The sequence below is a fragment of the Dermochelys coriacea genome, chromosome 18, assembly GCF_009764565.3.
Source record: "Dermochelys coriacea isolate rDerCor1 chromosome 18, rDerCor1.pri.v4, whole genome shotgun sequence".
In the NCBI taxonomy this organism is placed as follows: Eukaryota; Metazoa; Chordata; order Testudines; family Dermochelyidae; genus Dermochelys; species Dermochelys coriacea.
This window is the reverse complement of record NC_050085.1, coordinates 5,423,572-5,548,746: the sequence shown is the minus strand read 5'-3', so window position 1 is coordinate 5,548,746 and position 125,175 is coordinate 5,423,572. Positions and strand designations below refer to the sequence as shown.

General features: G+C 50.8%; 3 protein-coding genes across 12 annotated transcripts; all 3 read right to left on the bottom strand.

Annotated features, from left to right (window-relative positions):
• Positions 1 to 13,116: 13,116 nt before the first annotated feature.
• Positions 13,117 to 24,432, bottom strand: TMEM82 (transmembrane protein 82). Of its 4 annotated transcripts, none has more exons than XM_038376352.2 (7): positions 24,157 to 24,432; positions 23,301 to 23,455; positions 23,145 to 23,217; positions 20,466 to 20,640; positions 18,252 to 18,660; positions 16,900 to 17,087; positions 13,117 to 15,524 (listed from the first exon to the last, which is right to left on the bottom strand). In XM_038376352.2, the coding sequence occupies exons 2-7, from the start codon at positions 23,377 to 23,379 to the stop codon at positions 15,402 to 15,404; spliced, it is 1,047 nt and encodes a 348-aa protein (XP_038232280.1). In that variant the 5' UTR covers positions 23,380 to 23,455; positions 24,157 to 24,432; the 3' UTR covers positions 13,117 to 15,401. The 4 variants fall into 4 exon arrangements, with proteins under 4 accessions (XP_038232280.1, XP_038232279.1, XP_043355936.1 ...); XM_038376351.2 differs by having other exon boundaries at positions 24,105 to 24,179; XM_043500001.1 differs by lacking the exon at positions 24,157 to 24,432 and adding an exon at positions 24,120 to 24,151.
• A 5,084-nt stretch (positions 24,433 to 29,516) lies between these two features.
• On the bottom strand, positions 29,517 to 44,979 carry SLC25A34 (solute carrier family 25 member 34). The gene is made up of 5 exons (XM_038376895.2): positions 44,440 to 44,979; positions 40,541 to 40,606; positions 37,502 to 37,654; positions 34,593 to 34,727; positions 29,517 to 31,187 (listed from the first exon to the last, which is right to left on the bottom strand). The coding sequence occupies exons 1-5, from the start codon at positions 44,845 to 44,847 to the stop codon at positions 31,005 to 31,007; spliced, it is 945 nt and encodes a 314-aa protein (XP_038232823.1). The 5' UTR covers positions 44,848 to 44,979; the 3' UTR covers positions 29,517 to 31,004.
• A 10,090-nt stretch (positions 44,980 to 55,069) lies between these two features.
• Positions 55,070 to 121,781, bottom strand: PLEKHM2 (pleckstrin homology and RUN domain containing M2). Of its 7 annotated transcripts, none has more exons than XR_006276329.1 (21): positions 121,539 to 121,781; positions 91,973 to 92,079; positions 91,264 to 91,373; positions 89,505 to 89,604; positions 87,990 to 88,077; positions 85,108 to 85,294; positions 83,071 to 83,130; positions 77,702 to 77,936; positions 73,617 to 74,381; positions 72,772 to 72,841; positions 66,715 to 66,805; positions 66,175 to 66,239; positions 65,641 to 65,729; positions 64,448 to 64,580; positions 63,713 to 63,903; positions 62,818 to 62,886; positions 60,800 to 60,959; positions 57,906 to 58,085; positions 57,698 to 57,814; positions 56,207 to 56,836; positions 55,070 to 55,148 (listed from the first exon to the last, which is right to left on the bottom strand). XR_006276329.1 is itself a non-coding variant. In XM_043499897.1 (20 exons), exons 1-20 carry the CDS (start codon positions 121,596 to 121,598, stop codon positions 56,699 to 56,701), a joined length of 3,015 nt encoding a protein of 1,004 aa, XP_043355832.1. In that variant the 5' UTR covers positions 121,599 to 121,781; the 3' UTR covers positions 55,070 to 56,698. The 7 variants fall into 7 exon arrangements, 5 of the variants coding, with proteins under 5 accessions (XP_043355832.1, XP_038232288.1, XP_043355834.1 ...); XR_006276330.1 differs by having other exon boundaries at positions 62,818 to 62,883; positions 121,539 to 121,780; XM_043499897.1 differs by having other exon boundaries at positions 55,070 to 56,836.
• Positions 121,782 to 125,175: the final 3,394 nt, after the last annotated feature.

Below are 125,175 nucleotides of genomic sequence, written 5' to 3'. Positions count from 1 at the left end.
GGTGCAGCTGGGCCCCAAAGTCCAGCCCTCAGCTACCCCTGCACCCTCATTAGGGGTGAGAGTCAGTAGTGGATCACTCTGCCCACCTGGTTACAGACCTGGTCCTTCAGAACGGGCTCCAAGGCCAGCCCTGCTCTGGCCCATGCTCACTTGAGGACTGTTGCTACATGGTGCACTGCTCCCCATGCCACGTCTGCCCCTGCACCCCCTAGGCCCTGCTGCCTGAGCGGCCCCTGGGTGGAACAAAACTCTAGGGTTGGATTCCAGCTAGTGAAGTCCTTGGGAGTTTTGCCATTGACTTCACAGGGGCCAGGATTTCATCCCCACTGGCCAGCTCTGGTCAGCTGGTCTCAGGGAGGTCATGCTAGGAGGCAAGGACAATGCATTCAATGGCTAAAGCCTAGCCTGACCCAGTGCTGCAGCAGCCCTCCTCTTCCTTACCTCTCTAATCCAGTGATCCCTTCTGTTCAGACAGCCAGGAGCCTCCCTCCAGCTGGATCTCTGAGCTGGGCAGGCCTGGACATCTCTCTTGCTCCCAGCGTTAGGCTGGGTCCCCTGCAGCCTGCCCAGATGAACATGCTTGAGAGGGAGCTGAAGCTACCCCAGTGTAGTGTGGTGAGTCTGGGATAGGAGCTCTGTCATCCAGCCAAGGAGATTATGCTTCTGGCAGGAAAACACACTGTTTCCTGTCCTGCCTCCCTGTGGAAGGCCATGGAACCCCAGCCCACTCTTCCAAGAGGAAAGATCCCTGACGAGGAGGCAGAGGATGGGGGTAGGCAGGGGATGTGAACGTGGCAGGGATGTGTTTGTACGCCTGAGGGACACAAGGAAAGCAGGCGTTACACATGGAACCCTTGGAGACATGCATCAGCGTAGGGCCCTGCAGCATTAGCTGCAGGCCTGATCTGCAGAAGCCAAATCAAGCTAGAGGTGCTGGATTTCCTGCTCCGAAGGAAATGAAGAGTCATCTAGGTTTCCCTTTTCTCTCCTGACCACTGGATGCTGCCCCAGCAGTAACTGCAGTAAATGAAGTGAGCTAGGAGTGGGCGTAGTTGAGTGTGGAGTGACAGAATTAACATGGGGAAAAGAGATGCCATAGATCGTGTCTTGAAACACAGGATCATGAAGTGTTATTTCTACAGCTCCCCTGGCTCGGTCTTTGCCCAGCAAAGGAGGCAGCTGAGCTACATGTAGGTTTATTCTTCCTATTCAGTGAACGGACCCTGGCTTCGTTCACCAACAGCTCAGCTTCATAAGGGCTAAGTCTGGACTAGGCTTTTGGCTGTTATAACACCACTGCTCAGATTGCTGGTTAATGTCAGAGGAAGGATGGGTCAGTGGTCACAGCAGGTTCAGTTCCCTGCTTTGCCACAGACTTTCTGTATGATCCTGGGCAACTCACTTAATCTGTGTGCCTCAGTTCCCCTCTGGGGATAATAGTCGCACCCTGCGTCACAGGATACATCCATTACAGACTGTGGTACTCAGACCAATGGCAAGGGGGGGATCAGGACCTCAGGTAGATAGAACTAACGCGGCTGCACGTACTAATGCAGCCACTCCACAAACAGAGGTTCCAAACCACAAGCAGGAACAAGCCTGCCCGTCCTAGAGCACGTTTGTGAAGGGGCTGCCCTCCCGTTTGTGGCAGTGTTCATGAAGTTGAGTTACGACACCGCCAAAACCTTTGGTCTCCTGATAAATCTCCTGGTGAGCTGTGTACGGGGCACCCTAATTTGCTCTCACACCTGCTGGGGCCAGCTCAGAGCAGTCTCCCTGGCTGTCAGTTTACACTGTGGTAACTGAACTGGACCCAGAATGGGCCCTCCCCTTCCTCCTGCCTGACTTTGCATTGTTCCTGCAGCGTCTCCTGATTGGTTTTCTTTGCTGGGGTTTTGACAGGATGCAGCTTGAGGGGAGCTGAACTGTGTCAGCTGTTGACACTGGATTAGTCACCTCTATGGCTCTGGTGGCTAGAATCGGCTCTGTCTGGTTGGGAGCAGCCATTTCCCACGGGGCTTTTGATTCTTGTCTCTGGTGACAGTAATGAGGTCAAGGGAAGCTTGCTAAACCTCCAAAGATTTGGTTCTGAAGGGATGGAGAAGGGGCAGGTCCAGAGCCCATAAGAAAAGCAGGCACTGCAGGTCGGACTGGGCAAGTAACAGACTTCTTGGTTACTGGCTACTCAAAAACAAAGAAAAAATTCGACTTTTTTGGCAAGTCTAAAAGTGTGTTTAAAAAAGAATTAGTTTTGAATTGAACAAAACATTTTGTTTAGATGTTGAGCGGGTTTTTAAACTTTAAAGAAACAATGAACATTTTGAAACAGTCATTTTGAATTGAAAAATTTAAATTTTGATTCTGGAATTTGGGGATGGGGTGTGTGTGACTTATTTCCCCCCAGTCAAAATGGATGTGAATTTAAGTGTTTTGGTATCACCAAATCTGCACTTTTGGCTGAAAAAGTTTCGGTTGAAGAGTTTTCCCCATCTCTTATCATGGTAGGTGGTGCTGTGAGGCCACTGGATCTCCTGTACTAAACAGGGCCAGCGCTTGGATGGGAGATGTCCAAGGAGAATCTGTGTGAAGCAGAAGGTCAAGATGGGGCAGTCTCCCTCCAAGCCACTGCCTTAGCACAGGGCAGCGCTGTGCTATGGAGGTACCATATTTCTGCTGAAATGCAAAGCAAGGTCTGAGATGCTCAGAGAAAGATGCAGGCCCATGCAATCTCCCTCTCCCCAGACATCCGTGCAGCAGGAGGCTTTCCTGGCATAGCTCTAGGAGGAAGATTGGCTACGTGGAGAGGTTCTGGCCAGGCTCCCTCCATTGATAGAGCCATTAGCAAGCGCTGGTGAGCAGTGAGCCCATATCCTTTTCAGAGCAACAGTAAGATGCAGTACACAGCACCTCCCTGCATGGCTGGCTGGCTCAAGGACATGCTGTGTAACCTGCACTGCTCCCTCCCCCACACTCAGGTCATCTGCAGGTTGTGAACCCAGGACATCCTGTTCTAGATTCACAGATTTCAAGACTGGAAAGAACCATTCGATTCTCTTGTCTGACTTCCTGCATAGCACAGCCCAGAGAACCCTCCCCACAGGGTTCCCTAGCCTCCCTAGCCCTGCAGAGAGCCCCATATTTCAAACTGCAGACCTTTACTGCTGCTTGAGCTAAAAGGAACAGGCCCTTTAGCTCAGGGAGCAGTAGCAGACTCATAAACATCGATGCATCGACCAGCCACTAGAGAGGGGAGAACAACCACTCTGTTAGCATGGATTACACATGGCAGAAAGGGCTGGTTTCTGTATGTTCCCTCTTTGGAGGGCAGCACACCATCCGGGCCTGCTGGTATTTCCACTGTTGCAATTACAGGGTCTCCATCCCCCGCTTGGGTATGATTCTCCCTGACAATTTGGTATTTTGCTCCTTCATTTGCTGGCTTATTTCACTCCTCTGTCCCACTCCCATACAGTGGTAATGCAGTGTCTTTACTACCTGCTTCACAAATGCTGCTGCTGAGCATGGATTTGCTTTCCTAGAATTTTCCCAGGTCTTTGATCCCTGATTTCTGGTGTACAGTAGCTTTGAGACTAGCCATTGCAGTGGGTGGGCTGGCTGCAGCCAAGGATGCTAATCAACAAACACAGGACACAGTGGATGCATGAGGGTGTAATCTACAACAGTGACACCCCTGCAATCCCATTAGCACCAGCATGTTAGCACAGGTGTAAATTACAGGAACTGAATAAACAATTGGCTGGTACACAGAAAGGCCACTTTCCCAGCACTGACAGGTTTCAGAGGAGCAGCCGCATTAGTCTGTATCAGCAAAAACAACGAGGAGTCTTTGTGGCGCCTTAGAGACTAACAAATTTATTTGGGCATAAGCTTTCGTGGGTTAGAACCCACTTCATCAGATGCATGGAGTGGAAAATACAGGAGCAGGTATAAATACACGAAAAGATGTGATTTGCCTTACCAAATGTGAGGTCAGTCTAACGAGACAATTCAATTGACAGCAGGATACCAAGGAAGGAAAAATAACTTTTGAAGTGGTAATGAGAGTGGTCCATTTCAGACAGTTGACAAGAAGATGTGAGTTACAGTAGGGGTGTGTTTGGCTTCTGCAGGGCTCACAGAAATAAAACAGGGAGTTATGCATCCGAATATATGCAAGGAACACATCACTGGAGTAAGAACTACTTTTTTTATGTAAAATTTCCCAAATTTGTTAGTCTCTAAGGTGCCACGGGTACTCCTTTTCTTTTTTTATGTAGTAACTTGCCAGATTGTAGGCTTCTCCCACCATCTTTCTACACCAATGGGCCTCCACCAGCAGGGGCCGTGATCACACCATGTGCATTTCACAGTCCCAACGCCTCTTATATCAGAGGAGGCCTGTGTTCACCAACATCACGTTGCATGATGAGGCGTGCTAAGATGGACTCTGTGTGACCCAAAGCTGCTATTTCCAACTATCCTGAATAAGTCTGCTATGGCTACACGTGCCATCCAATTGCACGTGAACGAGTTTGCACCCTCGGATTGCCCAGGGCAAGCTGACATTTCCTGAGTGACGCGTGTCTCTGTATCGAGGCTTTTGAGGATACTGCATACTCAGGCTGAGGCATAGCTCAGTTCCTTCTCTCGCAACTGCTATTCCTAGCCCAGGCTTTATGTCTCATCCTCTCGGTGCCTTGATCCCAAATCAAGGAATCTTTACTATCTCCCTTCTTGTGGTCTTGGTGTGAAGCGTTGTGAACCTGAGGAGTCAGGTTGTCTTGGGTTTCTGCACGAGGCTTTTATTTAACAGTTATGCCAACACCACGAGGGATGAAAACACAGCGGAGCCAGCTCTCCTGATACATAGTGGTTTTTGTAAAGCTCAACCTGATTCCAGCAGTCGATTAGCTGTGAAGTCCATCTTACATTTAAAAAAGTGCTCTCATAGATTTAAAACTTTTTAGACAGTGACTATGTGTGCTAGGGGTTAGAGCACTGCCTTGGGACCAGAAGAGCTGGGTTTTAGTCCCACCTCTGCCACTGGCCTGCTGGGTGACCTTGGGCAAGTCACTGCTCCTCTGTGCCTCAGTTTCCCCATCGGTATAATGGGATAATAATCCTGACCTCCTTTGTAAAGTGCTTTGAGATCTATACGAGGGGAAGGGATTATTATTATCAATAATAATAAAACTGACACCAGGAGCCCAAGCCATCCCAGGCATAAATCTGTTTCCCCAGCAGCAGTCATCGCTCTGATGGTTTGTGATGTTTCCGTTTCAGAGCCTTCTGCAAATAAACTCAGTGGCACTTCTGGTAAGTGGCTACAATAGCAGGCACTGCCTGCGCTCCCGCTACGGGAGTGGCGTTTACTTGCGCCTGTGCCAAAGCTTTCACTGCACCAGAGGAAAGGGCTGCGGTGTCTGCATCCGCTCCCTGCTCTTGGCTTGGGAAGCCGGGAGGTCATGCTCAGGGGCACAGGAAACACGCGGGCCCCTAAGAACAGGAACTAACCTGATCTGCTGTCTAGGGCTCCAGCCAGAGTCAAGTCCTTAGCACGGCTCCAGCGCAATCCAGCTATGGATGGCACAGGAGGACAAGCATTATCGCCTCCCTACGAGTGCAGCAGCTGAGGCCCCCAGCCATTAAGTGATTTGCTCAAGGTCACACAGAGAGTCAATGGAAGACCCACAAAGAGAACCCAGGAGTCCTGAGGCCTAACCCTGCACCTTTGCTGCCTTCTTTGGTGTTTCAAAAGAGTTCAACTAACTTGTCTTGGGCTTTTTTGGGGTAAAAGTCACCACCAAAAAGATTGCTGGCCTCTGTGGTTTTGAGGAGAATGAGTTGACCGGGAGGAAGGATGGTCCTAGGCTGTAGTAATGCTCCTGTTCTGACACAGACATCCTGGTTGCCCTTGGGCAAGTCATGTAGCCGGTCTGGGCCTCAGGTCCTCAGCCCCACTGCGTAGATAATAGCCCTGCCCGGCCGCACAGGGATGTGAGAGGATAAATGCACTAAAGATTGTGAGGCCCTCAGCTCCTATAGACAGACGATGACCCATTATTAATGCCTTCTTGTCATGCATTAGAGCTTACATGAAGGGCAAGTTCCTGTCTTACATGTTTTAAGTGTTACTGTGCTCTCTTAGCCACCCTGTTCCCCTCGCTCCAGAGGTGGCTGCACTGCAGTAGTGGTGCACATAATACTTTTCATCTTTAAAACTCTCTGGAAAACACAAATGACAAAGTCCTCAGTAGACCTGTGAGACAAGACCTATCACTGTTTTTCAGTTGGGGAAACTGAGGCAACGAGGCTAAATGAATTTACCCAGAGGCCACAGAAGAGGTTAGTGGCAGAGTCAGCAATAGACAGAGAGACTCTTATTATTAATTTGTATTACAAATAGAGCATCCCTATCTGAGACTGGGACCCCATTGTGCCAGGCACCGCCAGAGCCCTCATCGTCTACATAGAGGAAGGGCAGGAGGGGACGAAGAGAGGTGAAAACACACAGCAGAACTGGACATCGAACCCAGAAATCCCTACGCCTTAGAGCTAGGCCACATTTGTGAGCTGGCAGCGTCTTGCCTGGCAGGGCCTCTGCAGACCCTGGGTGCAAAGGGATGGGAAGGGGTGCTGCAGAAGGTTGTATTCCTTAGCCCTGCACAGCTGCTGGGTGGAGTCAATCATGTTCCCTTTAATAGAAGGCAGTCGTTAGAGCTCTTTGCTTCCTGTGCGTAATATGTGTCCCTCGTCTGCGCCCCTGGGGGCCCCTTAGCTCTCCACTCTCACCAGCAGCTCTCTGGCTCTGAGTGCAGACTGACCAAGTGGTTCGTTTTGCTGAGCTGGGAGGCCCTGGGCTATGATGGGACCGATGCCAATGCCACATGGGGTTCAAGAGAGACCCGCCAGCAAGTGGTTTGGCGAACCGCGCACAGCAGCCGCTCACCCCCATCTGGGCAGGAAGCAGAGCTGGCAGGGAGGTGAGAGGGGTTAGAACAGTGCTGGACATTGTCCCATCCTGCAGGCTACTTTGTTTGTGTTTGGGCCAGAGCGAAGCCCCCGAGAAACTGTCCAAGCCCTTCCCAGAGAGGGTTCTGCTCAGCCCCAGGGAGATGGGGACTGAACTAACGCACTGGATAGGCTCTGGCCAGCTAGCATCAGCCACTGAGACTGGCCACCTTCCCGCACTGGGGGAGGCTGCTGGGTGATCTAGGGAGAATCTCCAGCTGCTAGGAGGAAGGACCAGGTGACATTTTGGCCACACCCAAACCAGAACTAGAACCAGAAAACAGGCCTGTCCTAACACCAAAGCCAAAGGGGAGGCTCCTGAAACATCCCCACCCTGTCTATCTCCAGTACTTACGTGGAGCCACTCACAATATTTAATGGGTTTATTCTCACACCCCCTAAGAGGCAGGGCAAAGCTATTATCCCCATTGTATAAATGGGAAACTGAGGCACAGAGAGGCTATGTAACTTCCTCACACAGGAAGTCTGTGGCAGAGCAGAGACTTTAACCCATATGTGACAGGTTGGATCACAGAAACCCCCTTGGAGGCTGCCATCTGATGTGCCAAGACTACTTCTGCCCCTGCTTTCCTGTCCTGTCAGCTTAGGACTTCAGTGCCCTGCCTGGTTTGAGCCAGACCCGCTAGCCTGCTCCAAACCCAGACCCAGGTCTGAACCACGTCCCCTAACAGCTGTAGGCTTAATTGAAAGAAACGTAGAAAGTGTTCCTGTCCTTGACACTCAGATGCCCAACTCCCAATGGGGTCCAAACCCTAAATAAATCCGTTTTACCCTGTATAAAGCTTATACAAGGTAAACTCATGAATTGTTCGCCCTCTATAACACTGATAGAAAGGTATGCACAGTTGTTTCCCCCCCCCCCAGTATTAATACATACTCTGGATTAATTAATAAGTAAAAATGATTTTATTAAATACAGAAAATAGGATTTAAGTGGTTCCAAGTAGTAACAGACAGAACAAAGTGAATTACCAAGCAAAATAAAATAAAACACACAAGTCTACGCCTAGTATGTTAATCATACTGAATACAGATAAAAATCTCACCAGTTCCAGTAAGCTTTTTTTTTTTTTTTTTTTTTTTTTTTTTTTACAGACTAGTCTCCTTCTAGTCTGGGTCCAGTACTCACTCACACCCCCTGTAGTTACTGTCCTTTGTTCCAGTTTCTTTCAGGTATCTTTGGGGGTGGAGAGGCTCTCTCTTTAGCCAGCTGAAGACAAAATGGAGGGGTCTCCCAGGGGTTTAAATAGACTTTCTCTTGTGGATGGAGACCCTCTCCTCTCTCCTATGCAAAGTCCAGCTACATAATGGAGTTTTGGAGTCACCTGGGCAAGTCGCATGTCCATGCATGACTGAGTTCCTTACCAGCCAAGCCACATTCCTGGGAAAGCCCAGATGTGGATTGGCATCTCCAAGTTTATTGTTGGTTTAAGCGCTTCTTGATGGGCACTTACTGAGAATAGCCTTTTCTCAGGAAGCTGACCAACTGCTTCACTAAAACCTACTCAGAATCAAACAAGTATGCAGCCAATATTCATAACTTTAAATACAAAAATGATACATGTATACAAATAGGCTTAATAGATTCAGTAGATCATAACCTTTACAGAGATATGTTACATGGCATATGTAGCATAAAACACATTCTAATTATGTCATATATACATTCTTAAGTATATTTCCATAAAGCCTTATGGGGGGGCACTGTCACACTGTGTCTCAAGTCCCAGGCTAGTTCCTGACACACAAGGGCCATCCTTCCAGCGTACCGAGCCTGTGACGGTTCTCAGGGTCCCCAGAACTGCAAGAGAGGCAGCCTTGCTCATGGTGGCTAGCTGTTAGCCACTCACGCACTCCCCTATGGGCTACACCAGCCCTGTCTTTGCCTTGCAGGTTAACAATGGATTCAGCCTAGTCTCCAAGTCCCTTTGAAGCATTCCCCTGTGAGAGCCAGCCCCCAACACTGGCTACTCACAGAAATCCCAGATCCTCTGCCCCCAAGGAGCAGCATACCATGGTTTTACCTTAAACCACTGCTCCTGTATAACACCCAGGACTTGCGAGCACTTCCAATAAAACTGAAGTAGTTTTATTTAAAGATTCACCTGGAAACAAGTGGTTATGATATAAAAAAAGTCAAAAGACACAAACTAGGGCCAACTCTCACTAATAAAATAGGTTCCTCCCAAACCCCAAAGTTCAGTCTGTTGCTGAACCAGCTGGTTGGCTTTACAGGACCCAGAATCCAAACCCACTCTCCACCAGATGTCTCCTCAGTGACCAGAGACAGAGGACCTCTCCCAACTCTGGGTTAAGTCTTTTGTTTCGTTCAGAGACCGGGCGATCCCCTGCCTATTGTAATCTCCCCACTGTATTTTCCACTGAATGCATCCGATGAAGTGAGCTGTAGCTCACGAAAGCTTATACTCAAATAAATTTGTTAGTCTCTAAGGTGCCACAAGTCCTCCTTTTCTTTTTGTGAATACAGACTAACACGGCTGCTACTCTGAAACCGGTCCTGTGGGAGTGGATCCAAGTGGGTGTGATTGTTTGCAGTTCTTGGATGCCTTAGGATGGAGCAATGCTAGACATCAGAGCTTTGCATTACATCACCAGCTAACCAGCAAGGGTGGAACTCCCTCCTGCTTGAATGGACCATCACCATGACACTTTAACCCTTGGTGACTAACTTTTACATCCAAGACCATAAAGCAGACTTTCAACATTGTTACATTATTTCTTGAGTGTTACCCATACACACATCTCTCAATGATCCTGAGTCTTGCTAAATTACAAGCTTTCTGTAGACATCTTACATGTTATCCATTGGATAAATACCCTGCAGGACATGTGTTTGGTGTAGTGAGTTGGTCAGGTCTGAGATGAGAGTTGTTTGCAAAGAACAGGGGACCCTTGCCAGCTGAGCTCTGTCACTGTTGTGAACTGATGTTTTGGTTTGGGGTCCATCTCTGGTTTTAGACATGAATAGCTTTCAAGTCTGATTCTGTTTAATCCTCCCATCTGGTACCATATTAAAACAGAGATTAGCTATTGTCCAAATTGTCTGGTTGAGCCACTTACATACCCATTTAGGATCTACTAAACAGCAGGTACATCATTTTTCCTTATGGGGAATATACATCGAGAACCAACCATTAGGGCTTTTTGAAAATTACACCACCAAAATGGTTATTTCAACAAACAAATTTTTCACAAAAGGTGTCTGTTTTCCACTGAAAAAATTGATTTGTTTTTGGAAAAAAACAAAAACTGACCACCACAATACCAAAATATTTTGGACAAACCCAGAAATATTTCAATTGGACAATGCTAGTGCCTCATTGGAATTGTAGTTCAGTTGTCTCATATCTCCATTCTCCATTATGGGCCAGGCTCCTGGATGAACTACATCTCCCATGATGCACCATAGCCAGGAACTCCCCATGACACACTAGATGACCTCTCCAAGAGGGGAAGCCAGGGTGTATCATGGGAAACATAGTCCAACCAGGGAACCTAGTGAATAGAGGCAAATAGGAGTATTAGGCACTTGACCTACAACAGCCACAGGACAACATTTCTAAAAAACAAAATATTTTGGATTTTGGCCAGAATTTTTGGTATTCAACTTCCTGCCACAAATCAAACTTATCCATCCCACATTTTTCATCCCGCTCCACTAACCATGCTGATAAGTAAAGCAACATTTGTCACCCCGCTACACCAGAGCAATTGCAGTCATTTCTACACTGCAGGACCCACCAGTCCTCTTAAAGTAGCTGCTCAGGGTCTCATTTTTATGGGCCTCAAAGAGTCATGTGTCTACTCCTGGCAATCCCATGACCCTTGCAATTCTTAAAGGGACAGTGGGTTACCAAACTTCTTTAATCTTGCCTTTAAAAAAGCAGTAATGAACTGGAAACTCCACTCCAAACCACTTGGCGTGTCAGGGTATGCTGGAGCTTATGGAATCAAGTCCCTGGATCTGAACCTATGGCGTTGCATTCAGGTTTGAACCAGAAGCAGAAGGGATTTGTTTTACAGCTACAGGTCAGGTGCTGTCGTTCTTGGTGCCTTTGTCCCAAGATGGCAGAAATCCCAGTAGGACAGTGTATCTATCTCCCAAGAGCCTCACCATTCAAGGTGGCACAAATCTTGCAATATTGACTTCAGTGTCTCTTATGACATTTTCTACCTGTCTGGGCTGAAATTTCATGAGATGAGCTTGGAAGATTTTTGGCATCTTTGGATCCAAATGCAACCCCCTCACCCTGATTCAGTGTTAGACTGTTCCTGGAGTCTGGTCCAGATCCAGACACACCTCCTCAGTCCAGGTCTGTTAGAAAAAAGACATTGTATGTTACCAGTCAGTATAGGAGTCAGAACAGCAGACTGGCATATAGGAGACCTGGATTCTTTCCCCAGCTATGCCACAGGCTCCTTGTGTGAATGTGGGCAAGTCATGTCATTGCTTTGTGCCTCAATTTCCCCATCAATAAAACAGGGATAAAGATGCGAGATGCCATGCATGTGCACTGGACTAGTATTGCCCTGTGAGCTGGCAGGGGATATAAAGTCAAATGTTGACAGGAACATAAAAGCAAAGCCATTTCCGTCATAATGACAGTAGCCTCCTTTAAGGCCTTTCCTCCACCAGCCTGCGCCTTCGTGTGTAGGCCCAAGTCCAGGCAGGCTGCGGGCTGGTGAAGGAATGTTGCCATCAGCATTACGCTGGCAGGGCGAGAACTGTCAGTGCCCAGGAAGAGGGCTGGGCACGATTCCTGAATTTCCCAAGGCGACCCCCTCCTCCAATGGCTTTCGGAGGCTGTGCGGGCATCCCTGCAAATGCTGCTCTTCATCATGATGAGGAGGATCCTCAGCCCACCCCCTCTGCAGCTGGCCAGATGCTGCTGCCAGAGGGGCTGGTGCGACAAGCTGACGCAGGCCGAGGGGGATCAACAGCAGAGGTGGGCTGGGCTGACAGCACCATAGACCTGTGTGAAAGCCCCCCAGGGCCTGCACTGCCACTCTGCATGGACATCAGGCACCTTGGTGCCGAAGGACACTCGACAGCAAGTCCAGCTCAGTTCTGGTCGCGCCCAGGTTCATTCCCAGCCAGCAACTGCTGACTCAGCCCTTTGCTGGGACACTGCTGAATAGCAACAGTGACACCCTGTGGCCGGCCGGTTGGCCTATGTCCCTACCCTGCATTTGCCGGGAGAACCAGCTGATCCCAGCAATCAGAGCCGCCCGTGCTCAGAACCCCACTGGAAGCGGGATGCCCATCAGAGATGCAGTCACTGGTGGGGGCCTCAGTAGCTGGGTGGCTGCAGGAAGTGGGCCAGGGGGATGCAGTAGTGACTGGGGAGGTGCTGATACCATGGGGTGATAGCACTTTACAATCCACAAGCTCCCCGCCCTGTTACAAGCCCCCTGGCTACTCTCCCCCGACCCCAGCTCCACTCAGTCTTTTCTGCTACCCCCTGCTGTGCACATCTGCCTCTGCCCATGGTCATCCTCCCTCTCCTCCTTCTACCTGGCCACAGGCACAAAGGAGGAGGGGGGGCACTGGGAGTGCAGAGCCATCGGCTGGACATGGATCCACATCAGGGCAAGTTGTTCCAGGAGAAGGGGGCTTTGAAGGGGAAGATGGTCCTGCAGCTAAAGCCTGTAACAGGCCTCTGGGTTTCACTGCTGCCTTTGCCTTGTGTGGCCTGGGGCAAGCTGCTGCCCCAGCTGTAAAATGCAGGTTGTGATTCTGCAGGTACATGGGCCATGCATCATGCGACCCTGCCGTGGCTGGCCCTGCACGCAGCCTAACTTAGCAACTGTGAATGGTGCACTGAACACAGGGGGAGGTAAGTTTTTACCCTGGATTTTTCAGGCTCGGGAGGCTGAGTAGGGCTATGCCTCACAGCTCAGGCCCTTGAATTGACCCATGCTTCTTTAGGCATCGTAACTGTACTCTTCCGGGGACAGGAAGGCTAAGGTACAATCGTAGGAGGTAGGAGCCCCGAGTCCAGTTCCAAGCTCTGCCTCCGACTCTTGGTAAGGTCACAAACTGGGTGTGCCTCAGTGTTCCCACCTGCAACAAGGCCAGTACCACCCACCTCCCATGGGCTGGTGAAGAGCAGCGAGATCCCAGCCAGAATGTTTTAGGGCCAAAATCTCCGTTACTTGGTCCCTGCTGGAGAAACATGATGCGGCCAGGCTTTGCACTGGGGCAGGGCATGTGTGCGTAAAATGAGAAAATCATGCTGGCTTGGGTTAAAATAAAATCACCATAGCCCTTTCAGCCAGGGAGCAAGAGCCCTTCAGCACTCACAAAATTTCACAACCCCCAAATGGCCTGGAGCCCCCATCTCCCCCAGGCAGGCAGTGCACCATGAGACCCATCAGTCAGGCCAGACTTGCTAGCAGTGGCTACTCGGCTGCCTGCTACTAGAGTCCGTTCCCTCTCTGGTCCTGGTTTGCAACAGGTGGCAGCAGGGTCCATAGTAGGAGTGGAAATGGTTCTGCAGGACCCACGACGGATGTGGAAAGTAGAAGCCCAAGAACTGGCAGGGTGGACTGGCCCGTGATGTTACCTTCGCCCATGATCTTACTTGGCTGGTGAGATACAAATGCCGATCAGACAGAGGCGGGCATGTCGGGGGCAGGCTAACAGGGGGTGGAGGGGCGGGGAAAAGAAGATTAAAGCACATCAGGCCACATAGCTCCAAACATTTCCTAGCATCTCGCTTGTCACTGCTCCGGTCAGGACCCACAGAAGACAATGATAAACACTCAGAAACGCAGTAATGAAAGGTGAAGGGGCTCTTGCCACCCACCCTCCAGCTCAGTGTGTTTTATACACTTTATTCTCACGTATGGTCATACAACTGACAGTACAAGCGTCTACAGATTCCCCTCTTCTGCCTACCTCGCTAGACAGGAAGCTGATGCGCACGGCTCCTCACGTCTCATGATGGGACGTGTCTGGAGCCCAGCCCAGACGCTCCTTGCCGTCACCGTGCCGGAGGAGATGGGCCAAGGGTTCTGAAGGAGAGGCTAGTGCAAGTTCAGACAGAGCCTGAATGGGACAGAGCAAACACACGGCCAAGGGGGACGAGGCAAACCTGGAGCAGGAGGTCCAGACAGTCCCCTCATGAGCTGCTGAATTTCAAGGTCAGCTCCAGTCTCTCCCGCAGGCAGAATTCAGAGACCCAGTCCCTCTGAACCAGCCCGTGTTATCCAAACATCCAGCCCAGCTGCAGGCTCATCCCCTTCAGAGCCCCTGTGGAACAGGCTAGAGGAATGGCTCTGGGGTGCCCCCAGGACAGTTAGATGCTTGGGGTACTGAGTGACACCCCAGCCCTTGGTGCAGAGGGATGCTGAAGAGATGCACATGGCGGGGAGGGCTGGCCTGCTGCTGTGAGATGAGAGGGAGCCCCCACCTGCACCAACACCCAGTGTGGAGGGGTATTTCCTTGGCAATGAATTAGGAGTGAATTCTTTACAGTGAGTGTGTAGGTGCTGAACAACAGGCCTGGACCTCGACCTCCATCCTCCAGCTTGTCTCCCCTGCTACCCGGCCAAGGGGCCTCAGCCTTGACTTGAAGGGACAGCCTCCAGGAGGAGAGCAAGGTCCATGCCCATTCACTCACTAGTGGCTGCTGAGCAGGGGGCCGATGGGGATTGTGTGTCAGGCAATAGGGACAACTGTGCATAGATCCAGCTGGCCACCAAAAAAAATCAGATGGCAGCAGCCGGGTCTGGCTTGGACCAAGCTCCTCCTAGCCACTCTGTCCATCATGGCCTCTTCCCCTCCAACCACCTCCATCACTGGCCTTATGCACTGGTTCAATGGGCAAGAAGTTTGGCTTTGGGGTTGATCCAGGGACAGCTGGCTCCAGAGACGAACGCTGCAAGCTTAGGCTCCTGGAGAGGCTGGGATCGCTAGCCGATGAGAGCTTCAGGCTAGAGACGATCTGGAAAGAGCCAGCAGGGAAAGTGAAACCTTTAAACACCAGGGGTAGTGGGGGAATGGTTTCCCCTTCTCCAGTATGCGATGCAGCCCGGAGGGCGATTGGGGGCCTCCCCATTTCCAGGGACCGGGGCACATCAACCAACTGCAGTGTGTTTGGGGCACGAGGGTTGAGGGGAGCAAAGAGTCATCTAGGTAGTTTGCACCGTCCCAGGTTAACAACTGTCCATTTGATCATGTCCTCAGCAGATCACCCCCAAATCTGGTTTGTTACTGGAGCACCTACGGCATGTGAATTAAGCCGCTTCAGTTGGCATGGCCTGAAGCTTAAAATGTCACATTTCAGTCCTGGTCGCTGGGGCTTTGCCTTTCTTGCCATCGCTGGAACATGGCAGCCCCCTCCTCAGCTCTCGGCTCCGGCCCCTCCACTTGAGGACTTGGTCACTGAGCTGGATTTTCTGCCATGGGCCTCAGGCCTAGGCTGGGGCTGCCTGGAACTGGGTTCTGGGAATCTTTGAGAAAAATCCTGTGGAGAAGCAAAACCCCATCCCCGACCACCACACAAATATTAGACAGCGAACAGCCTCTCTGGCCAAGAACCTGCACCTGCAGCCTGCCCGAGGAGCATCAGGGATAAGCCAACAGGCAGCTACCTGGGCCCTATAGCCAAGAGGACACAGGAGCTCTCTTGGGCTCTCACTGGGCTGCACAGCCTTGGCCCACTCCCCAGACAGGAGTGCCCTGAGGAGCTGCTTCCTGTCTCCCTCCGACACTCGGGGCCCAGGTCTCTGCTGGAGTCAGAGTCATTCCACCCCAGAGAACTGGGTCCTTGCGCTGTGCACAGGATGTTCTCATTTGCTCCATGGCAACTAGTGGCTGGCTTCATCCTCCTGCCTCTGTGGCAACTCCTTAGTTACCCATTCGCGTTCCTGTCGACCCACTGTGCTCATCATCCTTCTCCTCTCCCCGCACTCCCACAATTCCTCCCCCACCCCCAGAGTTGATAAGGCCCAGAGCCCATCATGTGAGTACCAAGCAGACTCTCCTGAGATTTCCAAGGCAGAGGAACAGTTCTGCCCTTTCAAGCCCACTCACAGTCCCTCTGAGGTTAGATTGCACAGGGCAGGGCTGGATTTGCCCCAAGGAACACAGGAGACCATCCAGCTACGCTAGGGCATCTGACCTCCCTTGTGCTCCCCCAGGTGCAGCATGTGCGTAGGGTATGTGGTGTGACAAAGTTCCCCCTCTAGGTCTTGCGCTTCTTGGTGGATTTGTTCGCCTCGGAGATTCACAGCAGCCCTCAGTTTGGCTATTTTCCTGAACCCACAGTCCAGGCCAACTCATCTTGTGTCTGACCAGGAGTTGGGAGGTTTGGGGGGAACCCAGGCCCACCCTCTACTCCGGGTTCCAGCCCAGGGCCCTGTGGAAAGCAGCTGTCTAGAGTGCCTCCTGGAACAGCTGTGCGACAGCTACAACTCCCTGGGCTACTTCCCCATGGCCTCCTCCCAGCACCTTCTTTATCCTCACCACAGGACCTTCCTCCTGGTGTCTGATGATGCTTGTACACCTCAGTCCTCCAACAGTCCGCATTCTCACTCTCAGCTCCTAGTGCCTCTTGCTCCCACCTCCTCACACACGCACCACAAACTGAAGTGAGCTCCTTTTTAAACCCAGGTGTCCTGATTAGCCTGCCTTAATTGATTCTAGCAGCTTCTTGATTAGCTGCAGGTGTTCTAATCAGCCTGTCTGTCTTCTTTCCAGAAGGTTCCTGATTGTTCTAGAACCTTCCCTGTTACCTTACCCAGGGAAAAGGGACCTACTTAACCTGGGGCTAATATATCTGTCTTCTATCACTTTCCTGTAGCCATCTGGCCTGACCCTGTCACAGTGGGCAGTCTCACCTGAGCCCGGCAGATGTCCAGCATGATCCCTGCCCGAACCAGGCACCAGATCTCACCCACCAGCGAGATGAAGATGTTCATGATGTCCATCCACCGGCCCACTGTCATTAGGAGGATGAGGAGGCCTCCCATCCTCACAAACACCGTCTGATAGACCATCTGCTCGCTGGGGTTATGCCTCTGCTCCTCTGCCAGGAACAAAGCCATCCCACAGTCATGGCATGAACCATTTCCTACCCTCCCTTTGGGCTTGGGCAGCAGCTTCAGCCACACCATGTAGCTGCTATGGCCAGGAAAATGGCTTAGAAACGGTCCCTTCCAAAGACATTGGGTACAGCTACGCTGGAGGTGCAACTCCCAGCTCGGGCAGACACATCTGCACTAGCTTAGATCAAACTAGCGTGCTAAGAACAGAAGAGTAGCTGCAGTGGCATGAGTGGTGGGCCGGGCTAGACACCTGATGTATGTACCAAGGGTCCCGGGCAGGAACGTTCTCAGGGTGACTAGCCCATCACCGCCATGGCTCCGCTGCTGGTTTTGTATGTGAGCTTGGCCACATCTCATGCCCGTCTCTTTACCCAAGGTGGAAACTGCCCCTGCGGCTCCAGCATAGATGCACCCTTTGTGACACCAGGAGCTTTGCAGCCACATTGCAGCCATGGGAGAGAAAAACTGGCATCTGTTCTGCCTCCAGGGAGGGGCTGCAGGAAGCCATGCTCCTGAGCTGCTGCCCGGGACAGTCCAGATCTCTGCCCTTGGCAGAAATTGGAGAATGGACTGTAAGCATTGGAGTTCTACGACCCATGCTATGCAGGAGGTCAGGAGAGAGGATCACAGTGGTCCCTTCTGGATTTATAATCTGTGGATCAAGGTGGTGGGAACAGTTCCCGGGACTGTGCTTCGTTGCAAGGGCAAAGCTAAATGCTGAGGTTAAGAACAAGAGAGAAACATGCCTGAGCGCTACCGAAACTACACAAGCAGCAGGAGAGAATTCGGTCCCATTCTGGTTCCAGACATTCCCGCCCACCACACTTGCTCCACCAATGAAGGGCAAAACAGAAGTGCCACATCATCAGAACAAGCTCCCATTGGCTGATCATACCCTTGTGGGCAGCTTGACCCCTTTTCCTACATCCAACAGCTGGACTTGCTCATTGGGAGCTTTCTGTTTTAAAGGTCCCATTTTGAACAGTTAGTCCCCATGAAGAAGACCAGGGGGTTCCTCCGTCATGCCCAGAAGTGCACAAAACAAGTCCCCTTGCCAAAAAAAAAAAAAAAAAAAAGAGGGGCCTTGGGAGCATTCTGGCCAGGAAGGAGCTCAGCTGGTTTCCTAGTGGCCATGGGGACCTCACCTTGCATGTAGATGACCAGCAGGGTGTAGCAGATGGTGAGCGGTGTCCAGAAGCGTATGGCCTCCGAGGTGGTGAGGAAATCCCTGTTGATCAGCGCGACAGCGGCCAGGTCAGCCACCACGAAGGTGATCTTGAGGGCGTTGCAGAGCAGGGTGGGGATGCCGTGCCAGGTGGTGAGCAGGAAGATGCAGACCCCGCAGTAGCGCTCCTTGCTGTGGAGCTCGTACATGGTGCAGACGTGCCGGGCCAGCCTCCAGACGTAGCAGGTGATCAGGCTGGCCAGGCCCAAGCTGAGGATCAGGTTGCAGCTGCGGTGGGGAGCCCCCTCCAGGAGGTAGCTGAGGCTGCAGGAGATGCCGCACCCTAGGGAGTACTGGCACAGCAGGTACAACTGGCTGCTGTGCGCCCCCTGCGGAAGCAGAGTATTGGAGATGCAGAAAAGAAAAGGAGTACTTGTGGCACAAGTCCTCCTTTTCGTTTTTGCGAATACAGACTAACACGGCTGCTACTCTGAAACTTGGAGATGCAGCACGTTCGCTACACGCCTGTAGGACAGCTGGACGTGTTCCTCGAGACGGAGGCTAGAATTCAGTGGCTGGTCTAATTCTCCAGCACAGCAAACGGAAACCACTCAAGACATCAGAGAGCAGCTGCCAACATGGGGCAGGTAATGTTACACCACCATTATCTTAGCTGTGGTGTAACAAGACGGCTGAATATGGTGCACATTGTGCAACACTGGGACTAGAACCCTGCTCCTTCAGCTCCACTTCCCCCCATCTTAGCTAAGGGACTGCCCCAATACAAGTGGCGCCTTTGTTCTCTGTTGCCTTCTAATGTCCAGCACAACATCCCCTCGCCTGTCCTCCACATCCACACCCACATCCCCTCGTGGCCTGGGACCATACGTTCAGACTCTATAGACCCCTGCCTTGAGGTTTCATGAGCTGCAGACCCTGGGGCCGAGAAGCACGGGTAAAAGTGAGGAGTTCCCAACCCTGGTACCTTCTCCCATCCCATAGCAGCCCAGACAAGGGACGGTCTGGTGTGCAAAACCTCTGAGCCTACACTTGCTTCTAATCATGTGTCATCTGACTCTGCACAGGAAGGATGGGCCAGGGGATGAGGGGTTTTGGGTGTGGGAGGGGGTCAGGGCTCTGGGCTGGAGCCAGGGATGAGGGGTTTGGGGTGCAGGAGCAGGCTCCAGGTTTGAGTGTGGGCTCAGCGCTGGGGCAGGGGGTTGGGGCACAGGCTTACCCCTGGCAGCTCCTGGGCAGTGGCGCAGCTGGGGTGCAGAGGCAGGCTTCCCGCCTGTCCTGGTGCTGCGGACCGTACTGTGCCCCAGAAGCGGCCAGCAGCAGGCACCACCCCTCCCCCCGCAGCTACCATTGGCTAGTTGGAGCCAGTGTTCGAGGTAGGGGCAGTGCACGGAGCCCCGTGCCCCCCCGCCTAGGAGCCAGACCTGCTGCTGGCCGCTTCCGGGGTGCAGCGCGGTGTCGGAACAGGTAGGGACTAGCCTCCCTTAGCCGGGCAGCACCACTGATGGGACTTTTAATGGCCCGGTCGACGGTGCTGACCAGAGCCGCCGCGACCCAGTGCCTTCCATTCCTGGGTCGAGACCCGCAGTTTGAAAAGCACTGTCCTAGGCTGCCACTCAGCCGATCAACGTTTGACTCCTGGCTCTAGTCTCTTGGTCCTCAGAGCAGCAAGGTCTGGAGAAGGAATCAGAGTTAGCTCTGGAAGGGACTGCTCTGCAGCATCTCCCTCAGGCCAGTCGCAGGGTGTTCATAGACTCCACCCTTCATCAGGTCATCAGCTAGGGCTGGACACTCACTGGGGCAGGAATATTACAGGCAAATGGAAGTTGGAGAACCACGCACAGCGTGGCCTAGTGAATAGAGCACTAAACTGGGACTCATGAGACCTGGGTTCTATTCCTGGCTATGTGTGACCTTGGGCAAGTCCCTACACCACTCTGTGCCTCAGTTTCCCCTTCTGTAAAATGGGGATAAATGACACAAACCTCCTTTCTTAAGCATTTTGAGATCTACTGAAGAAAAGTGCCCTGTAAGGCCTGGGAGTTATTACTACAGTGCACTAGACTATACATCAGGAATCCACCCTCCTGGTCCAGTCCCAACGATGGCTCATACACGACTACAGAGAGGATCAGGAGATTATTACACAGGCCCTTACCCAGAGACGACTCCTCACCTTATTCAGGGACAGCAGCATAGACACAGCCCTGAGGGAAAACTCCAGCACCACCAAAGCAGCCACGCGATACCCAACCACCGTGAAGATCAACGTCAGTAGAAAGAAGTGGATGTGATCCAGTAGGGACCACTGGGAGCGGATGGTCTCCTCCTCCTTCTGCTTGTCCGGGTCACTGGGACAGAGAGACATAAGCTCAGGACACAGCTGGCTCAGGATCAGTCCACAGGGGAATCCCTCCCTCCTGCTGCGTTAGGGGAAGTCCAGGTCCCAGGCTGCTAACCTTCAACCACCTTCCCCCCCTGTAGCCAGGCTCTTGTAACTCGCCCCTCCGTGCAGTGCCAGAGTGTGGGAATGTCCATTGACTTCAGTGGAAACAGAGCATCTGCAGGATCAAACCCCAAGGGGCCATCCAACTCCACCCATCACTCCAACCAAGAGCAGCTTTTCTTGCTTTCCCCTTCAGTCCATCCAGGCCCCTCTCCTGCCTGGAGGCTTCCCCCTGCTCCCCAAGTCCTTCATCCAAGGCAGCCAATAATAACTACAATAGCAGCTCAGGATCCCGAAGTGTCACGTGTCTGCTCTAAATTATTCATAAAGGCCAGCTATGCGCATCCTGCCCCAGCGAGATGCAGCCGGTTCTAGGGAGAGGAGCTCGAGTCAAAGACACCAGGCCTCAGCCGTACACTTATGAACGAGGGGCAGGGGGATCTTCACAGAGCAGCTGGGCTCGTGGGTCTTCGGGTCTGACCCAAGAGATCCAGGCACTCGAAGCTGCCCAGGGTGGGCTCCACCTCACGGGCAGCGACTCTAGAATTCTGGCCACACAAGAGGCCCCCTCAGCCGCAAAGTAAACAACAACCCTGAAGAAACCCAGTCCCAGACACTTCCCCCACCAAAACTACCCACCCATCTCTTCACGGTCCAGCCCAGCACTCTTCAACCTGCGCCAAGTCCCCTGTCTCAGCCCCCCTCCCCGGCAGCTGTTCCTCACAGATCATCTCCTGGGCTCTGGCCGGGGGGGGAGAGCGGATCCACTCCGGTGGTGGGTTCAGGGCCAGGGATGGGGGGTTTTCCCAACACTGCTCAGGGCAGGCCCGCCACCTCAAAAGTCAAAGGGGGAAGGGGGGTGGGGGCAGATGTCCCTAGGCTGGAGCAAGGCGAAAGGGAAGGGACTCCTTCCAGAAGCAGCTGGGCCTGGGTTGAATAGGCTGCAGTAGCTACAGAACAGCCCCTTCATGCAGGGGTAGCTTGGTGTTTTCTCCTCCCTGTGCTGCAGGCAAGGGCTCTGGGGTGCACCCCCACAGCCACCTAAACACCCATATCCCAGCCACAGGGCACTACTGTGTCCTCACAGAGAGGGCTGAGCAGCTCGACCAGCAGAGGTTTCCCACCCTCCAGGATTCATTTCATGCCATGAAACCTCCAGGAAAAAAGCCAACCAAAATTGGCAACCTTAAGAGTGGCCTGTGCATTGCGGGGTGGGGCACAAAGACTTCTTTTTTGCCATCCTCCCCCCCCTTCCCCAAGTGTAATTCGTATCTGGGCCTGCTGGCCCCCAGAGCCAGCCTGAGGACGTGGGGCCAGCCAGGGAGCCGATCCTTTGGGATATGCCTGATGTGACACGTTGGCCAAGCCAAGAGAGGCCCTGAATGCATGTCTGTAGCGCGATAACTTTGGAACGCCCTGTCTGATCAATTCCAAAAAGCCAGGGAACGTTCTAGGCATCACTGGGCAGAATCCTATTGATGGTCGTGGGAGGGGTCAGAAAAACCAAAAGGGGAAAGGGGGTGGGGGGGCACACGGAGACCCTGGCATGCGGTTGGCAGAGCCAGCAGCTTCAGCCAGGCCTGCAATCCTCTACAGATCAAATAGCTGGTTGGGGGCAGCCCTTAATACCATCCAGCGTCACACTACCCCAACCCAGCTCTGCCCATCCTCCCCATAGAGGCTAACGTGCCGACCCCCAGAATTAATAATGGGCTGGAGGAGAGAGGCGCACAGAGCCACAGGTATGGGGGAGAGGGAATGTAGGTACAGAGAGCCCCTGGCATGCAGGGCAGAAAGAGAGACAATTTTATGGGGGAGGGGGACACCCTGTGCCCCTGGCATGAGGGAGGAGTAGAGGGATTGCAGGGAGTCTCTGTAGTAGAAGGGGATGAGGGGGCAGCACACAGGGATCTTGGGGTGGGGGGAAGGTGGGGAGAGAATGGAGGGATGCGTGCAGTGAGCTGGGCCTACACAAGGCATGAAGTATATCATGCCCTTGTGTTATAGGCTAGTAAACAGCATGTGGGGGGGGGGCAGGAGGCAGTCTAACCCCAGATGCCAGTAAATCTTTGCAATCAGATCCAAGGCTCTGCCCAAGGAAAAAGAGCTAGAGACTCAAACAGATTTTCCTCCGCCAGGCCCAGGGGCAGCTCCGATACCAGGGGGCTGGCAGGAGCCCAGCAGGGGACAGAACCGGCCATTCCAGACAGCCCGGTACAGTCACGCTGCAGGCCAGGATGCTGCGACCCACCTGGATTTTAATGCCAGGCCTCAGAGCCCGCTCGGGTGCCCATATCAAGTGAACCCACAGGGCAGTGGGACCCGGGGGCTGGGAGAAAGTGCTTGGAGGAAATCAAAGCTGCTCAGGGAATCATTTTTGTTGGGACAAGCGATTCCTCCCCCACTTACTTCAGACACTGGATGTAGAGATAAATCTTCACTAGGCTGCAGAGGACAGAGACGGCACAGGCTCCTATTAGCCCTGCAGGGGAGAAAAGAGCCAGGTGGGTCATGGGGAAGCCAAGGAGACCAGAGAGGGAACCCAGTAAAGGGCTCTAGCCTCACCTTGCAAGAGAGAGTCCATCAGGGTGGAACCCCAGGCCAAGCCGGGGAGCCAGGAGGCCAGGTACTCAAAGGAGAGCATTTTTCACCAGCGCTGAACGAGCTTGGAATCAGGTGTGGGGAGCTGGGCTCTGCACAGTGATGTCAGTCTCAAAGGTCTGCAGAGAGGCATTTGATAAGAGGCACCAGGAGGGGGCTAGGGTGCTGGTAAATCATTCTCCATGAGCCCTGCCTGCAATCAGCTGGCCAGAGAGGGCTGGGGGAGTGGGCAGGCCAGCAGCAGTGGGAAGGGCTCTTCACAAGGTTGCCTGGAATTCCTGTGTTAAAGGGACCCAGCCAGGCAAGTTAGTTCTGCGGCTGGGCTACTCAGAACAAGGGTTCGCCTAAAGAAATAGTTCCACTCATTGCCCTGTTCTCGGCCAAGGAACGGATTTCTGTTGGGCACAAAGCATTTGCCCTGCCAATTTCGCAGCCCCAACACTGCAATGTTTTGCTAGCCTAAGGCAGCCTGGCCTAGTAGCAACATGGAGGGGAAAAGCTGGGTTCTGCTACTAACTCAAAGCCTGTGATATTGGGCAAGCTAGTTTGCTGCTTGTGCTTCAGTTTCCCCATGTGTAAAATACAGCAAATGATGCTTGCCCTGTTTCTAAAGTGCTTCCAGCCCCTCTGATTAAAAACTCTCCTTAAGTACTGGATATTGTTATTGGTGTATGAAAACTGACAAGAAACAAAAGTGAACCTGCCCACCCCAGCTTCTCCGCTAGCCTCTGAGCATGAAACAGAAACAGCCAAAACATTGAAAAGTACCAGATTTAAAAAAACCTTTGTGGGTTATATTCTCTCAGGTTTTGGTGCTCACCTAGGGGAAAAAAACTGGTTCTTGTCTTAAAGTGCTTTTAAGCCTGACCCCGCCTTGCATCTGTGTAGTTAATCAGTGTAAACGTGGGGGCGGGAGACGATACATGGGAGAGAAACTAGAGGAAAAGCTGGTCTCTGTCCCATTCACCCCCTTTCCTCAGCTCTCTTCTGTCTGGGTATTTCTAACGAGCCAGGTGGGATCTATGTGGAGAAGACGATGGCAAAGGACCATCCTCCATTTACATGTCCCTGCCACAGGGTGGAAGGTGTGAATGGTCCAATATAACATTTCTCAGCCAGTTTCTCAACATGGTGGTATTTGTGTTTGAATTAACCCCCCTTTTTCTCTAGCAGTGCGGTCAGACACTGAGGGAGAGGGACCTGTTGGTACTTAGTGATTGGTTAAAGTAACCAATGATTACTATGATGCCCTGATACTTTAACCCCTTCAGAGCTGCAATCTGAAGGCCTTGCTCCTGTGATCAGCTCTGTGTGGGTCAATGCCAACATCCATGCACCCTGCAAGGCTCATTGCTGGCTGAGCCTAATTGTAGAGCATGTGAGTGGGCCGTGCTTCAAATCATAGTCAGCTGGGATTTTAGGAGAGCAGGGCACCTTCTGGGGCATGAGCCCAAATCTGCCCCACCTCACTCCCTGCTATTGGAAACCCTCCCCAGTGCTCCGAGTTGCAGTCCTGCCTGCAAACCCTTGAGAGCAGCTAAAGCCTGAGGCCAGGTGTCATCTCTTTGGAACCTGGCCAGCTTCTGATGGCTCAATGCAGCTTGGGTAGCGGCCCCCATCCCTAATGGCACAAGGAGCTGTTTGGGGTAGGAGGGTTGTTTGTGTCAGTTATTCTTGGCGCTGGGTGGGTCTGCTCCAGTCCACATCCATGGCCTTACAGCCCAGCTGCCCCTGGATGTTTGAGGGGTGTCTGTCCTGCAAGAGTTTCTGCTGGTGCAGGGGGATAAATTCAGGGGGATGGAGAGGGACTGTGATTTGGGGGGTGAGGGAGTTAGAAGGGACAAGCTGGGTGCTTGACAGAAGGAGCAGGGAGTGGATGGGGCTACTCATGGCTTGATGTAGGTGTTCGCCACATAAGCAGACACCTAAAGCATCATCCTTTTAAGCACCTCTAGCCCAGCCACCCCCCCACCAGCTGGAGGCCAATCAGGCCAATCTGGCCTTTTCAGAGTGCCCCCTCCCCCCAGCACCAATGGGGTCCCCCTCCCACCCCAACTTTCAGAGGGGAGGGGGAACTGACTAGATCAGCAAACCATCTAGGGCTAGCCCTAGGGCCAATTCAGAGGGGGAACCCAGCACTGAATTGATGGTGGTGGTGGGTTCAGTATATTGTTGAGTTTCTGCACCACTCGCTGGTGGCATCAGGGCAGGGCACCAGGGGGTGATTCTATGGGGCTGTGCCCCTTCCTGCAGAGCTGTAGGCCCTTTGCTCCAGGGGCACACACGAGGGGAGCTGGGCACATGGTGGGATGATGCCAGTGAAGTATAATTGGTCACATTTCTTGCATGGCCCCAGCAGGTGGCAGCAGGAGTCCACAGGGACCCAGGTGAACCAGGCCCGCTGAGGGTGATACCAGGTTTAGTTGCTGGTGCACGGGACAGGGATCCCAGCCCCCCGCCTGCGTGTGCACACACTGTGGCTGACGTGCCTGGGATTGAACTAGGGATCTCCAGAGCTGAAAGCACAAGCGTCTACAGGTTGAGCCACAGCTCGTGGCTTCACACCGAGGGGCCCATAACACCCCCCCCCAGTGGGTTACAAATGCCTGGCAGTGCCCGCCTTGCTGCTAGTCCTGGCATTGGCCGGCCGCATGTGCAGCCTGGCATCGGCACCAAAGACCGACTAGTAGGTGCCTAGGGTGGCAGATTGATGGCAAGGGATGAAGCTGGCCGGACTAGCTGAGGCGGGGGCAGCTGCCAGACGGGGCTCTGAGGAGCAGGAAGTAGCCCCCTGTCCCTTCCCCAGGCACTCCCCGCCCCCAGCACAGGTAAGGCCGGGGCTCAGGCGCTGAGTAGCCTGTAGTCTCCACCTGGCTACATGTCAGTGCCCAGCACCCACGGGCTCTGCTGTCTGGGCACCCCACCTCCTGCCCAGCTGCTGCTTCAGCTCCGTGGTGTCTGGGCTCTGAGGTGCTGCCACCGTGTCCTGGCTACGAACCAGACAGCGAGGTGCTCATCTGGAACGGGGGGGGGGCAAGCTGGGGAGGCACTGGCAGTGCTGGGGCCTGGGGACCCCCCCTCACCCCACCCCCTGTGTAAGAAAGATCAATGTGCCCAGTCCTGGCGGCATTGCTGAGGCTGGGGGAGGGAGGGGGACCACATGCTCCCCATTAACCGGAACCCTACGGGCTGGGAGCTGCCCGCTGCTGGGACATTGGGTCCATTTGTGGTTGAGCTGAGCCACTCAAGCCTGAGCTCGCTCCCCTCTTGGGGCCTGGGCAGATGGTGCCGACCTGCCTGGAAAGGGCCATTGGGAAGGGCAGCCTTGGCTGAGGGTATTGCCTACCCAGGGAGCAGGTCTCAGTCACTTGCAGGGCTAAGGCTGAGGGGGGTCTTTCATCCTGGCCTGGCCCAGTTCATCCCAGGATCTGTCACTGGGGCCCAGTGGCCTCTGCAGCCCCAGGCTGGGGTGTGATAAATGAAGGGGGGAGCTCCCTTTTATGGACACCCAGCCAGCCAGTTAGCTAGCTATAAAACCCCTGTTAGTAGCTGTTCTCTACGTGCTTTACCTGTAAAGTGTTAACAAGCTCACAGTTAAAAGAAAAGGAGTGGGCACTTGACCAAAAGAGCCAATGGGAGAGCTAGAACTTTTCAAAATTGGGAAAAAACTTCTCTTTATCTGTGTGTAGTTTTTCTCTGGGAAAGAGGGGAACAGGGAGTAGTTATGCTGTGAGAAACTGAAAGCCAGGTATGAAAAATCATCAGATCATACCTAAAGATTGCTTATCGAAACCCCCCAAAATGCAAGTAAATCAGGGAATGTCTAGGAAGCCGCGATCAAGGTTATTCCTTTTATTTTTTATTGGCTTGTGGACTCCTCTGTGCTAAACCCCAAATGCTTTTTGTTTTGCTTGTAACCTTTAAGCTGGACCTCAAGAAGGTTACTCTTGATGTTTAAATTTTGTAGGTGAGTTTTTTTAAATCTAGCAATAGCCTACGTTCCAGATGTATTTTCTTTCTTTTTGTTTTTAATAAAATTTACCTTTTTTAAGAACAGAATTGGGTTTTTGGGGTCTTAAGAGGTTTGTGCATGTGTTATTTAATTAGCTTGTGGCAACAGCTGATTTCCTTTGTTTTTCTTTCTCAGATTTTCCTGGGAGGGGGCATGAAAGGGCTTGAGGGTACCCTACAGGAAGGAATTCCCAAGTGCTCCTTTCTGGCTTCAAAGGGTTTCTTTTCATTTGGGTGGTGGCAGCATCTACCCATCCAAGGTCAGAGAGAAGCTGTGACCTTGGGAGTTTAATAACAGCCTGGAGTGGCCAGTATTAATTTTTAGAATCTTTGCAGGCCCCACCTTCTGCACTTGCAGTGCCAGAGTGGGGAAGCCTCCAACCTAGCAGCACCAGGTCTGGGGGCGGTGGTAGCAGCAGCAGGGGAAGTGCAAAATCAGGGGGTCCACTGCAAATCTCTAAAGGTGTGTGCAGCACAGCATCTTAAGCAGCCCCTGGCAGGCACCAAGTTACCAGCACCGATCTCTGTGCCCCCGAGATGGCTGCTCCCTGCCTAGTTCTGCTGCTCTCTGGCATTGCACTCCCAGGCTGTCTGCATGGCGCTGCCCTGTTCACATGCCAAAGGGCTCTGCCCTTCCACTTCCTCAGCAAGGGGCTCAGAGCCTGGCCTTGCTCTGATGGGCCCAGTTCGCTGCTCTGTTTTTTCTTTGCACTTTCCCCTGGAGCACCCCTATGGATTTGATCACCTCCTTTTCCCCCACAAAAGACTCCAACAGTCAGCTAGGGAAGAGCACACATTGGTCCCTTCTTACACTGTGGCCTGGATCCCCAGACATCAAGAGCCAGAGATATGTCATTACTGTTGTTTACCCTGACTCTGGGGAGCTGGATTCAATTCTGGCTTATACAGGGGATCTGGTCATTAAATTCCAGTTGCAGAATCCTTTTTCCAGGTGCCAGAATGAATGGGGTGTGCTCTCAGGCCACAGGGCAGGAAGCCTGCTGCTCCCATACAGGGCAAGTATCGGGGTGGAGCAAAAGCCTCCCCAAACCTGCATGGCTAACTGTCAACACTGCACTGCAAGTCACTAATGGCTCAGTTCTCTAGTGCAGGTGCAGTCATAGACTATCAGGAATGGAAGGGACCTCAGGAGATCGTCTAGTCCAACCCCCTGCTCAAAGCAGGACCAATCCCCAATGTTTGCCCCAGATCCCTAAATGGCCCCCTCAAGGATTGAATTCACAACCCTGGGTTTAGCAGGCCAATGCTCAAACCACTGAGCTGTCCCTCCCCCTCGTCTTTAAGGCTTATATGCACTGGTGTATTTCTAACCATCGCCTGTAGCTTTGCTTTGCCAGTGGTGGTTGAGCCAGGGACCTCCTGAGCCAACGCCCACAGCTTTACGGCCTGAGCTGTTTGTTTCCAGGCAGTACCACCCCCACAAATCTCTATGCATGTCTAGCCACGGGGGGGGGACGACCAAGAGCCATACCGTGTTCATGGGGAGGCACAGTTGCCCCATCCCAGGCAGCTACAATGGCCGGGGAAGCCGTGCAGGCAGGACACAAAGGCTGACAGCAGTTTACCGGCTCCTCAGCTCCCCCTGCTCAGAGCAAGTTTAAGGGTGATTGTTAAAGTTGGCTCTGCGAAGCGCCAGATTCTCAAAAGCTCAGCTCCTAGCCTGCCTTCCATCCTAGTGCCCCGCTGAAGACCTGGCGCGAGGGCAGCCCTGAACAACCCCGGGGGACTTCCTCCAAAGCAGCAGAGCACAGCGAGTCTGAAAGCCAAACGCTTCCGTGGCAGTGCTGGCCCGAGAGTGGGGGGAATTGAAATCTGTCACGAGAGTGCCCAGCTCCGCACTGACGCAGTGATCTCATCTCCTTTTCCGGGTGTGAGGGTACAGGGAGAGCCCACTGCTGCCATGTTCCCTTGGCAATACCAGAGATGCCCCTGCATCGGTTCAAACTTGCTGGTGCCTGAAATTCCCAGCCGGGAGGCCAGTCCCCAAATTTCCCCCCAGCAGTGTTCACTGGCAACACGCTGAGCTGGGTGTGATGCAGGTGTGATTTGGGCACTGTACTCCCAGCAGAAGCAGGTGGTTGGTGAGGGGAAGAGGGAAAGGAACCTGGTTCAGCAGCAAAATAAAAACCTGCTGGAGAGATGTAAAAATAAGAAAGTAGAAAAAAATCTTTTATTTGATTGCAGCAAGCGGCCTGGAGCTGGGGTTCAGATTCCAGCATCTGCTGAGTAGAAGTGAACGCCCTGCACAGAGCGGGCAGCACTGGCTTAGGTGCACCCAGTGCCTGCCAGGCACTAGGGCAGGGTGAGATTAAGGCTTAGAGAAGTGGCAGAGCCCAGGACTTAGACATCTCCCTTGCCCAGGAAGATGTTCTCCTGCTTGCCCCCTGTGAGGGCAGGAGCAGGCCCCACTGACCTGGCCTCAGCATCTACCCCCACACCTGCCTCTCTCACATGCCCCGGGCTGCGTGCAAGGACCTTGGAACACTGAGCACAGCCTGCACCTCTGGGTGCAGCTGGGCTGAGCAGAGGAGCTGAACTCGTCCCTGGAATCGGACTGAGCTAGGCTGTGGGGAGGTGGTGATGTGGGGGGTTCCTGCCTTACAAGGCCAGGGGAAGCAAGTGCCGAAAGTTAACCTCAAACTAGCAAATCAAGTTCACTGTGAAACCCACGCCTGCACTGCCCTCCTTGCTCCACAGCTGTGGGGCTCCACGGCCTCATCTAGGGGCAGCATCTCACCAATTTGCTTCCCGGTTGATTTTGGTTCCTGTGCTGTGCCTGGTGTCCGAGCGCCTGGAACTTCTCCCGAGACAGGAATGGGCACAGTGAGGTTCATGGGCAACCCAGGCTGGGACCACGCTGGGACTCAGGCATTGCCGGGTACGTGCTCTGTAGGTCAGACTGCTGCAGGATTTGCCTCCAGACTGAAATCTTTGTACCCTGTCCATGACAGTCCACTCTTCTCTGCAGCAGTTCCCATTAGGGTTAAATGCGATTTACTCAGGGAAGAAGTCCAAGGCCTGCACCGGGGAACTCCTCCTTGAACAATGCTAAGGAATGGCACTGGGTCCTTTAAGTCCTTTGAAGGCCAAGTTTACCTGGCAAGAATCCACCTGGAACATGTAACTACTCAGCTCTTTACAGCATCAAAGCACTTTGCAAAACATCAGGTCATTAATCCTCACAACTGCCCTCTGATCCCCATGTCACAGATGGGGAAACTGAGGGACAGAGCAGGGACATGGGCTTGCCCAAGGCCCCAGAAGGGAGTCTGTGTCAGAGCTGGGAACAGCACTCAGACCTCCTGGCTCCTAGGCACACACATAGAGGACAGCTCCCTCTCGCTCCACAGCAGCTGGCCAGCGCTCCTGGACAGAAGCCCATTCTCGCACGGAGCGGTGTCTGCAGGTGGGAGCCTCTTGTAGGCAGCGGAGTTGGACACAGAGCTCCTCTCTCCTGAAACCCTACAAATCTGGTGGATTTCAGTACCTCCCGAAAGTCCCAAGCTGACTGCCTGGGCTCCTATACTGCCATATACCCATGTCCCCCACTTCTGGTCCCATCAGGCTGGCAGAGAGATCCCAGAATCCATGTGCAGGTGATCTCATGGTAGGATCTGCCCACATGGCCGCAGGGGCTTAAACTCCATGTTGCTGGTGGCGGTAGGTGAGCTTCCTGAGTTCGTCCCAGAAGAGCAGACTGAGGATGGTGTGAGGCCCCAGACGGAGGTAGGCAGGACCGATCCCTTTGTACAGAGCCAGGATGCCCTCTTTCCTGGAGATCTGCACAAAGCAGTCGAGGAACCCTCGGTAGTGCTTCCCCTGGGGACAGGAGACACAGAGAAGTATCAGAAACCTGCCCCAGCACACATAGGACCCCGCTCACATTTAATATACATGGATCTGGTCTACGTGCTATTGTAACTCACTCATTGTAAAGCCAGCAAGGACCACTAGGACCATCTAGCCAGGCTTCTCGTCTGAGACAGGACAGAGAACCTCAGCCAATAATTTCTGCAGCAAGCCCATAACTTCTGGCTGAGCTACAGCGTCTCATTTAAAAAGACATCCCAATCCTGAGTTACAGACTCCGAGTGCTGGAGACTCCACCACTCCCAAGGATTAATTCCTCCCTGTTAGTAACAAGCACCTTATTTCTAGTCTGACTGTCTAGCTTCAGCTTCCAGCCACTGGATCTCTTGTCTTTTTCTGCTAGATTAAAAGAGCCACCTACTACCAGAAATCCCTTCCCCACATATTCATGTAGACTGTGATCAAGTCACCTCTTCACCTTCTCTTGTTAAATGAAATTCATAGATTCATAGATACTAAGGTCAGAAGGGACCATTATGATCATCTAGTCTGACCTCCTGCACAATGCAGGCCACAGAAACTCACCCACCCACTCCTGCGAAAAACCTCACCTATGTCTGAGCTATTGAGGTCCTCAAATCATGGTTTAGAGACTTCAAGGAGCAGAGAATCCTCCAGCAAGTGACCCATGACCCGTGCCCCATGCTACAGCTTCTCTAATCTTGCACTAGTTTCCCAGACTTCAGAGCATTCCTGTGGCATCTTTCTGACCCTTGGCAAATTGTCAACATCCCTTTCAATGTGTGGACACCAGAACTGGCCAGAGGCTCCAGGAATGGTTGAATGCTGTATACAGAGGTAACCTTGCCTCCCTACTCCTGCTTGATATTCTCCCGCTTTAACATCCAAGCCAGGCCAGATTTTCAGAAGAGCCATGCATGGTTAGTGCTGAGCACTATTGAAAACTCTGCCCCCCCCCCCCGAGAGCTCAATAAACAGAATAATTCACAATGCTCTGAGCCCCTTATGTGAAGATCTCTACTTGCTGCAGATAGTGGTTAATTAGTTCTCACACTCGTCTGTTTGGGGGAAGCCAACACTACTTAGCTCCCTTTTACTGATGGAAAAATTGAGGCAGAAGCAGTTCTGACTATTTTATAGTCCCTCCACCTCCTCACTCCCAAATTACAGCTTGTGACATTTACAGTGCATGGCCCTAGGTCTCAATGGAACAGTGACAAACATATACCAGTCTGGTTCATCTGTGTGCCAGTATTGTTAAAATAGGTATTAGAGTTATATAAATGTCTTTAGACTTTATGAAATGCTTGTAAGTAGTTGCCTGCATTCATCTCACAATATCTGAATCCCCCATTAGAAAGTAATATTAAAGTGTTTGCTGTCTAATTAGAAAAGGAGTACTTGTGGCACCTTAGAGACTAACAAATTTATTAGAGCATAAGCTTTTGTGAGCTACAGCTCACTTCATCGGATGCATCCGATGAAGTGAGCTGTAGCTCACGAAAGCTTATGCTCTAATAAATTTGTTAGTCTCTAAGGTGCCACAAGTACTCCTTTTCTTTTTGCGAATACAGACTAACACGGCTGCTACTCTGAAACCTGCTGTCTAACTGTAAGTCATCAGGCAGGAGAGAAGCATTAACGAATGTGAAATGTTTCCAACAGGTGTTGGCTCCTGCCCAAGGAAAGAGGCCCATCAACACCAGGCAAAGCATTGTGGAACATCAGAGGACAAAAGACTTTGTTGATTGCTCCCCTTTCCCCCCCATGAAGAGGATACTTGTGACTGAATTCCTTCCAACAGCTGAATTTGCAACTTGAAGCAGAAGCAGGGAAGGAATAAAAAGCCCTAACGAGGAGGAACTTGTGTCTTTTATGCCTGATTGGACTCTAAGGAGCAAGGAATTCTAAGCACAAGCCCAGTGTTTGGTGTGGGTTAGCCCTGAAGGACACATAGAGCCTGCTTATTAGAGAAACTTTTGAAACTTAAGACTAACTCATTTGTACGTGTCTGTTTACCTGCTTTAACCTTTTAACTCTCCTATTTCCTTTTCCTAGTTAGTAAATCCTCAGATCGTTTATTATAGGATTGCCTAAAAACGTTATGTTTGGTATGAGACCTAAGGTGCAATTGACCTGGAGTGACTGGTCTTTTGGGACTGGAAATAACCTGTATCTTGTAGTGATTTTGGTATAAGGGACCGTCTATCACAAAGGCAGGCTTACTTGGGTGGCAAGATAGATCGGCGTACCCAAGGGGACTGTCTGTGACTCCATGGTAAGGCTGTAACAGTGTCTGAGCAGTTGATGCTTGATAATTGCTTAGTGAAATCTAAGTATAGGACTCTCAACCACTTTGTGCCCTGATTCTTAACAATCTGCTCTGAGGTTGGCACTCAGGCTCTTGAGCCACCAGGGCAGCTTGACACACCTTTTGCATCATTTTCACAAAAGGGAGGGTTTTGCATTGAAAGAGGTAAAGTATTGAAAATCCACAGTTCAATAACAGAGGCATTAATGAGCCAGACTGTGTTGCCAGTTACCCCAAAGTGAGATTGATCAGCCTGCGCCAGAGTAACTGAGGGCAGAATCTGGGTCTTTTCTTTTCAAATGAAAACCTGCAAGATATTGCAGTTTTGTGGACAAGACAAGGCCTAATGCCACCAGGTCTCCATCATCTCCATTGGGAACCATTCACCCTGTATCTGGACCTTGTGAGCATTCTCACGTCTTTGTGAGCTCTCAGGCTGGACTACTGCAACAGACACCGACACACGCTCCTCAGCTAGTGCAGAACATGGGTGCAGCCAGCTTCAGGGGGCTTTCCCATCTATTCTCCCCAGTCTGCACCGGCATCTGGGTGGAAAACTGTCGACTCTGATCTGTGGAGCCCTTCTACGGGTTGGGTCTCCCAGCAGCCAGTCCCCACCTCAGCAAAGGTCATCTGAGCAGAGATGCTCAAATGAGCAGCCCTGCACTAGAAGCCATGGGAGCTGTCAGCAGGGTGATCTCCAAGAGGCCCCACCGTTCTGGTATTCACTGCCCCATTAGTCCAGCCGGGCTCAGGAGGGTGTATGGCTCAGCTGGTCACTCACTGTGGGGCTGGCACATAGCGGCTAGGGGATGGTGGTGTCGGTTTAGTCCGCGCCTGACCACCTGTGCCCGGCCTTGAGCAGCATGGTGTGGATTTTGCTTTTAAATGCTGTGAGGTTGGGTACATTCAGTAGACTGGTGCACGTGAAGATGCTCCAGGTAGCACAGCCTAGTGGGCTGAGCACAGGGAGGCGAGCCAGGAACCTCTGGGATCCAAGCCCCACAATTCGGCAGCCTACTTGTACAGCTCTGCTATCAGTAAATGGGGATCCTGGCCTTCCACCTGCGGGACAGACTTACCATGCCCCGCTCATCCACGGGCTGGTTATAGAGCCTGGTGCTGACCACGTCGAAGGGAGTCATCGCCACGGCCACCGCCACGCTGCTGATCATGCCTCCCGCCAAGGCCACCATCCAGCTGCCCTCCTTGAACCACTGCCAGACAGGGTACCAGTTACACTCAATCCCCCACCAGATCCTGCTGCTGGTGATGCAGCGGCCACGCGTTGCCATGAGCACGAGAACGCCACCATCGCCAGAGCAACGGAGATGACAGGCGCATGCAGGGAGCAGGCAAGGTAAATGGGGGGAGGCGGGGAGAGACAAGGCTGTCTAGGGATCCAATACTCCTTGAGGTGACCCATCATGCCCACTGAGGGTGGGGAAAACCCCAGGCCCAAACCCAAATCCAGACACCCCTGAGCTCCTGGGCAGGGCCAGAAACATGAGGCTGGCTCCAAATTTCACAAATGCTCCCTTCTGCATCATGGGTCGAACCAAACCCTTGAATCTGACACCCCACCCACCCCTGAACCTTGGAAGTGTTCAAAAGCTGAGCCAGATCCGCTCCAAACGTGGCTGGTTCCCTCCCATCTCTCTAATGGGCCAAACTGGGGCCCTGGATCCGAATCCTGAACCAGCAGGATGACGAAATGCCGATTCACGTGTGCCCGAGAACCCCTCGCTCGAGACACAGAGATGCAATTAATTCCCAGCCCCTAGGGGGCAGCAGATAGACCTGTCGGAGCAGCGACTGGCCCCTCCCGCTGCGTGTCCTCTTCAGGCAGCTGTTTATTTTCCCCGTGGGCTGGGAGCAGCCAGGGTGCCCCGCCAGCTCACCTGCCCCGCTGTTTTTTTTAGCTTTGATGATCCAGGCGAAAAGCCAGGATAAAGTGTGTGTTAAGCAGTGAGTCAGGTCTGCTCGCCTTCCTGCACGTTCGCCCGCACCAGAGCCCTGTTGATCTCGTGGTGGGAAAGCACCGAGTCAGTGCTGGGGGCCAGGGAGGGATCCACTCGAGGGCAGCGGTGCTGTGTTTTTCTGAGTTACATTAGGAGCAGAGCCGGCCTGTCAATCTGAGTGGCCAGTGGGGGAGGAGGGCAGGCTATGAGACCGCCTCACTCCCCCCTACCCACCCCCACTTCTGGGGAGTTGGGGGGGTTAAATCTGGCAGCCCAGCAGCTGCTTGCTTTGCTGATCATGAAGGCCTGAGTCAGACCTGATTAAGGGAATTGGCACCACTGTCTCTAAGGGAACAAAGACCCATGTGAAATTGACACCAGTCCCCGCTCCCTCCAGTCCATCCTGGAGGGTGCACGGCAGTGGAGCTGGTGTCGTGGGCTATTTCGGTAGATCATGTGAACGAATCTGTGGCAAGGAAGAGAGCTGCAGTGTTCCTACAACAGAGGGAGGTGTAACAGAGATTTCCCCTGCCGGCGGCTGCCCTTCCTTCCCTGATCCCCACGTCTACAGAGCCTGGATGAATGAATAAGAAGCTGCCTGGCTCAGCAATTGGCGCTCTGCACTGCCCCACTAGAGCCCTGGGTTTGCTTCCCAGGAGTGGGGTCACTCCATGGGGACGGCTGCATCCATGCACAAAGGACGGATTCCTCCTTGGGGATCTAAAGCAGGGGGAAATAAAGGCAAGGAGCCCTGGATGGGGAGCTGCAGCATGAGCATCATCTCTGAAGATATATGCAAATGACTGGACCAGGGACCTTGGGACACAGATGGCCCCAGAAACCAGGCCAGGACTTTGTGGCTGCTTGTGTAAAATGACAGGCCTTAGAGGCCCACATTACCACCGATGGCACCTGGGCTTTTTTGTGCCTGAGAAGTGGGTGTTGTGCTAAGCGTCCCGTCTGCTGGGGTGCAAATTTAAGGGCTGGGGCAGGGATGGTCCCGGAGACTGGCCCACAAGAAGGGGATAGACCAAACCTAACCCCTGGATACCTCTTGTTCCACACTCCAGAGCAGGGCTATCAAGCGTCCAGTTTTCAATCAGACGCCCGGTTGAAAAGGGACCCTGGCAGCTCCAATCAGCACCGCTGACTGGGCTGCTAAAAGTCTGGTTGGCCACAGCGGGGCTAAAGCAGACTGCATGCCCGGCTCCACGTGGCTCCTGGGAAGTGGCAGCATGTCCCTCCAGCTCCTGGATGGAGAGGCAGCCAGGGGGCTCCGTGCGCTGTCCCAGCCCGCAGCCGCTGCCCCAAGTGCCACCTCCTTAGCTCCTGTTAGCCAGGAATCGTGTGGCCAGTGGGAGCTGCAGGGGTGATGCCTGCGAGCAGGGGTGGCACAGAGCCCCCTGGCTGCCCCTCTGCCTAGGAGCCGGAGAGACATGCTGCTGAGGGAGCTGCGCAGACTTCCTCCATCCCCGGGAAATGCCAGGGCCACCTGAGATCAGTGCCGCCTTGAGCCCACATCCCAAACCCCCTCCCGCACCCCAACCCCCTGCCCTGAGACCCCCCTCCCGCACTCTGAACCCCTCAGCCCCAGCCTGGAGCCTGCACCCCCAGCCTTCTCTCCCTCCCTCACCCCAACCCCCTGCCCAAGCCCCCTCCAACACCCTGAACCCCTCATTTCTGGCCCTACCCCAGGGCCTGCACCCACAGGTGGAGCCCTCACTCCCTCCCGCACCCCAACTCCCTGTCCCAGCCCAATGAAAATGAGCAAGTGAGCGAGGGTGGGGGAGTGCGAGCAGCAGAGGGAGGGAGGATAGAGTGAGCGGGGGGGGGGGCCTGAAGAAGTGGTGGGATGGAGAAGGGGTCTCAGAGAAGGATGGGGCGGGGCCTCAGAGAAGGGCATGGTGTGGCAAGGGTGTTCGGTTTTCTGCAATTAGAAAGTTGGCAACACTACTCCAGAGCCAGGCCCCATTGCCCTGCCCATCTCTCACCTCTTAGGGGGCCAAGCAGCCCCTCCCACCACTGCTCACCTTGAGCTTCTCGACCCACTCTTTGGCTGACGCAAAGGTGGCCAACTGCACTGCAGAGCCCACCATGACGCGGGGCACAGCGCCGTTCACACCCCGCCACAGGCCCACAAGCCCCTGCTCCCTGTAGATGGTCTCAAAGGCGCTGGAGACACCCTAGGCAGAGAATCAGACAAATGATGAGATAGTAAAGTGGCGGAAAACAGGAGGATTTAGGGATCTCTGGGAGGAAGTGGGGAATCTCTGGGTCAATCCAGTACTGCAGTGGGCAGGGCGTGCTGCATCCAGTCAGTGGCTCTGATGTGGCTCAGGGCCACCTGAGCGAGCCTCTGCCAAGGATGCAGCCTGGCAGAGGGTCTGCCTGTAAATGAGTGTCTGAGAGAAGCGGGGCTGCACTAGACCCAATAGCTGGCAGGATTCCACTTACATAATCCCCTTACAGGCACCTTTGCGGCTACACCCAGCAGCCTGGGACAGATACGTACTGTGTGTCCTGGCCAAACTGTACCTCCAGCCCATGAGCAGGCCTTTGCTTCCACCGCCCCTAGGAGTGGAGCCAATAAAAGTGCCGAGGACTTTGGAACCTGCTCCGTGTGGCTGCCGCGCGCAGAGAAACACAAACAGCCTGGTGGGGCCAATGTCCCCAGCAGCAAATGGCCCATGACAACAATTGCCCCCCCATCCCCCGCCCAGGCCCGTTCCTCCCATTCAGCAACTTTCTTCTTGAAAAACACTCTGTGTCGTCATCTGCAGGAGCATTAATGGGGGTGTGTACACAGCAAGGCAGCTGCGGGGGCCTCAACAAAGCGGGCCCTTGGAGGGAACAGGACCAGTGCGTTCCAGGGGAACAGGCATGAAAACCCAGCGGTTCCCTGTTCCATTCAAGTGCAAGGGTCCTGCACGCCACGGGCCAAACAGAACATCCAGCACACACAGACAGCATGTGCTGCTACATGTCACACATGTGCCACGTGTGTCATGGACACATGCACACACATCCACCATTCATGTCACATCCATTGCCCATACACGTATCCATCTGCCACAAACCACACTCAGGCACACATCTACTGCACATGCCGTTCTCATGGGCACCCAGGCATTTCCACTAGATTTGCACACATGGACCCAGCATGCACTGCATGTCACACTTACACATCCATGCAGGCCCACTCGGATTTACTATACAAAATCCACACGCAAGCACACACATTATTCATGCGCACACACACACGACCCCCATAGTGCTATACATTCAGACTCCCTTTGCACATCGTCCTACTGTGGAGAACATAGGAATTCTCTCTATTAATTTTTATGACAAATATAACTGTACATAATCTCTGTGGGTTTGGATGCAGAGGTGTTGCTGGCTAAAAGGTTCCTGCAGAACCCATGGACAACGGCTGAAGACAGAATCAGTCCCCTGGTGCTCAGTGAGAGAACACCAAGAGGCCACTGTGCAAAGAGAACGTTTGGAGAAACGCAGAAACTAGTCTGGCCAGGTTCAGATGCTCAGCACAAAACCACAGGAGATCACCAGGTGGGGCTGGAGTGTGGAAGGGATCAAAAGAGAACCTGTGATTTCAGAAGACAGAGATACTGATGGGGTAACAGACTATCCAAGATGTAGCCATTACAAGATGCAACTTGTCTCCCCCAGCTGGGTGCCTTACCTGGAACCTACTGGCAAGGAGGGGCTCAGGTTAGGTGAGACAGAATGTGTTTAGGCTTTTATTGTTTTAACCCCATTTCTCTCTGCTTGTTAAATTTCTGGTTTCAGAGTAGCAGCCGTGTTAGTCTGTATTCGCAAAAAGAAAAGGAGTACCCGTGGCACCTTAGAGACTAACAAATTTATTAGAGCATAAGCTTTCGTGAGCTACAGCTCACTTCATCGGATGCATTTGGTGGAAAAAGCAGAGGAGAGATTTATATACACACACACAGAGAACATGAAACAATGGGTTTATCATACACACTGTAAGGAGAGTGATCACTTAAGATAAGCCATCACCAGCAGCAGGGGGGGGGAAAGGAGGAAAACCTTTCATGGTGACAAGCAAGGTAGGCTAATTCCAGCAGTTAACAAGAATATCAGAGGAACAGTGGGGGGTGGGGGGGAGAAATACCATGGGGAAATAGTTTTACTTTGTGTAATGACTCATCCATTCCCAGTCTCTATTCAAGCCTAAGTTAATTGTATCCAGTTTGCAAATTAATTCCAATTCAGCAGTCTCTCGTTGGAGTCTGTTTCTGAAGCTTTTTTGTTGAAGTATAGCCACTCTTAGGTCTGTGATCGAGTGACCAGAGAGATTGAAGTGTTCTCCAACTGGTTTTTGAATGTTATAATTCTTGACGTCTGATTTGTGTCCATTCATTCTTTTACGTAGAGACTGTCCAGTTTGGCCAATGTACATGGCAGAGGGGCATTGCTGGCACATGATGGCATATATCACATTGGTAGATGCGCAGGTGAACGAGCCTCTGATAGTATGATAGAATGAATGGACACAAATCATGGCTTATCTTAAGTGATCACTCTCCTTACAGTGTGTATGATAAACCCATTGTAGCTCACGAAAGCTTATGCTCTAATAAATTTGTTAGTCTCTAAGGTGCCACGGGTACTCCTTTTCTTTTTGTTAAATTTCTGTGAACCAATAAACCAAACTTGGCTTTGATCAAGCTGCCCAGAGGCACCACAAGTTCATACTGGTCACAAGCTCCGGAGAGAATTCTAAACCCAGAGCCAGAGGGGTCAGAGGCGGTAATATGATGAATAAAGAGAGGATGTTGTAGCCAGGTGACCCCTGAGGTTCCATTTAAAAGAGGGGCCCAGAGACAGAGATCCAGCTGCAGCTCACCCTGGAACCCCAACACCGACATACACACAACGCACACTCTACACCCAGCACAGCCACGCAGTCCCCGCAACATCCTGTGAACACAACACTCCTCATCCCACCACCAGCGTTAACAACTGCTCCAGGTCACACGCACAAACCAGGGAAGACTGGGCAGATCCCAGAACCCCCTGCTCACCTGGTGGTTGTGCTGATGCCCCACAGCCATGGCTGCCACAGTCTGGGCTTGCAGACGCGTTTTGACCTGTCACAATTAAAGGGAATTGGCCAGGTTAGAAAGGAGCAAGCTGCCAGGCTACACCCAGCCCCTCATAGCAAGTTAGACACTCATGTGGTGGGGCTGGCTCAGGCCCTAGTGGACAGCAGGAGTCACCCCACTGAACCATTCTCGCTCCTCTTAGTCTCTTCTAGTGCAAGGGAGTGAAGATTCAGGCCCCAACTTGCAACCTGTCCTAGTGATGTGGGAAACAACAGGGCACCCACCGCCCATGGGCCCCACCCTGCTCTCCAGACTCACCCACAAAGAGCCCAAGTCCAGGAGGTCCTTTCCCAAACTCTCCCACCAGGTGCTGCTGCTAACGATCTAAGTGCCACCACTGCTGTGACCCACATTGAGAGCCAGCATCCTCCCCGCCTTGGGCTGCCCCCTCACAAGGGCATAACTTGACCGACAGGAAGTTTCTTCTCTAATTTACCCCCCACGGGTCCACTACGGGGGTTTATTGCATTGTCCTCTGAAGCAGCAGGTGCTAGGACATGACACTAGAGTAGCTGGACCCCTGGTCTGATCCATGTCACAATTCCTCTGCTCCGACGCTGAGCAGGGTCAGACCTTCACATGGGAGACCTCTGAGGAGGAGCAGGGGAGCTGCTGGAAGTGGTGTTGGGCTTCCCGTAGACGGCGCTGTTCCCTCAGAGTCTTTAAGCCCCGGCATGGTGCTTGTCGAATACTGAGCACCCAGCAGCATCAATGGGAGGTGCTGAGGGATCAGCGCTTTTAAAAATCAGGTCACTTAAGTTGGCACCTAAACATGGATTTAGGAGCCTAACTTTAGGCATATACCTGTTAGCTTAGAGGCATGAGCCCCAGTGTTGTGGCCAAATTCTGCTTTGGTTAAGTACATTTTGCCTCCCTGAATACCCCTGCGCTTTCCATGGAAAACGATATTCTCATTCACTTCCTCTCCTCAGCAGCTGTATCGTGTTGCTGAGCGCTGTTGAACAGCTACCACATTCCACCCCAGAGATGGCTGCATTTACAGTAGTGGGTGAAGCAATTTCTGTACTTGCCCCTAGGATCCTTCAGGATGAAAAGTACTGGAAAAATCCTTATGCCCATTCAGCTGCCCCCCTTCTTGACATGCTAGAAGTCAATCAAGAGCTTGTGATCTAGTGACTGGGTCTAGTTGACTGGTGACCAACTGGCATCTCCAATGGCTCATGTGGATTTATTACCAAGGAAGAAATTTACTTCCCCAGACTCACCGAAGAGCACAAATTCCCTCTCCTAAGCCAACGAGTGGGGCTCTGTCCACCCCCTCTTTTGAATCTTTTGGCAGAAGCAGATGGCATTTGATTTCCTCACAATGACTGTGAGCTCAGCAGACGTGATTCCGAAATCAGAGCTGAGGAGGGGGAAAAGTATAACCCCACCATCCGCATTCACCCTTCATCCACCTGTCTGGGTTTGTGTCTAATGAGACTGATTTGCAGCTGCAGAGCATCCTATAGAGCAGACGTGGCCAAACTACAGCCCGCGGGACTGTCCTGCCCTGCCCTGAGCTCCCGGCTGGGGAGGCTCGCCCCGATCCCTCCCCTGCTGTCCCCCCTCCCCCACAGCCTGAGTGTGCCATGCCGCCAACGCTCTGGCCTGCCGATCTTGCCAGGCAGCGCAGATCTTGCCAGGCAGCGCAGCGGCGTGGCTGGCTCCGGCATGGTAAAGGGGTGGGGAGCGGGGGGTCTCGGGGCAGCAGTCAGGGGACAGGGAGCAGTTGGATGAGTCGGGGGTTCTGGGCGGCAGCAGTCAGGGAGCGGTGGGGGGTGGGTTGGATGGGTCAGGGGTTCTGGGGGGCAGTCAGGGGGCAGGAAGTGGGAGTGGGCAGACAGGGGGCAGGAGCCAGGCTGTTTGGGGAGGCACAGCCTTCCCTACCCGGCCCTCCATATAGTTTTGCAACCCCAATGTGGCCCTCAGGCCAAAAAGTTTGCCCACTCCTGCTACAGAGCTAGGGGGAAAGGGTCCCATGGGAGCTCAGGCATCTGGGGAAAATGAACAATTTGCCTCTCTGTAAGCCTGACTGTCCCCACAGCAGAGAGCAGCTGGGAGTGGGTTGCATGAGTCTCTGCCTGGCTCCCTTTCAGACTTTGAGCCCTGTTGTTTTCTTCCCCTGCAGCTGCCAACCTCTGGTCTCTCCTCCTCTCCAGAGCCCAACTAACATCCGCTGCAGAGGGCTTGATAAAAGGCAGCACCACCTCAACTCTGGCCTGCTAAACCCAGGGTTGTGAGTTCAATCCTTGAGGGGGCCATTTAGGGATCTGGGGCAAAAATGGGGGATTGATCCTGCTTTTGAGCAGGGGATTTGACTAGATGAGTCCTGAGGTCCCTTCCAACCCTGACAGTCTATGATTCTATGACTGGGGCAGCCCCACAGAACCCAGGCTGGTCCAGTCCTGAGCAGCCCCCTCCAGCTATGCCAAGCCCCCTCAGTCCTGACCACAGCACCTCTGCTTCTGTCTTGGGTTCTCCCCTACAGTTCTACTAATGCCCCTCAATCCTGACCAGCAGTCTCCTTAGCCCTTGTCTCCTCCCACCCCCTTCTGTTTGACCCACTTTCTCTCATTAGAGATCCTGGTGCTATCCGGATGGGAGCTGTCACTTCTACCAAAGGGAAATCATAAGCCTCGGGGGGTGGGGCGCGGTGAACCCCACGCTCCTCTCGGAAACCATGAGTTTTTCCACCTTAAGCAGCAGAGACCAGGATACAGTTAAAACCTTTCTGCAGGAGAATGGGGCCAGCTTGCTCCTGTGATATTCTAGCCCTGCCTTGTATCTATGGGGTGGGGCGGTGCTGAGAACATCGCGCTGAGGTACTGGGTCTCTCTCAAATGTTAACCTCCCCTCCTGCTTTTGTTTCTGCTCGGTTCTGCGGTCTCAGAGGGGTTTGTTTGGTTTCCAGACCCGCTGGATAGATTCCTGCCCCCTCACCAATGTTGACAGCTGGCTCGGTGTGACCGGGAGGTTGTTATCCGCTCACATATTGTTACTGCTGCACCTCCAAGGCTCTGGGGGCTTTGGCGTGGTTCGTGCGAGCACTTGCATCAGTTTCACCCATGTGGGTTGCACTTGGAGTTCAAACAAGCCCTGAATCTCCATGCAAAATGCAACTGGGGCTGAGACGTTCCAGACCGAGAGTCTCTATTATGGGGGTGATTCTCCACCAGAGCCACGGGAGGGGACAGAGCTACCAGCTTGCGGGCTGTATGGCCACGCGTGACAGGGCTCCCTGAAGAGATGTGGCCCGATATCTCGTTTGCTCCCCCAGGAGGGGTCCCTTGGGATAACAGATTGCTACTAGCCTGGTACTGTGTGACCACAGCGTCCCAGCCGCCCCACAAGAGCCACCTCCTCCAGCGCTGCCCCCACCTCAGCCCTTCTGGAGGCTCACACCGCTTTGAGGGGGCGATCCATGGAGCCGCCACTGCAGAGACCCGGAGTCTTGCCCCCACCAGACACCTGCTTTCCCCCTAACTCAGGTGACCGCACAGGGAATTCCTCCAGCAAACCGCAGCAGGGGAGGTTTCCATTGCATCTGCCCAGAGGACCAGGTCTCCCAGCACTCCAGCAGGCGGATCGCTTCCCCCAGCACAGAAATGCAGCCCCCTCTGGAGCCGGCCGCGGCAGCTGTCCAGTTTGCACAGCCCAGCCGCCGGTCGGAAGGGAAAGCGGAGAAGAATCCGGCCTCCGAGCGACCGCGCAGGGGGGCGGTGCAGGGGGCAGGGTGCCCGCAGGGGCTGAGGAGGGAAGGCACCAGCCGACGGGGGCCCGGAGGGGGCCCAGGCAGCGCCGCGGCGGGTACTCACCAGATACGCCGGGCTGCCCACAAACGCCCCCAGCGCCCCCGCGATGGCCCCGGCCGCCACGGTGCCGCCGGGCCGCTGCGTGAGCCCGCGGTCCTCGGCGTGGGAGTAGCAGTAGAAGCGGACCCCGTTCATCAGCCCCTGGTAGAGCAGCCCGGCCGCCAGCCCCTTCTGCAGCCCCCGCAGCCCGTCGGCCCGGCTCACCGCCCCCAGCGCCTGCAGCACGCCGCGGTAGTGCCGGCGGTAGGTGCCCCGCGGGCGCAGCTCCCCCTGCAGCTGCAGCCGCGTCTTGACCACCTCCAGCGGGTTGGTGAGGACGCAGGCCAGGCAGCAGGCCGTGGCGCCCAGCACCAGGTCCACGTGCGGCGAGACCGAGCCCGAGCCCGAGCCCGGCGGGCGGGCGCGCTCCATCGCGGCGCCCCCTTACGAGCCCGAGCCCGGCAGCGCGGCCCCCGAGGGGCGGCCCCGGGCGCGCATCGGCCGGACGCGGGGGCGCCGAGCGAGAGGCTCGGGGCAGCGCTAGCGGCTCGCTCCGGGCACTGCCCGGGTCCCTGCCCGCACCGCGGGGCCCGGCCAATCAGCGCCGGCCCTGCCCCGCACACCCCCCGCCGCCCTACCCCCGCACCTGCCGCCCGCGCAGCCCGGATCCCCAGGGTGGGAGCGCGCAGTCCCCTGGAGGGAGCCGCCAGGGAGGGGGGGCAGAGCCAGGGGGGGCTGCGAGGGGGGGTCCAGGCTGACACACAAACATGCGGGGCGCAGTCAGGGTGTGAGCGGCCGGGGGGGACCCCGTGGGCAGGGGCACAGCTCGGGGGGGGTACAGGGTGACCCATTGAACGGGGATGGGTGGGGCACAGACAGAGTGTGGGGGAAATGGGGTGACCCACTGAACGCGGACAGTTGGGCTAGGGCATCCCCTGAGGTGACCTGGCATACGCGGTGCAAAGTACAGGGTGACCCATTGAACAGGGCACAGTCGGTGTGTGGGGTCCTCTGAGGTGACCTGGTCTGTGGGAGATAGTCAGAGTTCAGGCTCCCCTGGGGTGACATAGTGTATTGGGGCATGATGGGGGTGTAGGTTGCCTGGGGGTGACCCTGCTACGATGAGCACAGCTGAGGTGGGGTACTCAGGTGAGCCGTATACTGGGCAGGCCTGCCCAGCACTGGTGCCATACAGTGATTCAGGAAGCAGGCTGCTTTAGAAAGCACTGGCCTGATTCTTGGCATCCCTGGTGTAAACTGACCCTGAGTAAGATGATCTGAGCTGCTCACGGAAAGCTGCTGCCTGGCCAGGTATTTTTGACCCTCACTGTTCACGCTAGCTGCACATGCTGCATTCGTGCTATGACTGGCCCGAGGAATTGCCTGGCCACCTCCTAGGCACTCAGATGGGCCGCAGCGGAGCCATTCCCTCACCAGAGCCTACCTTCTGCTAACACTCCCCCAGGCCATTGGAGAGAGGATGAGCTGTGGGCCCAGGAGAACGTTTCAGATGAAATACAAAAGGAGCTGGACTGTTACTCAGGCAGAGACACATGGCGAGGCTGATCCAGCCAGTAGGGACTGCAAAGGAGAAGGATCTCTCACCCAGCCTGGCCGTACTACGTGGAGAATCAAAGGGCAGTGGGAGGAGAGTAGTGACGGCAGGGATTCAATTCAGCTGGAGCTGTCTGGAGCTGAGATCTGGTAAATATTTTCAACCCCCTTGGTGGGGCTGTGAGCTGCTTTCAAAGGGTCCCTGAGGCCCCACAGCTGAAGCCTGGCATGCTCCGCAAGGCAGAAACCCCCAGCTGGTGCCCTGAGTGACAGAGCGAGGAAAGTTGTTCTAGGCATACCGAGCTGCAGTGGGGAAGCCTCTGGCTTGGGGAGTGAACGAGTTGTTTGTGGCTTCAAGAGTAAACCTGCAGGATAAGGTGATGTAACATGGCACACAGCTAGCTGGTGGCTTTGTACCCCACCTTGAGAGGAAAACGAGCCGTTTGACTGTCCGGCAGTTAACTAATTAAGGGTTATGTAAGATACCAGGTGACATGTAGCAGCTCACAAAAGCAAAGAACTAATAACCCTAACTACAGTCAGGTCAACTCTGTGCAAGTTTCCCCACGCACAGCTCAGCTGCTGCCCCTCAGTCCTGACCTGCAACCCCCTCGCATTAGTCTGGTGTCCCACCAACACAATGATGCCAATACAGTACCTCTTAAACTTGACCCGCAGCCCAGCTACCCTCATCCTGTGTCCCCACCCAATTCTGATACTGCACCTCTGCCCTGATCTGCAGTCCTCCAGCTGTCCCAGCCTGTGTGTTGTTTTAGAATCCAGGTGGTTCTTAAGTTGTTTACCAATGTGGGCTGCATCCACACAATCTATATACTATCTGTGTGGCCCTGAGGATGTCACAAGGGCTGCAGCTGTGTGTTGACTGAGCTGCAGGTTGAGAACCACTGGTTTAGACAAAGATGCCCTGGACCTGAGGTTAAGACCATCCATCTCATTGCACTTGTGACAACATTTGGTCACAGAAAGCTACAGGAATCTGTGCAGATACTTGAAGGGCCAGGCTAATTTCAAGATTTTCTCTTCCATGCTGGGCCCTGAAACAGCTAGACCAAAGGGGATCCAATGCAGGCTTAGGAGGATGTTCTCATGGTCCGTGACCTATAGTTTCCTCTGTGAGGCTTGTCAGTTTCTCCCTAGGTTAACGGTGGGGTTGGGTGAAAAGTGCCTTGAATCTGGAGAGCCCCCAGGGCTATGTCCTGGTGGTAATGGTAGTTGTTCAGCACTTTACTCACCCTAGCTCCGCCCCGTGTAATGTAACCCAACCAGAACTCAGTCTTGGGCTGGACTTTCTATTTGGGGCTGTGTTTATTGTGAGCCCTGTTTATAGCTCGCTGCTGGTCTGCCCTTTAGCACAACCTCTGCATGGAGCGACACAGGGTGAAAACTCTGTGGGGCAGGTCTCCATCAGGCTAAAGGCTTTTCCCACATGTGGCATCCAGCTGGAGGAACATTTGCTAGCACCTAGGTCCCTGGCTGGGCTCCCACTCCCCAACATGTACACAACAGCTGCTGGTGGCAGTTGCCAGATACAAGTTGCTGTCATTGCAAACAAGCCTTCCCAACCTCAGCCAGGCGAACAAAGTAAAAATAACAAGAGCTGCACCTGTGCAGGGGGCTGGACTGGATGCACGCTTGAGGTCCCCGGCAGGTCTGTGGTCTGTCCCATGGGATAGACCTTCCCCAGCTGTTAGCAAATAGGCTCTGTCCCCCATAGCTGAGCAATGCAATAGCGCTACTGTAATAGCTTTACTATATCGGGGGTGGGGGGGAATGTGCACTGGATAGGTAAACAGCACGTGACTTGTGGCCCTAGGCGGGAGTCAGAAATGGATTGCAGTTTGTCGTGCGCTTCTTAGGCAAGGCCTGGTCACCCCCTTTCCCCTCAATCAGCCTCCAGTCTGCCAAAGGAATTTATATAGCCCCACTCACTGTAGTGTTGAGCCTCTATCACTTTAACGCACATCATCAGACTTTGCACTTATAAACTCAGAGCACTGAATACAATCCATCTTGCAAGGGTAATGGCTGATGGGGCTTTATTAGGGAGCCAGTGACTGCGGCACCTGATAGACAAATGCCCTTAAAACAAATATACGGCATGGGAAAGCAAAGGCCAAACTGCAGGGAAGCCAACACACCCATGAAATAGCCTTGGTCTCCTGAGCAATTGTGTTGCCTTGTTAGTGGCAACCTTTGTATCTGTGCCCAAGTCCCTGTCCTGGCGGAGACCCTCTCGGCACATGGCCTGTGGACAGCGCAGGGATTCAGCGGCGATTATTGCTGGGGGCGACTGAGAACATTCTTCTACACAACACAGCTCCTGAGCTGCGCCCGGACATGAGCTCCCAAACCCAGCCCCGACCTGGGAGAGGGGCAGCCTCTCCGTTCCAAGCACACAGGCGCGGCTGCTCCTTCCCCATTGCCATCCAGGAACGCACAAGGCCGAGTCGGGTCTTTTGTTCCATGAGGGTCCGTTTGCTGAAGTCTGACAGAGCATGATGTGCAGCGGGGGGAAGACATCCCCACACATACAGCACTCCCTGGGAGAAGATGCAAATACTAGAGAGCACCAACTTCCTTATGGGACTTCTAGGCTCGAGGCCTTAGCGCCAGAGTCAGGATCTCTCTAGTCTTACTGGGCTTGCCCTGTTGTCTCTGGTGATGGATCCCCTCGAAGCCAGGCCCAGCTCTGTGTGACTAAAGCCTAGTGGTCCCCATGTGTCCCCTACCGCCACAGACTGGCTCCCGTCACTGCAGTCAGTGTTCTGATCACCTAAAGCAGTGACTCTTAACCTTTCCAGACAACTGTACCCCTTTCTTGAGTCTGATTTGTCTTGTGTACCCCCAAGTTTCACCTCACTTAAAAACTACGTGCTTACAAAATCAGACATAAAAATACAGGTGTCACAGCACACTATGACTGAAAAATTGCCTACATTCTCATTTTTAACCATATAATTATAAAATAAATCAATTGGAATATAAATATTGTACTTACATTTCAGTGTATAGTCTATAGAGCAGTGTAAACAAGTCATTGTCTGTATGAAATTTTAGTTTGTACTGACTTTGTTAGCACTTTTTATGAAGCCTGTTGTAAAACTAGGCAAATCTCTAGATGCGTTGATGTATCTCTGCATACCCCCAGGAGTACACGTACCCCTGGTTGAGAACCACTGACCTAAAGACCCCCAGTCAGGACCCATTGTAGTAGGTGCTGTTTCCAGGCTCCTAATAATAACCCCTAACTCTTATCTACCGCTTTGCATCAGTCGCTCTCAAAGTGCTCTACAAAGGAGGTCAGGATCATTATCCCTGCTACACAGAGGGAGAAACCAAGGCACCAAGCAGGAAAGTGACTTGCCTAAGGTCACCCAGCAGGTCAGTGCCAGAGCTGGGACTAGACCCCATATCCCAGCCCAAGGCTCTATCCACTAAGCCACACTGCCTCTCCTGGGGCCTGAGTCTCTTCTCACAAGCACCAGTGTAATGCAGGCATGAATGCAAGGACATCTGTGAAGTTAGTCTGGTGTGAGTGCCTACCTCAGTGATGGCTGTGAATATCATTCAGACCACATCAGGATATTCCTGGAAAGCCATTTTACATTGGAATGACTATAGTGGGTCAGACCACTGGTCCATCTGGCCCAGTGTCTCATCTTCTGACAGTGGCTGGTGCCAGATACTTCTGGTAGTTGGAGTTTTAAGGGCACCTGGTCCTGGAGCATGAGCATCTTGGCTAATAGCCATTGATGGACTTATCCTCCAGGAACTTATCTAGTTCTTTTTTGAACCCTGTTATAGTCTTGGCCTTCACAACATCCCCTGGCAAGGAGTTCCACAGGCTGACTGTGCATTGTGTGAAGAAATACTTCCTTTGGTTTATTTTAAACCTGCTGCCTATTCATTTCATCGGGTGACCCTTTGACTGGCCCTTAACTGTTCGCTAAACACAGAGCTGCTCTCTTCTTCCAGGGGTGCACCCCCGTAAGCTGAAATACAGTAAAACCAGCAGAGAACCAAATGCATTGTAGGATTCGTAGCAAACTGGTTTGAGTCATTAGCTACCCCAAATGCTCTGGGGTGCAACAGGGCAGAGGATCCCTGGCTCCCAGGGGATCTCTTACAGGCTGGGAATTCGGATTCCACACTTTGCAGACCCCGCACCCAGGTGCCACCTGTGCTTTAAATGCTCTCATCACAGATGGGGATGCAGGAGGAGAAGGTTTTCCCTCTGAACTGGCTCAGTTGCTGTGTTCTCCTGGTGCTGTGGCCATTTAGGAGAGCTCAGAGCATTAGTTCATCGGGACTGATGCAACAACCAGCTCTCTCTGGATCCGGCTCCAAGGCGCTTTGCCTTCCAGGTGAGCGCCTGCAGGGTTACAGCTGTAGACTCCTGCGGAGCAGCAGGTGGATTGTGCTTTGCAGGGCAGCTGTTTCTAGGAATACCCTTGTTCCCACACCCAGAGCATTCCAGAGTCAGATGAACCTTCGAAAGGGCAGAGAAATGCCATGAAAATAGCAGCCCCTGCCTCCAGTCACCTGCAGCTGGTGACAGGATGAGCTCTGATCCGAGTTCAAGAAGGGTTCTGGGGCAATTCAATGTTCCCTGCGATCTAACAGGAGAGAAGCTGGGCTGCCAACCAGGGAGGGGTTCTGAAGACAAGTGGCCCAAACTCCAAAGAGGCAGGGGGTTGGTATCCATCCTGCACCTCACTCACACTTGTTTTTAGATGGTGGCTGGTGGGGACCCTCCTCCTGAGCACACCCACACCAGGAGGGAAGCTAATCAAAGTTAGGCATCTAATTCTCACTGAAAGTCAATAGGAGGCAGCCTGCCAAAGGCCATTTATAACTTTCATGATCTCCCCCCGTGCTGGGATGCTCCTCCACCGGGACATGGTGAACATTGGCTAGTAAAAGATGGCAACCACTTGAGGGGATTTTGGAAGCAGCATGTCCCCTATCTGAGGGGCTCCTGCAAAACAGCCTTGTTTTGGAAGGAGAAAAGGCTTGGGCCCAGATCCCCAAAGGTTCTGGGGCTCCCAACTTCCCTTGAAATCAAGGGGACCTAGGACCCTAACTGCTGCTGTGGATCTGGGCTGCGGTTACCTGATTAACATGCCTAAGAACAGGAACTGGGCTTCGGCCTTATGGGCAATTCTAGGCCAGAACCAACATGTGATTCCATTTGACATTTATTCTATCATTGCTCAAATGCCAGCTGTCAAGGGATGGATGAGAATTCAGGGAAGGGAGCATCATCTTCTGGGGATCACTGATCAGCCAGGTGGAACAATACGGTTAGTTCCCCACCCTCTAAGCACAGTCAGCTACATGCACAGCGCTCCTGAAGCTCTGTGCTTTTTTGCAGTCACTTTACAGAGCAGAACTTCCCTTTGATCCTCTCAGCATGGCTGCAGGGTCAGCATCATCCTCATTTTACTGATGGGGAAACTGATGCACAGCGAGGGGAAGAGACCTGCCCAGGGGGTCACAAAGGCAGTGCAGAGCCAGGAGGAGCCCGTAGATATTCTAATTCCCAGGCCTCTGCTTTAGCCAGCAGGTGCATATGGTCCCTTATTTGAGTCTGGTCGCTTCCCAGGCCATGTGGGTAAGTAACTGACTAATAGTAAAAAGAAAAGGAGTACCGGTGGCACCTTAGAGACTAACAAATTTGTTAGTCTCTAAGGTGCCACCGGTACTCCTTTTCTTTTTGCGAATACAGACTAACACGGCTGCTACTCTGAAACCTGTGACTAATAGTACAAGTTGGTAAATTAATCACTAGCTCCCAGCTGAGGAGAACATTTGTCTGTTACCTCACCCAGCTGACTTTAGGTTCAGACTTGATATCATCCCCCATCCCTCCCAGACTCTTACCCCCAGTGAATCCTCGACACTCCCCACAGAGCAGACAAACATGGAGCCCCTGCAAGGACACCGTCAGCGACTGTATAACCCAGAATCAGGGCTGGGCACTAGGGTCAGGGATCTGACCCCCAAAATCAGAGAGGGGACCCTTCCCACCAGAAACCCTCAACTCTCCCACCTTTCATAGCCACCTTTCCAGGAGTGGAAAGGGTTAATCTGGGATGAGGTGACACGGTTTGACAATGTTATCGTAGTATCCCTGGTGGTCAGCGGGGAGCAATGGCCCAGTTCTCTGCATTCCAGGAAAGACGGGTGGGGGAGCTCTGGGAGCTCCAAACACCCCTTAACCAGGCAGGCTGGGGGTGATCAAAGGGTCCAGATCAATTCCCCTTTCCCTTCTTGCCAGCGGGAGGGTAGTGTCTCTTCAGTATGTCTCAGCTGAGCGTATGTCTCTCTCTGGGGGACAGTATGTCACCCCTGTCACCACAGTATCTGGGCACCTCACAATCTTGAATGTATTTGTCCCCTCAGCCCCCCCCCCGGGAGGCAGAGCCCAAGTCATTAAAGGCCCAGGTCATCAAAGGTATTTAGGCACTTAACTTCCACTGAGGATCTGGGCCCAAGTGATTGGCCCAAGGCCACACAATGAGTCTGTGGCAGAGTAGGGACTCAAACCCAGGTCCTAAACTAAAGCCCTCACCACCACAGGGCCACCCTGCTCTACCCTTAGCTCTGAAACCCCCCAAGAGAAGTAGAGCACGCTCAGGAGCACAAGCCAGCAGTCACTGGAGCAGGTGCCAATTGCATGATACAAGAGAGAGACAGTCCAGACCTTGAGCTGTAACCAGGCCCAAATGAAACAGGAATCTGGACAGATGGAGGGAGTGTAATTGGGTGAAGGTTAATCTGCAATGTGAGAGGGAGCGAGGGCCAATTTGCAATGTCTGTGCAATCCGAAACGAGCTGCCAGTGCTCGTGCTCTGAGAAGAGGTTTTATGAGACGCTTGTCTCATAAAACAACCCAAAGCAAAACATGTGGCTGGATTCAGGAAAATCTGTTACCCCTTCCCCTGCGGTGCTAATGCCGCAGAGTGATTCACTTGGGCTGGGCCAGAGACTGGCACAACAAATAGGACATGGGGCAGTGGGTGGGAGGGAGAAAAATAACCAATAAAAGAGAATTCCTCCCCACACCCAGCCAGCTTGGATGTATCTAGCAATACGCCTAGTCTATAGCTACGGCCAGGCTGTAAGGCTTGTTAGGCAATCGCCAAACCACATTAACTCCCACGACTGGGAATGCTAATGGAGCCATTTCACAAACGTTTGCTCCTGGTCTTGCTTCACCTTAGGCTGAGCTAGGGTCAAACACTGATGAAACATCTACGCGTATACTCATGTGAGCTGTCAATCCATTAGCAATGTTACAACACACCCAAATGGTCTAGTCCAGGGGTCTCAAACACACGGCCCGCGGGGCTATTTTCTTCGGCCCGCCAAGCAGACCGTGCCCCCACGGCCTATCTCCAGGCCAGGGGTAGGCAAACTACAGCCGGCAGGCTGGATCCGGCCGGCGGGATTGGCCCCCACGACCCCCACACCACTCCCTGAAGCAGCCGGCACAACGTTCCTGCAGCCCGGGCAGGTGGGGGTAGCGGGCTCCGTGCGCTGCCCTGGCCTCCAGGCACCACCCCCGCAGCTCCAATTGGCCGGGAATGGGGAACCGCGGCCAACGGGAGCTTTGGGGGAGGTACCTGGAGGAGTGGCCAGGAAGCGCACGGAGCCCTGTGCCCCGCCCCCTCCCCCCGGGCTGCAGGGACGTGGTTCCGGCTGCTTCGCAGAGCGGCGCGGGGGCGGGGCCGAGGCCCGGGCAGGCAGGGAGCCTGCCCTGGCCCTGGTGCGGGCAGCTGCTACCCCGGAGCCGCTCTAGGTAAGCGGCGCCAGGCCGGAGCCTTCACCCCGAACCCCTCCTGTACCCCACACCCCAACCTCCTGCCCTGAGCCCCCTGCCGTACCCCGCACCCCTCCTGCAGCCCAACCCCCTGCCACACCCCACACCCCTCCTGCACCCCAACCCCCTACCCTGAGCCACCTCCTGCACCCCAACCCCTGGCCCTGAGCCCCCGCTGCACCCCACATCCCTCCTGCACCCCAAACCCCTATCCTGAGCCACCTCCTGCACCCCATACCCCTCCTGCATCCCAACCCCCTACCCTGAGCCATCTCCTGCATCCTGCACCCCACCTGCAGCCCAACCCCCTGCCCTGAGCCCCCTGCTGCACCCCGCATACCTCCTGCACCCCAACCCCCTGCCACACCCCACACCCCTCCTGCACCCCAACCCCCCTACCCTGAGCCACCTCCTGTACCCCATACCCCTCCTGCATCCCAACTCCCTGCCCTGACCCCGCTGCCTGCACCCCAACCCTCTGCCACACCCTGCACCCCTCCTACATGCCCTGGGGGCAGGGAGGGAGCGGAGATGGGCTGGGGACTTTGGGGAAGGGGTTGGAACGGGGGCAGGGAAGGAGTGGGAAGAGGTGGGGCAGGGGCAGGGCCTCATGGAAGGGGTGGAGTGGGGGCAGAGCTGGGGGCAGCGATGGGGGCGTGTCAGTGATGCAGCCCTCGGGCCAATGCACTAGTCCTCATGTGGCCCTCGTGGTCATTTGAGTTTGAGACCCCTGGTCTAGTCCAAGGCTTGCTCTCCCAGTAGGTTAGGAGCGTGATTGTTTTTCCTGTACAACCCCTCGTGTGGACACAGGTGCCTTCTACCCGGTCAGCGGGTGCCCCTTTCTGCATGGGAACCATTGTACCAAAACTGCATGCCCACCAGGGGAGTTCTAGCACTTTAACTATACCTAGGTACAGGAAGCTGTGCAACAGTCTAGCCCAGACAATGCCTAGGCAGGCCCAGGGGAGTCCAGCTAAGCACAGTAACAGGAGACAGGGGTTCTTCTTTTACAGATTCATTATATGGCTCAGGGTCTCCTCCCGTTTCAAACTGTGGGCAGAGCCCAGGGCAAACTCTGCACCTTCAACACCCCACTGCTTGGTTCTCAAAGTCCTACACTCCTCCCAGCAATGGGACCAGCCTCAGACCCCAGACCGATGATGATCCTGGCCCATAGATTTAGAGCAAGCCACAGAGGAAAACCAGCTGCCAATGAGAGAATTCCAGCTCACCAGAAGTCAGCAGGACAGACACCAAGTTACCAATGAGTATTTATTCGGGGGCAGAGGAAGCAGATGTATATACACGTACATTCAGTCACATAGTTCACCTCCTGAAAAAAAAGCCCCATGAATATATATTACATTAGGTCTCCAATTTATTAAAAAAATCCCCAAACAAATAAAAACCCCAAACCACTCTTCACAGTGGATAATTGCTCTTACCTTACATGGCCCCAGTTTCATAAGGATTTGCTTTTGCACACAAAGGATTAATAGATATCCCCCCCTCAAATATTTGTACTACCTCTCTCAAAGTTGAGATTTGCAAAGCAATCCAGGAGATTTAGACACATGTTCCAGTTAAATGAATGGAAGGCGTTTGTCCAAATCCTCTAGAATACTCTGAAATTCTCAATCCCCATGTGTCTAAATCTCTCTGCTCCTCCCACATTAGGTAGCCTGGATTTCCTTCAGTATTTCTCAACACTCCCCCCTTGTCTGTGTCAAATCTCCTAACGACTCCAGCAGCTGCCACTGGGCAAGAGGGTGGAAGAGAGAGGCGCCTACATACCAACGGACAACATCTCTGATGCTGAACATGCCGCTTGTGCTTCCAGAAGGGGGTTGATTTTGGATCAAGCACAACCCTGCGCTCCAGCTTCTTCCATTCTCTCCCCGTTTAGACATCAGATCAGACCCAGGAATCCACGACCACAGCCCAAAAACTGAGCTAGCCCAGGTGCAACTTCTTCTACCTGAGCTACATCTTTCTTTCACGCTGCGGCTTTGTAGGGCTGTGATGGGACAGGTTATGTGCCCTGGGCAGAGATCTATTAATACAAGAGAGATCTCCTGGGCAGAGAAGACCCAGCCCATGCAACTCATGAACGGTCAAGGAGAGGTGTTGGGGCGGGGGGATGAGCGTCCCTTGAGGTGAAGCAGTGCATTAGTTTGCGATTGTATTAGCAAGGATAAAACATGCACAGCAGCTATTTAGTGTTCCAATCTCACATTTACAACCTAACGTGTTCTAAAATGAACAACTAATCAGTACAAGCGCTCGGACCCAGTCTGGTGGCCAATGATGAAACAAGTGAACGCTCTGCCCAGACCCACCCCACCCTCATTAATATTAGGTTATTATTCCTTTAAGGAGAGAGTAACTTGCCCAGAGGCAGCTGGATGATGGAGGAGAGCCTGGACCCAGTCAGAGTCTCTGCAAGGCCCGCTGCACAAAGAACTTAATGCAGGTGTCCACACATGGTGGTTGACCTAAATGAAGCTCCCCTATCTCCCACGCTGTGGACCTGGTACCATATGGTCCCGCTGCAAAGCAGCAGAGAAGTGACGTACCACGGTGCAGGGTGAAGGCTTCTGCTCAACAAGCCCAAGCTTCGCTATTGCAAGCGCTGAGAGGCGGTGCTCGGCCAATCCAGGATATACACACGTAGGCTCCCAGCTAGAGGGACATCACTGGGAACCCCGCCTGCAGCGAGTTCAAACACTGCCAAGGAGAACGTAAGCAGGTTTGCTAAAGAGAGTCCGCCCGCCTCCACCTGCCACCACCAGGACAGGGGCAGGATTGCCCCACAGAGTTAGCGTCAGGGGTGGGTAGGTTAGTTTGTGCCTCTTATAACGTGGGGTTGTGTCTTTCCCTCTGTTAACACCAGGGGTCCCGGGAGTCTCGGCCACGGCATAGGCTGTCGCTGCGCTGCCAGGAGCTGTGGATCAGACTCAAGGCATCCTCGCATTTCTTCTTGACCGAGGCTTCTTGGATTGCCTTGTGCCGGAGATCAACCTGGAACACCCAGAGAGCCACAGGTCACTGCAGCAGAGTGGCACAAATTGTAAGACGGCGTGGGGCTGCGTCAGGCCCGAGGAACCCTGGGGGTCACTGCCCAGGATGTGAGCGGCACATGGCCATTTGAGGAACCTCGCCACCACCACGAACTGCTTTGGCTCTCCAGATGAACTAGGGTCTGTGGAAGAGCAGGACTAACAGTGCTGGCAGTGTGGGGGATGAGTTATGTCACGGTTAGCCTCCCCCCACGCTCTCCTGATAACTCTCCCGCCTGCCCTGCAGTCCTCCCTGCTCTTCCAGTCTTCGCCCCAACGCCCTTCACTCTTGACCTGTGGCACTTGCTGCCAATCCGGTTCTGGGTCCCCATACCCCAGCTCTGCTGATACCCCTCAGTCCTGCCCCATAGCCTCCACTGTTATCCCTGGACAGAGCCTGCCTTGAGCAGGACACACATCACAGCTGACTCATCTCCAGTGCAGGCTGTGAGCTGCAGCCTCCAGTGAGGATAGCCACGTGACACCCCCAGCTGTGGGTACTGCCCATCGCTCCCCGGGCACACCACTTGGTGGCTGCCCCCTCCACAGGCACACAGCTCTCCCCACGGCCACCAAACCCGACCCGCAGAAGGAAGGAGTGGGGGCTGTGTTGACCCAGCAGGCTCAGTGGATCTTCACTGCTCTCTCACCCTAAGCATGGAGGCCAAGAGTTTGAACCCGACCCAGCTGCTGGCAGATGTAGGCCAACCTCTGCAAGGCCAGCCAGCGCCACCCATTCCCTGCAGTCAGGCCTCCTAACCCAGCTAGGGATGCAGGAATAGGCAGCTCACCCTGCTGCCAGCGCTGCCTTGGGCCTGTTTACCTGGTAGATATTTCTCCATACAGTGCTCAGCGCCAAGAGGAACCTCTCCAGTTCGGTAGTGCAACTAAAGTACAGGACCCAGGGGGGCAGGAACTGGTTGCGATCCTGAGCAAACTCCTAAATGTCAACAGAGAGGCACAGCAGTTACTTACTGGAGCCAGCTCCCCTTCCGTATACCTGTCAGGCCCACGCACACGCCCACACTCACTATTATACAGTACTCCTTGCTGGCTTCCGTAGAGACAGTGGCCACGTCCGGCAGCTCCACGGTGGCGAGCGAGCGGAAGAAGCTCGTCTGGCAGTCCTCGTGGCAGGTGAAGGCTTTCTCGTCGGTTATGACAAGGCAGCAGGGGATGCAAGGTGTGGGGACCACGCCCTGGGGGATAACCTGGCGGCGGGGGAAAAGGTAAACCATTAGAACCTGCTGGCTGCAGGCCACAATTCTCTGCTTCTCATCCAGCCCCAGTGTATGTGCCGAGGTCTCTCTCTGGACACTGCTGTGTGTGCCTGAGATAGAAGCCACTCCCAGGCCCAGAGCCACAACTGGTGAATGACTTCAGTGGAGCCACACTGATCTACGCCAGCAGAGGATCTTGCCCATCCTCCATTGGCCCATTCTCCAAGATCCTACTCCAGGTCACCTCTGCAGCTTCAAATCCTGGGCTGTGCAGGAGACTCTGTCTCACTATTTACCTTAAGGATCCCTTGAGATCTGCCCCTTTGGTCCAGTCACAGAGGCCCTAGAAACGACAGTGCTCAGATGCTCTGGGGAGGGGCTGGCCAAGTGTCTGAACAGACAGATGTGCTTTGAAGCCAGGGCCGCTCTGTTGGCTGAGGGGGAAGCAGTGGTTGATTCACCAGCTGCTTCCGTGCCCCAGAGACTGAGCCCCCCAGCCATGCCTGAGCCTGGTCTCCTTCCCGCAGGACAGTCGTTGCCCCAGAGCACCACGGCTGTCTGCCTGTGCTATGTATCAACACCATGACAGTATGGAAAAGGGGATCACTTCAGCATGCGGGGGCTCCTTGAGTCAAGACCCCACCACTTGATGCTATGGGCACAGCAGACGTCTAAGAGGCTACAGTCTACAAAGCCAGAGTCATTTTACAAACCTGGTACCGAGGACCAAGCACTGCCCCAATGTGGAAAGTGACCCCAGAGGGTTCTGCTTCGTTCCTTTACGCATGGGATGGATGTGGAGCAGATGGGATGATGGACAAAACAGTGTGTAATTTAGAGATGATGATGATACTGAACTGCAGCCCTCCCCCCCACCTCTTGCACGCTTACTGCAGAGTGCTACACAAAGGTTTCATTGGCTGGCAGGTGAAAGTCTGGAACACTAATTAGAATAGGTGTGGTATGCCCATAAAAGAGAAGGTGCAGGACACAGTACTACACAACGGGCAGTGGGACAGATGAAATATCGACACCTTCCACCTTGATTGCCTGGCCCTATCAGGAAGTGTGTCTCCATATGTCCTACTCTTTTCCAGGAATACCTGGGCAGAAAAATCCCAAGAGAAAAAAAAAAGGGGGGGGTGGAGTGTTAGGATATAGGAGTACTTGTGGCACCTTAGAGACTAACAAATTTATTAGAGCATAAGCTTTTGTGAGCTACAGCTCACTTCATCGGATGCTCACAAAAGCTTATGCTCTAATAAATTTGTTAGTCTCTAAGGTGCCACAAGTCCTCCTTTTCTTTTTGCGAATACAGACTAACACAGCTGCTACTCTGAAACCTGTTAGGATATAGATATTCAGGCCTGTCTATATAGGCCTAGACTTTAAGAATGTAGGTCTATGTTTATCATTTAGCTAGTTAGAGGTATAAAAGAGAGAATCAAAATCACTGTCTGCCTGTGTAAGGGCCTTCTCTCACTGCGACAGTCTGAGGCCCTTTTCTTAAGCTAAGGCCTTTGGCTAAGCAGTGAGAGCAGCGATAAGCTGGAAAGCAAACAGCCAGGTCCTCACACGTTTCAAACTAGTCATATTGAAATAAGGCAATTTGGGGCTGTTAGCAAGGTGACCCAAGCTATCACCTCCAGAGAAAGGGAAGAGCCTAGAAGATGTAAAAGGAAATTTAGTTTGATAGTTTTCTGTTTGGTAAGAACTCGCTTATCAATAGACACAGCTGGGAAACCCTTAAGTCTTTATAGATGTAGCTGAGAAATCCTCACTTCTGTATTGTTTGGTCATTATAGTTCCCACTTTGCTATTGTTTATTTGCATGGTCTCTGTCTGGTTCTCTGATTGTTTCTGTCTGCTGTATAATTAATTTTGCTGTGTGTAAACTAATTAAGGTGGTGGGATATAATTGGTTAGCTAATCATGTTACAATATGTTAGGATTGGTTAGGTGAATTTCAGTAAAATGATTGGTTAAACTATAGCTGAGAATATTACTATATAAATTAGGGGCAAACAGTAAGTAAGTTGAAAAGGAGTACTTGTGGCACCTTAGAGACTAACAAATTTATTAGAGCATAAGCTTTCGTAAGCTACAGCTCACTTCATCGGATGCATTTGGTGGAAAAAAAACTAATAAATTTGTTAGTCTCTAAGGTGCCACAAGTACTCCTTTTCTTTTTGCGAATACAGACTAACACGGCTGCTATTCTGAAACCTGTCATTTTGCAAGGAAGTAAGTTGGGATTCGAAAATAAGGAAAAGGAACTTGGATTTAAGTTTGCTGAAAGTTCACCCCAATAAACATCGAATTGTTTGTACCTTCGGACTTCGGATATTGTTGCTCTCTGTTCACGTGAGAAGGACCAGGGAAGTGGGAGGGTGAAGAAATAAGCCCTCTAACAGGTTCCAATGAACCCCTGGGAGAGGGCCAGAGAGCCTGGTTCCTTTATGCATGGGATGGATGTGAAGCAGATGGACAAAACAGTGTGTAATTTACAGATGACGATGATGCTGGACCGCAGCCCTCATCTCCACCCCCCCACACCTCTTGCACGCTAACTGCAGAGTGCTACACAACGGTTTCATTGGCTGGCAGGTTTTCCTTCAGGGTCAGGAAAACGGATCATGGCCTGGCACGATGCAAAGTCGCCCTGTGCTGCACACAGATCAGCGAGCGCACAGGGAGCTGCTCACCCCTTTGGATACGGCCTGGCACAAGTATTGCATCCAGTCTGCCATCTCCTCTTCGTTCTCGGCGCTGAGCTCCAGGGAAGGGCGGTTGGTCAGGATCACCTGGAAGGAGTGAGGGCGATCTGTGGTGTTTGATCGCCGGCACCCGCCACACTGCTCCCCCCTGAAAGGGTCAGAAAGCAGAGATCAGAGACTAAGAGACGACCACAAGGGAGGAGAGCAGAGGGCCCAGATCCATCATGCGTCTGGGCACACTGCTCCAGGGAGGGCAGGATGTGCCCCAACATCACCAGGTGTTATAGATGTGCCTCTCACAGGCCCTGAGGCTCCTCACCTTGTGTCAGCCGGAGGACCCCTCGTGTGGGGTGATTTCAGGCTTCGTTCTGCCCCTTCCCCAACTCCAATGCACATGAGAAGCCACTGGAAGTGACTGGGAGGTGTTTGGGGCTGTGCTGATTCTTAGTTCTGATGTACAGCTCCTGATCTCAGTCTGGTCGATTCCAAGCTTTCTCAGTGTCTGGCCAAAACTGGGGCCTGGCCAATGACAAGCTGGCTGAGGCTCGGACTGGAGTGGATGGAGGTAATGTTGGGTGGCGGTGGATATACCACTGCAGCACTCATTGTCCAAGAAGCTCACAATCCCAGGGTAATTATAACCCTCCGGACGCCCAGCTAGCAGCGATGACTCAGGCCTGCTTTGGGCTATCTCTAGGTAGCTCAGAGTCTGCGGCATTCCTGGTCTCACCATCACCCCAGACCTTTGCCACCTCCCGTTGGGTTAGTGCAACACCCACAGAATGCAAACTCAGCGCTCGGTGAAACGAGTCCCGGTGAGTCCAGCATGTCCAGGCCCTCTGAGCAGCACTGGGTCTCCCAGGTGCAAGTTGACATGTTGGTTCTAAAATCACTATGGTTTAGAAACCTGGCTTCTCTTCCTCTGCACCGTCCGGGAGTGGAGAGCAAGTGAGGTGGGCTGGCAGAGAGCCCTTAGAGGGGCACGTGGGGGTGAGGGTGGGGAAGGTATTTACATGGGAGGGTCCAAACTCAGGGAACACCGCACTGCTAACGGGAATCCTCTGCTCTCAGATACAGGTTGGGGCTCCCACGGATTTCACAGGCACTTGTGCACATGTTTAGGACTAAAGCGTCAAACAATAACTCACTTTCTATAAATGGGGAAACCGAGTCACTGACTAAGCCTCTTGTTCAAGGTTACACAAGGAGTCGGTGGCAGAGCCAGGAACGGAACCCAGGAGTCCTGACTCCCAGATCCCTAACAATTTTGACTTAACACAGAAAGAGAAAAGTTTCTGCCATGTTGTATTTCAGTGACTGATCTCTGCACCCGGGGATCACTGCTAACAGCCTGCCAACCGCTGGGGAATTCCTGTCTAGTTATCCCCAGCAGATGTATGGTTCAAATGATCTTAGCGCTGGATCGACAGTCCTGGGAAGTGGATGCACTTATCTCCAGCACAGTGCAAGTGGCCTCACCTTGCCCAGCTTCCGTACCTCAGCCCCAACCCGCAGGGACCTGAGGGGCAGGTGGGTGAGTCCAGTCTCCATGGCTCATTTGACCTCCAGCTGTCTGTAATGGTAGTCTCTGATGTGGAACAGAGATCCCTGCACATTAGGGACTGGCCTGAGATCTGCCCCCCCAACTCATTTCACATAAATGCCCCTCAGATATCACTGACTTTCTCTCCCTGCTGCTGGGAGATCTCAACTGGTGAAATACAGGTGAAAGGCTCTGGCTCGCATTACCAATCATCCAAAAGACCGTCTACCGCTCTCCGCTTCAGCTTAAATATGGGCTGCTGCCTTCTCCTGGTGGAGACGTAACAGATGTACTTAGCGTACACATCCCTTCGAGCAGACAAAGACACCCTAGCTCACTCCACAGACCAGTTCTAATGAGACCAAGTGACACGATCAACTGCCTACGGTAGGTACAATTTCAGTAGGGAGAGGAACATTGCTATAGTACTGCACCACAGCAAACATGCTTAATGCCCACTTACCCCATGTTAACGGAGAGCAGAGGGATAATGTCAGTACGGTCTGGATACTGGTATAAGATCCCATTGCTGCTGATTAGAAACACAAGACAAAGTAGATAACTCAGCTAGTGCCGCCTGACCAGCAACACACTTTAGCCCAGCAGCTGTTATATAAACTTCCCTCCCTGCTAGACACTGGATTTCTGCTGCTAGCACAGCACAGGCTGTGATGGGACTGAGCCACACTGATGCTATGAGAGGCTGGCTGTAGCCAGAGCCCGTGTCCCTCACCAGAATGAGAGCTAAGGAAGCACAGGTCAGCTCTGCACCTGGATATTGGATAAAGTCTCTATCAGGGGACTTTATCCTGAGCTTCAGGACAATAGGATCTTTGGAGTTCTCTATCTCTTGCTATCATGGTACAACATTAATAAGGGCAGCAAGAAGAGTATCATTTACATCAAGTGCAGGCTGCCCAGGGCTTAGCTCCCAGGGCTGCTGCTATGAGCAACCAGGACTGGATTCAAGTCCCAGCTCTGGCTCTGCCCCGAGGGGTCACTTGGCTTTACTGGAGCAGAAACAATAGTGGGCTCCAAACAATGCCCAATCTAGCAGCCATGGGGGTGGGCGGGAGGGAGATTTGAAGGTGTGAGGGGTGTGGAGAAGGCCCACTCCTGCTCCTGGATAAAAGTTAGCCTTATATTATGGTGCCAATCTGCTAAGGTCAATAAGGGCTGATGGTCGGGATGGGATTTCTGGTGTCTTTCCATCCTGAACTCGCCCAGGGGTGTCCAGGCTCCCCCAGACAAGGCTGTTCATACTAGGCAACAAGGCTTCCCCACTGCATTGCCTTCCCTCAGCACTTCACACTCCAGACCTGTCAGAGCGCCTCTGTGAATGCAGTCCCAGCTCCCACCTGAGCACCACAAAGCAGGTCTTCCAGTGCTCCTTCCCCAGGTAGGAGGTCCCAGCCTTGTAATGCAGGATGCCTTCTTTAGTGACCGAGTTCTCAGAAGAAGTGTAAAGGGAAGGGGCCGGTCCCAATGTCTCATCCATGGGGTCCTCCCAGTGAACGAGGCCATAGAAGCGCACGACCACATCGGAAGCCTGTGAGAGACAGACCGGCAGACTGAGCAAAGGGTTACCAATCTTCCAGGCCTAACAGCAATGGGGCTAATCCCAGGGATAGTAGCAGCCTGGCCTGGGGGGTCCATACCGCAGGAATCACATCTCCAGGACTGGCTGAGAGCCTTAAGGGCCTGGACAGAAAAGGATGGGGCAGCAAGTCAGAGAATCGCTCCTGTCAGGGACTACATGGTACATGATTTAATACAGCGTAATCCTGGTACGGAGCACCTTCCACCAGAGCGTCTCGATGCAGTTCCTAACAACTGAACTCAGCCCAGCCCTCTGCAGGACCCCACTGCTGAAACTGCAGCCGTCTCTGGGGTGGTGTGGAGCAGTGAACAGACCACAACAGGGACAGGTGGTGAGGACTGATCTGCACAGTTGAGTTAATGCCTGTGGGAAGAGGGCACTGCAGAATAGAATGCAGGAGCCCAGTAAGAGGCTGCTCTCCACAGAAGGTACATTGGTAAGAAGAGACTTCAGTGAAGAAAATATTTCAAGATACCCCTAATTCCCACCTCACCTCACACTTTGACTCTTGGGCCACAAACTTGGCCAGCGCCAGCTTCTCCATAGTGGCGTCGGTGAGGATGCTGGGGTATGGCGGCTCTCGGCAGCCTTTGATCATGGCTGACTTCAAGGAGACCAGAAAGAACCTGGGGGAGGGGAGAATGGAGATCTTCGTTGAGGTCACCTCTCGGACTCACCCCCTTCTAGAGGCCAGTTCACAAGGAGAGCTGGGATGCCAGCTCAGAAATGATAGTGCAGACTCAATCCTGCAATCAGGTCCACAGGGGCAGACCCATGCCTCTCAACGATATCGCAAGGGGGTTCACAAGGTTCAACCTACATGGATCCAACTGCAGGATGGGGGCCCAAAGGCGCTAAAGGGTCTTGATATAAAGTAAGAGTCCAAGGAAATGGAAGCTTTGAAGCTGCTGATCCCTGGGAATGCTCCTCTCAGGGACCTGAACTTACAAAGCTCTGTTGAAGTAACACACTGGGAAGGAAAACAAACAGAGAACATTTCAACTGGCTTACGAGAGAGCTGTCCAGAGTGCTGCCTAAGAGGTCACTTGGGGCCTAAAGAGTCCAAGAGGGCACAAGCCACCTTCTCCCTGCCCAACATGGTGACAGCAGAGCTGCAGATTTGCCAGTGAACTCAAAACCCGACAATTTGTCCTCATCCCTATTCTGTCTGGGGCCAGTCAGACACAGTCCGATCATGGGGGGGAAGGCTAATGTCAAACCTTTCTTCTGCAATAAGAACAGGCAAAGCTGTTCACCGCAAAACACGGTCACCCCAGCGGGTCTTGGGAACCAAACAAACGCAAGCAGTGTCAAGATAATTAGAGAGATAATTTAAAGCAGCGGCCCTGCAGACAGCACAGCATGTCAACCAGCAGAGGGAGCTGTTGGGAGCATTTTGCAACTTTTAATGCACTCAAAGTCAAACCATTTGTGGGGCTAAATTGTTGTAATTAAACCAACCCTCAAATCTGAGCAACAGCCCTGGGACTTTTAAACAACAACGAAAGAGAGATCATGAGATCCAGCCCCTCCCCAAATGCTACCCTTAATTAGAATCACTTGCATTTACTTCCCAAGTAATTTCACAGATATAAGGGGCAGCCTGGAGGCTCTAGGGGAGTGGCCGACAAATAACCCCAGGTGCACGGAAAGATCAACCCGTTTGCACACTGCAGTCGCGCTTACTCTGTAAGGGCCACGTCGGCGGTGTCCAGCAGGAACTGCTTCCGACGGTTGGTGCAGACCAACATCACTGTCTGCTGATCCAGGCCAACCTGTCGTGGTAACACACAAGCGCTCATTAGGGTGGCTGAGGAGCAGGACGGGGACAAGGCTTGGAAAGGCACCCCCAAACGTGCCCTGAAAAGGCCGATGTACTGCTGGCTAAGGGCCACAGGGGGGAGCCAGCAGCAGGGGCTGTGTCGGAGCCCAGGTAGCAGAGCAACAGCTGGGATGGGATGATGTTGGCAGGTACAAGTGGCACCAGAGGGCTGAGAAGGCAAAGGCGCTTCCCTCTGCATCCCCAGTTAGGTCACCTGCATTGAGGCTGCAAACCTCCCTGCCACGGAAGAGTCGTTCTTCAGCGTCCTCCAACAGCAAGAGGAGGGACAGACCCCGGGGGCTGGAAAAGCCAGGCAAAGCAAGAGGCGTTTTCCATAACATCTCCTCCGCTTCCCCCAGCGCATTGCTGCGCCCTGCGAGCGACAGGCCTGGACTCACCGAGATGTAGTCTAGCTCATTGTACGAAACGGTCTCCTCCACTAAGTACGGCTTTTCTGCTGCTCCTAGCAAATGACACAGGACAGGCGTATGGGCAGGTGGGGAGGACGCTCCCAAAACGCAGTACAGAGATTTGCCCAGATCTCGCCCACCGCCTAGCAGCAAGAGCTCAGTCTGCAGAACTAGCAGCCCAGGGATTCTGAGGAGCAGGAGGAGGGGATCTGAACTTCCAGGGGCCTGAAGGATTGTCCCTGGCAGACTGGCTGGTGAGGTACCGTGCCTGTCACCTAAGCAGGCCTGCCCCTCTCTGGTTCCCCCAACAGCTGATACGTAGCATTACAAATGCCCTGGAGCCAGCTGGTTGTGGTGTGAACCTATGGGACAGGTGGCCCTTTCCATAGGGGTGTGCACTCCACATGCCACCCTCATGATACATCTAGACTTCTACAGGTAAACCCCCTGCTGAAGACCAAAGACCCCTGCTGGCCTCCACAGTGCCTCCCGGGAAGGTAATTTAGAGAGGCCACTGGGATGGGCTACCTTTCCGGATCAGGTACACATAACAGTCCGTCAGCAGGACATAGAGCAGCTGAAGATTCCCCTCCATGTGCCCGGTGCTCATTCGGATCATCTGCGAGAAGAGGAGAGATGACACATAAAGAACAGAGCTTCCATGCTCGCTGCCCACAGTTACCATGGGTGCCCGTGCAGTAAGGCCACAATTCCATCTCCACTGTGCAAAGCTACAAGCTTCGGGATCCGGTCAGCATGTGGTGGCCTCCAACATGGCTGACATGCACTTGGATTCTCTAGCCCATGTAATAACCGTGTCCCCAGACTGCACCACAGCCTTCGAAATGCCCCTGTCTGCAGCCTGGCTCCAGGGCACCCTCAGGTCTCACCTACTCCACAAGGCAGACGTGCTATAACGGGGCCATGCACTAACGATATTATTCATAGATTCATAGATATTAAGGTCAGAAGGGACCATTATGATCATCTAGTCTGACCTCCTGCAAAGTGCAGGCCACAGAATCTCACCCACCCACTCCTGTGATAAACCTCTCACCTATGTTTGATCTATTGAAGTCCTCAAATCATGGTTTAAAGACTTCAAGGTGCAGAGAATCCTCCAGCAAGTGACCCGTGCCCCATGCTACAGAGGAAGGCAAAAAACCCCCAGGGCCTCCTCCATATTTGGGGTCGGGAAAATTCCTTCCCGACCCCAAATATGGCGATCAGCTGAACCCTGAGCATATGGGCAAGATTCACCAGCCAGATACCCAGGAAAGAATTCTCTGTAATAACTAAGATCCCACCCCATCTAACATCTAACAGCAAAAATTAAGATGTTTATACACCAATGCGAGGAGTCTAGGTAACAAAATGTAGGAACTAGAGCTACTGGTGCAGGAAGTGAAACCAGATATTATAGGGATAACAGAAACATGGTGGAATAGTAGTCATGACTGGACTACAGGTATTGAAGGGTATGTGCTCTTTAGGAAAGACAGAAACAAAGGTAAAGGGGGTGGAGTAGCATTGTATATCAACGATGAGTTAGAATGTAAAGAAATAAGAAGCGATGCAATGGATAAGACAGAGTCTGTCTGGGCAAAAATTACATTGGGGAAGAAAACTAGTAAAGCCTCTCCTGCGATAGTGCTTGGGGTGTGCTATAGACCTCCGGGATCTAATTTGGTTATGGATAGAGCCCTTTTTAATGTCTTTAATAAAGTAAATACTAATGGAAACTGCGTGATCATGGGAGACTTTAACTTCCCAGATATAGACTGGAGGACCAGTGCTAGTAATAATAATAGGGCTCAGATTTTCCTAGATGCGATAGCTGATGGATTCCTTCATCAAGTAGTTGCTGAACCGACTAGAGGGGATGCCATTTTAGATTTAATTTTGGTGAGTAGCGAGGACCTCATAGAAGAAATGGTTGTAGGGGACAATCTTGGCTCAAGTGATCATGAGCTAATTCAGTTCAAACTAAATGGAAGGATTAACAAAAATAAATCTGCAACTAGGGTTTTTGATTTCAAAAGGGCTGACTTTCAAAAATTAAGGCAATTAGTTAGGGAAGTGGATTGGACTGAAGAACTTATGGATCTAAAGGCAGTTGAGGCCTGGGATTACTTTAAATCAAAACTGCAGAAGCTATCGGAAGCCTGTATCCCAAGAAAGGGGAAAAAATTCATAGGAAGGAGTTGTAGACCAAGCTGGATGAGCAAGCATCTTAGAGAGGTGATTATGAAGAAGCAGAAAGCATACAGGGAGTGGAAGATGGGAGGGATCAGCAAGGAAAGTTACCTAATTGAGGTCAGAAGATGTAGGGATAAAGTCAGAGAGGCTAAAAGTCGAGTAGAGTTGGACCTTGCAAAGGGAATTAAAACCAATAGTAAAAGGTTCTATAGCCATATAAATAAGAAGAAAACTAAGAAGGAAGAAGTGGGGCCGCTTAACACTGAGGATGGAGCGGAGGTTAAAGATAATCTAGGCATGGCCCAATATCTAAACAAATACTTTGCCTCAGTCTTTAATAAGGCTAAAGAGGATCTTGGGGCTAATGGTAGCATGACAAATGGGAAGGAGGATATAGAGGTAGATATTACCATATCAGAGGTAGAAGCGAAACTGAAACAGCTTAATGGGACTAAATCGGGGGGCCCAGATAATCTTCATCCAAGAATATTAAAGGAATTGGCACCTGAAATTGCAAGCCCATTAGCAAGAATTTTTAATGAATCTGTAAACTCAGGAATAGTACCGAATGATTGGAGAATTGCTAATATAGTTCCTATTTTTAAGAAAGGAAAAAAAAGCGATCCGGGTAACTACAGGCCAGTTAGTTTGACATCTGTAGTATGCAAGGTCCTGGAAAAAATTTTGAAGGAGAAATTAGTTAAGGACATTGAAGTCAATGGTAAATGGGACAAAATACAACATGGTTTTACAAAAGGTAGATCGTGCCAAACCAACCTAATCTCCTTTTTTGAAAAAGTAACAGATTTTTTAGATAAAGGAAATGCAGTGGATCTAATTTACCTAGATTTCAGTAAGGCATTTGATACCGTGCCACATGGGGAATTATTAGTTAAATTGGAGAAGATGGGGATCAATATGAACATCAGAAGGTGGATAAGGAATTGGTTAAAGGGGAGACTGCAATGGGTCCTACTGAAAGGCAAACTGTCAGGTTGGAGGGAGGTTACCAGTGGAGTTCCTCAGGGATCGGTTTTGGGACCAATCTTATTTAATCTTTTTGTTACTGACCTTGGCACAAAAAGTGGGAGTGTGCTAATAAAGTTTGCAGATGATACAAAGCTGGGAGGTATTGCCAATTCGGAGAAGGATCGGGATATTATACCGGAGGATCTGGATGACCTTGTAAACTGGAGTAATAGTAATAGGATGAAATTTAATAGTGAGAAGTGTAAGGTTATGCATTTAGGGATTAATAACAAGAATTTTAGTTATAAGTTGTTTCAGAGTAGCAGCCGTGTTAGTCTGTATTCGCAAAAAGAAAATTTGTTAGTCTCTAAGGTGCCACAAGTACTCCTTTTCTAGTTATAAGTTGGGGACGCATCAATTAGAAGTAACGGAAGAGGAGAAGGACCTTGGAGTATTGGTTGATCATAGGATGACTATGAGCTGCCAATGTGATACGGCTGTGAAAAAAGCTAATGCGGTTTTGGGATGCATCAGGAGAGGCATTTCCAGTAGGGATAAGGAGGTTTTAGTACCGTTATACAAGGCACTGGTGAGACCTCACCTAGAATACTGTGTGCAGTTCTGGTCTCCCATGTTTAAAAAGGATGAATTCAAACTGGAGCAGGTACAGAGAAGGGCTACTCGGATGATCCGAGGAATGGAAAACTTGTCTTATGAAAGGAGACTTAAGGAGCTTGGCTTGTTTAGCCTAACTAAAAGAAGGTTGAGGGGAGATATGATTGCTCTCTATAAATATATCAGAGGGATAAATATAGGAGAGGGAGAGGAATTATTTCAGCTCAGCACCAATGTGGACACAAGAACAAATGGGTATAAACTGGCCACCAGGAAGTTTAGACTTGAAATCAGACGAAGGTTTTTAACCATCAGAGGAGTGAAGTTTTGGAATAACCTTCCAAGGGAAGCAGTGGGGGCAAAAGATCTATCTGGTTTTAAGATTCTACTCGATAAGTTTATGGAGGAGATGGTATGATGGGATAATGGGATTTTGGTAAGTAATTTATCTTTAAATATTCAGGGTAAATAGGCCAAATCCCCTGAGATGGGATATTAGATGGATGGGATCGATTTACTATAGAAAATTCTTTCCTGGGTATCTGGCTGGTGAATCTTGCCCATGTGCTCAGGGTTTGGCTGATTGCCATGTTTGGGGTCGGGAGGGAGTTTTCCTCCAGGGCAGATTGGAGAGGCCCTGGAGGTTTTTTTGCCTTCCTCTGTAGCATGGGGCATGGTTGACTGGAGGGAGGCTTCTCTGCTCCTTGAAGTTTTGAACCATGATTTGAGGACTTCAATAGCTCAGACATGGGTGAGGTTTTTCATAGGAGTGGTGGGTGACATTCTGTGGCCTGCGCTGTGCAGGAGGTCGGACTAGATGATCAGAGTGGTCCCTTCTGACCTTAGTATCTATGAATCTATGAACATCCCATCACAGTCACAGGCCATTGGGCCTATTTACCATGAATATTTAAAGATCAATTAATTGCCAAAATCATGTTATCTCATCATACCATCTCCTCCATAAACTTATCGAGTTTAATCTTGAAGCCAGATAGGTCTTTGCCCCCACTGCTTCCCTTGGAAGGCTATACCAGAACTTCACTCCTCTGATGGTTAGAAACCTTCGTCTAATTTCAAGTCTAAACTTCCCGATGGCCAGTTTATAGCCATTTGTTCTTGTGTCCACATTGGTACTGAGCTTAAATAATTCCTCTCCCTCCCTGGTATTTATCTCTCTGATATATTTAAAGAGAGCAATCATATCTCCCCTCAACCTTCTTTTAGTTAGGCTAAACAAGCCAACCTCCTTGAGTCTCCTTTCATAAGACAGGTTTTCCATTCCTCGGATCATCCTAGTAGCTCTTTTTTGTACCTGTTCCAGTTTGAGTTCATCCTTTTTAAACATGGGAGACCAGAACTGCACACAGTATTCCAGGTGAGGTCTCACCAGTGCCTTGTATAACGGTACTAATACCTCCTTATCTCTACTGGAAATACCTCATCTGATGCATCCCAAGACCACATTAGCTTTTTTCATGGCCATATCACATTGGCGGCTCATAGTTGTCCTGTGATCAACCAATACTCCAAGGTCCTCTCCTCCTCCATTACTTCTAATTGATGCGTCCCCATCTTATAACTAAAATTCTTGTTATTAATCCCTAAATGCATAACCTTACACTTCTCATTATTAAATTTCATCCTATTACTATTACTCCAGTTTACAAAGTCATCCAGATCCTCCTGTATGATATCCCGGTCCTTCTCTAAATTGGCAACACCTCCCAGCTTTGTATCATCTGCAAACTTTATTAGCTCATTCCCACTTTTTGTGCTGAGGTCAGTAATAAAAAGATTAAATAAGATTGGTCCCAAAACCGATCCCTGAGGAACTCCACTGTAACCTCCTTCCAGCCGAACAGTTCACCTTTCAGTATGACCCGTTGCAGTCTCCCCTTTAACCAGTTCCTTATCCACCTTTCAGTTTTCATATTGATCTCCATCTTTTCCAATTTAACTAATAATTCTGCATGTGGCACTGTATCAAATGCTTTACTGAAATCTAGGTAAATTAGATCCACTGCATTCCCTTTGTCTAAAAGGTCTGTTACCTTGTCAAAGAAGGAGATCAGGTTGATTTGGCACAATCTACCTTTTGTAAAACCATGTTGTACTTTGTCCCATTTACCATTGACCTCAATATCCTTAACTACTTTCTCCTTCAAAATTTTTTCCAAGACCTTGCGTACTACAGATGTCAAACGAACAGGCCTGTAGTTACCCGGATCACGATTCTTTCCTTTCTTAAAAATAGGAACTATGTTAGAAATTCTCCAGTCATACGGTACAACCCCTGAGTTTACACATTCATTAAAAATTCTTGCTAATGGGCTTGCAATTTCGGGAGCCAATTCCTTTAATATTCTTGAATGAAGATTATCTGGGCCCCCCAATTTAGTCCCATTAAGCTGTTCGAGTTTCACTTCTACCTCAGATATGGCAATATCTACCTCCATATCCTCTTCCCATATGTCATGCTACCATTATCCCTAAGATCCTCATTAGCCTTATTAAAGACTGAGGCGAAGTATTTGTTTAGATATTGGGCCATGCCTAGATTATCCTTAACCTCCACTCCATCCCCAGCACCACAGCACCTTTCCTAGTGTAGATGGGACCTGCCTGAAGATTCCCTGCTGCCCGGACAGATAAGGAAAACATACGGAGAGTTCCCAGTTCCCACCAGTTCCCAGATGCCAATGTCTCCTTCCCAGCCTTCAGTCAATAACCCACATTCAGCACCTCAGCTGCTGTAAGGGAGGCTGAGGATGGCGTTTGCCTTCACGTGGCCAGACTTACCCTGAACAGCTGTTCCTCATTCTCCCGGAAGACATGGATCATCAGCAGCAATAGATGGTTGTTATCCACCCTGAGAGAGGAGAGAAGTGGGAAGGAGGGTTTGATATGTAGGGACCTTTCCCCACAGAAATATCTCAGGGGCCCCAAGCGCCGCCCAGAGGTGCAGTAGTGGACGCTCTCAGGTCCCAGCAGGTGGTGGGATTATGAGGTAGCACTGCAAGCTCCCGAGTCCTGGGGTGGCCTCAGCTCTGAACCTGCCACTCACCTGCGAGCTGCTCTTGCGGCCGCTGTGCCAAGGGCTGGCAGGGGATGTGGCCAGGGGCCACTGGCGGAGCAGTGAATATACAGGGTAAGGTGGCTATTCTTGCCCCTCCCCTGCTCCAACCTCCTGCTCCCCGCCCCCAGCACTCCCCAGAAGGGCCTGCCTTTGCAGAGGGGAAACCTGGGACGACATGGGTGGGCAGTGCCTCCCCTCTTTTATGGGCTGTTCTGTTCAGTTCATATCAAAGCCTCTATCCCTGCCTTAGGCACCAGTGTCAACCCACCCCACGCCCAGTACCCAGACAAAGCCAACTGCACATCCCAGCTAGCACTAGCTAACTCTTACAGAAACCCCCAATTCCAAAAGGCAGACCCTCCCCGCCCAAAAAATCACCCCCCAACTCCCAGCTCTCTCAGACCAAGGAGGGGAGCAAATTGTCTCACATGGCCGCACTTCTCGCCCATGGAGGGGAAACTTTATCCGGAGAGCCATTCCCCATGCTGCTGCTTTCCGAGTCCCACCCAAAGATTCTCGAGTCGGAGCTGTCCTGCTGCAAAGACACCCCCTACCCCCTCCGCCTTACCTGAACTCCGATGGATGGGACATTTCCGACGGGCTGCCCTGTCCCTCCTCCACCCCCGAGTCCTCAGCGCTGCTCAGAGAGGGACTGGGCTGGTCTCCTTTCAGCCTGCTGAGCGCCTCCGTGTTGCCAGTTTCCGTTTCACTGGCTTGGGTTTTATCTGCCTCCTCCTGAGCGTCCTCTACCGCCCCAGCTGTTTCTGCCTCTCCTCCTTCTTCCTCTTGTCCAGCAGCCTCAGGGCTACCAGGAACATATGGCGGTTGGCCAGCCCCTGTAGGGTCATGGTCGCCACTACCTGGTGCAGGAGAGTTTGGACTCTCAACGGTAAAGCGGTAGAAGTCCATTGGGGTTGAAATCCCCTCGATATAGCTGCCAGAGGGCGGCCCATCCGGGGTCTCCCCTGGCATGCCAGTCCGAAAGGACTGATCGGGGGGATCGACGGGGCAGTTCCAGCCACTGGGGTCCAGCTGCCCATTCAGTTTGTCAATCACTTTGCTCAGCGGCTGCCCCACACTCTCCATGGAGGTGTCCTTCATCTCCGGGATCTGCAGACCCAGCTGGCTCAGGGCCGAGTGCTTGCTGCTCGCTCCTGGCCTCTCCTGGCCCTCCGGAGAGGGCAGCCTGCTGTCTGTCTTCAGCTCAGCTCCTTCGCTCAGTCTGTTTGTGCCATCATCCCCGCCAGCCTCCGTGGCACTGGGGGCAGGGGGGTTCACCATTTCCTCCAATTTCACCTTCTTTTTCTTGCTGGTTTTCTTCTTTTTAGCTAATCTGCAAGGGGAGAAACCTGCACTGATGTTACCTGAGCCTAACCTTGCCCTCTGTGCCCACGGGAGGGAACCCTGAACCTCTCTCTTGTGCACTTACACCACCCCCTGGGTTATTCCTCATACGCACAGGGTAGTGTTTCTACTAATCAAAGGATTCGGATGCACAAACAATGGGCTAGAGAAGAAAAGCCCAGGGGTGTGTTTTCAGAGCTGAATAGGACGGCACTCAAAGACCCAGCACTTAATCAGATTCAGATGCACACGCACAGTGCTTTTCATCCAAGAACCACACTGCCCTTTGCTGCCATTAACTGAAGCTGCACAAGACTCCTGTCAGCTTGGAAGTATTAGTCCCCACTGCAGATAGGGAAACGGGAGCAGAAAGGTTATGTGACTTGCCCAAGGATACTAGGTGAGAGTCAGTGGCAGAAAGAATCCAAGTCTCCCGACTCTTGTTCCCCTATTCTAAGCACTGGACTTCCCTGCCTCTGGCCAACCCATCTAACTTGTTGTAGCCTCTCTACTTGCGTTCAAAATATTCTGTCTCCATGCCAGGCCTCTCAAGAAAGGCAGGTTTCATAGGGGCAGCTGTGTTAGTCTGTATCAGTAAAAACGAGGAGTCCTTGTGGCACCTTAGAGACTAACACATTTATTTGCGCATAAGCTTTTGTGGGCTAGAACCCACTTAATCAGATGCATGGATTGGAAAATACAGAGGCAGGTATAAATACACAGCACATGAAAAGATGGGAGTTGCCTTATGAAGTGGGGGGGTCAGTGCTAATGTGGCCCATCCATCCTAATTGAAGGCCAATGGCATATTGGGCTGTATTAGTAGGAGCATTGCCAGCAGATCGAGGGAAGTGATTATTCCCCTCTATTTGGCACTGGTGAGGCCACATCTGGAGTTTGTGTCCAGTTTTGGTCCCCAGAAGGGATGTGGACAAATTGGAGAGAGTCCAGCGGAGGGCAACAAAAATTTTTAGGGGGCTGGGGCACATGACTTATGAGGAGAGGCTGAGGAAACTGGGGTTATTTAGTCTGCAGAAGAGAAGAGTGAGGGGGGATTTGATAGCAGCCTTCAACTACCTGAAGGGGGGTTCCAAAGAGGACGGAGCTCAGCTGTTCTCAGTGGTGGCAGATGACAGAACAATGGAGCAATGGTCTCAAGTTGCAGTGCGGGAGGTCTAGGTTGGATATTAGGAAACACTATTTCACTAGGTGGGTGGTGAAGAACTGGAATCTCCATCCTTAGAGGTTTTTAAGGCCCGGCTTGACAAAGCTTTGGCTGGGATAATTTCGTTGGTGTTGGTCCTGCTTTGAATAGGGGATTGGACTAGATGACCTCCTAAGGTCTCTTCCAACCCTAATCTTCTATGATTCTATGATTTCCAACAGTTGACAAGAAGGGGTGAATATCAACAGAGGGAAAATTACTTTTTGTAGTGCTAACGAGGCTAATTCAATCAAGGTGGATGTGGCCCATTCCCAACAGTTGAATTTTAGCACTAACTCCCCACTCGGTAAGGCAACTCCCATCTTTTCATGTGCTGTATATTTATACCTGCCTACTGTATTTTCCACTCCATGCATCTGATGAAGTGGGTTATAGCCCATGAAAGCTTATGCTCAAATAAATTTGTTAGTCTCTAAGGTGCCAGTTTATGGAGGAAATTCAATGTAGAGTGCCTCTAGCTGCCAGTAGAGGGAGCAGTAAACCCACCATACTGATCCTTTTTCTAGTTATAGACACTCCATACGAAGGTGGCATTCTGGGTGCTCATGCCACAGACAGGAACAGGCTCAAAGTCAGGGTTGCTGATAGTAAGGGTCAGAACACCTATTATCCTGTTCCCATTGGTTGGGTGCTGAATGTAGGGAGGTTCCCCAGAGAAAGCAGAATGCAATCCCACTCCTGCTCACTGGTCTCTCAGCATTGGATAAAGCCCAGCAGGTCAGAAGCAGCAGCTGTTTCTTTGCTTCTGTGAGACCACCACCCTTTCCCCCAGCTACCAGGGAGCTGGACCATGTACCAGGTTGGGACACCGCAGGCTGAGAAATCCCACAAGTTAAGCAGAGGTAAGAGATTCCTGCGGAGAACCTAGGGTATTACTGCAAGGCGGGGGTTAGTGGTTCAGTAGAGGCACTCTCTCCTTCATTCTGGTCTCAATCAATGCCCTTGTTGGGCTCTTGGAAGTACTGACTTTCTGATGAGAAACTAAACAGAGGTCCTGTGATCACTGGAGAGCCCATGGCCCTTGCTGCATGCCAGGAGCATCATGTAGGGATTGCTCTGGAGTGAGGCACTATCAAACAGTAACTCCCCCATCAGACACATTCACAGGCCAAGAAAGCAATACGGGTGTGCAGATTTAAAGGATAAACATTTAAAACAACATGTGGCTTCTCTGTTGATAATACATTGTCAGGCATGGGTGCATCTAGAGCCAGCCAGCTGCTCCAGGGCCTGAGGAACGAGATTTGCTACATCAACAGCAAATCAGCTTGTGCCTAGAAATATACAACTCTCACCACATGGACGTTCCTAGCCGCAGGTCAGGCTGTGTCAAGGCTGCCCTGCACATGGCATCTTCATCAGCCTACCAAGGGGGTGGCATATAACTAGCCTCCACCGACTGATGTCCTTCACAGGGTTTGTTTCTAGGCTGGTCAGGCATCTCGAGGCCATCAGGGAAGAGGCCTGGCAGCCTTGAGTGAGGGAATGAATCAACTGATGCCGTTAGCAGTAGGAGGAGGGGGAGACCTGGAAGGTTCAGATCCTGCACCAGGAAACAGCTGATATGCACTGAGCTAAATGCAGCAGGGTGCTGTGCTGAGGGTAATACAGGAGATATACCTTAGATGCGCAGCGGGAATAAAAAGGGGCTAATACGTACGAAAAGGATTGTTTTCTTAGTGCCAGCCCTGCATGCTCAGGGATCGGAAAATCAGTCCCAGGAGACCACAACTGTGGCTCTCGTTTTACGATATTTCATTCTGTTCCCCATGCTATAGCATCAGTTTCATAAAATTCAAAGCCCACATTTTCAAGAAACCTCTGCCTCTGGCCGTTCCCATCAAGAACATTGGAGAAACGCTGCCTCATGCCCCACTGAGAACAATGGGTGTTGATGGGTGCTGAGCACGTTGGAAAGTCTGGCCAGAGGTATGAAACAAGAACCCAGAATCTCTGCCTGCCGGGCTCCTGCTTCCAGCAAAAACCCCCCTGTGATACAAGTGAGAGCACATGTCAAATGCCAGCTCCCTCCCACAACTAGCTTGCAGACCCCTCTCCTTGTGTTTGGGAGGCATGGCACCGACCTGATGACTTCCAGCTCCGTGCCGCTCTCCAGCTGGTCTGTGCCTTCCATCGTGGTGTCCTTCCTCTCCAGGGATGCGGTGTGTGCCGGGGTGGTTTCGGTGGAGGACAGCACTTCCACCTTCTCCTCGTTGAAGGGGTTGTAGCGCTGCGTGGGACTCTTCATGGAAGCCTTGCAGCCGTTCAGATCGGAGGCCAGGGAGTGCGGGCAGCTGAGAGTGTCCGTTAGGTCTCCATCTGGGAAAGAGGAGAGGGGAAAAACCAGGATCCCAGTCAGCTGCTACTATGGGAGCAGGAATTCCTCACTGAGCGTCTGGACCTCAACAGAGCGAGCCTGCACGCATGGCGCTCAATGCGGACTCTGAAAGGTCCTGGCCTGGAGCCCCACTTGGGTATAAACTATCAAGTAGACTTGCTAATCAAATTGCTCATTAGGATCAGCATTTGGGAGTCCTCTGCAGGCAGCGGGCACTCAGTAGTGAGAGGGCATACGTGGGGCAGGCAGGAGAGAGCCCAGTGCCACAGACAGTATCAATTGACCTTTCCCAGCAAAGGAAATGTAATGCCCGAAAACAGAAGTTTAACGTTCAGACAGTGACTGTCCAGGCAGTAGCGAACAGGATCACCGTGTGAGGGGAGCTCCTGGTACAGGAGGGACTGTCAGCACTGGAACATCACAGGCTAGGCCAGTGGTCTCCAAAGTGGGGTGCGCAAGACAATCGACTGGGGGGCGCAGCAGGAGGAGCGCCGCTGGAGGAAAAGAAAAAAGGGGGGGGCGGCACTGAGTCCTCCGGCCCGTGGAGCAGTAGGGGCAGCTGCGCAGCCAGTGGCCGGAGAGAAGCAGCACTTTAAAGGGGAAAGCGCCGCTTCTCTCCGACCGCTGGCTGCACAGCTGCCCGTGCTCCTCCTGAGTCCTCTGGCCCGTGCTTGCAGGGCCACATTCCAAAAGGGGCTTTAGAGCTGCAGGCCAGGGCCCCGAGGCCCCCTTAGCCCAGGGCCCTGAAGCCCCTAAAGCCCCTGCGTTCCGGGTGGTCCTACCTGCCGGGGGGGAGGGGGCAGCTCCCAGAATCGTGGCCATGGGGGTGGTGCTGCGCAGAGCCACCTGCACACCCCCTGCACCAAACAGGAGCTGCCCCAGGTAAGTGCTCTCTGCACCTCCTGCCTGCCCCAGCCTGAGCCTCCTCCCGCACCCCCATCCTGAGCACCCTCCCACACCCTAACTCTCTTCCAGACCGTGCACCCCCACCGAGTGCCCGCTGTATCACAAAGTGTTAAACCAAGAGTTTCAAAAATAATAAAGCATATTCAATCACATTGCTCTCACTAAAAATATTATTATTATTATTTTTTTTAGTGAGAGCAAAAAAGGTTTTTTGTACCGTTAATAAATAAAAACATTATTTTAAAAATATTGTTTATTTCATATTTATCTCATCGTTTTTTAATTTCTATTTTTTGTGTATGTTTTATAATTTACACAATATATCAGTACAGTAGTACATGTATATAATTTATACATATATTGGGGATGCATGCTCAAAATTTTTTACTGATGGGGTGCCCAATCAAAAAGGTTTGGAGACCACTGGACTAGGCAATAGAGAAAATCAGACCTCAGTTCCATTGTGCTCCTCAGGAAACGGCAGCTGCCTACAGGAGGCTCAGAAACGCCCACTGGACACTGGGGGAAGCAACCTGCAGACACTAGAATCATGTTTTTGCCTGACCAAGGTGCCATTTGCCTTTAACCTCAATGGGCTCAGAACTCGTGTGCAGTGGGGGGAGGGTCATGCAAACATACACAGGCAGTGCTGGAGAAGTGCAAAGCTTCCCTTACAAGTTGGGTGTGTGTGAGAGGGAGATCTGAATAGTATCAATTAATTAAACTCATTTCTTCAGGACCAAGCCACAGCTGTTCTCTGAGCTGCCATGCAGAAACCCTATGGATGGCAGGGGCCAGAGGAGCTTTTGTGGATGGAGTATCTTGCATTGCTCAACACTACTACCCCTGCTTAAGGAGTGACACTGACTGGGTCCAAGACTGATGTGACCAACCTTAACTGGCTGGAAGCACAGTAACTGCAACACAAGGCCAACCAATAAGGAAATGATCCTTCTGTTCTTTTAGAGCCTGGTGATTTAAAGAACCCTAGAAAGAAGATCTTCATTAATTTCACCAATTCTCTGATGAGAAATCAGAGAAATAGTTCAGAGAAACTATCCGAGCAGAAGCAGCCAGTTCTCCACTAAGGGGTAGTGGTGGATTTAGCTGCCTTTTCCCTATGGAGCTCAGACTCCCTTTGCCAGGAGCGCTCTGCTTTGGAAAGAGAAGTTCTGAGATTGCAGCAGATAGACCATTACAGTGAATGCTACTTTCCTCCTGATATACAATAAACAGAGCAGACTGGAGGTGTGGGGAGAGAAATACATCACTCACCCAGGGAGAAGAAACGACATAGAGAACAAAAAAGTCTTAGTAAAACCGGCTGGGCCGATATTAGTGGTAATGGACAGAAGATACAGTGCAATTCTGATTTGTGGACTCATGCAGTTCTTACTCAGGGTTATCTGTCCACAAACTCAAGTCAGGTAAAGGAACATTACCATACCCTTTAGACAGATATTCTCAGGCCAGATAAGAATCTATCAGTGTTCCTGCAACCAGAGGTTTTAAGAAAATATTAGCAGGAAATGAATTTCAGATTCATGATCATGAGTGTTTCCAGTGGAAGCAACAATTTAAAGCGTTGGGCTCAGCCAATCAAGAAACAGAAACAATAGCCTGCTTGCTTAGCAGAATTAAGAGACTGTCCAGTAATTTACACTTGAAAGTTAGGTTTTGCATTAGGAAAACAAACAGGTTTTTATAAAATCAAATGTTAAGAGATGGTTTGGGAAAAGTGAAACTGACTGGTCTATTTTCACCATCCAAATTGAGTAAAACAGAAAAATTAAATGACTTTTTAAGATCTATTTCAATTTCAGCCACCTAATTTGTTACCTTTATTACCAATAAGGTCATTTGGTTTTGTCTAAAATTCAGGGTTTTATTCTGACAGGGTCCATTTAAATTGGGAAGGATGAAGGGAGTGGTAAAAATTCTTAACTGCTTGATTTGTGTGTATATGGCTAGAAATCCATTTAGTAAGCTAAGGTAGGAAAGAAGGGTCTTTTTGATGCAATCAAGGTTATTGCAGAGAGGTCTGATCAGTACTGTAAAATTGGATCCTTATGATTTAGGGCCCAACCTTGCAATCTGACCCCCAAGGGTGGCTCCATGCCCCCAAAGATCAGACTGCACAGCTGGGGCTGTGTTATAGTGGCATGAATAGAAATTTCTCATAGAAGCAGCACAGATCTCACACAGTAAGGAGGGATTACACCACAGCCCACGCAACAACACATACTATTAAGTAGCCCATTGTTTCTTGTTTTAAAAATGCAGTGAATATTCTCTGCATTTTCAAAGTGTATTTACAAGTTTAGGGAACAAACACCATTGTTATAATGATATGAAACACCAGAATTAATCACAACCTCTCAACAGCCAATCAGGCTTGCCATAAGATGACACCCTGGATGCTGCCTGGCTGGGGGCAGGGAGGAAAGGGGGGATGACGTGACAATAATGACTGATAATACGCACATCACCATACCCGCCAACTACACCCCCAGTAAACACCAACACCAAAGCCAGCCACCATGAGTGCTGTCCAATATCCCCTGTTTAGCAATCCACAGCTGCATCAAACCTAATTTCTTCCATCCAGGGTAACCAAAGGGCCCAGCCAAACATTATGGCTAAAGAAAGCTCACAGCCTCTCCCAGCAAGAGCTGCTGTGGGTAGTGGTGGGGGAACACTGGCTTTTGTGGGGGAATCACAGTTCCAGCACCCCTCGGTATTAAGTGCTGGAGGAACAGTGGCTGTGAGGAAACACATACAGATTATTTCATTCCAGTCGTTCCAGGAATGGTCAGAATAGCAAATGCTGTTAGTACCCTGGCTGCAGAGAACTCCAGAGCTAGGTGAGACCCTTGTTAACCACATGTGACTGCAACAGGAAAAGGTTCAGTGGTTTTTTGTTTTCGGCTACTCAGAGTGTGCTCTGAAAACCAAAGAGTGTGTCTCTTGTGCTTGAAGAGAGAGAGAAAGTTTATAGAGAGGAGAGAACATTAGAGACCAAAAGCCATCCTAATGGAATTCAAGCAGATTCTTACCAAAATGTTGTATGAGGTATTGGTTTTGATGATGATAATACAAAACAATTTCAGCTGAAGGAATCTATCAAGCTTTTAGGTAGAAACGACAGAAAATATATATGATATTTCCTCTATGGGTAAAGAAGACAGATTTCCTAATCCAATTATATATGAACAATACACAGAGCTGTCTAGTCGTGTCTTTATGTGAGTGGAGATGATGTATTCCATGCAGAGAAAGTAGAACAGACTCCCATAAAATGGAGATGTGCCCTTTACTCTAAGAAACAGAGATTGCTGACGGCCAGGGTTAAAAAGGAGAGCAATGACCAAACTAAATAAGGTCATTAGCTGAAGGTTATGGCTTTGATAGATATTTTAACCCAAGAGGGAAGCCTAAGTCAAGGCCTGTGAAGGGGAGAAAAAACTCACCTAAAAATGAACAAAAATTCTATTAAGCGTAGAATTCCATCAGAAGCCATTTTCAATATCCTGCTGGCTAATTTATGAATGTAGATCTCTTGCAATGTCCAGGCACACGTCTGCTAATCAACACATGTGCTCTTTACCACATGCAGGAAACATATAGCATATGCTGTATTGAGAAGGAACGATTTGGTACTTTAGTTTATAACTACCTGATACATTTGGGATGTTCCCTGATCACTGTGTGTCAGTTTCATGGCAGGAGTAATTTAACAGGTTTATTATTCTGGTAAAACGATTCCCTTATTAATCCAGCTCCCACAGTATATTAGATAGTCATTTGATTAAACAAATCCAATTTCACTTGATAGAAACTTCAGCTACCAGTGTCCTGAGCAGAGTCTTAAAACCATTGGTCAGACACATATGCTAGGTGCACGTGACATATTAATCAGAATCAGGAGAAACAGTCACAACATTCTGTGATGTATAGTAATGTCAGAATCTCTGTGGGGTGCTCAGTAACTGGAGGGAAACCTCACCCACCAGCATACAGAGTAAGTGACACAGAGCTCCAACTCTGCAGTCAGAAGATCCATTCAACACAGAGCTTGTTTCTGCTGCTACAGAATTCCATCAAGATTAGAATATTCATTCTTATTTAAAAAAATCAGTTGCATGCAGCAAGCTTGGTATGGAAAGGATGCAGAAGAGACAAACATGATAACAGATGACTATGTCCCACCTTCCCAGGCTGTGCTGGGCATGGACGGCACTGCAGGAAAGACATCTCCAAAATCATAATCTACAAGAATGAGGGATAAAACGGAGGATTAGAAACAGAAGTCGTCGGGAGGGATGGGGGACATGGGGAGCATGTGAACAGCGGGGAGTGGGAGGTGGGGTAAACAAAACAATCATCTGAAAAGAATGAGAAACTGCTTACGAAACTTTATTTTACCGAGTCCCCTACCTCACTGTGGGAGGGGGATGGGACAGTCAGTATCATCCCAGTCTACACATGGGGAAACTGAGGCACAGATCTGAGCGGTCACAAACCAGGGTCATGCGGTGAATCTGTGCCAGAGCCAAAAACAGCAGCTGGGACTCCCAGTTCCCATTTCTAAACCACACTTCCAGCTTCTTGTGAGTTTCAACCTCACAGCTGCATCTCCCGCATTTAACCCTTAAGATTATTTGTTAATCGTATTAGCCACTGTGGCAACACAATGGCAATATCTCATACAACTGGACAGTCCATGAGAGAGTATTCCCGGGACCCAGACACGTTCTGCGGATGGCAACAGAGCAGGGGGATGGGTTACATCTACAATGGAGACCTGACAGGCTGCGAGCCAGTAGCTTGGGCCTAGTCTCCAGTATAATGGCACGAACAAGGGCTTGGAGATCAATACAAAATGGCTGATGACTGCTAAGTCCACCCTCTGCCCTGCACTGCCTCCAATCTGTGTGGCTGAGGCTTTCAGCATTGCTCCTGACTGCCTTACGACTGTAACAACAGGCTGGCTGTGCTATGGAGGTCAGGAAGGCTGCTGGGGAGTAGAGGAAAGACTGCTGTGAACTTTACTTCTGTGTGTAGCTGGAAGACACTTATTCCTTAACAGCCAACCGCCCCTCTCCCCTCTTAAAACCTGTAAATACCCTTGTTTCTATTTTGCAAACCGGCAGATCCCACTGAAAAGGCCATCCCGGTCCTGTCAAGTTCGCCCAGTCGTGGACTCTGTATCCAGAGCCTCATAGTGCAGGGCCTGCCAGCTGGCTGAATCATTGCCCAGGGCTTTTCAGCTGATTCTGTTTTTGTTTTGTGGACAAGAAAAAAAGCCCAGAGGAAAGGGCGTAAAAAAAAAAGATAGACTAATGCTTGGACTTTTATTTCCCTTGCTTAGCTGGGAACAGCCCTCACAGGTCCATTTTAACCCACCATGCAGGTGTAACTGTTATACATGAACCTCTGTAGATCAATGGACCCAAATGCCACATTGAAGCAGGAGGCCTGTGCTCAAGCAGACTCTGGCTTTTGCTCTTCAGGCCTAAAAGAGGTTGCTGCTGAATCTGCAAGGGGGAGAAGCAAGCCCAGCCTCCCTGCAATCAGTGCCCCAGGTCAGGTTGATCTATAGGAGCAATTAAACCAAGGAGATGGGTGTCCATCCTCTGGGCTTTAAACCGAATCGGAGCTTTACCGCCCCGCCTTTCCCGCTGGAGAATTCCACTGAATAACAGTGAGCTCCTGCCAAAAGGAGCATCCCTCCCTGGAGCACCGATGGAATTTTAAGGCTGAAGAACTGGAAGGTGCCCTGATGCAAAGAAAACATCAAAGACAAATGTGGGTTGGAAAACTTTTATCTTCAGTCTAGGCAGGAGGGTTTGGCAGCTTGGATCAAGATGGAGCAAAGCATGCTGGGACCTGTAGTCTCCACTGGCCACACCTCCACATGCAAGACTGAGGTGGCTCAGAGTGCTAACTAGTGGCCCACTCCTGGCCACTACAATCAGCTCCTTATCACCCTGTTCCCACAGCTTGTCCCTCATCTGGCCCTGTGGGTTAGTGGATTCTTAGCAAATGGGACAGCACATTACTGGATATATGGGAAGGCCTGGGTACTGCCCAGCTACAAAACTTTAATCATACTCCCAGTGAGAAGAGATGCTGGGCTGGGTATTGTCCTAGAATCTGGGAGCTTTTCTCTTATTCTTCTGCAGCATTCAGGTTCTTGTGCAAACAGAAGCTGCACGTCCACCCCTCCCCTCGGTGGCCACTTACCCTCACTTGAAGGTGCAATGGCACTGTCGTCCCACTCCAGATTGGTCGAGGTGACGGAGTTGAAGGAGTTGAGTGACAGGCTGTCTGAACCATGGATGGAGCTGGGCAGGCGATCCTCGAAGTCCACCAGATACTGAGGCTTGTAGTAATCGGGCATGTAGGGCGCCAGGTCCAAGTAAGGGGCGTCCTGAGAGCAGAGCCACAGAGAAGAGAGTCACTGCATCAGATGCAGCCTTTCCTCTGACAACGCAGCCAGTGCTGACATTATACAACAACAACCCAGGCGGCCATGTGTAATACAAACAGGACATTAGATGTGCAAACAGCCTGGTTATGCATGTTTAATAAACAAAGGGATGAGCAGAGATGACAACATTCCAGTGCCTTGTTTTTCCTTCGTTCTGAAAGCACTAGCCAGCAGCAGGCAAATTGTGTACGGCACCGAGCGAACCTCCACCACATAGATGTACCATTGCACATCAATCCTGACCCTGCAGGACTCGTTCTTGTTCCACTCCTGGGTTCCCCTACCCAGCTCTGCCAACGCCCCTCAATCCTGACCCCACTGCTAGCCCGGCCCTTCCCACAGCTCGGTCAGCGTGCCTCAGTCCTGCCTTTGCAGCACCCCTGATGTTTGACTCCTGCATGGGGACAAGGATTGTACGGTAGCTCGTGATGTGACTAAGTCTCTACTGGGGACTGAACTGGTGCCGCTGTTTGGAAGAGTTCTCCCCTGACTGAGAAGGAAGCCTCACTGGATATAATAAACCTTTGTATGACTTCATTATCCCTCAGGCTGTTATCAAATATTTTGTTTTCATAACTTAGGAGCGACAAAGGGAGCCCTAGGAAATATGCGCCAGAGTTAGATTTAATCGCATTTCTATTTCCACACACATATACAAGGAACTCTATTTACTGACACTTGCTAACACAATCTCTTTTCTTGTAGCACACAGATGCTGAGGAAACAAGACTGACTTGCTGATCCAGCAGCAGGCCACTTGCGCTGACCAAACACTGGAAGAGGAAGAGGACACCACCAGGAAATTGAACCTGCAGCAGGAAGCAAACCTGTGCCAGCCATAGAGTGGCTGATGGAAATGGATCCAATGGAGAAAGCGAACCAAATGTCACACCTCAAATGGACTTCCGTGAAAGCTTCAGTGTAGCTTCATGTCTGAAGCTCATAACAGAACCCTTCATAGCCACGGTATTCTAAACGTGTAGGCAGTCAGGCCAACAGACAATCTGCCACCATGACCATTTCCTTTCCTCTCTTCCCTCACGCGTCTCCTGTCCTCAGGGCTTGTGTTCTCTGCCCTTTGCTTTAAGATAGGCAGGCAGTCGAGTGGCTGCAGACGCTCAATGCGGCTTAGATAGCAGTACCGCATGGGAGCACGGGGAACACCCTCCATTCTTTCCTCTCCACCCATGTGCATGACGGACTCTATCTCCTCTAGTTCTACAGTCACTTTTCCCCACAAGTAGGGATTTTGGAACCTACATATTTGGGTCCTAGAAACCCCCAACCTGGAAATCCCTCGCAGACTCACTGTCATTGGTCTTTTACTACATGAGATCCACCTTCACCGCCTGCAAGGCCCTATGTCAACTCATCCCCATCAGCATCTCTCCTCTCACTCCCTCCCCCAATTCAATCTCCACCTCCCCCCTTCGTTTCCCTCTCCCATTCGTTGTGCCTTCTTCCATGCTGCCCTCATGCTCGTCTTTATCTGTCACGCCTCCGCCTTCAAAGCCCTCCCTCCAGGAATCATTCCCCCACCTTCTCCTAGCCAGTGACCCTTTCTTGAATGGCTGAAAGTATCTTGTCCCATCTCTCTGGGGTTGGGAGCTCCACAGGCGGGGAACGTCTGTTTCACTGAGGCTCTAAAGCAGGGGTGTGCACACTTTTTGGCCCGAGGGCCACATCAGGGTTGTGAAACTATTTGGAGGGCTGGGTAGGGAAGGCTGTGCCTCCCCAAACAGCCTGGCCCCTGCCCCCTATCCGCCCCCTCCCACTCTCCACCCCTGACCGCCCCCCTCAGAACCTCCTACCCATTCAAGCCCCCTGCTCCTTGTCCCCTGACTGCTCACTCCAGGACCTCCCGCCCCCTGGAACCCCACCCCCATCCAACCCCCCCCCGTTCCCCATCCCCGGACTGCCTCCCCGCCCCTCCCCAGAACCTCCACCCCATCCAACCGCCCTCTGCTCCCTGTCCCAACTGCCCCCTGGGACTCCCTGCCCCTTATCCAACCCTCCTCTCTCTGCACCCCTTACCATGCCAGAGCCAGCCACGCCGCTGCGCTGCCCGGCAGGAGTGGCGGGCCAGAGCGCTGGCGGCAAAGCGAGCTGAGGCTGCAGGGGATGGAGGGTAGCAGAGGAGGGGCTGGGGGCGAGCCTCCCCATCCGGAAGCTCAAAGGCCAGGCAGGACGGTCCTGCAGGCTGGATATGGCCCACAGGGCAGTAGTTTGCCCACCTCTGCTCTAAAGCAATGTGTATATTATGGCGCAAGGCAAGTGATTTATAAGTAGTCTTTGCCAGAGCTTGGCAAAAATTTCCCTTAGTAGAAGCACCTTTTTCTTTCCTGACATGACAGCCCTCTGCCTTCTCCAGGCCATGCCCAGGGAGGAGATCGTCATCTTCTGTAGAACTGGAAAAGTGCTGACTTGTGAAACTGAATGATGCCTCTGACCAAGGGCTATCCCATAGTTACTGCAGCAGAGAAGCTCTGAGGGTGCATCTCTCTGGCAGGCACCGTGGATAGCCAAGGGGCAGAGTTTATTAAATATTAAGCTGGCCCAAGCTTCAAATGGTGTATGGGGTTTTCCTGCTCTACAGCCTTTCTATCCGACAGTGAAAGAAGACAGTAATTCTCACCAGATCCAAGTCAAAGCGAATGAATTCCAGCCCAGATACCAGCGTCAGGAACAAGGTCAGGTGATCATGACTGCAGACTAGGGCATTCCTGTGACAGATAAATTATAAGAACGTTCAGCTTTGGCATGGAGACAAAACAGTTGCGAGTGCCCTCATCGAGCATATGACCTTACAAATCAAAACACATTCTCCACCCATCTGGTTTCCAGGACATGACCCTGAACTACAGTGTAAACAACCTTATACACAGACAGCTGAAGCGGGATCGCATTGGTTTTAGCATGTCAAGGTTTCTCTTTGGTATCAGTGCTCAAGGCTAACCAGGGTTGAAAGGCTGCGAAGGCAGCACACTTCTCTTGCAGGCTCAAGGCTCAGGAGAGCCAGCAGGCTGCACCTCCTTTAGACATTTGCCCTTTCCTGAGTTAAGATCAGCCTTTGGGGCATGCTGTAACCATCTGTCCTCCGGATGAAAGAGGCAGACAGGGAGACTCCTTGAAAACCCTGAGGATCGAGAGATGTCTACTAGACTTGCACTGAGGGCATCAAATTAGCCAAGAAACTGGTGAGCTTTCTTCTTTAAATGTACAGCCCACATGCTTACCAAATTCATCGCAAGCATTGGTCAAGTGGCAGGCCCTCTAGCGCCCCTCACTGCAAAATAAAAACAGTTATGGTCTCCTTTGAACATCTATGGGGGATGGCAGGGGAAGAGTGGGTCAAAGTCATTCAAGACAGAGAGAAGCAAAGTACAGTAACACAAAGCAGGAGGTACCTGTTGTAGCCAATACATTTTTGAACACATACAGAGAGGTTGCCATGATCATAAACTAGGTGATAAGTGCTATGGGTAAAATGTTCAAAGGGGCCTGAGTGACTTAGGAGCCTAGGTCTGATTTTCAAAAGCGATTTAGTCCCTTGGGAGTCTCACTGAAAATAAGTGGGATTTCACCTCTTAAGGTCACTTTTGCACCTTTTAAAATGTTACCAAATGTCAATAAAGGAAGTAAGAGAATGTGCCTTATCGCTTCCTTACTGGGCTCTGTCTCGTTTATTAAAGACAATCATGTTCCAGTACACTCCATAGTCTTGCTGATGTTTAGAAGGATGAGTTGGCCATAACAAGCAAGTGCCCTGCAGCCACACGCCACCATTCATGAGTGAGAGACTGGCTCCATGCAGGTGAAATTTGGTGAGTGGTTCACCGGCTAGCTCCAGGCAGGGCTACAGACACGTTTACATAGAGCAGTCACACCTTCCTCTTTGCCTGGGACATCACAGCACCAGCATGTGTCTGCAGCAGTAGCCAATCCAGTGCCCGCACAACTGGCCAAGCCTCTCCCTAGAAAGGCAGTTGTAAGCACTCAGCATTTCCAAAGACCTTGGGGGAGGGAGTGGACCCTGATTTGCTGCAAGTTTGTTTCTAGAAAAATGGAGATTAGCTTCCTAAAAGAAAAATGTAACCAGCAGCGGAGCCCAAGAGACAGCTGGCAGTGCTGAGAGGACTGTGCTACTCACTTGACATAGTACTTATGCAGCAGACTTAGATTCTCCTGAAACAGCCTTAAGTAGCTCTCCAACGAGTTCTCATTAAGGGCCAGGTATAGCCAAGCTCGACCTGAAACAAGCATCAAAGGTTATTTATCAGCAGACCCCGCTTTCCGAAGCTGGGCAAATACTGGGAGGGGGAAAAAAAAAGACCTATAAATATTAATTCATATTTTTGAACCAGTTTGCTGAGGCTGTTCAAACCCCATCTGCATTGACATGCCATGAATAGTCTAGTGAATCAGTTTGCTGGCAGCAATGTTATTGGACACCGGAATTTTAAGAAACTAGTAGCAGGAAATTAATTTCAGATTCATGATCATGAGTGTTTGCAGCGGAAGCCACAATCTAAAGAGCTGTGCTCAACCAATCACAAAACGGACACAATTCCATGTGCCCTACTAGTGCAATCAAAAGCTAAAACAGCTGTTATTTCAAATCATGAATAATTACAATGAATGGCTCAGGCAGGATTAACAGACCAAGAATCACCCCCTAAATCATTTCAAATAAAGAGCAGGATACTAGACAATCAGGAGCTGCTGGAGGACAACGTGTGAGCGGAAAGAGAGGTGAATTTCACTGAAGGGTGATGAATGTGCTCAGCTCCGCTCTCATCTCACCGGGGTAGGGAGGAAGCGGTGGGAAGAGAGTAGAGATAAGCTGGTAGAGCAGTGGGGCTCTCGACAGCATTCCTGCTCAAAGCTGGCCTTCATGTGAAAAAGGTCCCATGCACTTTTAATAATGGGCAAAGAACATCTGCACATTTCACATCACATTTCCTCTGTCTGTCTCAAAGGAAAAGGAACGTCAGTACCTGTGGCAGTTACACAGTAACCTTCCAGACAGAACGGGAGGTGCCCATACAGATCACCTAGGGCCATCCTGCCAAAATCTCTCCCACAAGCCAATTCCACTGCCTGGCTGGTTGGTTTGTTTCATAGATGCATTAGAATCACATCCAGACCTTTGATTCAAAAAAGCCTGGCTATGAGATCTGTGTGCAAACCCCAAAAGGGGACAACCGGGAGATGTCAGATAAGACACTTTATTGCCATGCCCAGCACAGTTTTCCAGTGCTGGTGCTGTCCAAATCCTGCATTTGGATTCTTCAATCTGTATTTGCATGTTTCAACCAGGTCTTAGGGCCCAAGTGATCTATGGGCTTTTATGCCCAGATCTGAGCATCCAAATGAGGGACTGGGGCATTCCACTAACACCTGGTAACTGGGCTTGCAGTATTTCTTATTAAAATGGTCTCATTTCAGGTCATCTACACACCACTGTAACAAGCAGCCTGTGCTACCTATGGTCACCACACAACGACTCCTTACTTCCTGGTCTGGACAAGGCAAACATGGAGGAGACTACTGACTGTACTACAGGGCCAGCTTCAGAGATCGCATGTGTGACTACTACTTCACTAACAAATTTATTAGAGCATAAGCTTTCGTGAGCTACACCTCACCACGAAAGCTTATGCTCTAATAAATTTGTTAGTCTCTAAGGTGCCACAAGTACTCCTTTTCTTTTTGCGAATACAGACTAACACGGCTGCTACTCTGAAACCTACTACTTCACTGACTTTCTGCATAGGCTAGGTGTGAACACAGACCAGAATCTCAAACTCACAGCAATTAAAACCAATTCAGATCTCATGTCAGCTTTCCTAGAACTGAGACTTGCCTGCTGAGAGAGCTGCCCTAGAAGGCGAAAATAAAATACTCACTGCGCCCCAAATTGGTGGCCACATGTTGCAGGACTTCTATCTGCTTGATGGCTTCCCTGCGGGTGAAGTGAACGACCAGCACCCAGTAGCCTGAAGAGAGGTCTTGCAGCCTGGGGGAATGGAAACGGCAAGGATAGTTAAGGAAAGAATTCATTGCTTTCAGACCCTGAAGCAAAGAAGTTATTGCCCAGAGAGTGTGGAGGGAGGGATGTGCTCTCCATAGTCCATATTGGAAACCACCCATCCTTGAATGTCATCACAAGAGCACCACTCATGGTTTCTCAGCATCAGGCTGGGATGAGCTACAGAGGGTTTCCTAATTGGAACAACTTTTTCAAAACCCAAGCACCTGGTTCTGAATAAAAAACAGAGAGGAGAAGGGGAGGAAATTCAGAGAGGTGGGAGGAGGAGAGGACCTTTCAAATGGTGAGGGAAAGACAAAAGAAGGAAGAGACTGAAAAGGTGGAAACAAGAATTGGGGCCCTAATCTTGGTGCCCTGCAGTATTTTTTTCCAGCTAGGATGACCTCGACACCAGAATTTAGAAGCAGGTAGCCAAAATATGCATCCGGGGATCCCATTAGGATACTGCACAATGAAATCATTTGTTCCCCTTCCTGAACACCCCATCCCTTCTTCAAGCCCAGCTCTGTAACTTGGGTGGGGCCCGGCTGGCCGAGCACACCGTCCCACAGCTTGGTAGATCGTACCCATAAAGCAGAGCGTGGTCCAGGTGCTCACATAGCCGCTGCAGGACTTTGTCATGATTCCTAATTGCTGGGGTCTCATCCTCACAGGCTGCAAAGTAACTCTGCAACTGAAAATAGAAGAGACGGTGTCAGCTACCGAGCAGGGAAATAGCCCTCCAAGTTTCAGTCAATTACATTACAATCTCTAGGGCCATATTCATACATTCCTTCAGTGATCCACCCTGATGTAAGGAAACCCTGAGCCCTTAACTCACCCATATGCAGTTTCAGGGCCACATTCAGACCTGGGGTAAACAAGTGCAATTCCATCAGACTTCACTGTGATTGCATCCACCTATCTCCTCGCAGCCTTAGTGCCCTACCATACAGACGACATAACGGACTGTAAACCTGTCATTCGGCCTGTGCCATGGCTTGCTGAGCACATTGAAAAGCTCGCCAGCTTGCACCCATGTGTACATGTTTGGCAGGTGATTTTCCAAGAAGCAGAGACATGTGGCACAGGTCAGCCAGCAGGGCTGTGCTTTTAAAGCGAAGGAGATTTCTGAGCAGGATTAATATTTCTTTATGATCATTTCATGTTTCCAGCATGTATTTGTGTCTAAATATTTATTCCTTATGCTTTGGATACTAGCCATTCACTTCAGTACTTTATGAGTCATCAGTACTTGGAAACACAAGCCAATCTTGACCCATTTTTAATGAGAAGTACTGAACAAATAGCCTGATTTTAGAGGTGGCACTATGACCTCCCCAGGCCTCTGGATCCAGCCAGGGAAAGGTAAAGTTGTCTGGACCTCATCTATCATTCCAAACAAGCATATTATTACTCATCCAACAAGCCGCTGTCCCGGTTTCGACCTACCATGCAGACTTTAGATTACACTGAATGGCATCTGAACAAACCATGGATGATGTGGCTACAAGTTGAAAATCAAAGACTCCGCTTCCAGTGACTGCGGTGAGAACATCCTAACCATCAAACACATCATAATGCAATGCCTCAAATATGGATTCAAAGGTGAACTGGATGTTAACTACAATGTCACGAAGGAAGCCTTGAAATGACTTATGGACCTACAGTGGCATCTATAGCACATTGCTCTGCAGACACCACACGCACGCATGAGCAAGAGATGGCAACAGTTTTCACTGGATTCACAACAGCTGCGCTGACACTAGTGAGACAGTCACCTCACTGGGTGTGGATGTCATGTCTCTGTTGGTCACTGCTGAAGTCCCCTCTGCTTTTCTGCCCGGGCAGTCACTAAAGAAAGCAGGTTATCACTGGTGTGAGGAGAGCTCAGCACCGGACAAAGTCAGCATGAGGAACACTGATGTGTGGGTAATGGTTCTCACAGCCGGGCATGTGCTAGAAAACAAACGTTCATCCTTCAATAGGACAACTGCTCAAACGCAACATGAGCTCTCCCCATGCACCTCTCTAAAGGGTAATGACACATAAATCCAATTCTCCCTTTTTATACAACTAGCTGGGCTTTTTGGTTAGGGTGCAGGACTGGGAGTTCAGTTCCTGGCTCTGACTGACTTACTGGGAGACCACTGACAAATCACCACCTCAATTTCCCCATCTATAAAATGGGGTTAATACCCAGAGAGAGGCTGGAGTTTAATTCATTAATGTTTGTGATGCAAGTAGGGCCCCCCAGGGCACAGTATTCCTATTATTACACCGATGCAACGAGGTGGTCATGCCTCTTTATAATAAATAAAGTGTAACTAATTGGCTGTGCTAGGCCTCAGACTGACCTACATGCGTAGAGAATGGTCTTGTGACTTTGGCAGGAGCCAGGAGATCTGGGTTCTATCCCCAGCTCTATCACTGACTCGCTGTGCAACTTTGGCTGAGTTATTTTGCCTCAGTTTCCCCATCTATAAAACAAGGGTGGCAATACTGTCCTGCCACCCAGGGCGGTAATGAGACTTCAGTTTTTAAGGTCTGTAAAGTGCTCAGAGATCCTCCACACCGAATGTGCTAGATGGGCAAAGCACAGAATCAGATTCTAGAGGCTGGCTCTGCACTGACAGGTTTCAAAAGGCAGGCTGTGTCTCCGGGTAGCTGCCAGGCTCATTTGCACTGCTCCCACAATGCCTCCATTCAGGACAACCTGGTTAGTCACAGAACTGCCATGGGCTTGGGAAAGAGAGAGACTCAGCGGCCATGGCCTGGTTTAAATGCCCAGCTCCAGTTCAGTCTGCCCACGTGAACAGTCAGATGGGTTCTACGTAAGCTTTTAACAGAGCAAAGATTATCCTGTCATTTCTCAGCAACAGCAGCTGTTCTTGCAGATGTAAGCACCTCGCTAAAGAATGGCTCTGAGCCGCCTTCTGTGATATCAGCAGCCTCCACTCATGCACATTAAAACACACGTAGGAGGGTGCTCAGTGTGTTCTCCAAAACTAGCAGCAGGTCTGAGTCGCAAAGCTCAGCTGTAGTCCTTTCACATGCTTGGATCTAAGGTGTTGCTTTTGGCCCATCTCTACCCCAATCTTCAAATACATTAAACGCTATCACCTCTGGTAATCATGTGGGCAACAGAATACGCCCTTTGAAACTCAGCAAGCACTACAGAGAAGCATTAGTAAACCACAGTTTAATAAGTCACACCTAGATCTAGCTCAGAGATGTGCAGCAACTTGTTTCCAAGAGCACCCTGAAGCACTGGAAGGAACAAAATAATCCACAGAAGCATGTGCTCATTTCAGAAAAATGCAAATCAACATGTTACTCAACTGTCATGCTGCTGGACATCTCTGCACTGGAGTTAAAAGGTATGTTGGGGGTTCCATTAGACACACAGTTTTTCCAGGGGGTTTAGAAACCAAATCATTCGTGCATAGCTCACAGATTACAAAACCAGTTCGAAATGATGAAATCAAGGGTTCTGGATGCTATTCCTGGCTCTGCCACAGACTCACTATCTGGCCTTAGACAAGTCCCCTTCCCACTCTGCGTCTCAATTTCCCAATGTGTAAAATGGAGTATCATCAGGAGTGTCGTGAGGCTCCATTCACAGTTATAAAAGACATGTTGAGGTTATCAGATGAAAGGAACTATACAAGAACATTATTATTGGCTATCAACACTTTTTACTACATCAAATCCAGTTGAGCTACATTTGGATAATCATATTGGATCTAAAAGACCAGTGGATCAGATAGGATATCAGTGTAAACAGGGAAGAGGCAAGACAATTAAAGCTAGGGCTGTTCCTAGATATTGCAACACACATTATGTACTTTAAGATTAGACAGGGATCAGAGACCTCAGCAACGAGAAAGAATCACAGGAGGAGATTAAGGACAGAGAACGGCAGGCACCCTTTCCTTACTACTATTGGCTTAAGTCAGATACTTGTCTTTGATATTGATAAAGGGCTCTGGTAGGGAGGATCGGAACTTCACACATTCCCCCATGGTGTGCGAGGACTACAGATTGTTGCTGATAAATATCACCTCACTGGACTGCTCTCTGACAGTGTTGCATAATTGGGCTTATAAAACAAGAGCCTTCACCATTAGCCCCAGGGTTCCATTAGGATCAGATTTCATGGTCTGAAAACGGATCTTTAGTTTTTCTCGTCGCACTTATGCTCAGCCCAGCATATCAGTAAGAAAGGCAGGAAGGCAATTTCACAGGGATGGGAACGTAGATTATTAGCGAAGAGACTAGGAGAGAGGCTACATCTGCAGTATGGGCCTGCTCCAGCCAGGGAATCCCAGTGGATGGCTCAGAAGGCCCAGACCTTTTACTTCTTGCAATACAGTGTAAAGTATTTTTTTGTGAGCTGCAGCCCACGAAAGCTTATGCTCAAATAAATTTGTTAGTCTCTAAGGTGCCACTAGTACTCCTTTTCTTTTTGAGAGACACTAGAAGTCCCCTTAGCTCTAAATCCTAATTCTCTCACATGCTGACTTGCCAGCCTTCTATTTGGGGCCATCTCTAACACATACTCAGGGTTCATTCAGTAGGATTACTGATTATCTTCTAATTTTAGTCATATGCCTCACATTAACTACTCCTATATACTATAGGTAGCATGGTAGTGAGGAACCATGTGATTTGCACAATGTGATCCTGAACTAGGCTTCTAGGGAATGAGGGGAATGATCTAATAGGCCTTGATCACCTCTAATTCTTATGACCTCAGACTCACACCAGCGTGATTTCTATGTAACAAATGAAGGAATCACATGCTTTACAGGTGTTTGCAGTCACCTTTTCCAACTCTGAGCTATATCAGACCAGACCCTGAGGTGTTTCCAGAGAAGAGGGACCCTGAAGAATTAAAGTGAGGTCTCCCTGATTAGCTTGGCTAGGAAGCCGACAACTGGAATTAAGAAGACATGACTGGTCATGCTTTGGGCCTGCAAAATCAAGTGCAACAAATGGCAAGTGTTGTTTCTTCTACCAAAGCAGAAGAGCACTGGAGACCATCTAATGTCACATCTAGAAAGAGAGTCCTCCCACGCGGTCTTTGACCGAAGACAAGGAGCTTTCATATTCTGAGCATACTTGCCTTGGCCAGACAATTCATCAGAGCAACTGACATTCTTTCCTGCTCTGATCCCTGTTTCAAGACCAATGTTAGTAGTTTTGAGTTAATAATGAACGCTAAAAACCACAGTTGGATTATCATCTTTTCTCTACCCCCAGCTTCAATGCCAGTGTGATTTTAACCATTAGTCTCTCTATCAGTTCAGAAGACATGCAGAGACAAGGTTTTAAGGGGCCCCTGATGCAGCCCGTTTGTGCTCAGAATTTTCTACATGGACAAAGCCCCTGCATTTCAGACACCAACGATCCTAACGGTGCCACATGAGCACCACAGAGAAGCCAGTTTAGAAGTGCTGACCCTGCTGCTATATGCAATAGCTGTGGTTCACAGCTTTCCAGTGGCCAAAAGCATTTGCTTCTAGCTCTGACAGCTTACAAGACAGCAGACCATAAAATCACATCTGATCCTTTGGGCACATAGCCCCTTTCCAGCACTGGCCCAGGACTGAATTTTATCTAGTCCCAGCAACAGACCCATCTAATTTTCAGTCCTCTGATTGCCAAGTTGGCCCCTGCTTCACTGTTCTCAGCTGGACAGACAGACACCAGGCTGTTGCTAGTAGCTGTGAAGTGTCAGGCTCAGATCATTAGAGCCAAGCCTTTGGTTGTACAGATTAAGGGACAGGATTCTTTCTAAGTGCTTTTTCTTTTGCGTGTTATTTTAGATGAGGCTTTAAACCTGGTTGGATCCAAAAAGGTTACTGGTTTATGGATTAATTAGGAGTTGCTTCCCACTCAGGGCCAAATTCTGCTCTCAGTCAGAGTGGTGTAAATCCAGCCTCACTCAAATAATGCCAGGGAATTAGTACAGACTGACGCTGGGGTAACCGAGCAGAGTAGGTGTGGGGGGGAGGGGGAGCGGGCTTGACTCTTAGCATTGGAAAAACCCCACTGCGCTGTGGACTCCCTTACAAATCAGAGAATTCAGGACCATGTCCCAGGCCCAATTCAGGAGGAGGTGGGCTTTTAACCAAGACAAAGAAGAAGGAGAGAGCCCTGCAGAGCCAGTGGCCCTGTGCAGAACTGATCCCACCCAGGGAATCCTGCCCCCACGCCGGAGAAAGACCTGCTGTGCCTCGGAGCGCCAGTCCGACTGAGGATGGGCGCGACGCTTGAATCATCTGACCACGCAGCGCCTGCCTGCCTGCCTGCCCGCCTGCCCAGATAGAAACTCTGAGAGGCAGGGACTGTACCCTCGTCTGTGCTCTCAACTGAGCGGGGCACCGTGTGAGCTCTCCGCAATCATTCATAAAGCCACCGGTGTGGTTCTCAGATTATTCACAGGTTCTATATCAGGTGGAATCAGATGCTTTCTAGTGCAGTCGTTCTCTTTGTTCCTTCCAAGGCAGTGAGTTCTCCAGCCAGGACTGGCTCCACAACTCCACCAGAATTACTCACGTATAAGGCTGTGCCGCTAAGACATGTATCAAAGCTTTTTAATTCCTTTTAAATGAATCAGGAGGCGCTGCCGGTAACCGTGATCCATCCTGGAGGCTCTGGTCTGTGTTAGGAGGGCAGAGGTGGTAAGATGCTATCATCTTTCATGTTTAGAAAAAAGACCATTCAACCCCCTGGAACTCAGACCCCACTTCAATCCTTACCCCAGTTTATTCCTCCAAATCCTTTCCCGCCACCCCTCTGCATGAAGCTAATCATATTTTCTCAGCTTTTTAATGGATGAAAATACCCTGGAAGATTATGCTATTAATAGGCAGTTCCAGGGTGGGGGAAGAATGGCATAATATTCAATTATTCCACATCTATGACAGCCATTATCTACAGCCAATGCTTTAACATGTTCCCACAGTGAGGAGGCCTAAGGGCCAGGGATGAAGTCACTTTTAAAGACACGGTCCCATTTAGCAACAGATGTAAAGCAGGGTAGGTTCTGGAAGAGCCATCTGCTAGACCCTACAAATTTATCCGTGGCAGCTCCTTGCTCTGAGGGAGGTGGTTACTCAGGGATGGGAGAAGCAGCATGTTACAGAGTTCATTGATCTAAGGAATGAAAGTGTTGGATTCCTGACCAAACAAGTGGTGTAATGGACACATTCCAGTCTGCATCTAAGCCACCTGGAAACTCATCATTATATTGCTAGTAAACAGAATACAGGAGACTCTGCTGTTTCTCCCCATCCTGGGAGGTTCTGTGCACTCCTCACCGTCGGGTTTTTCCTCCTTATTTATAAACCACAGAATCATAGATTTTAAGATCAGAAAGGACCATTGTGATCATCTAGTCTGACCTCCTGCACAATGCAGGGCACCAAATCTTACCCACCAACTCCTGTAACAAACCCCTAACTTATCTCTGAGCGATTAAGTCCTCAAATCATGGTTTAAAGACTTCAAGGTGCAGAGAATCCTCCAGCAAGTAACCCGTGGCCCACGCTGCAAAGGAAGGCTGTCAGGGTTCTCTCCCAACTCTGAACTCTGGGGTACAGATGTGGGGACCCGCATGAAAGACTCCCGAAACTTATTTCTACCAGCTTAAGTTAAAAACTTCCTAAGGCACAAATCCTTCCCTGTCCTTGGATGAGTACTGCTGTCACCACCGAGTTAGACAAAGATTCAGGAAAAGGACCACTTGGAGTTCCTGTTTCCCAAAAATATTCCCCCCCAAGCCCCTTCACCCCCTTTTCTGGGAAGGCTTGAGAATAATCTACCAACCAGATAGGTAACAAGGTGATCACAGACCAGACCCTTGGGTTTTTAGGACACTAAAAACCAATCAGATTCTTAAAAAAACAGAACTTTATTATAAAGTAAAAGAAGCACCTCTGTAAAATCAGGATGGAAGGTAATTTTACAGGTTAATAAGATTTAAAACAAAGAGCATTCCCCTCTAGGCAAAACTTCAAAGTTACAAAAAACAGGGATAAACCTCCCTCTTAGCACAGGGAAATTTCACAAGCTAAAACAAAAGATAATCTAATGCATTTCCTTGCTATTACTTACTATTTCTATAATATTAGATGTATCATTTCAGTAGGAGCTGGATTACTTGCTTGGTCTCTCCCTTTGTCTCCCGAGAGAACACCCACAGAGCACAAAACAAAGCCTCCCCCGCCTTCCCCCAGATTTGAAAGTATCTTCTTTACCCATTGGTCCTTCTGGTCAGGTGCCAACAAGGTTAATTGAACTGATTAATCCCTTACAGGTAAGGGAGGGATTTTATGCTACCCTTAGCTGTATGTTTATGACAAAGGTGAAAAACCCCCATGGCCTCTGCCAATCTGCCCTGGAGGAAAATTCCTTCCCGATCAGTTAAACCCTGAGCATGTGGGCAAGATTCACATAAGTTTATGAGATTCACATAAGTTTATTCACATTCACATAAGTTTATAAGATTCACATAAGTTTATGGAGGAGATGATATGATGGGATAGCCTAATTTTGGCAATTAATTGATCTTCGACTATTAGCCGTAGATATGCCCAATGGCCTGTGATGGGATGTTAGATGGGGTGGGATCTGAGTTACTACAGAGAATTCTTTCCTGGATGTCCAGACATCCAGGAAAGAATTCTCTGTAGTAACTCAGATCCCACCCCATCTAACATCCCATCACAGGCCATTGGGCATATCTACGGCTAATAGTCGAAGATGGGGGGGAGGGATAGCTCAGTGGTTTGAGCATTAGCTTGCTAAACCCAGGGTTGTGAGTTCAATCCCTGAGGGGGCCATTGGGGATTGGTCCTGCTTTGAGCAGGGGGTTGGACTAGATGATCTCCTGAGGTCCCTTCCAACCCTGATATTCTATGATTCTATGATCAATTAATTGCCAAAATTAGGCTATCCCATCATATCATCTCCTCCATAAACTTATCAAGCTTAGTCTTGAAGCCAAATATGTCTTTTGCCCCCACTGCTTCCCTTGGAAGGCTCTTCCAGAACTTCACTCCTCTGATGGTTAGAAACCTTCGTCTAATTTCCAGTCTAAACTTCGTATGGCCAGTTTATAGCCATTTGTTCCTGTGTCCACACTGGAACTGAACTTAAATAATTCTTCTCCCTCCATGGTATTTATCCCTCTGATATATTTATAGATAGCAATCATATCTCCTCTCAGCCTTCTTTTGGTTAGGCTAAACAAGCCAAGTTCTTTGAATCTCCTGTCATAAAACAGGTTTTCCATTCCTTGGATCATCCTAGTAGCCCTTCTCTGTACCTGTTCCAGTTTGAATTCATCCTTCTTAAACATGGGAGACCAGAACTGCCATCCAGATGAGGTCTCACCAGTGCCTTGTATAACAGTACTAACACCTCCTTATCTCGACTGGAAATACCTCACCTGATGCATCCCCAGACCACATTAGCTCTTTTCACGGCCATATCACATTGGCAGCTCATAGTCATCCTGTGATCAATCAATACTCCAAGGTCCTTCTCCTCCTCTATTACTTCCAAGTGATGCGTCCCCAGTTTATAACAGAAATTCTTGTTATTAATCCCTAAATGCATGACCTTGCACTTTTCTCTATTAAATTTAATCCTATTACTATTACTCCAGTTTACAAGGTCATCCAGATCTTCCTGTATGGTATCCCGGTCCTTCTCTGTATTGGCAATACCTCCCAGCTTTGTCATCCGCAAACTTTATTGGCACAAAAAGTGGGAATGTGCTAAGGTCAGTAATAAAAAGATTAAATAAGATTGGCCCCAAAACCGATCCCTGAGGAACTCCACTGGTAACCTCCTTCCAGCCTGACAGTTCACCTTTCAGCATGACCCGCTGTAGTCTCCCCTTTAACCAGTTCCTTATCCACCTTTCAGTTTTCATATTGATCCCCATCTTTTCCAATTTAGCTAATAATTCTCCATGTGGAACCGTATCAAATGCCTTACTGAAATCTAGGTAAATTAAATCCACTGCATTCCCTTTGTCTAAAAAATCTGTTACCTTGTCAAAGAAGGAGATCAGGTTGGTTTGACATGATCTACCTTTTGTAAAGCCATGTTGTATTTTGTCCCAATTACCATTAACCTCAATGTCCTTAACTACTTTCTCCTTCAAAATTTTTTCCAAGACCTTGCATACTACAGATGTCAAACGAACAAGCCTGTAGTTACCCAGATTGCTTTTTTTTACCTTTCTTAAAAATAGGAACTATGTTAGCAATTCTCCAGTCATATGGTACAACCCCGGAGTTTATAGATTGATTAAAATTCTTGCCAATGGGCTTGCAATTTCATATGCCAGTTCCTTTAATATTCTTCGATGAAGATTATCTGGGCCCCCTGATTTAGTTCCCATTTAGCTGTAGTTTGGCCTTGGATGTGGTAATATCTACCTCCATATTCTCATTCCCATTTGTCGTCCTACCATTATCTCTAAGATCCTCATTAAAGACTGAGGCAAAGTATTTGTTTAGATATTGGGCCATGCCTAGATTATCCTTAACCTCCACTCCATCCTCAGTGTTAAGCAGTCCCACTTCTTCTTTCTTTGTTTTCTTCTTATTTGTATGGCTATAGAATCTTATACTATTGGTTTTAATTCTCTTTGCAAGGTCCAACTCTACATGGCTTTTGGCCTTTCTCACTTTATCCCTACACATTCTGACCTCAATAAGGTACCTTTCCTTGCTATTCCCTCCCATCTTCCACTCCTTGTAGGTTTTCTGCTTTTTCTTAATCACTTCTCTGAGATGCTTGCTCATCCTGCTTGGTCTACAACTCCTGCCTATGAGTTTTTTTCCTTTTCTTGGGATGCAGGCTTTTCTGCAACTTTGACTTGAAGTAATTCCAGGCCTCCCCCGCCTTTAGAGCCACAAGTTTTTCAGTCCAATCCACTTCCCTAACTAATTTCCTTTATTTTTTAAAGTTAGCCTTTTTGAAATCAAAAACCCTAGTCATAGATCTATTTTTGTTTATCCTTCCATTTAGTTTGAACTAAATTAGCACATGACTGCTTGAACCAAGGTTGTCCCCTACATCCTCACTACTCACCAAAACCAAATCTAAAATGGCATCCCCTCCTGTTGGTTCAGCAACTACTTGGTGAAGGAATCCATCAGCTATCGTATCCAGGAAAATCTGAGCCCTATTATTATTACTGGCACTTGTCCTCCAGTCTATATCAGGGAAGCTAAACTCTCCCATGATCACACAATTCCCATTAGTATTTACTTCATTAAAAAGGTCTCTATCCATATCCAGATCGGATCCTGGCGGTCTATAGCACACCTCAAGCACTATCCCAGGGGAGTCTCTAGTAGTTTCTTCCCCAGTGTGATTTTTGTCCAGATAGACTCTGGAAGCATTAAATGGACATTTGCTCCCTTTACCAAAATGGCTTCCCTTCACCATGTACACTATAATAGTAATAACACATCACTCCTACAGAGTATTGGACTCTTGCTGCACAGGCTTTAGGGAATATACCATCCTGCAATGTACAAGCATTTCCCCATTTTAGAGATGAGGAACTGAGACACAAGGAGGTTAAGTGCCTGCCACAGAGTAAGTTGGTGCCAGACCCATAATTAGAGAGCAGAAGTTTGTGGCTCATCCCAACTATGTACAATTCATGCAACACAGGGGAGCTGGAGTAGAATCCAAGGAGTCCCGATCGGTCTCTTTCCAGGACGTTTAACAGGTTGGACACTAACATATGTCCCTCCAAGACTGACATTCTTATTCTCAGCTCTGCCATCGACTGGAGAAAGCGGAAGGTGCAGATGCTGAGCAAACCAAAAAATCAGGCTCTCTGCTGACTTATCATATGATTTTTCAGCCAACTATGAGTCAGAGGCCATACAAGCTGATGGAAATCAACATCGCTCCATTGAAATCAATAGAGCTTTGCTGATTTACCCCAGCAGAGGATCTTACTCGTGATTTTTTGTTTTGTTACATATGTAACTTAGTTCTTCTCTCACAGGGCTGTCATAAGGTATAATTAAGCTAGCAATGCTTGTAACGTGCTTTGAGATCACCAGCAGAGAGTTCTATCATATGGCAAGGATGATCTTTCTCTCACCTTCGTCGGGAATTTGTCTTCCCTTGCCCATCTCACCTCACCTGCCTGTCTTGCAATGAGCCTCTGTAAGCACATCCAGCACTGGAAAGTCATGATGGTTCATTATCCTTAGTTGAAAGCTCCTGAACACCTCACTGTCCAGACTATGGAAATTTCCCATTTCAGGGAACGAATCCAGGCCTCAACAGCAAATGGCTGAACTATTTTAAGCATTTCCTCATTTTCTTCCCCTCCTTCCCCAATCCAATTTAGACTGTTTCAATTTCCATCCCTGTTCTTCCTTTGTGCAGCTAGAAACAAGCTAATGCCATTTGTCGCTTACAGCCTGCTTGAGACTCTCCAACATTGCTATGTTTATGGAGCTGGAGAGCAGTCCCAAGAGCTCAACCTTTTGTTATGTAAGGAACTGCATCACACCGTCCTGCTGCTTGTAAACAGTCAGCAAATCCCAGGATTATATCATCTCGTCTGCCTCAGAACTGTGACGGTCATCGAGCATTTTTCATCCAGATTTCTACACATTTCCAAGGAGCTTCTGCAGCACTTCCCACTAGGGGAAGTAACGTCAGCAGAAACAGAAGCTTCACAACATGCTTCCTGCATTCTTTAAGGATCCTCCGACACAGGGCATCGGCATTTTCTTTAGCAACACTGAGGAGGAACCTGTCTTCTGAACCACAGTGCCAGAGGTGCCAGGGCATGGTCCATTGGCAACACCTTAAAACAGTGTTGGGCATTCTGGTGCTCCTATGGGCAGCGTGCAGTAAGTCAGCAAGGCAGTCTCTATTTGAGCCCTGACACTGGGTGCCTGAAGAGTCTTTGATGAGCAGGATTCCTAATGCAGCCTTCCCTTCCTTATCTGTCAGACTGCCTTGAAAGCTAGCACTCCTCAATTGCACTCAGCACTCAAGGGGCAGACAACCCAGGGCTCCCGTGCATCCTATTATTAGTGACAAAATGAATGGGCACAAACATATACACATGATATTTATCTGAGAAAAATAAATCTCTGTACAGGGGGTGTAGCCCTGCACTGTACACGTTCCCTATGGTGCAAAGCCCTGCTTTGCTACCATTCTGCCACACCCATATCCAATCTGCAGCGACGTCCAGGGCGAGTCTAGTGCAAACACATGTGCATGCAATGAGTCTTTCCTCTGTAATGTCAGGAGCTGGGTGATGCACTTGTGTGACTTGTTTTTGCTGAAGGGCTCGCGGTCATGTGACGGCACCCACCCCCGTGAATGTGGGGCGCCTGTACACAGCAGACATGCACACACAGTGATTCCTCCGAAGGCTGACTCAGGGCCTCTGAATCACACCATTTTAATTAGGATCTGCTGGGCTGTTAGAAGTGGGGATGCAACACAAACTTCGCACACAAAAACTCGACACCAAACAGAGCCAGCAGGAGACCCTCAAGAGTGTGATTTTGGGATTAATAATGGGGAACTGCAAGAAGTGGTCATGACTGATGTGGATCAATGGACACAGAACTATGCAACTGAATTACAGGGACATAGATACATCAAGGGATGGGTGACATGCGCAACCCCCAAGAATAGTAGTTCTCAAACTTTTGTATTGGTGACCTCTTTCATATAACAAGCCTCTGAGTGGACCCCCCCATAAATTTAAAACACTTTTTAATATATTTAACACCATTACAAATGCTGGAGGCAAAGCAGGGTTTGGGGTGGAGGCTGACAGCTTGCGACCCCCCCGTGTAATAACCTCGCGACCCCCTGAGGGGTCCCGACCCCCAGTTTGAGAATCCCTGCCCAAGAAGAATATACCTGCTCGGTGTTAGACATTAGTGGAACCTGGATCTTGCAGAAAAAGAGTGTAACATCCCCACTTTCAAACAACCTGAGGACTCAGCCTCCATTCCTGACACCTCTTCCAGCGTGCAGCGTAGGGCAGAATCCATCAGAGCTGCCGCTGCAGAGAAGGTCACCAGATTACTACTTGCGTAGAGCTATCGATGTGCGTGTCACTTCCCAGGGATGCCAGATTCCTTTGCCCCAAAATTTACAATCTATCTACGCGTATCATCAAAGGGATGCGGTATTATCCTGCCGCCCTTGGGGGCTGATTGCAAAGCCCACAACAGTTCCAGGCCATGCCAAGCTGAAGTGGGTATCCAGTGACTAAACTAGTGCCCTCTACATGGCAGAATAAAGTGCTAGCACTATGCAGTGGATGGGAGACAGCATATATTATACACAAAAAAGCCATCTAACAGAGTTATCAGTGAAGCACAGCCACAGGGCTTGGTGCTACACAAGGCACAAAGACAGACGTGGCCACAGCTCCACAGGGCTTCCAGCCTAAATGAAGAGACAAGACAGTACACACCTGAGCCATTATGATTATTATAGGGTTTTATTTTTAAAATAGCAGGGTATCTGCACAGCTAGCTCAGGTGGGTCAATACTAGTAAGCCTGGCAGAAGCACTGGGTTTTAAGGAGGGCACTAGGGGCAGTGGGTTAGAGGAGGGAGCACCCAGAGTCAGAGACACCATGGAAAGTGGTGGGAAAAGGATGTGAAGGAAGCTGTTTGGCTGCAAGCTTGAATGAATGAAGGCACCGAAGGGTAGTAAGAAAGGAAACCAAAGGCATAGCCAAAGGTGGAATTTAGCAGAACCTTGAAGAGGATGGGAAGCTTGGATTTAATTTGGAAAGCATGAGGGAGCCAGTTGAGGGAAAGGATGTGGTAGGATCAAGGAAGGTAGGGTAGGACAGGATTTTAGCTGAAACTCATGGTACCCAACCCATGGTAGTACAGACTAACCTCTGGAGGTCATCTCTAATTTGGGATTGTGATCTAGTTATTATATAGCTCATGGCCACACTGATTGGGGGAAACCAAGCTAGTGACAAACCTTTAAGGCTAGTTTTGGCTAACACAGGTTGAAACATGGATGCTCTAATCAGATAATGAAATGGTTGGGCATGGCTGGAGACTAGCTGAAAATTATCCAGAGACAGCCTGGGGTGGAAAATTTTCATTATAAGCATCCATCCCTGGTTCTGTAACTGCGCTAACAAAATGATCATCAAGGTGTCCCCAAACACCTGCCCATATACCTGGTAAAAACATAGACAGAACAACCCCAACAACTCTGTACCAGCCCTGTGTAACCACACTACAGCAATCCAGCCCCAAGTATTTGCACTTAACAATACCACACCTGTAACCTGTACACTTATTGCTTGCAGGTCTTCAGCAACGTGCTCAGTTCTGTACAAGACGCATAGTACTGCTCACCCCGCTTTAAAGAGCTCTGTGCATTTTATATGTCCTATTGAGCTGCCTCCTGAAAATATCGTTATAAAGCACAAATGAACAATTGAAAACAAACCTCTCTGTCTAATTAGTCACTTGGCCAAAAGAAAGTGTTTGGAGTGTGGTGATCAAATACTCCTTCACATGTGACTCTCCTGTGAAGTAATTTCCTGCCTGTGGCTGTGGGCTGAGCTGGTAACTTAAATATAGACACTAGCAGTTGGACAAGGAGGAAGGCTGGGAAGCTTTGACAATGTGGTAGCATTTCCTTCAACAATATTATTCTATGGCCTTTCCACTTAGCCACCTCTCTCCTCCCCACACGCACTCGTCAGTTCAGTTCATCATTCTCTGGGTTCACTCAACTGCAGATGCTGGGATTAACCCAGTAACTTCAGCTCTGCTAGCATGATAAGCAAAGCCAATTCAGGAGATGTCACTCCATTCAGAATGTGGCTCAAATGAGCTCTGAGCCAAAGCTATCTATAGATCTTCTGCTGGACAAAGTAAATGTGTCCACATCCAAAAGGAATCCCTGAAATTACCAGCTGGGTGTTTCTAAGCTTCACATGCGATGGGACACAGCATGATCTGAACAGGGTCGGATCGCTGTCATTGCGACACTTATGAACAAAAACAATTCCACCTGCCTGCCAGGCAAGGAGGCGGACAGAAACTCTTTTTCTAAATAAAACTCCTCAAGATTCCAAATAATTATATGGATGTAAATTTAGATCTGTTTGTAAACAAAGAACAATAGAAATGTTTGTCCAATGGGGAATAGGGGACTTTTTTGAATAAACAGGGTTGCAGAAGAGATTGGACATACATAACCCAATTTCAGAGAAGAGGGGAGCTAATGTCACTGAAAATCATTTTTCATTTACCAGCCAAGAATTGAGCTGAGGCTTGTGCATTCCTTCTGCAATCACCAATGCTAGATTCAACACGACACCTATAACAGGGCAGGATGGGACATTCCTTACACCACTTTCTAGTAACTTCACCAACTCTTGAAAAACAAATTGACTTTTGAACTCAAGTCTTGGGAAGCTTTTAAATCCACTTTTTTACTGCTCTTCTACTACAGAGCAAAAACTGAGTAGAATGGAAGAGGCCCTCTTCCCACTACCCCCACTCCTTTGGCAAGATAACTCGTGGATAAAGCATAGCATTTCAGTTTACACCATGCTGAGGACTGATTTTGATACGTCACTTCATTTCGATGTCTTTGGAGGACAGGCTCCTCAAGAGAGATCATATCCTAGAGCACCCTGGAGAAAGTTTTAAAGGCCTATGGGAAAACCAAATGGGCCATGTGGTAAGATCAGAGGGACTTGAAATGCTGGATGTCCAGCTATAAAGACTGCTCCTCCTCTAAAACTTCTGGCCTGGGCTACAAGGTTAGCTTCGGTGCTGCCCCCATCTCCGAAGTCTGGAATGTAGATGTTAAAGGCTGCAACACAGAACATGGACTTACGGCATCAAAAGCTGGATGCAGTGCAGCAAGCCTTTGCTCAAATGGAGAAGTAAGAAAAGATTGTGGGCTGTGCTCACTACTTTAAGAAGACAATGGCAAGTTTGAAGAAAGTTCCTTCAGGACTGGGAGACACAGAAACTGCTGTAATGAAAAGTCACCAAAGCTCTTCTGAGGGCTGATCAGCCACGTAGCTGCGGGGGAGAGGGAAGAGCAGGGGAGGGGCCAGGGGCGAGCCTCCCGGGCCAGGAGCTTAGGGGCTGGGCAGGACAGTCCCATGGGCTGTAGTTTGCCCACCTCTGGTACTGAGAATGGGTAATACAGAAGCAGGCGAGGATCAATGGGTATTTTTTGCTTTCCTAATTTCTGAAATATTGGTACCAAAGTACTCCACAAAAGGCATGTACCTGTCCTTAGCGTCAATGCCATCCATTCCTGAAACAGACTGAGTGACATATAAACCACTGATGCTTATGAGGGAAGGTTTTGCACCTCTCCTAGGAGAAAACAGATGATGAATAAATGCCAGGCCTTGGGACAGTTCCAGATGGCACTTGGTCAAGCCTGGAAGGACTTTTTTAAGGGTCAAAAAGTTCCAGGAACCCCCGTGAGATAAGTAAATACTATCCCCATTTCACACACGTATTAACTGAGGTTCAGAGAAGTTAAGCAACTTGCACAAGCTCTCCCAGAAAAGCTCTCACCGGAAGATACAGAACCATATTGGAATTTGGAAATTTCTTTCACACCTAGAACTGACCTTCATGACTCAACTGTGGTCTCCGGCTCTGACTGGTTACTGAATGCTCAGCTCACCTGGGTTTGAAATTATTGAGTACTGCTTCAGGAGATATCCCCTGGCGAGACAAACACTCTGAAAATGCAAAATAAACAGCTAGACAGGGCTACTCAATACACACCTCTGGGCCAGCTCTTAATCCTAACCATTGTGTTCTTGCAGGGCCATTGATTTGAAAAGGGGAACTGTAAAACCCCTTCCCTGACTACGTGCTTGATTAGCAATCATTATTCTACTGCAACAGGATTGCAAAACAAGCGTTTATATCAGTGCAGTGACTGGAAGTGGAGGTTGATCACGTAACTTTAATTACATTGGGCTTCTTTCTGTCTCCATTTCCAATCTCTCAACCCCTTCCAGAGGGGCTAATAACATCTTCAATCAGGAGCAAGCAGCCTTCTCTGAACAGACAATACTCCAACTGTTAGCAAAATCATGATCCGGGAATTACACTGGTGGCACATGTGAGCCATTGGTAAGATGCACCATATCCACAAGTTTGCTGCTACGGCCTGCTCTTTCACCCAGCGCTGTGACAGATGTATTGTGCCCATGCAGGGCTGGCAATGAGCTGGGTCATTGGAGGTTTCCTGCTGCACTGGAATGGAGCCTTTGCATTGAAAGTGAAACCGTGTGTTTTTAAAGCCTGTAGTTTGCTATGAACACAGTTTGAAAAGCTCAGTCTAGCAATGTGATCAAAATGACAATTAACAGCTGGCTCAGGGGCTTGGCAGTGGGCCAGATTAACTCTCCTGTGGGACCGGGGCTATTAGATTTTGTGGGGCCCCTGAATACAAGCCTTTTTCCTGGGAGGGAGTTTGGTGCAGGAGGGGGCTGGGGCAGGAGATTGGGGTGTGGGATCTGGGGGGGAGTTTGGGTGCCGGAGGGGGATTCTGATCTGGGGCTGGGATGGAGGAGGGGGTGCGAGGTGCAGGCTCTGGCCAAGAGGCGCTTACCACAGGCGGCTCCTGGCCAGCGGTGCAGCAGCAGGGCTCAGGCAGGCTGCCTGCCATAGCCCCACGCTGCTCCCAGAAGTGGCTGGCTCCTAGCATGTCTCTGCGGCCCCTGGGGGGAGGGGGACAGCGTGCCTCCGTGCGCTACCTGCGCCGCCCCCATAGCTCCGGCCAATGGGAAGCTGTGAGGACTGCGTTGGGGGCATTGGCAGGGGCCGTACAGACATGCTAGCAGCCAGCCGCTTCCGGGACCGGCGTGGGGCCACGGCAGGCAGCCTGCCTGAGCGCCCCACTGCACTGCAGGACTTTTAGTGGCCGGAGTTGGAGATCGCTGCCTGTGATTTATTTTTGCGGGGCCCCCGTTGAGCCGGGGCCCTGGGCTGCAGCCCCTAAAGCCCCTGCCTTAATTCAGCCCTGCAGTGAGAATGCAGTAGAACGAGATTTAGGAGTGACCCTGGATCTCCATGAGGGAATCATAGTCTATGGTCCTGCTTTGAGCAAGGGGTTGGACTAGATGACCTCCTGAAGTCCCTTCCAACCCTGAGATTCTATGATTCTATGAAGCACGGGATCCAGAGCTCTTTTCTCATGTTAGTTGCCCAGTCATTGGCCAAGCACAGTAATTGCAGCTCTGAGAGAGGGGTAGGGAGTCGAGGTAAAGAATGAAGGTGAACTAGAACAACGGAGGTGGGCTCAGCCTGCCTTAGAACTTAAGAACGTAAGAGCAGCCAGCCTGGGTCAGACGAAAGGTCCATCTAGCCCAGTCTCCTGTCTTCCGACAGCGGCCAATGCCAGGTGTCTCAGAGGGAATGAACAGAACAGGAATCATCAGGGGATCCATCCCCTGTCATCCACTCCCAGCTTCTGGCAAACAGAGCCTATGGACAGTCAGAGCATGGGGTTGCTAATAGCCATTGATGTACCTATTCTCCAGGAACTTATCTAGCTCTTTTTTGAATTCCATTATAGTTTTGGCCTTGACAACATCCCCCGGCAACGATTTCCACAGATCAACTGCGCATTATGTGAAGAAGTACTTCCTTTTGTTTGTTTTAAACTTCTGCCTATTAATTTCATGGGGTGACCCCTAGTTCTTGTGTTATGTGAAGGAGTAAATAACATTTCTTTATTCTCTTTCTCCACACCAGTCAAGATTTTATAGACCTCCCTCATATCCCCTTAGTCGTCTCTATTCCAAGTTAAAAAGTCCCAGTCTCATTAATCTCTCCTCATATGGAAGCTGTTTCTTACCCCTCATCATTTTTGTTGCCCTTTTCTGTACCTTTTCCAATTCCCATCTATCTTTTTTGAGATGGGGCGACCAGAACTGTATGCAATATTCAAGATGTGGATGTACCATGGATTTATACAGAGACATGATAATATTTTCTGTCTCGTTATCTAACCCTTTTACTAATGGTGCCTAATATTCTGTTGGCTTTTTTGCCTGCCACTGCACATTGAGTGGATGTTTTCAGAGAACTATCCACAATGACTCCAAGATCTCTTTGCTGAGTGGTAACAGCTAATCCAGACCCTGGCTCCACCAAATTCAATGACAACATTGAATTTCAGCTGCCATTTCATTGCCCAGTCACCTAGTTTTGTGAGATCCCTTTGTAACTCTTTGCAGTCTTATGTTCTTATGTTCATTAATAAGCTTTATAGTAAATGAAGTGAATTTCGAAGGGCAGCAATGCGACTCTGGTCAGCTCCGCAGCAAAGAGACTAGAAGGTATTTCTGTCAGAGTATTTCTACATCATTATTACTTATTCCAGGTCTGGTTTATTGGATCTCATTTCCTGAGGTAGACTCAATTGAATAGGGAAATGGAGAATCTCATTTTGCTCTTGAAGATCAACACATTAGCCAATCAATACTCTTATCTTCTGGGTTCTAACCAAACTTGCTTCTCCCAGCAAGAGTCCCAGAGACAACCGTGAAATGAAAAATGTGCAAAACTTGAAGTCCCTTCACTTTTGCATAGGCAGGAGTCGTTGGGGTATCCGGGTGTAGGTGCATGCTTCCGGGTCACCTGATCTGACCCAACATTTCTTAGAAAAAGCATGTGACAAAGCAGGGATCCCGGCATTCTATTTCTCATCCCAGAAACATAGAGGTAAACAACACAACTTGTGCTATAATCCAGATATCTGCTTTCATATTAGCAGATCCAGTGGCTTTCCCTGAATAGCATATTACCACCTGAGAAACAATTTTCACTGATGTCAAAATAGCCTGGAGAGAGAGAGATGCATGTTCATGGTGCACCAGAACAGGAGCCTTGATTACAGGGCACTGAACCCACAGAGGGTAGAAGTTGTACGGCTTGGAACAGAACACATAGCCCCTACACTTTTAAGCATTCAGGCAACAGACTGGAATCCGAGTCTTACAGCTTCTCTGTCTCATTACTCGTGTCCAGGTCCCCTCTACTCATGAGCTCTCCTGGGCCCCCATGTCATTTTCTAATGTTAGAATAGGCCTGTTCCAGGGTGTCCTACACATATTGATTTTCAAACCCAAGAGACTTCATTTAGGTTAGGTATGCTATTTCCAACGGAGAGATTCGACTCTAGGTACCAATCGTTTGCACTGTATCTATACAAACAGCCCTGTTGCAGCCAGACAGGAACTGGAGACTGGTTCTAACTTGTGCTGGTGACACCTGTTTGCATGTGCTAGACCAGGCGTTGGCAATCTTTTAGAAGTGGTGTGCCAGTCTTCATTTATTCACTTTAATTTAAGGTTTCACATGCCAGTCATACATTTTAATGTTTTTTACAAGGTCTCTCTCTATAAGTCTATATATTATATAACTCAACTATTGTTGTATGTAAACAAGGTTTTCAAAATGTTTAAGAAACTTCATTTAAAATTAAATTAAGATGCTGATCTCACACTGCCAGCCCTCTCAGCCCGCTGCCAGCCAGGGGTTCCGTTCACCTAGGCCGGCAGCGGGCTGAGCGGGGACTGTGGCTGGGACCCCAGCTGGAAAGGGGCCAGCAGCCAGAACCCCAGACTGGCAGTGGGCTGAGCAGGGGTGGCGGCCGGGACCCCAGACCAACAGTGGGCTGAGCAGCTCAGCCTGCTGCCACTCAGCCCACTGCCGCTCTGGGGTTCCGTCCGCCGGCTCCTGCCAGCCAGGGTCCCGGCTGCAGGCCCCGCTCAGCCCGCTGCTGGTCTGGGGTCCCGGCCCTGTCCACAGAAAGTAGGTACCTACTTTCTCCCTGGTTCTGGTCCATTCTCTTCCTATCTCTGCACTGAGATGAGGGTGGGAGTGCAGTGAGAACAGGGCTGGGGGTGAAGGAGCAGGCTGGGGGTTGGGGTGCAGGGTGTGGCCAGGAGCTAGAATGAGGAAGGGGGCTCAGGGTTGAGGCAGGAGGTTTGGGTGTGCAGCGCTTACCTGGGCAGCTCCCATTTGGTGCGAGGGGTGCAGGTGGGAATGTAGTTGTGTGTGTGCAGGAGCCCCCGTTTGGTGCTCAGGGTGGGGGTAGGGATGTGGATGTGGGGGTGCAAGAGTCAGGGCATGGGGTGGATGGGTATGTGTGGAGGGTGCCGGAGTCAGGGCACGGGACTGGGGTGTGTGAGGAGGGTTCATGGGTCAGGGCAGAGGGCTGGGAGTGTCGGCTGGGGTCATGGGGGTGCTCCCAGCCCCCTGCCCTGAGTGGCTCCTGGCAGGTGGCTGGAGGGAATATGCTGATTCCACCCCCTTCCCCAACGTCCCGGAGCAGAGAGCGCATTGCGATTCTGCTTTTCCCTCTTCCCCTCTGTAGCAAGGGCCGTCAGCTGATACACGCAGGGAGGGAGAGAAGGAGGGGCAGGAACCCTGCACGCTGGGGGGAGAGGCTGGGGGAGGGGGAAGCTTGCCTGCCCTGCAAGGAGAGAGCGGTGGGCGGAGAAGAGTGGGCCGGGCAGGATTTTTAATTGCACGTTGCTGTCCCTGGCAGACAGTGAAGTCTTCGGCACACGTGCCATAGGTTGCCGACCCCTGTACTAGACAGCAGCCTCTTAACTGGTTATTGCACGCAGGGTTGGCATCTTAATTAAGGCCTGAAACACACCCTAGTCTTGACAGCCAGGTCTGAATAGCCTGCTATTGGTACAGCTTATCAGACACAGATGATCAAGACTTAGGGGTGGCACATGACTGCAAGGGAGAGTGTTCCCGATGTGACAGAAAAAGGCACTACAGGTCACAAGTTCTTCAGCACAACAGAGGTACAGATTCCATTGGAGAGAAAAACAAGCAAGGTTGGAAATCGCTACAGGAAGAGCAAGCTAACTGGGTTTCAGGAGTCTGTTACAGCTATCTACTAAAACTCTAGAATAAAGAAATCTGATCAACATCAAGATGGCTAAAAAATCAGGCTTCTGCAAATCATGTAGGTACTAACATGTCTCTCTCTTTACAGAAAGAAGCAGCCTTTGATTTTTCATCAATCTTTTATACAATTCCAGCAGCTAGATATGTTTTTTCTCTCTCAATTTCATTCCACTATTCCTAGTCACGCCCCTGTCTGTCACACTAAGTAGTAATTCTTCTACATCTTGGTGTCTGCTTCCTTCAAAGTTCCCCTCATTAGCCATCACTTAGCCAAACAATACAGATTAAGCACTTTTAACATCGCCTCACAGATCAATCTCTACAGACCTCTCAATTATTTTTAAAAAGAAAAGGAGTACTTGTGGCACCTTAGAGACTAACAAATTTATTAGAGCATAAGCTTTCGTGAGCTACAGCTCACTTCATCGGATGCATACAGTGGAAAATATAGTGGGGAGATTTTATATACACAGAGAACATGAAACAATGGGCGTTACCATACAGACTGTAACAACAGTGATCAGGAAAGGTGCGCTATTACCAGCAGGAGAGCGGGGGGGGGGGGGGGGGGGAACTAAACTGCTGGAAATGGCCCACCTTGATTATCACTACAAAAGGTCTCCTCTCCCCCGCTCTCCTGCTGGTAATAGCTCACCTTTCCTGATCACTCTTGTTACAGTCTGTATGGTAACGCCCATTGTTTCATGTTCTATGTGTATATAAAATCTCCCCACTATACTTTCCACTGTATGCATCCGATGAAGTGAGCTGTAGCTCACGAAAGCTTATGTTCTAATAAATTTGTTAGTCTCTAAGATGCCACAAGTACTCCTTTTCTTTTTACGGATACAGACTAACACGGGCTGCTACTCTGTAAGCTTGATTATTTTTGTTGCTCTTCTCTGAATTCCCTCCAGTTTGTCTGAATCTGTCTGGTGATATATCCTGGACTGAATCTAAAATGAATATGAAACAGCTAAGGAATGCAAAGAGCTTGCTGTTCAACTGTTATTTCTTTATCCCAGACAATGGGTTTCCATTCTCCATTACTCTGAAGACTGCTGACCAGCGGCATCACGCTTAGGAGCCATGGTAGATCAGAGGCAGTGAGACCAAAGGATGTCAATTACTGGTCACTCTTCCAGATTCACAGCAATACAGTTACAATTCCACCTTACAAGCCATTCTCATGTGAAAGGGTTTGCACCAGCAGTCTGGAGAACTAGTGTAAATGTTCAAAATACCATTGCTGCTCTCTTCACTAGCAGATGTTCACATGAGCTTCCAAACTTTCTCTAGCAGATACAGTGAGTAGGCTTCATTTTAGATGCCTGAATAATTTAACCCATTTGTGACTGAAAGATCAGCCTGATTACAACTTCACCTCTGCATCAGGACACAGCAGTAGATATTTCAAAAGAGAACGCCTGAAATGACAAATATACTTGGAAGAAATAAACGGCGATACTTCGATAAGTTTTGCTTTTAGCAATGTGTGTTGAACTATATTATTATTAGTAGATAGTCTTCCTGACTGAACCTTCAAACAAATATTAGAAGCCTGTAAATGACTTTGGAGGATGACTGGAAGAGAAGTTCTCAAGCTTTGGGGAGCATGTTCCCACCCCTAGGGATTGGTGAGACTTTCTAGAAGGAGTACATAAAGTACCTGAACCGTCCCCATATATTCATGGCTAATTTGTAAGCACATTTGTCATCAATTATTGTCCAACTTTTTTTTAACAAGCTTCCTTTGGCTTCAGAAAGCTTGAGAACCCCTGGGTTATACTTGCACTAAGAGGTTCTCCTGGAACATTTCTCCTTCTGCAACATCTATTGAGAATGATGGGAACCATGTATTATTTCTTATTTGTTTTCCAACATTAATCATGGTTAGCTGGATAGACAACGTTAATAACATTAATAAAAAGAAAAGGAGTACTTGTGGCACCTTAGAGACTAACAAATTTATTAGAGCATAAGCTTTCGTGAGCTACAGCTCACTTCATCGGATGCATTTGGTGGAAAAAACAGAGGAGAGATTTATATACACACACACAGAGAACATGAAACAATGGGTTTATCATACACACTGTAAGGAGAGTGATCACTTAAGATAAGCCATCACCAACAGCAGGGGGGGGAAGGAGGAAAACCTTTCATGGTGACAAGCAGGTAGGCTAATTCCAGCAGTTAACAAGAATATCAGAGGAACAGTGGGGGGTGGGGTGGGAGGGAGAAATACCATGGGGAAATAGTTTTACTTTGTGTAATGACTCATCCATTCCCAGTCTCTATTCAAGCCTAAGTTAATTGTATCCAGTTTGCAAATTAATTCCAATTCAGCAGTCTCTCGTTGGAGTCTGTTTTTGAAGCTTTTTTGTTGAAGTATAGCCACTCTTAGGTCTGTGATCGAGTGACCAGAGAGATTGAAGTGTTCTCCAACTGGTTTTTGAATGTTATAATTCTTGACGTCTGATTTGTGATGGCTTATCTTAAGTGATCACTCTCCTTACAGTGTGTATGATAAACCCATTGTTTCATGTTCTCTGTGTGTGTGTATATAAATCTCTCCTCTGTTTTTTCCACCAAATGCATCCGATGAAGTGAGCTGTAGCTCACGAAAGCTTATGCTCTAATAAATTTGTTAGTCTCTAAGGTGCCACAAGTACTCCTTTTCTTTTTGCGAATACAGACTAACACGGCTGCTACTCTGAAACCAATAACATTAATGACTGTATACATCAGAAGTTATCCTTGATGAAGGACTCAGAGGCCCCGTTCCTTAGCTGTGTTCCAGCTGTCTCACACCACTCCACTGGCACAAAATGGCTGTGTAACTTGCCATGAGAGGATCACCCCAGTGCAGCAGGATCCTCTGGTGACATACAGCTGGTTTAGCAGCCAGCATAGGGGACAGTACCGAAGGAGAGGGGATGTGGTCCTATTTACATTCCCTTCAGACAGCACAATTAGCAGCCCCCTCAGGTGTTCTAACTAAGGGGACTGTGCCAACACACAGCTGGTGCAGGATCAAGTGAACACAAAAATGGCTGAAGATCGCATTTGCATCATAACAAGGTGTAAATCACTCTCAATGCCTCTTGTTAGTATTAAGAAAAGGAGTACTTGTGTACTCCTTTTCTTTTTGCGAATACAGACTAACACGGCTGCTACTCTGAATCTTGTTAGTATTGTAACTGTAATTGTTAGGTTCTCATGATATCACTGACAGTAACTGGACTTGGGCTGCTGCTGCAGGCAGCCTCCCGGCGAAGCCAGAAGCTGCAGTATCAGCCTGCCAAGGGGTAAATCCACTCTGAACAGCTGCCTTTACCACTTCTCTCCTGGGGAAGAACAGGCAATCAGAGCAGCTGCAGGAGCCAGGCAAAGCTCATCCCCTAGGGGCAGAGGAAGGAGAGGGAGCAGCAGATACCTTGTCCACAGGATGGGGGTCGGGGGGGGGGGGGGGAGATTCCAGCAGAGGAAGGAAGATCTGCTACCACCTCCCCACTCCCATCTTGTGAAAAATGAGTCAGCTGATCTTTCCTCCTCCTCTCTGTCCCTTCAACACCAGGCCGGGGAGAAGAAGAAGAAGAACACACCGGAGCTGGTCCCAGAGCCTGGTGGAGGGATAAAGAACCACTGACGCTGCTCTTCTCCCTCCCCGCTCACCCTTCTCCCAAGCCCTGAGGATGAAAAGCCTCCACAGCTGCAGGAGGAGCAGGACTGCTGGGGGGAAGGGGTAGATGTGGGGCTTGGAAGGGATGCTGAGTCAATGTAGCTCTGGGGCAGATGTATGGCAGAGACTTAACTGATGCGGGGCTGAGGGGCAGAGAATTGACAGAGGGCTGGAGGGGACAGAATTAAAAATGGGCAGTTTGGGAGCTTGGATAGCAGCGGGAAGCCCCCTGCACCATCAGGCAACACTTTGTATAACGTGGTGTGATCTGACCTCAGGTGGGTCTTTCAGTGAGAGCTCCTGCAGCAGAGGCCGGACCCAAGTTATGAATCGGCAAGAGTAGGCAACCCTGCCATTGTCACACCATGCCTGGAGATGGAACAAAAACCATGATTTGGGGCCTTGCTCATGATTTTTTAACTTCTGAAATTGGCAGCACTGGGAATCCACATCCTGGCACCGAGTTTGAGCCAGGCAGATAACAAATTCCTCCTTTGCAATGGAGCCTGCAGCTACCAGGATGGCACAGAAGTCTGATAATGGGACACATTTGGGTCACTAGTTTCAATGTGACCAAGGTCATCACTGATTGCACGTGGCTACCAGCTGAGGGTTGGTCAGGAGCATATATGAAATCTAGGCATTTATACTGTTTTCATTTGTTACTGTACTGTGTGTACCTAATTGGTGGTCTCCATCCAGTGCCCACAGCCAACAGCGGTACATATGATTACCATGGCAGAGTGGTAATTTCTACAGAAAAACCAAAGACTGATCTGCTCTGTCACCTCTAAATGTGCCCCACCTCTCCCAGGGTTAAGGCACCTAGTGTGGAAGCTTATGGTATCACTGACTGCACGTGGCTGTGCAGAGATCTTCAGATCCCGGCAGTGACGGTCTTGTGCCTTTGGCAAGCCCTACATTCCTTTTAAAAAACAATCATCCATAAATTGCCACAATTAACATAATTCCTTTTTTGAGCACGGCCCTCTAAGCTGGAAGTGGGGTGCACATGCCGGGTGTTAGGGAGAGAAGCAGGAGCAGCTAAAGAGAAATAATTAAATCCATATCACTAAGCTGTCCAAATAATCTCCAGAAAAGCTAACCGGCCTTCCTTTGAATGAACTGGTATCTAATAGGGAAGACAGAGCTGACAAACTACAGACAGTAAATCAACCCATCACTCACAATTCTCCCCGATATTTGATTTGAAACAGCAGACAATTCTATACTCCCAAAGGCAATACCCGTACAGAGCTGATTAAGGAGAAAGGTCATACATAGAGCAGTTTTGCTCCAGTTACAGCAAGTGGTGGCCTACTCTGCCAGTGCTGAGCCCTCTCAACTCTTAAAGCAGTCAGTGGGAGTCAAGGGCACTTGGCACCCCTCAGAATGAAGCCGACAATTTAGATTTCTTTAACTCTAAATTTCTGCCCATCCTTCTGTACGTTTGGGGCTCGAGCCTGTGCCATTGCAGTCAACAGTAAAACTCTCATGGCCTTTAATGATGCAGAATTGGCAGGCGAAATACACCAGCAATTGCCATGCTTGATCATTCAAACAATTGTGTCATTGTGGTATTTCCCCCCTCATTTTACATACCTAAGATACACAACTCCTCTTGGCAAATTAACCTTCTTCCACCAGGATTTTCAAAAGATAGTTTAACAAAGTCCTTCTTGTGATCCACTGGTCTATTTTCTGTCACTTTTCTTAAATGATCTGTAACTTTTTAAATTACTCTTTCAAGTTGACTCCCTTACATTTTTCACCTACTGATTATACTCTGGCACATGATCATTAATTACTTCATTGAGGGGGCAGGGAATAAAGAAGTATCCTTGCCTCCTTTCCAGGGCTTGACAAATCCACTTGCCAGTGAGGTGCTCTCCCAGGTAAATGAACGGGTGTCCAATACCAATTTCTGTACAATTTACTGGCTACTTTCATTCTGAAAAAGCCCGAGGGGCTGGTTCTGATCTCATACCAGAGAAACTCAAAAGTCCATTGAAGGCAAGGAAGTAACATTTGTATAAAATCTGAATCAAGCCCTATTTTTCTAGCCCTTATGGTTGTGAAGATAACACACTGAATGAGCCCTGATGCAGGACGTCCCAGTCGGCAGCACAGAATCTCCAGTGTCTCCGCCCTTGCCCAATGGTTTCCCAATGTGAAGCAACGTGAAGCTGACAAAAATCTGGTCACGATTCACTGTTGCTATTCAGAACCTGTAGGAAGCAGTAAAACTAAGATGCATCAGGTCAATTTCAAGTTGTTGCTTAGAAAGTTATGAGGAGCAGCAGCAACAGGCATTGGAGCTATTGGCCATAGACTTCACTGGTGCTTTCCCTCACTCCTATTCATCATTTGTTTCAGCCTTTGCGTGTTTGGTGTAGTCCTGGCTATTTTGTATAAATCAAACTGGTGGCAAATATTAAAGTAAGCTTTCTGTGTGGCTAGAGGGCTCAGAGTGGTTTTGAAACCAGAGATCCAATACTCTCTTACAGATATTAAAACCCATTCTACACAGTATGACAATTCAGAATGATTAGCAGCCTTGTTCAGGAAAGACCAGGACTAGAAGAGCAGAGGATGATGGAGGTCAGGCTTAAGGTGAATTTTCAGATCTCTGTCTGGGCTTTATCAGGGTCTAGAAGGGTGCTGATTTCCAGCAGGCAGGGAATTAACTAGCCGTTCTGATCTCACACTAATGTACACTGTGGAGTAAAACAGGAAGGCTGGAGACTGAGGGCCCAAGTCAGACACCAGTGAATTCAGGAAGCTCTGTAAAAATAGCTACCCAGTAACTAGAGGAGAGTGATGCTTTGGAGGAACTAGAGCTCCATATGCAGTGGCTAGAGGGCTGAGTTGTAGCCCAAGTTGGGACTTTTGCTATTTGATTGTGGTTGGTTTGTTAGAACTTGTGCACGTCAAGGCTGGGTTGACACGGGGGTGTTGGTTTGGAAATTATTTCCACCGTGGCCAACACCACCGGCGGGAGTCCTAGTGCACTTGTTCTGCGTTTAACACCATCTCCTCCACCTGCTCAGAGCAGGACCTGACCAACACGGACGGACGACCAGGGAAGTCCTGCCTACACCAGCTCCCCTGCGGCGGGTACCAATGATGCAGCTGCACACTGGGGAAATCTGGAAAAGACCAACCCAGCCCCAGTGTAAACAACATCTAGATATGGAGTAAAAAAAGGCCTGGGGATGGTGAGGGGCAGCGATGGGTGGGCGAAGCTGAGCCACCAGACTCTGTGCTGTAGCCCAGCTGGGCCTGCAGACGGCACTGGGAGGGGGCAGGGGCCCGGGGGCGCCGGGCAGGGCGGGGACAGGGCCCCAGGGCCCCCGGGCGGGACCCCGGGCAGGGCAGGGCGGGGACAGGGCCCCCGGGCGGGACCCCGGGCAGGGCGGGGGCCAGCGGCCCGCGGTGCCGGGGGAGACGAGGCCCCGGCCCGGCCGCTCTCACCTTCTTGACCGACAGGGAGATGTTCTCCAGGATCCGGTCCTTCACCTCCCCGGGCTCCATAGCGCTGCCCCCGGCGGCCGCTCGCTTCCTCCCCCGCCGGCCCGGCGGCCTCAGCCGATCGCCGCCGCCCGCCCGCCAGGCGCCCGGGGGCTCCGTCCTGCCGGCTCGGGGGGCCCTGCCCCGCTCCCCGCCCGGCCCTCCGCTGAGCCCCGGCCCCGCCGCCCTGTGCGGGGAGCCCGGCCCGGCGCAGGGGAGGCGGCGCAGCTCCGCGGCCGCACTCGTGACGGGGGCGGGCGGGGAGACGCGGCGCGGGAGGCGGCGGCTTCCCCCGGCCAGCCCCGGCCCCGGCCCCGGCCAGTGCGAAGCCCCCGGGCGTCCCCCGCTTCCCTGGCCGGGCGGGTCTGCGCTGGGCGTTATCGTTCGCCTGGCGCGGCCCATTCTCCCCCGGCCACCGGATCGTCCCCCCGGGGGCACAGGGCGGCTCCCCACGCACCTAGCCAGCAGAGCCCCGGGGGCCTCAGTGCGAGGGGCCTGCTCCCCGGGGCTAGCTAAAGAGCGGGAGGCCGGGGGCTCGGTCCCCGTAAGGCTACGATTTAGTCACGGAGGTCACAGATTTCGTGACTTCTAGGGCCTCAGGAGGAGGCTGGGCTGTGCACCCCTGCCCTGCAACTGGGGGGCAGAACCAGGCCCCGGGGCTTCCTCCGGGGGCTGCGGCTGGGGCCGAGCGACCCATCCCTGCAGTGTCCCAGGCTTGGCGGGGCCACGCGCCCCAGTCCCACGGCATCCCGGGCTTGGTGGGGGCCGGGCCCCCCAGCCCTGCAGTGTCCCAGGCTTGGCGGGGCCACGCGCCCCAGTCCCACGGCATCCCGGGCTTGGTGGGGGCCGGGCCCCCCATCCCTGCAGTGTCCCAGGCTTGGCGGGGCCACGCGCCCCAGTCCCACGGCATCCCGGGCTTGGTGGGGGCCGGGCCCCCCATCCCTGCAGTGTCCCAGGCTTGGCGGGGCCACGCGCCCCAGTCCCACGGCATCCCGGGCTTGGTGGGGGCCGGGCCCCCCAGCCCTGCAGTGTCCCAGGCTTGGCGGGGCCACGCGCCCCAGTCCCACGGCATCCCGGGCTTGGTGGGGGCCGGGCCCCCCAGCCCTGCAGTGTCCCAGGCTTGGCGGGGCCACGCGCCCCAGTCCCACGGCATCCCGGGCTTGGTGGGGGCCGGGCCCCCAGCCCTGCAGTGTCCCAGGCTTGGCGGGGCCACGCGCCCCAGTCCCACGGCATCCCGGGCTTGGTGGGGGCCGGGCCCCCCAGCCCTGCAGTGTCCCAGGCTTGGCGGGGCCACGCGCCCCAGTCCCACGGCATCCCGGGCTTGGTGGGGGCCGGGCCCCCCAGCCCTGCAGTGTCCCAGGCTTGGCGGGGCCACGCGCCCCAGTCCCACGGCATCCCGGGCTTGGTGGGGGCCGGGCCCCCCAGCCCTGCAGTGTCCCAGGCTTGGCGGGGCCACGCGCCCCAGTCCCACGGCATCCCGGGCTTGGTGGGGGCCGGGCCCCCCAGCCCTGCAGTGTCCCAGGCTTGGCGGGGCCACGCGCCCCAGTCCCACGGCATCCCGGGCTTGGTGGGGGCCGGGCCCCCCAGCCTGCAGTGTCCCAGGCTTGGCGGGGCCACGCGCCCCAGTCCCACGGCATCCCGGGCTTGGTGGGGGCCGGGCCCCCCAGCCCTGCAGTGTCCCAGGCTTGGCGGGGCCACCCGCCCCAGTCCCACGGCATCCCGGGCTTGGTGGGGGCCGGGCCCCCCAGCCCTGCAGTGTCCCAGGCTTGGCGGGGCCACGCGCCCCAGTCCCACGGCATCCCGGGCTTGGTGGGGGCCGGGCCCCCCAGCCCTGCAGTGTCCCAGGCTTGGCGGGGCCACGCGCCCCAGTCCCACGGCATCCCGGGCTTGGTGGGGGCCGGGCCCCCCAGCCCTGCAGTGTCCCAGGCTTGGCGGGGCCACGCGCCCCAGTCCCACGGCATCCCGGGCTTGGTGGGGGGCCGGGCCCCCCAGCCCTGCAGTGTCCCAGGCTTGGCGGGGCCACGCGCCCCAGTCCCACGGCATCCCGGGCTTGGTGGGGCTGCAGCCGGGTCTACACGCCCCAGCCCTGTGTTGTCCCGGGCTTGGTGGGGTCCGCGTTTTTAGTGAAGTAAAGGACAAGTCATGGGTTCCGTGAACTTTTGTTTATTGCCCGTGACCTGTTTGTGACTTTTACTAAAAAGAACCGTGAAAAATCTTAGCCTTAACTATGAGGCATATGTTCTAATCCCTTAATAATTACTGTGGCTCTTCTCTGAAACCTTTCCCATTTATCAGCATCCTTCTTGAACTGCAGACACCAGAACTGGACACGATACTCCAGCAGTGGTCACACCAGTGCCAAATACAGAGGTAAAATAACTTCTCTACCTCTACTTCGGATTCCCTTGTTTATGTATCCAAGGATAACCTTAGAATCATAGAATCATAGAATATCAGGGTTGGAAGGGACCCCAGAAGGTCATCTAGTCCAACCCCCTGCTCAAAGCAGGACCAAGTCCCAGTTAAATCATCCTAGCCAGGGCTTTGTCAAGCCTGACCTTAAAAACCTCCAAGGAAGGAGATTCTACCACCTCCCTAGGTAACGCATTCCAGTGTTTCACCACCCTCTTAGTGAAAAAGTTTTTCCTAATATCCAATCTAAACCTCCCCCATTGCAACTTGAGACCATTACTCCTCGTTCTGTCATCTGCTACCATTGAGAACAGTCTAGAGCCATCCTCTTTGAAACCCCCTTTCAGGTAGTTGAAAGCAGCTATCAAATCCCCCCTCATTCTTCTCTTCTGCAGACTAAACAATCCCAGCTCCCTCAGCCTCTCCTCATAAGTCATGTGCTCTAGACCCCTAATCATTTTTGTTGCCCTTCGCTGTACTCTTTCCAATTTATCCACATCCTTCTTGTAGTGTGGGGCCCAAAACTGGACACAGTACTCCAGATGAGGCCTCACCAGTGTCGAATAGAGGGGAACGATCACGTCCCTCGATCTGCTCGCTATGCCCCTACTTATACATCCCAAAATGCCATTGGCCTTCTTGGCAACAAGGGCACACTGCTGACTCATATCCAGCTTCTCGTCCACTGTCACCCCTAGGTCCTTTTCCGCAGAACTGCTGCCGAGCCATTCGGTCCCTAGTCTGTAGCGGTGCATTGGATTCTTCCATCCTAAGTGCAGGACCCTGCACTTATCCTTATTGAACCTCATTAGATTTCTTTTGGCCCAATCCTCCAATTTGTCTAGGTCCTTCTGTATCCTATCCCTCCCCTCCAGCGTATCTACCACTCCTCCCAGTTTAGTATCATCCGCAAATTTGCTGAGAGTGCAATCCACACCATCCTCCAGATCATTTATGAAGATATTGAACAAAACGGGCCCCAGGACCGACCCCTGGGGCACTCCACTTGACACCGGCTGCCAACTAGACATGGAGCCATTGATCACTACCCGTTGAGCCCGACAATCTAGCCAGCTTTCTACCCACCTTATAGTGCATTCATCCGGCCCATACTTCCTTAACTTGCTGACAAGAATGCTGTGGGAGACCGTGTCAAAAGCTTTGCTAAAGTCAAGAAACAATACATCCA

Excerpts from the sequence above, each read along its gene's own strand:
- PLEKHM2 (XM_043499897.1), bottom strand. The coding sequence starts at position 121,598 with ATGGAGCCCGGGGAGGTGAAGGACCGGATCCTGGAGAACATCTCCCTG. Across the intron at positions 91,374-91,972 it reads GACCACGCTCTGCTTTATGG|GCTGCAAGACCTCTCTTCAG; the intron begins GTACGATCTACC and ends CCATTCCCCCAG. Across the intron at positions 72,842-73,616 it reads TCCCATCCATCGGAGTTCAG|GGTGGATAACAACCATCTAT; the intron begins GTAAGGCGGAGG and ends CTCCTCTCTCAG.
- TMEM82 (XM_038376352.2), bottom strand. The coding sequence starts at position 23,379 with ATGCTCTCCTTTGAGTACCTGGCCTCCTGGCTCCCCGGCTTGGCCTGG. Across the intron at positions 20,641-23,144 it reads CTCTACATCCAGTGTCTGAA|TGACCCGGACAAGCAGAAGG; the intron begins GTAAGTGGGGGA and ends TCTCTGTCCCAG. Across the intron at positions 18,661-20,465 it reads TGCTGCTGTCCCTGAATAAG|GGGGCGCACAGCAGCCAGTT; the intron begins GTGAGGAGTCGT and ends CTGCTTCCGCAG.
- SLC25A34 (XM_038376895.2), bottom strand. The coding sequence starts at position 44,847 with ATGGAGCGCGCCCGCCCGCCGGGCTCGGGCTCGGGCTCGGTCTCGCCG. Across the intron at positions 40,607-44,439 it reads TGGGCAGCCCGGCGTATCTG|GTCAAAACGCGTCTGCAAGC; the intron begins GTGAGTACCCGC and ends TAATTGTGACAG. Across the intron at positions 34,728-37,501 it reads AGTGGGTCGAGAAGCTCAAG|TGGTTCAAGGAGGGCAGCTG; the intron begins GTGAGCAGTGGT and ends CCTGTCTGGCAG.